The sequence below is a fragment of the Symphodus melops genome, assembly GCF_947650265.1.
Source record: "Symphodus melops genome assembly, chromosome: 17".
Taxonomy (NCBI): domain Eukaryota; kingdom Metazoa; phylum Chordata; class Actinopteri; order Labriformes; family Labridae; genus Symphodus; species Symphodus melops.
In genome coordinates this window covers 10,709,740-10,838,383 of record NC_136707.1, presented here as the reverse complement: position 1 = coordinate 10,838,383, position 128,644 = coordinate 10,709,740, and the positions used below count along the sequence as shown (strand labels likewise).

The window sequence follows — 128,644 nt, the reverse complement described above, 5'->3', positions numbered from 1 at the left end:
GCTTCCCCCAAAGACTGACAGCTGCTCTGATTTAAGCATGGATCAAACCAGGCTCCAGTTTGGCCTGCTCATCAGGGCAGCAGCTCTACATACAGAACTCAAGTCCCAGTGAACTCGTCAATGCAGAGGGGGCCATTACTCACAGGATGTTAACATTTCCTGTGCACAAAGGGTCTTCAGAGAATGCACGTTTGTTTGCAGATTTGCAGCTGTCAACTCTGTTTGCACTTTCACGCTTGCACAACTTCAGATATTTAGAGGTGGGCTGCATGTGTGGACGTAAACAGTTTTTTCACTTAGACTCAACCTGGAGTTTCTCCTGCCAAACCCTGGGCTGATGTGAGAAAGCAAGTGAAGTTGATATTGTGACTGGAGTCGGTGCTTTGACTGACTGACTGACTGCCCATGGCCCCAACAACCTCAGCACATAATTAAACGGCTGCATTACGTGAAATGATATGAAGGAAAATGCTGTCATTATAGCATCGTATAGCTGACTCTGTGGCTCCATCAGCAACTTCCGCGTATACTACAATCTCTACTTTCTCCCATCCGACAGGGACAGTGTCATATGTGAATATCCAGGTCAGGGGAGTATTCAGAGAATTATCTAGATATTTTCAGAGAGCATACGCGAAAACAACTTTGGACTTTCTCCTGCCAGCCCCCTGGTATTTTTTCGAGGCATTCCTCCTGAAATTGTCATTTCACTCCTGGACATACTTTATTAGGTACAGCTGTTCAACCGCTTGTTATTGCAAATATCTTATCAGCCCGTAACATGGCAGCAACTTAATTCCTAGAGTTCAAACTGAGCGCCAGAATGGGGAAAAAAAATTGATTCAAGTGGCTTCGAGCAAGGCATTGTTGTTAGTGCCAGACGGGCTGGTCTGAGCGTTTCAGCGTTCTGATAATCTACTCGAATATCACACACAACCACCTCAAGGGTTTACGGAGAATGTTCTGAAAACAAAGAAATACCCAATGAGCGGAAACTCTCTGGGTAAAAATGCCTTGTTAATGCCAGAGGTCAGAGGAGAAAGGCCAGACTGGTCTGAGTTGATAGAAAGGCGACACTATCTCAAATAGCCACTCACTGTGAACTAATAGAGCATTATTTAAATACCACAGCCTATCTGACCATGTCCAACCCTCAGTGTACAGCATCTTCTGATGGCTACTCTCAGCAGGATAATGTGCCACGTCACAAAGCTCCTATTATCTCAAACATCTCAACACTTGAACATGACAATAACTTCACTGTACTCAAGTGGCCTCCACAGTCACCAGATCTCAATCCAAAACAGCACTTTTTGGACGATTTCTACTTTTTAAATTATTTTTTAAATTATTTTAAACTCTATCATAATTAACTCTCTTAATTGAACTTTAAAAAAAAAAAAAAAACGTTGTATGAATTATTTCAATGAATTTGATTTTTTTCCCCACTTCTTTGTTTGATTTTATTGCAGCTTTTTTGGGGGGGGATAATACTCCATTCAGCACTTTCAACTGCCTCAGAGGATGAAACGCGTTCTACAAATGAAGCTTAGCGAAAGTTCAGTAAGGAAGACTTTAAGTGATCCACAATCAGGTTTCTCAGTCACCCTTTTCATTTCCGCTGTCGTTCTCGAGCTGTCAGTTTGGGTCGTCTGTGGGTTAATCAGCTGTTCTGTCACTGGACCTCCTATAACCAATGGCGCAGCGTTCCTCATTCGTTTTCCCCTATCATCGCTCCGCTCTCCTTTTAAATATGATTGTTTTTCTTCCATAGTTCTTTCAAGCTGGCTTTGTGCGCCCCTCCACCTCCCTATCACCGCCATCTTCAGAAGCAGAGTTAACTCCCATCAATTCTTCTCCCACTAGGTCTCATCAAATCATCAGTCCTCCACCACCAGGGTCTGGACTCCATGGGGGGGGATCTGTCCTAATGAAGAGCAGAACTTCATCACTAAATCGCATCTTCCACCCCATAGAGTCCAAGCGCCAAACTTTTCTGTCAAATCTCATTTTGTCCATCACACTTTCACTGTAATAAATTCATTCTTAATATCACTTGTCTCTCCTGATTGAAATAAATCTGCTTTGTCCTGCCAAAAGAAAACACAATTCTCAGTGTTTCTTACTGTTCCTAATCTAAAAATAAATACAGCATCAATCAAGACACTAAATGATCCATTAAAGATTTGGATGAGTTTGATGAGTTCCAGTTTTAGTCTTGCGAAAACAATATCACAGGATGTCCACTTAAAGTATTTAATCTGAAATGTTGGTCTTCTTAATGGATACAAAAGCTGTGTCAAAAAACAAAACAGGACAAAGACTTAAAGAAAAAGATGCCGCCAGTCCGGCCTGAGGGTTAGCAGTGGTGCAAGCAGGTGGTTGTTGGAGCCTGTAGTGACGACAGAGGAACATGTCTGTACAAGTCTCAGTTCAGAGTCAGATTCAGAAAGCACGATTGCATCATCTTTTACAAGTGGAAAATTATCTATCCAGCAGCTATCTCACCCACAGCCAGAAGTGACATGCCAAGAAGAAATAATTGAGCCCACAAGCCTGAACAAGGAAGTCTTACCGCAGAGCTTTTGATGTTTGCTCCAGTACAATCTCCTTTTTATTACTTTCGCCTACTCAACAATCCTAAAAATGTGCCATCAGACACAAAACTTATCTGGAAGTCCATACATTTTATAACTTTGTCTGCAGTTCACATATCGCCAAAGAATTCTCATCAAGAAAGAATGTTCGGTGATGTTGATATGTTTTCAAAGTCAGTCACCAGGATCCAATCGCTACATTGAAATTGAATGGATCCCTAATAAAATATTTGTTAGTAGAGAAACTAAAGTTCTATACTTGTGTATAATGTTATGTTGGCTTGGTATAAAATGGTTGAAACTAATGGGTTGAAATGAAAACTAAGACATCCCCAAGTAAGGGCTAGATCCAAAAACACATGGAGGTCAAAAGAAGCGAACAAGATCTGCACATCAGTCAAACCTGTCTGAGGAAGAGCACGCTGCCTTAAACCGTCACTTGTCTATAAATCTTTTTAACAGGTGCTTCTGGGTGTGCAGATAACACATAATAATGGGTTACACACACGCAGGCACACATCGACAGCAACCAGCTACACCAAACAATTTAAACACAGCAGTATTTAAAGTTTCTTAACACAATCAAAGCAGTGAAGGACAGATATGACAAAGGCACCTCTCTCTCCAATTACCTTCAGAGTCTGCATCAACTTGCACTACTTACGATGGGTGAATAGCTAGTGGAGATCAACTTTTACCAATAAACTATTGTAGGGAAAACATATCTTCAAAGGAAAATTGAAAGAATGGTTGGGAATGAACTTGAATGTCATAAAATATATTCAGTCTATTGGCACAAGCATATTGTGTGAGGCAGAGTTCAAGGCAGGGCGTTCACATCCCTGTTAGGCCTTCAGTGTTTCACACGTGCAGGTGGAATGGCGGGGGAAAGCTGATGCGTCTTCAAACACCAGAGGTAGTAACAGAGTCATGATGAGGGGAATGCGCTGAAGTGTAACATCTGAGCTGACAGGACAGAAGAGCACCGTGTGTGTGTGTGTGTGTGTGTGTGTGTGTGTGTGTGTGTGTGTGTGTGTGTGTGAGAAGCTCTTGCTGTATGTTTACACGCTGTTCCTCTTGTGCTTCCTGCAACATGACAACGCAGTGTAAAACATCACACTGGGACAGAAATGGTCATCCCATCGTTTAATTTCAAAACTAGACTATAAAATATAGTCATATATCTTTAGCTTCAGTCACTTACTGTTGTCTATTTCTGTGTGTGGCTCGCCGAGGCTCATGGGAACTCTGAAGCAACTGGGATCTTCAGATTGAAGCAGCTCCACAAGCTCCTCTCTTGACAGTTCTGGAGGTCGTGGGACTGAATGTGACTGACAGATGTTGACAAATATCTTGATTCTGTCTGGCTCTGACAGAGTCTTGACACATATGCCTATGGAGAGGGAAAAAGACAAACATATAAAACACAACCAAAAATCCTGACAATAAAAGGAATTGTACCACAAACATGAAGGTCTGATACAGCTTCAGTTATAGACACACTTACCAGGAAGTGGCCGAATAACTTTGGAGGGATTTTCAGTCTGCATCTTTCCCATTGTCTGGATAAACAACAAGTCTATTTAGGCTTAGTAACAGTTTACAGACACATTAGGAGTTGTTTCACATGTCAAAGTGCAAGGCTTGTCCTTGCATAAAACCAGCCGTTGAAGATAAACAGTCTCTGTGTAATGCTTGGCTAAGTGGATGCTGGATCAAATTACGTTACGTGTAAAGATGTGATCAAATTGTTTGCTAATGCAGTCAAACTAGGGCCAAACCCAGATGTTTACACTCATGAACCCGTAGACTATGAGATGCCTTTCCTTCAAGCGTGGGAGTGCTTCAGGCTGTCCTGCTGTCAAATCCTCAAATCAGTGGGTTCAATGGAGCTTCTTTACCAAGGCAAAGCTGTGTCTGTTAAAACATTGTGTTTAACCTTTCCCCAGCTGGGAATTATCACTATTGGTCACAGTGATTACTATTAAGCTAAATGTGTATATCCTCCAGTATTAAACTCATTCACTGTAAAATAAGTATTACCTGTAACAGCAGCTGTTGGTACAGCTCCTCTTCCTGCTGTAACTCCAGCTCGGAGTTGAGGAGGGAGGAGTTTGTCGTCATGGCTGAAGAAAGAAATCAGTCAATGAATCCAACTTCAACATACAAAGTGTAATCAATGACTTTTTTTTGTTTTTCAAAAGCAAGAAATCAATTAACCATCCATGTACAATGAAATGGCTGTGCTTACTTTCAGATATGCACAAATTATAATTTAAAATATTGACCTTTTTTTGAGCCCCTTTTGAAAGCTCATATTATTCACTATTTAGGCTACAACTTTGTTATAAACAGGGAACTACAAGCAACACAAACTTGCAATATACAGCTTCATGTGGAACAGCAAAGACAGTGACTTTAATACCCCAAAGTTCTAATACATTTAAAATGTGCTCTAAGCTTGGATGTAAGTATGATGGTGTGTTTCATATTGTACTTACAATAATAACAACAACAACACCTCTGAGCAACAGCTCACAGAAACTCGTGTCTCAGGAAGCAGCACCAGGAAGGAACTTATTTATTTTTACTGTTTCCCATGATGAAAGTGAAGGGTACACTGTTCAAAAGACGTTTGATTATAAAGGCCTTTAACCTGCTCTTTTCTGTAAAGTCTTTAACATAACAAGTGTTAACTTCTCTTCAGTCTCAGTCTTGTATGAAGTTATGTTCTCCTCAAATGAAAACCTAAACCCATAAATTACAATAGGAAATACATTTCAGACAGGTGGACTGAGACTCTACAGTGAAAAATAAATTATAGTATAAATTGTATAGTGTAGAGAAACACTAGGATACTTCGTTGCCTTGGTAACAGGTCTGCATAGCTAGTGTTAGCATAGCTTTTAGCGTATATCATTTAACAAAGCACAGCTGTCGATATCAAACCACTTTACTTTTTGCGGTGTTGGTCTTTTTTTCTCTCTTCTGAATAGGTAAGAATGAGTTTACCTTTCCGCTGCACCAGAGTGATGCAGACAGTTGATATGCACGGTATTTTTACAGTCTATGATATTTTACCACAACCGTACTTCCGTCTTCTCCTTCTTCTTCGTTGGTTTTTGATTTCGCGTCGTTACATTACTGACAACTACTGGACCGAAAATAAAACTTAATTCTCCTCGTGTCTTTTAAAACAGGAACAAGATAAGGAAAAAAAAACTTTTCTATTTTTAAATGGCTTTAAAATATAGGTTTTTTCGGAGCCTCTTCCTATCCCATCCTCTCTACTATTCTTTAAGACTTCCTCTTTGCATGAGCAGCTCATTAAATTATCACAGCAAAAAAAAACATGCTTACTTTCAGACTAGTTTTGTTGTAATTTGTTCACTTTTCCCAGTCTTTTTTTTCCTTTTACTTTTTACTTCATCTTCATGTTTTCCACAACTTTTTTCCATCTCTGCTCTCCATGCCTCCATGCCTTATAATCAAACACACTGATACACTAAAGGGTTTTACCCCTTCAGTATTTTATATTATTATTTTTTTTATATATACTTTATTAATCCCGCGAGGGGAAATTCGGTTTTCACTCTGCATTAATGGAGAGGTCTCAGAGTGAGGGGGCAGCCCACAGAGAGCGCCCCAGAGCAGTTTTTTGGGGTTCGGTGCCTTGCTCAGGGGCACCTTGGCAGTGCTCAGGAAGTGGACTGGCACCTCTCCAGCTACCAGGCCAGTTTCCGGACTTGGTCCGTGCTGGGACTTGAACCGGCGACCCTCCGGTTCCCAACCCAAGTCCCTACAGACTGAGCTACTGCCGCCCCACCAATTTACTGCAATTTACTGCATATTTACTGCAACACATTTCCTCTCCACATATTACTCCTGTCACGAGATGATGTCTGCAAAAAAATAGTTTGTTTGTCTGCATGCCTTTGGCTACTGTTTAACTTGTGTGAAGATAAGAATATTCTGTATGGCAGTGTATCTAAATCAAACAGTAACAAAACTTTTGGTGGACATCTTTCTCCAGTAACATTCAATGATTGTGTATTCTGTCTTATCTACTTTTGTGCATTTCTTTATCTTATGTGTATATAAGTTAGTTTTATTGTCCCCGTGGGGAAATCCATTTTCACAGCTGTACAGGCAGGGAGACACCATAGCACACACTCACACATAGGGAGAGCGGGGTAATGTGGGACACCCCCTGTATCTAGGCAACGGAAGACAGTTGTGGTCGTGTGACCATTATATTTTCAAGTCCTTCCCATGCCACACTTGCCAGTTAGAAAAAGTTGGGGCTGGTGCACTGATAAGTATGTTTTTTTTTTCTTCACAAAAATGTGTTTTTCACATGTAAAAGTAAATGTTCTTGCTGAGAACATTATTAAGTGTTGCGCCATAGCAAATAGCTTCAAGTAGAAAAACGTATATCATACAAGTTGATGAACTTCCAACATGTACAGCCATGTGCTTGATGCCAGTCAAAGATTAGCCTGAATTGCTAGAGAGGTTGTTCTTTCTAAAAAAAAAGTGGCTATCAGGTAAAGTGAGACAAATGCTACGGGGTAAAGTGAGACATTGTCTGTCTGCAGAGTATGCGGCTTATGTTATCCAGGTGGGTCTCGTCTGTCTGTTGAGTCCAAGGCTAACAGGTTCTGATGGTCCTATGTTCTGGGCCAAATACTGTACAAGCTGGTTCTGACTATGCGTCCATGTTCTGACCCAGAGGCTGTGTAGGCTATTAGATGGTGTTGATCGCCCTTCATGCTGATCCCTAGACACCATTTGTTCTGATACCCACACTGTAAAGGTTAATAAATACATTTTGAGTCATTATGTTGCATTTCATTTACAGTAGCCTACTTTGGAACGCTTTCATTGTTAAAAAATGCTTATTTGACGCCAAGACTGTGTACAAGCTGGTTCTGATTGCCCAGACACTAACTGTTATGACCCCCACACTGTAATTGTTAATTAAAACATTTTGAATTAATGATGTTGTATTTGATTTTAGCCTACTTTTGATCATTTTCAAACGTAAAAAAAAAAAAAGCTTATTTGACCAATTCCCATGATTCTGTTGCTAGTCCAACAATAGTTTGGGAATCATTTCCATAGCTAGGAAACATCCTGAATTAATGGGAAATGTGTTCATTTTACTGATATATCATTTTAGCTCAGCTCGAGGGGAGCAAATGTAAAAAGTGTATCACATTAACACAGTAGTTGGTCCCAGTCTCTTTATTTTGCTGTTAAATTAGCACTTACATCGTTGTCTACGTTGTTCTATGTTTTTTCATTGAACAATTTTCATGCTGTTATCAACAATGTCCAGTAAGCTCAATGTTAAAGGTAATACATATGCCTACATGACATCCTGAGCATTGAGCTGCAAAGGAGGCTGATATAGCTGTCAGCCAGACAGAGACACAGCTGCTAACAGAGCTGAAGCATCATGTTTCACATGGGGTGCCCTATTGAAAACTGTCAACATAAAATGATAACACACAAATTCATTTCAACCAGCGATATTTTTTTTATTATTACAAAATATTTGCTTTACAATAAAAAAAGAAACACAGATCATTAGTTATGAGTTACAAAAACATTGAGAACAATCCATTCTATTTTTGTGACATGCTGCCAAAAGGATAAAGACTCAGTCTTGTCTCCCAAAGATAAAATTGAATCTTTACAGATTTTTTTCTTTCTTTTTCCCTTTTCAATTATCCGGTTTTAGACATGAATGAAATTTGTTCAAAAAAACTGTCAGACTCTGTTGTTCATCCAATACCTTGGATTTCTGTAGCATCTTTTTTTTAATGTTAACCAAGTGCCTCCAGGGCACTTAATTTCATTCTTCAGTCTATACAATAGAATTCAAACTCTGCAGTATGTACATACACAATAACCCTCACTCTGTGTCTAAAACCTGTGACGATTCCTTTTTTCTCTGTTAAAATCACAAATCAAATAGACTATTTAAAAACCATGAAAGCTTAGCGTCACACTTGCAAAATATTTAAACACGAGAGGAAACCACAAATGCTTTCAAATGCACTGTTACAAGCCCAAACCAACTGGGCTTAACTTCAATCTAATCACTATTCCAGACAAGAGGCAGATAAGATTTGGTGAAACATAAATAAAAAATAAAGTTACTTTATGATTACTGAGTAGCCAAACAAATACAATCTTGTAAATACATCTTGAAGGCAGTTATTGTTTATCCTTAGACTGCTCAAGTGAAAAGAATATATTTGACATATTAGTAGATCCATTATTTACTGTATTAAATATGGTGCCGGTCCTCTAAAAATGAAGAGTTTATTGGTTAGATAACTACTCCAAAACTATTTCAAATACCTGCTCACATTAACAAAGGAATTTCTTCACAGCTTATTTAAAACTGCATGTATGGGATAAGCTTTTATCAGTTTATATATAAATATATGTATAATATCTGAAAAAATAGTAACAACATTGAAAAGTCATCAACCAATATACAGTCTTACTATTTAAGGTGTTATTGTGTTTAACTAAGAACAAAAGAAGTAAGTGTTAGAGCTGGGTTGGGACCCAAAAGTGGGTAACTTAAACCAATTTTTAAACTAATTTAAACCATTTTCATGTTTGTTTTTTTTGGTCTCTTTGTTCCTTCATGTTTGCAACTGCCTGAAGTCCAAACCGTACATTTTTGTCATGAAACAAATCTCATTGGGTGAAAAATATCAGAAATTTGGGTGGCAGTTTCTCGTGAAGGAGTTGGTTGTGGGTCCTAAGGCTAGACCACTTGAGAACTACAGGGTTAGAGGATCTTTGTTGTTTTAATGTTCAACATTTGCAGTTTACTTGAAATAGCTTCTTTTATTATGATCAGTTTGACTTTCAGGGAAGATGTTCAATCTACTGCGTGTCTGATGCCTGTAGTAGTTTATTCATTTCATTGTCTTTGTTTACTCTGGCATAGACAGTGTGCAGTCGATTAGCTGTACCAGAGTTAGCTATGGTGGTCTCTGGGCAGGAGACATAGACGTTTCTCTCTCCAGTTGCTTTTGGAGTTATAGCAATAATTTCAGTTTTGCATATTAAATAAGTTCAGACAGGTCATCTTCTTTGTTGTCAGTGGTTAGCTGACAGGCATTAGTTACATAAAATATCATTCAATACTATATACTGCAACTTCACAGTGTATTTGTTTATGATGGCATGGAGGAAAAAAACAAACTTGTCAGGTGTCATAATCTGGCCAAGAGGAGTTGCTCAGTAAACTTATCTCTTAAAAGGGGTCTGATGTCGCACTTCATTTCCCTTTGATTTGTGGAGCTGTCATGTCTTAGCTCATTCACTTTTTCTCCTCTTTGAAATGAAGCAGTCTATCGTCCCTTATGTGGGCAATAAGGTACATTCATACCAGTCATGCAGTTTTTCTGTCCTTGAACCCAGCAGATACTTCTGTTTCCTTCAATCCACAATCCACATCCGTGCTGTGTCAACTACTTTTTACAGAATCATCTTTGTCGTCAGTCATCACAAACCTGGTTGGCAGAGTGCATGACAACAGAGTGACACTCAGGGGGCTGTGTGTAGGGGAGAGAAAGAGAAAATGAGAAAGAGAGTGAGAGAGACAGATAAGTTTCAGTCAAATTCAGGTTCAGGTTCATGGCAAGGCAAGGCAAGTTTATTTATATAGCACTGTTCAGACACAAGGCAATTCACAGTGCTTTACAGACATAAAAACATAAAAACATTAAAACAGAGCTTCATTAACAACTACGATGAGTTTAAACATACAAGTATAACTTGTTTTGTGTTTTGATAAAAAAGAATGAACTAGGGAATCAAGTTCACAGCAAAAACAGAGGTTTACTGTTTGTATCTATAACAAGTCAATGTATCCACAACCTTTCCTGCAAATGTGTGTTTTATGCATGTTGCTTAGCATCCTCACAGTGAATAAATCTTTATGAGCATTGTAGAGTCAAGTATTAGCAGCGATGCTTGTGGCCAAAAAAACTCCCCTTGAAAGGCTCTCTACCAGGAAGTTTTTTTTTCATGCATTGTATTTAACATCCTGTTGAAATTGCATGGTTTGCAATTGCAAGTAAGTGCACTCGCTTTTTACAAAAAAGTCCCCGTCTGTTTGGCTCCCAAAAAAGTCCCCGTCTGTTTGGCAAAACCCCCAAAACACTCACCAAACGAGATAATATACCTTGAGCCTATTTTGCATTCCTCCGGGTAAACATTGCATTCAACATGAACCCTGAACATAACTACCCAGATGATTCACCAAAACGTATTTTTACCTCTAATTAATTTGACATTGTCACATCTCCATTTGTGGATGGCATCTGTGTACTTGCCTGCAAGGGAGAACATTTGGAACTTTTACATTGAAGATGGCATCTGAAGAATTCAAAGAGCCACAGACATACTGTACATATGGAGACCAACGCCCAAGAAATATAAAAATGACTACAGAAAAAACTTTCACTTTTTGTGTGGCTTTGTTTGAATATTCATGTATGTCAAGTGTTATCCATTTATATTAAAAATTATCCATTACACAGGATTATAGTCTAAATGAATGAATGAAGTAAATACTGTTGAGTGCTAAAAAAAAAGTTAAACTTGTTAGTGATGAAATGTTGAGGTGTACAAATTTCACTGTGCCATCATATACTATTCAATCAGCATGGTAAAAAAAAATACACTGGATTGTAAACCTGTGGTTTTATTTTGTTATTTATCAGTTGCAGTTAATCTTAATTATTGAACTGACAAGACTGAAAGACAGCCTCCAGATATTTTTAGCTTCACCTCTGTTAGAACAAAATGTGTATAAGTTATCATGAAGTGTCATTGTGCAAGGCCGTTGTAAAGAAAGTGTCCCTCAGTGCTGAAAAAGTACATTCTGTACTTTTCCACTCAGGAATGCTGAAGATGCCCAAGGACACGGCAGCAGCTTCTTATATTTGTTCTTATAACAAACATCATGTGCAGATATGAGTGATCGCGCCTGCTTTTCCCCCTCCCTTATTGCTCACTCTTATCTTATGTAAATTAGGGCGTTCTTCTTCAATAAAAAGAAAGGACGGGCAGCGGAACAGCAGAGTAGTTTGGAGATTGTAAAACTCTGCGGTCTCCAGCTTCTCTCCTTGCAAGTATTTTAACCTGAATTCTGATGTCTGTCTGTTTGTTCTAAGAATCTATTTGCAGATGCAGCACAACCTAGACTAACATGGAGGTAAAGCTGCGGAGTGTCAGTTTTGGACCTGACAACCTCCCACCTTCTAAATCCAAATGTCCAAGTTTCAGTCAATATAAAATCATCAGCAGATAACAGGCAGAAATAAAGCTTGAGTATATCAACATAAATGGAGGCAGAAAAAGGAAGTCCAAATAACTTCCAAATAATAGTGTGATACACCAAATCCTTTTACAAAACTTGAAAAATATTTGCAACTTTACCATCACATCAGTCATTGGCTGAACAAGTGGTTGGGCCAGATTTAAGCCATTTTCTACCATCTGAAAAAAAGGAGAAAAAACATCTCAGGCTGAGTTCACACTGCAAGCTTTAATGTTCAACTATAATTTTTTTCCCTCAGATTTCATTTCATTGTGAGAGGGACGAGGGGTGAGAGGTCGACAATTTGTTTTTCAGTATGAGATTTCATATGAAATATACAATAATTGTAGCGATAACCATTTATCCTATCACCTAGCCTTCTACTTAGCCTTCTTCTTGTTCTGTACATTGAAGATTTAAAATTGAGTGAACTTACTGCTCTAAACTATGTTTTCATATTCATTTTTAAGAGGCACATACAGTACAGCTCTGTACACCGTCTGAGATGACGCTGAAATAATGTGTCTTAAACTGCTAAACACGTCACATATGACAAAATAATGAATTCAAGGAAAGATTCCGGAATTATCAGTCAGTTTTTCCTGCATTTGTAGGTTTTTGTCTGAAATATGAGTTGAACTTTTTATTGTTTTTAATTTTCTAGTTTTCACTGAGTTTGTTAAATATGAGGTTCTGCTGACAGCAGACTTGTCCATGATTGTGACAGCCTGGGTATTTTGAACTCGGTTTGTAGAATAAGCCCTTGCTCCAGATTGTCTTTTTTTTTTTTTTTTAAAGATTTGTTTTTGGCCTTTTTGCCTTTGATGATAGAGGGAGGACAGTGGATAGAGTCGGAAATCAGGGAGAGAGAGTGGGGAGAGACATGCGGGAAATGGGCCACAGGCCGGATGCGAGCCCGGGCCGCCCGCGCGTGAGGACTGAGCCTCAATACATGGGGTCGCGCGCACTGCCGCTGCGCCACCATCGACCCCCCTCCAGATTGTCTTTTAAGTGCATAGTTGTGATGAGTGACGCCAGAGTCACATGCATTCTAACCGGGCTGTTCAGACCGAGGTCACATTGCAAAAGATCCAACCTGTATCTAATTTAGATCCACAAATGCAAGTAGCCCAAATCTGATTAGTAAAGATCAGATTCCATGTGGGTTGGGCTTTACACACTACCATAAAAGGATGAGATCTGAGTCACAGATGAGCAAACAAAATCACATTCAGGTCACTTTTGGCTGCAGTGTGAACACAGCCTAACACTGGTAGATTCCAGACACAAATGATGATAAATCTTACTGAATATCCTCAGCTTTCATGTTGCTTGTCCTCACTGTGTTCCTGCCTTCACACTTTCAGAGAGGCTGCTTAACTGCTTATCATCAAAGCACTCACCCGTAGTCTCCTGTCCTGCCGCCTTTGGCAGCACATGAAAAGGAAAACAACCACATGCCCGATCAACGACACAGTGAGTAATATCCTCAGTAGTATGGTTTCTGCTGTAGAAAGAAAACTGACATTAATACAATGTCGGCAATACTTTATTTAAACAGGTATGCATAAGACTGACTTTGAATTGTTGCTAATAGATGTGCCTAAACATGCTCAAGATACCTGGAAAACACACTGAAGAGCAAATGAAATCAGAAAAAGGATATTCAGGGACCTTTAAAGGTTTGTACACTTTGATCAGATATGATTGTGCCTAAATTGGTGAAAACAAGAGAAGAGCCTGCTGAAAGATCATCGGCTAATTGAGCAATTGTGATCAAGTATTCTGTACACAAAAGGCAAACATTTTTTGATCCCATAAAAGTGAGGATATAACTATTTACACACAACTTTTCTAACTTTTTGGACTGTTAGTCAAAAAGACTCCTACAAAAACAATGCTTCATGCAGTTCCAGATGTCACCAGTGCGTTTTAATTCATGACATTTACAGTAAGTAGTAGTACACAAGTACACACGTACCCATGTCACCGTTGTGTGTTCCACTCTGTGAGCCTTCAAAGATAGAAAAAAGTACAAACATCAGTGTTACATTATTGAAATGGTAAATGGACTTTAGCTTGGATGTTACTTTTCTAGTCTTCTGACTCCACAGAACACTTTCAACACAGCAAGTCACAACTTCCCATTAATACCCATTCATACACCGATACAAAGATGCTATGTTAAGTGTCCATCAGTAAAGGAAATCCTATTCATCCATGTTCACGCGACGCAGAGTTTGTGGTAAAGCGTATTGCCCAACATCAAACATGTGACCCTAAGTGCTGGGGATCAAACCCCAAACATCTGGTTGAGAGACGACGACTCCACCACTGTTAAGCATCAGTAAAGTGTGGTTGTCCTACCACTATCTGGTGAGGCTGCTGTTATTGCTGTTGTTTGAGAACTCAAAACTGTTGTTGCTGCTGCTGTTGTTCTTTCTGGCAGTGTAGTTGTTGATGGTATTGTTTTTCTTGTTGGTGGTGGTAGCAATGCTGTTGTCTGATCTGAAATAGCAATCATGCAGTTATTCCATCAGCCTGTCAAACTCTTCCACATCACAATGTCAACAGACCGTTAAGATAAAGAGGTGACTTACCGGCAAGCTTTTCATAGACAGGGCAGACGACATCTAGGAAGATTATATGAGAATGATGTCAACAAAGGTAAGCAAATGTAAAAGTAATCTATTATCTAAAAATTCATATTTAATTCACATGAGATATTTGGCTAAGAACTAGCACAAACACAACACACACACACACCAACACTGCAGCCTTGAATACTCACCATAATTGCAGTCTGCGATGGAAAAAGGAAAGAGAAGCTTATTTTACAATTTGACATGAAATCATCATAACATTCAATTCTTCATGCAGCTTAAATGATTTTTTGAACATACATTCAATTTAATTCCAAAAAAAGCAACAATTAAATGGTTCAGTTTCATGAAAAGAAACTCAACAATGTTGAATCTTAGGTCAATAAAAAATTTTTTTTTAAAAGTAGCTTTTAGAGCAGACGAACCATGACTTAAATGTCTCGACAAAGACAAACATTACTTTCACGATTGGACATTTGACCAGTGTGTGGCTTGTTAACTTGTTACTTGATTATTAAACATGTAACAGAGGTCAACAGGAAACAGATCCAATAGTTACTAGCTGAAATGGGGCACATCACCACTAACTATAGCAGAGTTCCATCAATAAATCATCTCTCCCCATCGCATCTATACTGGGATAATGACAACAGTACAACCAAAAGGACTAATCAAGCTATAACTAAAATAAATATGGCTGGGATAAAGACAGGAGATATTGGGGAACATTTTTTTACAGAACTTCAGGTTATGAAAACAGTACAGACAAACCAACGTCTATCTCATATCTCGATATCATATCTATATTTTCCACTTTTTGAGGAGGAAAAAGTCATTCCTTGATTCTATTCTATGGTGCATTTAAATGTTGTTAAAATGAATGTATTACATTGAGTTATGTAAGTCTGTTGTTAAGTCAATTAGATCAAATAGTTTGAGCATTACCTATATGATTCAAGAGTGCTGTAAGATTGGAAACATTGGCCATCAAGCACAAGAATTGATGGTATGTGACATTATGGGAAGAATCCACTTCGCACTTTTCAGGGATGCTGCAGTCCTTTGTCAATTCATCAGGCAGGCACCATAACAGCGAAAAAAAATATTTCTGTTCTTCACTTTCTTTCCTTTCATAACACACTCTTTTTAAAGTACACTCCATCACATCCTATATTTGGAAAAGCAAACAAATAAACAAGTTAGCTCAGTTACTTCTCCACAAAATGAATTAAACATTTACATAGAATCTCAACACATCATTCTGCTCGCTGTTTGAAAATGTTACCTTGGGATCCTTTGTTCTCACAAGTGGGATGTCGGATACTTTTTTTTCCTAAAATTGAAACAGAGAGAAATACACAACAACAATATAAAAAATGTAATTACATTGAAGGTCAAAAACAATGATTGACTTAAGGGTACAATGTGCCTTTTACATTAAAAAAATGAATATCAATATGATGTATGCACTATGAAATATGAAAATATTTACCAATTGGTCCAAGCTGAAATAACTAATATCGCATTGAGGCTGTTGTTTTGAAAGGTGAATCATGCTCAGGAACACCTAACAGACAGGAGAGAAAAAGCAGAATTACAGCATTTAAAACACATGACAAAGACCTCAAAGGCAAATGATCCAAATATGCATGTTCAATCTAATCTCACAAGATCAGTGTGAGAACACATTTTCTAAAATGATCCGTAACAGATATTGAACCCGGTGGTTTGATTTACGTCAGTTGGTGAATATTATTTTGAACACAACGTGAGTGTGTGCAGTGAGTGCAACCATCGCCATCCCTCTGCCCCTCTCTTTTTTGTCCTCTACTCCATGAGCTCATAGAAGGGCTTCTGCTCATTTCAGGGCAAAACACCACACACTAAACAACAATCAAATGCTCAACATGATTGATTAGAAGTTGTATCTCTTTTTAATCAAGCTTGTGCAGTTTTGGCCCAGCAACACCAGAATTATGGTGCAGCACTACGACAGCGGGGCTTGTTTCGATGCCGTTTTGGAACCAGACGGTTATCATCTAAAGATTCTTTTACCTCAGTTAATGAGTGAGACTCATCTTATTTGGGCTTTAATTTAAGACTCAGTGTGTTGTCATGATGTTCAGTCAGATCATGTCAATACAAAACTACCAAATGAAACTATTGAGCTTCTGTTGTGACACCCAACATCTTGTGACCTGCCCCAAAACCCCTTATTGATTAGCAGTTAAAGGAGACTAAGTCCAATGTCAGAAATAAAAATGAAGGTCAATTCCCTGAGACCATAAGGACGACTTATTATTTATACTTTAAAACTTTTTTGTTTTCAAGAATATAAGGATGACTTTACATGTTTATTTACTTGTACAGCCATTCCAATTTTAAGCACTTTAGCAATGTATTCATATGAATGACATTAAGGAAATATTAGTGTTTAACTTTGAAGCTTTCTTTTTGTTAGCAAGCTGGGGGAGAGGTACTGGAATGGGCTGCTACCATCATTATTGAGGAAGAGCTACATGGACCATTCAAGTTAAAGACTGACAAAAAATAAACTCCCAAATTACTGTTGGTTCCAGGAAGATACTTTCTTCAAGCAGCAGTAAAGGAAGAAGACTGCAGCATTCATAAATCCTTGAACTGTATGCAGAACAATGCTGCATCACATGCATCTAAGTACTCCACTGCTTGGTTAGCCATCGAAGGCCTTAAAGAGGGTAGCTCCTATCAAACATCAGATTTACAGTAAAGCATTGTATTCATATAAATAACTTTATGGAAATATCAGGGCCACCTTTGAAGCTTTGTTTTGTTTAAGAAAAGAATAGTTTACAGTTAGATGATTAAAAGGGATTAAGACTCGATGTGGGAAGATTATTATCAAATGACCGGTATCAGGAGCAAACAACTTGATTTATTTTCTTAGTTCCAATACGTACAAGACCCTACATCATACAAAATCATTAAACAAAACAATTTGGGACTCTGAGCTGCCAGGTCAGTGAATGACGAACATATGACACTTTCAACTTTATTGTCATTCAGACCAATGAATGACGTAATGTACTGTATGTACACATGTATATGTAAATAAAAATCCTTGAAAAGCACAAAATGTAAAAATAAAAATGGTGCAATAATTTGTTAAGCCCATCCATGATGCAGACTTGTAGCTCATACATATACTGTGGATAAATACATAAAACACACACACACACACACACAGACACACATCTGACCATATACAAGATACATGTGTCTAAAAGTCTGCATATTCACAAGAATGCCAGTCTTTACATATTCTCATGCACCTTGCGCAACCTTACACACACACACACACACACACACACACACACACACACACACACACACACACACACACACACACACACACACACACACACACACACACACACACACACACACACACACAGGCTACTTGGAAGTTGTGTACGTATTTATAAATAGAATCTTTTTAGCGTAGTACTTACAAAGACAAATATGTAGGTCACAGAAGTCCGTTTTGTCATGCTGCCTCAGTGACCATGCAGCCTCACACTAGGAGAGAAGAAGCATATGAAAACACAAAGGCATATTGTTGATCAATCTATGTAGTAAGAGCTGCCACACAACCAAATGAACACACTAAAGATCTGAGTCGATATGGTATCTATCAAATGAAATGTGATGGTTTGTCAGCAGAAAAAAAAACAGACATCATCATCAAGTATGTTTTTTAACCACAAAGATTAACCAGAAACGTTTCTTTTACAGCATTAGATGCCAGAGGAATGATCAGTAACAGTGTACATTTGGTGCAACATAGGTCATGATTTGTCTTATGCAGGTCCAAACGCTGGTAACACGAAACAACCACACAAAAGAACACAAGAGGTTAATAACATACAGTTATTTTATATCGTATTATTGTCAGATAGGCTGAAAGCAAATTAATTTGCATGTAAGCACCGAGTGGACATACATGAACTTAATGAATAGACAAACAGGTGAGAGCGTCTTATAAACTATATCATCCCCCTCTCCATTAAGTTTTAATGATTGAACTTATTCTTCATTAAGGCCCACAAAGGCTTCCATATTAAATCTTAACTTACAATTAAATGAATAATACATATATAATACACATGTATACATAAACCAATATACACACATAAATATATCATTATAAACAGTTTGCATCCTTTTACCTTCTGAAAAAAAATTAAAAAAAATCAATATTTTTATAAACTGGTTTGAGCTTGGACTTTGCTTCAGCTCAAATTTTAAACTGTTCCAAAGTTTAATGCCAGAGGGAGAGAGGTAGAGGGTGAGGCAGAGAGGGTGTGTGAGAGAGAGAGAGTGTAATGTGGAAACATAAAAAGCCCTGGAGTTGAAAATGTCAAACATAATTTCCCAGCATGCCACTGAGGAAAGAAATGAGTTCAAATTAAACAGTCCTGAAGAATAATTGTATCCTACAGAGAGAGACTCTCCTTGTTCCCCCTTGAATCAACTGCACCTCCTCCTTAATTCATTTAAAATAAATATCCCACCATGAGTACAAAAGAAGGAAACAATGGCAAACAACGCTATCAGAAGGAAAGTGAAAGTTCTCTCTTTAGAAATTTGACTCAAGCAGAGCCACTCTTTCTCCATTATTTATTACACTAGTCATTTTTTAAAGAAACTTCTGTGCAGCTTTTTATTAGCAGCTCACAGCAAAGATTGTTTTAAAAAAAAAAAAAAGTAGCTCATAAACCAACTATCACATTTTAGGCACTATAATTCTTAGATAAAACTTCATTCAAATGTGCACTCTGCTCTAAAAACTTCAAAATATTAGGATACCAAGTATTATTATTATTATTAGTTTATTTGAAAGGGGACAATGCAATTTCATAAACACATGATTATACATAGATAAAAAAAAGCCAGAATTAGCCAGAAGGCTAGTTTTCATCTGTAGTCCCCTGTAAGTACGGTAACATAAAGAAAAGTTTAGTCGTGCTTCTACAGTCATCTTATTTTTACTTCTTATTAATAACTGTCTCTGTGATTAACCCTCACAAAAAAATGGACAATCTCAACAAAGGATCTCGAAGTAACCTTTTGAGACAGTGAGCCGAATGAGCCTTTACTTATCACCTGCACTTCTATAATTTAAAAACATTAGCTAAGAGGTGAATGTTTGCAAACACTATGACCATTTGTTTTCAATTGGTTGGTACCAAAAAAAAAAAAAATGATGTCCTCATTTTCAAAAGATTTCTTAAAATGAAACATTTCTAGATGGACGATATGAAGCGAGATGAACTGTCTATAACTGTTAACCTATCTCAGAAACGCACCTCTGATTCCAGACCTTGTGTGCAAAGGTATTTGTATTTATCCCTCACTGTCATGGTTTGGTGCATGCAAGCATTCTGAGTGAAACTAAAAAAGCTACAATCAGATAGCTGTGATGAAATTCCCCACAAGGTCTGGCACATGTGCTTATCTGTGATGCTGTGTGCGTGAGAGATAGTTGAGGAGGAATACCGTAAATTCCGTACTATTGAGCGCACCTGGATATAAGCCGCACCGGCTAAAAATAAGTAAATAAATGTATTTGTACATATATAAGCCGCACTTGATTATAAGCCGCAGGTGTCCACGCTATAACAAGAGCTATTTACACAGACGTAGGCTACCGGTAACATCCGCAAATACTGTAGCGTCAGAGAGCAACACATTACTTGCCGTAATAATCCAACTCTCTCCCCCAGCGTTCTCTCATACAGCCACTCAACACGTTCTCGCTGGTGCATTCACTGACTCTCCACATAATCGGAATTATGAACACATTATCAACTACTGACTTTACAACATAAACCGTTACAATACGAAGCCTAGCCTAGCCTAGCCATCAGCCGTGTCTGTAACACGGCTGATGAAAAAGATGACCGTAATATATTTCACAAGAAAAAGTCCATCCATTCACTGCCTCAGAATGACTTCATTGCTCACTTCCTCAGTCTCTGTTGTCGCTGTCAGTGTCATCTTAACGTGCAGCAGCTCTGTTAGCTTCTTTGACAGCCAGGTCGATCGCCTTTTGTCATGATTCCATCATGGCAGGTCCCTCCTTCCCCTTTGTGTGGTTTGTATTCCCTGTCTGTGATCCTCATGTTTCTTTCCCCTGTTAGTCTCTGTGTATTGGCTGTAGGCGTGGCTACCTGGGTGCTGGCTGCACCAGGTGTACCTAATCTCTTCATCAACACCTGGCTGTACTTAAACCTGGGATTCCTCTGCCTCGGTGCCAGATCGTTGCGTCTACCAGTGTGGTAGTAGCGTTCTTGTGGATCACGGCCTTTTGTGCATGTTTATCTGGCTTGGTTAAGCTGGGAACTAACTCCTCTGTGCTTCCTCACTTTAGATCGTTGTGTTTTTGGATTCGTGTGTGTTCGTCACTACCTGCTCACTGCCTGCTGATCTTCTCAGAAGGAACTGCACTACGGGACTGGAGACTCACATCACACTCGGACCGAGTGTTCACCTCACAATTGGGATTCCTGGAAACATCACCCCCTCCCCCTCACTGTCACTTGTTTATTAAATTGGATACTGGCTTGAACTTGTTTTACGAGTGGTGCTTTTGGGTCCGATCCAGTCGGAGATCGTAACACCTTTAACTTGAAAGCTGCATCATATGTATTTCTCCGTGTGTTTTCCATCATGAGGGTGCGTGCATGAAGCGCAAAATGACTGATATTAAGATCTGACGTGACGAAGTCAAATGTTTTTGCGGCAGAAGCTCATTGTCCCCCATAAAAAATCCATGCATTAGCCGCACTGGAGTAGAAGCCGCAGTGCTCAAAGTGTGAGAAAAAAGTAGCGGCTTATAGTCCGGAATTTACGGTAATTACTCGGCTTGTCCATAATATCACCAGATGTTAATGTATCCAGTGACTATCAGAATCGGCTATTATGTGCCGACATTAAACTTGTTCCCCAGTCAAATAGCCTTTTATTTTAGTGTCATTGTATTACACTAGCAGTTCTTTCTGTGTGATGGATTGATTACAACAAGCTTCAACCCTCTCCAGAGTGTCAAGCAGTTATGCATGTTGTAGGAGCAGTTGTATGAGCATTATTAATACAATATGCAGGGTGTGTGTGTCTGTCAACTAAAGGGGTGTGTCACAATTTCTGTATAAGGTAGGAACCTTTGTTACTGGTCAGGTGTTCCACCCGGAAGGGCAAAACAGTTTTTGACCGCTAACGCTCAGAGAAAGCACGGTTACCTGTGGTGATGTTTGATCTATGAAATAAGGAAATGGTGAACTAAATGGATAAAAATAAATCAATGGCATGATTAACAACAAAGAAGCAAGTGGACTTGCATTCATAAAACAAGGCAACAACAGCGAGTCAATTAGTAACCCAGGTGCAACGCCTCAGTGGCTTAAAGCGTCGGCTTAGCCTCTACACATGTACTGTAAAGAACGCAGAGTTACTTTCCAGTTGAGTACCCATCTTTTCTGTGTTTGGTAACTGCATTTGAGGGATCAACACAAAAACGTATAAATCTATCTCTACAGATTGAACATAGAATAGAATAATTATACAGTATTAGCCAATATATCTGTATCAGACTTCTTCTCTGCCTAATAACCATATAAGACCCAAGAATCCAACATCAGTCAGGCCCTAATAAAGAGTGAAAGTTTTGTGTGTGTGTGTTTGTGCCATGCATATGAAACAACTGAAATACTAATCTACATCTAATGACAATTCTGAATGCTCTGTCACTATTTAACTCATGCTATGGACAGCTCCTAGTGCTGAAATCAGTAGGTTATAGGTTAATAGCAATGAGTTTGTAATTTCAAGTTAACCAGCTGAAAGTCCTGAAAACTGAAAACTTTAACTGGCAGGATATAAATAACTGACAAAGATTCAAAAGATTAATGCTTGATACATGTAGTACAATCATATTTGTTTGCTCGGTGTAAAATGCCAATAATTAAAAAGTTTGATGAGTACTCAATAGCAGCGGATGCTAAGAAATGGCCATCAGTGTTCATTTATTCACCCACGGCTGAAGTAGCATTTAGAGCGTCTCTACCTCTAAGTCACAGTCCCTGAGATATGGTAAGCTAAGGCAAAGTTGTCATGGTTTGGTTTTGTTCTGTTTTTGATCCTATTTTAGTTTTCATTATTTCCCTTGTGTTCTGTGTATCTATGTTCCTAGTGTGTTTCCCTGTATCCCTGTGTTCTTCTATGTTGCCTGTTAGTTTATTTCCTGTCTTGTGTTTTAAGTCTAGTCTTTCGTGTTTCCTGTTTTATTTTGTATATCTGGTTGGTGGTGTCAGTGTTGGGTTTTACTTTGTAGTTGTCTTCAGTGTTCTGGTCTTGTGTTCTTTGTTCCTTTTTGTTTCCCGCCTTTCTGATTACCCTGATGTTCCTCACCTGTCTCGTTAGTCTCACCTGCGTCTGATTACCCCTTGTCTATTTAGTCTCTGTGTTTGCCTGAGTTTCTTGTCGGTTCATTGTATTTGTCATGGTCTCGTGGTTTGTCGTGGTCCTGGTATGTGTTGCTTCTCCCTGCTCCCTGTGTTTTCTCCGTCTTGGTTTTTGGATTTTGGTTTTGCTAAGTAAGTTTTTGTTTTATCTTTTTGTTAAATAAATCTTTAGTTATTTTCTGCAATTGGGTCCTCCTCCCTGTTTCCTGCCTGCTACTCCGTGACAAAAGTAACTTTTGTACTGGTAGGGAGATTGGTTTTTTTTTTGGTGATTGAGTCGGACTCCATTCACGTATAGACGACAGCCCAGGACAAAACATGATGAAGTCACAACGGTGCTCAATACTAAAGTAAAAAGCCCTTTGTACAAAAAAGTTAACGCACAAAGACACGCACACATTTTTCTTTTCTCTGTACAGTAACTGTCACAACTTATTTGGGAATTTATTTTGCTTTTTATAACAAATTCAATATTTTGCCACCGCTTTATACCATCATAATGAATTCTCATCACAGCAACTTTCATTGTCATGCTCAATTTAGTCCCCTTTATAAGATTTATATCACTATTTATATAACGTTTATTAATACATAACGCACACTAAAAAACATGTATGTGGTTCATTACCCTCCCACACTTTATTTTATTTTGTAAGAATCTTGTGGGGATTTTAGAATCCCCCTGTGGACAACGTGGTTCCTTCTGTTTGCTGATTTAGTTCTGTACATGTTTAAGAATTTTTTTTCAAAAAAAGTAAAAATTAAGTAAAGAGAGTAAAGAGAATGCATCCCTACCTAAAACAAGCTGAGCTAATGGGATCTATTTTTTTGTTGTCTGAAACTTTATTGACAGGGATAGTCTCCCACTGTGAGGATATATAGGAATATCAAGTATAAGAAATTCCTCTTGAAATGCTCAAGATATTTTCAGGAGTGCATGTATGAAAACAGCTTACGACTGGGCAGGCTTTTATTTCTTCAGATATTTTCAATACAGTAGTCTTTCCTTTTTTAGACACACCAAACTGTGCTAGTCTCCTTTTCATTTTTAATCAATAAATCCATTTGCAATGTCATACAGCTGTGGTAATACTGCCAACTATGGGCCACAGGAACCATTCAGTTCCTTGAAGAGAAGCCCCGAAAGACCCGGACAAACCCAGCAGACGGCAAAGAACTAGAGGCAAGAGGCTGTCTATGGCGTTGACAAAAAGTACTTGAACACTGCAAATACTACTTGGCCAACCACAAAGTACGTTCAGTAAAAGAGGCAATATCTATCCATGCCAGCAGGTAGCAGTAGTCTGTAATCATCATTCCATTCAAAAGGTGAAACCAGGTTAGGATGAGTAAGAATGTTGATCAATAAACCGTTGTACTGATACAAGAAGACAATTTTCACACACATAATAGTGTTAGAAAACTATCGTGAAGCATATTTTGCGTCTGTGACCTTTATTGAAGCAACAGTAACATAGTGTCATTAGGCTCAGACTGTCACTGAGATAACTCCTTGACAATGGCTTCCAAAAGCTGTGCTGTTTGCAAAACACTTTCAACTAGAACTCATGTTTTTCTTTTTTCTCAAAATCACAACTTTAAAAAAAAAGGTTTAATTTAGCACATTTCTAACAGAAAAACAAATATAGGGCTGAAACTTTATGATCATCTTTCATTATCCATTAATATGATCATCTTGATGATGACACAGCCTGGGCTGTCTAGAAAGAGTAAAAGAAGAGGATGGCAATCCATTTCTACCATTTTTAATTCTAGGAACATTTTCCCTTAAAGAGGTAACACAAGCAATTTTGAAAGCAATTTGGTATTGATTTCAGATTATTGATGAAGTCCAGATAAACATTTACGAGACCAAAAAACCCCCCCCAAAAAAACCCACTTCATTTTAAGTTGAATGAAGATTTGGACAACTCACATTCACATCCCAAAATAAAAAAAGGCTATAGCTTAACTGAAATGCAGTGTTATTTTGACGTATTCTAATGAATGCACATATCTTACTTTAGAGCCCAAGTGCTACCAAAACTATTTGACTAAAAGGATGTCTGTTTATTTACAGTCTCCAAACACAACCGTTAAGGCTTCGTGCTGTTAAAATCCAATCTGCAGTCAATATGAGGAACAAAAAAGTTACAGACGCATGGTTGTATGTGCATTCAAAAGAAAGCCCCGATAAAGCAGTTGACGTAATGTCAACTGCTAATCAAACACTGATTCCATAAATGCCGCCGTTCATCAGCATGCAATTACTATTCCGATATGTAACCCAAAGAGCTACGTACTTAAATGACAGTGTGCCGTACACAGCTTTTCTTGTCTGCAGCAGCAGCGTGTAGTCTCGCATTGATATCAGTGTGGCCCAACTCTCCTCTCCTCTGCTAAGACAACAGGTTTATATCTAGTTAATTTTATCTTCGTAGGAAGAAAAAGCCAAACCGCTGATGAACAGCCACGAGAGAAGGCTTACTGTAGGTTCATATTCTGTGAAGCTTACCGTGATGTCGTTTTTGTTCGGTGTCGATTTGCTCTGTAACAGCTCATTCTCCCTCTAGCTGAGTTTACTTTCACTTTTGCAGCCTTATAGCCGGCAAAGTCTCTGACGACATCATTTGGAATTTCCAGAAGAGATGAGCTACATGAGGACCAGAGACTGCCACGACCATAAACTGCTAATTAAGGAGACTTAAAACTAACCAGTCCTCCGCAGAATCCAAGTGGAAACTTTATAAAACTTTTCAGACAGGAGGCGGTCCAAAAGACTGATATGAGCCCAGTTGGTGTCTTATCTCTGAGCACTAAGTGCAGATTCAAAGACTTATAAGTCTTTAAACCTACTTATATGCTGTCTCGTCTTCCACTTTAGCAAACTCCAACTTAAATAAAAATGAACTGTCATTATAGGCTACAGCGAAATAAGGTTATTCAGCTAGACGTGAAAGGAAAAGAAGTAGATTTCTAAATCGTGTTACAGTGAAAAGTACGTCCATAGCCTATATTTTATTTCACTCGTTGTTCCTTGATCATGTATTGCATCATTTTCTCGAGACTGAAATGATCTCGTCTGAATATTTCCTTTCCTCATAATAACTGGCCAGCCTCCAGAGATGGAGACGTTACTCTTTATCACAACAAAAACTGGCATTGTTATCCATAAAAAAATAATAATAGATCAAATAGACACTGAGCTTTCACTTAATAAGGTAAATCCATAGGCTGTAAATTTGGAGTAAATCTGCATTTTCTTGTGACGCCTCAAATTCCCAGAAAGCCCTTCAGTAAAAACTACATAATGGAGCTCTTCTCTCTTTTGTAGAGCTACTTTGTTTCCAAACGTAAGCTTTAGCTTTAGAGTTTTAGCTTATGGTATTGAAATTAATAACTTTCTCTTTTTTTTTAAATTCTCTGATATCAGACCATTTCCTAGTAACTTTTGATTTCTTCTGACCAACCTTAACTCCTCATAATAAAAAAGTGCTCTCTAGAAATGTAAATGATAATGCTGTAGCTAAATTTAAGGAAGCTATTTCAGCTGCCTTTGTTTCAGCACCATCCTCTAACCCAGTTGAAAACTCCTATAATCACTTTAGTCCCTCTCAGCTGGATCAGTTTGTAGATAGTGCGGTGGATCCACTGAGAGTTACTCTGGATTCAATCGCCCCCCTAAAACAGAAGGCAATCAAACGACAGAGATCAGCTCCATGGTACAACTTAGAAATCCGTACTCTAAAACTAAAGTCACGTAAATTTGAGAGAATTTGGCGCTCCACCAAAATGATAGAATCTCGTTTAATTTGGCAAGATAGTCCTAATAGATATATGAAAGCTCTATGGCAAGCCCGCACTGCCTATGACTCATCTCTTATTGAAGAAAATAAAAACAACCCTAGATACCTCTTCAGCACTGTAGCCAGGCTGACAGAGTCATAGCTCATTTGAGCCATCTATTCCCTTTAGCCCTTAGCAGTAATGATTTCATGAGCTTATTTTAATGATAAAATTCTAAACATTAGAGACAAAATTAGCAAACTACTACCTTTACTTAGTGCAGATTCCTCCTATATTTTGGATACAGCAGAAACGGTTCCAAATTCTGATACTAACTTCGACTGTTTTTCTCCGATTAACCTCTCAGAACTAAATTCGATTATTTCTGCGTCTAAACCGTCAACCTGCCTTTTAGATCCAATCCCAACCAAGCTGTTTAAGGAAGTCTTTCCTCTAGTTAGCAGCTCCATACTAAATATGATCAATATATCTTTAGCGGCAGGTTATGTACCCCAGTCATTCAAAGTAGCTGTAATTAAACCGCTCCTTAAAAAGCCTACTCTTGATTCAGGAACTCTAGCTAACTATAGACCTATATCTAACCTTCCTCTTATCTCTAAGATTTTAGAGAAAGTGGTAGCTAATCAGTTGTGTGATTTTCTCCACAACAACAGCTTGTTTTTTAGGAGTTCCAGTCGGGATTTAGAGTTTACCATAGCACTGAGACTGCACTAGTAAGAACACGAGCTGCAGTGTTTTGGACGAGTTGAAGCTGATTGGTGTCTACTGGCTTCATTGATATGTAGAGCTGAGTATCGTCTGCATAGCAATGAAAATTTATGGAGTGTTTTCTCATAATACTACCTAGAGGAAGCATATATAATGTAAATAGAATCGGCCCAAGCACTGATCCTTGAGGCACTCCATGGCTAACTTTGGTGTTCATAGAGGACTCATCATGAACATGCACAAACTGAGATCTGTCTGACAAATAGGATCTAAACCAACTTAAGGTAGATCCTGTATCTCCAAACAATTGTTCTAGTCTCTGTAACAGAATCTGATGGTCAATTGTGTCAAAAGCAGCACTAAGATCTAACAGGACAAGCACAGATAGAAGTCCCCTGTCTGGAGCTAACAGAAGATCATGTGTTACTCTAACTAGAACTAGGAAAAGGGACCACATGACTCCTGTATTGGCTTCTCTCCACCGACTCCCTATAAAATCTAGAATAGAATTTAAAATCCTTCTGCTCACCTACAAATCTCTAAACAGTCAGGCACCATCCTATCTTAAAGAGTTAATTGTACCGTACTATACAACAAGAACATTACGTTCCCAGAATGCAGGCCTGCTCGTGGTGCCTATAGTCTCTAAAAGTACTATGGGAAGTAGAGCCTTTAGTCATCAGGCACCGCTCCTTTGGAATCATCTACCAGTCGGGGTCCGGGAGGCAGACACACTAGGTACTTTTAAGAATAGGCGTAAAACTTTTCTTTTTGATAAATCTTATTGTTAGGGCTGGCTTAGGACCAGCTCATAGTTATGCTGCTATAGGCCTAGACTACCGGGGGAACTGGCACCAGGATCTCTTATCTCTCTCCCCCAGCTTTCATATCTTATTACTGCTTGTCACTATCTTTATATTCTAACCACTCCTTTTTCTGGGAGCTCCTGAGCTCTCTTAAGGCCAGTTCACACGGCAGGATTTTAAAATTGTCGGCCGATTTCCCAAACTTGAGAGACCACACACATGGCGATAAATAACCAGAGGTTTTTCAGTTTCGGTCGTACAGTGTGTGGAGTGCAGGCACACGGCAACATCAACACACCACACACGAACCGATTTCACTCTTGAACGTCCCCCGATCAACCAGGCATTAGGTTCCTTGGGATTGTTGATGAGGATGAGATTAATAAAGTACTTCTTCTTCTTCTAATTTAATACATTGGCTGGCAGGTGAGGTGTCATTGCATTCACACACGGGCAGTGCTGTTTATGGCCCAACATTTGGGCCATCATAAGACCAAACGTAATGGCTACCTGTCAGTCCATGAAAGTGAGGCCTTCAGGTGCTTTGCAGATTGAAGCCTAAGGTTGTTTTCAGCCAAAGAACAAAAAAATCATGTTAAACCTTAAAAGGCTTGTATATAGCCTTTAATTCAGCTCAGTGTAAATGAAAAACAAACATGAAAAGTAGGATCAGTTAGTTTTTATTTCACACCGCATTACAAAAAAACGCCTTCTCAAAATCCACAGAAATTAAAAAAAAGTATTTGAGAGTGAAAGACAAAAAACGGCAATAATAAGCATCTTTTGGAGTGTAAAGACTAGTAAACATGGGAAATCATATCAATCACAACTACAATACCCACAAATCCATCAGAAATGTTTACATGTCAATATTAACCGAGTTTAAACAGCTATTGTACAACTGACCTACAAGATAAAGATCTGTATCTCACTGAATGACTCCTTCAGTGAAATCTTAAATGCATCAACACTCAAAGCCCTTTTCTAAACAAAGTGAATACATTTAACGATGATTTTATTTTGTGTGACTGACCAACTTATTTCATTTTTTCTGCGCGCAGCCAAAGATGACACTTTATTCAATAACCTGCAGATCCTGAATGAATCTCTCTTCAACAACCAGATAAATTATTTTGTTTGCCTTGATTAAAGAACATGTTTTTACTCAATCAAAGGCACATGACTTGTTGCTGTTTCACAGAGTGGTCGTAAAAAAAATAAAAAAAAGGCTGCTCTGGTAGTCAACAGTAGTTTGGTAAATTACATGCCATTACATTACATGTTGAGCCTGAGACAGAGAGAGAAGCCACATGGTGTGATGTTCATAAAATAATCATCGGTACAGATTGATACCGTAGCACAGAGTAGTTGAAGATTAGTTAAACAAGCCACAATAGAGCGCTAACGTCGTTTTAAGTCTCTGGACATTTGGGCATGATCTTTTAACTACTGATTAACTACGCCATCATTGCTCCTGACAGCACATCCTGACAGTGGCAAAAGAAAGTGAGTAACTTTAGTACATTCTTAAGTACAAACAGGAGGAAGTCACACGAGAACTGTTGCATGTTTTCCCTTAGAGAATATCAGCCGTTTTACTGAATGACTGACCTCAGGCACACGTGTAATGCCATACCTTATACTCACTTTTAAGTGTAGTAGTGCATACTGCCTGTCTTTGCCCTGATACCTCAAATGTAAAGTGGAATAGTTAGCAAGAGCTTTTTTTCTTTTTTCCTTTCTCAATTTCACTTTCCACCTGGAAAATTAGAATAACATATCAGGATCGGTGACGGAAAGAACAAAATGAAGGAAAGACCACACCTCGGGGTGGGGTTTCTTTTAACAGCAGGAAATCACAACTGAGGAGCGGGAGGAATTTCATGCAAAAGACATGGGCACGTTTATAAATAAAAGTGTTAGTTGAGTTGTTAGGTATCATGTGTGTGTGGAGAGAAAACAATATTGAATGATCAGTTTGTAAAATTGTCCATTACAGAAATCAATTAGTGTCAGAAGGTTTTTTAAAATTCATGTAACTGAATCATACTGACAGAAAGGTTCAACATTTCACATGTCTCAACTGTTCCCATGGCTCTTGTTTGAACACTGCACTGCTACAACACCAAGATTCAAAGGCAGGGTTGGCAACCTGCCAGCTGGCACAGGGTAGGTACCTTTACTTAAAGCCCCGGGTGATCGTTGGAAACGAGTCAGACACCTCTTCCTTTCAAACACTTTCAGTTTCAAACCAATGCAATGACTCAACTGTTTCCCTTTTTTTTTTTTTACTTTAGTTCAGATGAAATTGTTTGTCACTTTTGAAGTTAGTGTCTGATGCACGACTTTGACCTTGTCTAGAGTATTTAGATATAATAGATTTTATTTTACTGTTAGCTTACACTACAATACCCACAAAACCATCAAACAAGTTTAAACATCACTATATACTAAGAGTTAAAACAACAGTTGTACAAGTGACCGAGAAAATTAAAGAGTCATTATGTTAACCGTGAATGAAACCACAAAGGACACTGTCAACCAGCTCCATCACTTATTTGATTTCAGACAGATATATTACATGATAACAAACTGAAGGAGACACAGTGGAGACGTTTAAGTCAAGAAGTCCATGAGACTGCTTTCAGGTTTTTAAAGGCATCCTGAGGCATGAGGTGAGAGAAATCTAAAGTCAGTGAGTGAAGTACCTGAACTGAATCCATCCATGTCACATTTTATAAAAAGGTGTGATATAAAAGCCTTTCCATAGGATCCCTTTGAAGTGTGCTTAAAGGCATTAGTTGTTCGAGGCTTGAGTAAGACATCAGGTGGTGAACTCATCATAAACATTGACTAAAACTATCTTAAGAAGCTTTCACTGAGACTTTCTCTGTCTGGTTTGTAATCTTCTGGTGACATTAAATACTTACATGGGGGGATTTGTTTGTTCTAATACCAGGGCCCGACCGATATGGGATTTTTGGGGCAGATAACGACGTTGATATTGGGGAAAGGGAAAAAAACAAACAAACATTTAAAAAAAAAAAAAAAAAAACTGTCAGATACCGATATAATCGCCCGATATTGTTTACATATTTGCAATAAAATGAGCCGATACCAACAGTCACTTGATAAGCTCGGTTTGGCTCTACAAATGACTGGAGATCTTTCCCTTCACAGAGATCTAGTTCTACTTCAGTCTTGTTAAGCACTTTGACTTTTTCCCAAAGGGCCTATGACATGCACTCTGTGGTCTCCATTCATAATAACATATTGCAAGGTTATCCCTTTTTATTGAAACTTTTGACTAAAAGCCCCACCCCCCATTTCTGCTTTTTCTCCTGAAGACTTCCTTGTTAAGCGATGACCTCCGCTCCCTCTTTCTTAAAAACGGTGCATCATTGGCTTCATGTACTTAAGGAAAGTAGCCTTTTTGCATTAATATGTTGCCAAGCTTAATCTCTGACAGATAAGAAACGACTCACAAAACTGAAGGACAAACAAACATTGATATACGAGCGGTCACATATTTTCATTTGTTCCTGCTAACAGTTCTTTTAAGGGAAGAACGCAAATCATATCTCTCAGGTGTTCTCACGCAAACATTAAAAGTATGTAACTGTGTTTCTATTTTTATACCGAGTTGAAATAAAGATCAAAAGTTGCTGCAGGTTCTTTATCTAACATCAAGAGCTCTTTGTGTTTTCACTGTGCATGTTTGTGTCTCCGTCTGAGCACAGTCTGAAAACTGTTTATTGTGTCTAAATACTGTGAGAGATGTAGACTGCGACTTCCCTTTAATTTGACTCATGATATCCAATAAACACTTGACATAACAGATTAATAGTTGAAGACACCATGCTCTTCTACACTCAGCTTAGATGTCCAGACGGGCTTTCTTTTGTTCCCATTGGTCAGACGCTTTGAGCCACATTCAGAGCAGCTTCTTGGCCTGAGACTGGGCGGGGACTTTGGAGGTTTTTGTGTCAGCAGAGAAGACAGTCATGATGTCTTGGAGAGCCTTACTTATCTGAGCTCCGAACCTGTGTGAGTCCTAAAAAAGGAGAAAAATTCAAGTTTTAGGGTTTGGATTTTAAAAAAAGGGGAAGAGAGAATGAAGAAGGATTGTGTGGGTCGAGAATGAAAAAGCGTTGAGGAGAGAGAGGAAGGTGGAGAAAGATGAGAAGTGGATCGCTTCAAGTTTTGTAGGCCTGCAGAGACTCAAGTTTCCGGTCTAATTTATGCTTTCATTTCACATTTTAACAACATCACACAGCTACACATCGGGTAATATTAATTTGAAATATGAAAAAGGGTTCCCAATTGCTCACAATTAGTCATTTCTTGTTACTACTGGACACATACACACTGAAAACCGATGCATCTGCAATGAGCTGAAACTTGACTATGACTCAGCCTGGTTCATCCGTCTATCTCGAAGAAGATGGGGAACTGAAAACAGACAAGTGTCTCCTGTCATGTGCTTTGTGGTTGAAGAATTGATGAAGGCGTGATGCAACGCAGCCTTTCAAACGAACAGATTTGTTGGACTATTCGTGCTGGGAAATAAATCTGATCTCTGCAGCAGGGAGTAGCGTTCCCTCTGTGCAGCTCGATATTAGCGACCTGTTTGAAAAAAAAAACGGAAAGGGAAAGCAAACGAAGGAGGCATCAATCAAGTGTGAAACCAAAAGGGAAGTTCTGTTTGATTTCAGTTTCAGCTGTTATGGCCCCTGAAGGAAGGAAAAGGGAAGCAGCGTAAACATTCGAGGATGCTGATTTCAATCACAGTCGTTTCAAAATATCAAGTTGTACGCGCTCTGCTCGTCTTCAGAGACGCATCGCTTAGCTGCTGTGTTGATTCTGCAACATAGACCCAAAGATATCGCCTCCTGCCATTCAGCCCCACAACTGTGCACACATCCTCTAATCCGTTACCTCCGATTAAGATAGGATATTACTTTATTGATCCCCAATGGGGAAATTCGGGCGTTACAGCAGCAGCATTATCAACAAATCCCACATTTTCTACACATAATCCAGCTGCATTCATGATCCTGCACAGCCCCACAGGCATGAATCATGCATGCATCAAATGTCAACTGTTCATGTTTATACTGGCGCTCTCAATATTCATGAGTGGATCTCATAGTGAGGGGTTCACTGATGTGCAAACAAAGTTATGCACGTTTTTTTGGGTTTTTCTTTGATGTAGACATTAAACTGAAAAGCTGCAGATTTTCTACTGAGAGCATCTACACGTTCAGTTTGATATATCTTATCATGCCATGAGTAAAATGAGCAGAAGCTGTACTTACGGTGTCAGTGCAGGAGTGTTTGGAGGACACGTGGAAGTTGATCATATCCTCACCCACGATGATGTACGACACGCCATAACCGTCGTCGGCAACCTGACATGACCACACACATCTCGTCAGGTGAGTGTGAAAACACATTCCATCGTGGATGAGTGTGTCTTCCATTTCATAAATCACATTAATAATCTTCGCCCGCGGGATGTTCATGCTCGTCACGTTAACAGTTACAAAGAGAGAAATGTCACTCACAGGCCCGAAGCCTCCTCCCAGAGAGATGTAATCTGGGTTGTTCTTCAGGTCAAACAGTTCCATCTGCTGAACCGGGGTCTGACTGGTGGAGAGACGCCAAGGCTCAGACAATACCTGGAAAATGAGTGCGTGTGTGTGTGTGTGTGTGTAGACGGGGGGGGGGGGGGGGCAAAAGCAAAGAGAGGAGGTCATTAATGATCCTGTTTTAACAGTAAATCTGTCGCCCTCCCTGATAAATCAATGTTTGACACCTACACATGCTTCTTTGGCATCATCTCTTTGATACATTTGTCCCAACTTGTTTTTCACAATACACACAGAATTCTTTCAACAAAATCATTTGTGCGGAGGTTAATGGGTGGAGGCGGTTTCACTCCCAAACCGGTACATTGTTTTAGTTTGCAGGCGAGGATAGATTTCTATTCTGCTTTCATTCTACTTGTGAACAGAAACAAAGATTTATTATTTTTTTTGGCTTGTTAAATCTAATAAGTTTGTACTCAGACAACTATTACTATCATTAAGAAAGCACAAAAGAGAGGTGAGTTCACTTTAAGACGAGTGAGACAGACGTGTAAAGATAAAGATCATCTGCATAAGGATATGATTTTAGCCTGGTAACATTTCATCTATGACGGTGACAAGCCCCGCTGTTATATCAGGAGTGTTGTAGTCAAGACCACGCTAGCCGAGACCAAGACATATCAAAGTCAAGACCAAGTTCTTCTGTTTAGGGGGCGTGTTGAAACCCCCCCCACCCCCCAAAAAACCCCCAATAAAATAAAATAAATAAACAAACAACAACAAAAAAACATGAATTGAACTTATTTTTTCTTTTAAAAAGAGCATTTTTTCCTTCTAATCCCAGTAATGACAGGACCAGTCTGGATTTAAAATTCTGAGTCTGCCCAGTCCGAGACAAAGACGAGAGTAATAATAAATGTGATTCTGAGCCGAGAGCGAGACCTTAGTGGTCTTGAGAACAGTCTTTGGACTAAGACTGATCTCGACTACTACAGCACTACGAGTCTAAACATTTAAAACTTAGCTTAGTCTCATTGACTGGGCGAAATAGTCAAAGACAGAAAGTAGACTCAGCGTCTTGTGATTTAATGCTGCTCGATGCTGCTCACGGTGCACAGTTTGCATATTCTGTTTGTCACAGAAGAAAGCATAAAGAAAGAGTGAAACACTGAACGAGCTTACCTCTTTAAGGAAGGGTGACTCTACCCCCAAGTATTTGGAGACCACATAGAGGCAGAAGAGGTGTCTGTCGATCCCAGCACCGGTCATAGCCATGCGATAAAGGTTCTGGTGTCGCTCTGAAGCCTGTCTAAAGAGTTGCCTACAGTGCTCCCCTGCCTGTAAAAGCAAATCCCACTTTAGCTCACACTTTAGCTTGTCTTTTTTTTTTTACAGTTTGGATGGACATGGAGGGTCAGCAGGAGAGTGAAAATGAGGAATTAGTTCGGTACCTCTCCATTCTCTAGAGCTTTGACGAAGGCACAGCTCTCATTGGAGCAGGATCTCACGGTCTCCGTCCGGCCCTCCCTGAACAGACGGGTCATGGAGGCCTCGTAGGTCAGACAGAATCCACCACGATCCTAAAGGACACAAAGAGTGGACGTTTGAGGATGAAAGAGGTGCAGATATGTGGCGCTGTTAAAAACATTAAGAGAAACTTAAATTAAAAAAATTATTTAAACTAAATTGGCCAAATAAGATACCATTACTGTTTAAAACAATTTTAAAGACTATTCCATATATTTTTAAAGGGGACATTTAGAGAGATACTTTACTCATTTGCATTAAGCTTTGTATCATTTGAAACCTGGTAGTATTTTTGAATGGTGACGCCCTAATTTTTTCCCAGAGACCAAAAGCTCTGGATTTCTCGTCAGACAAACAGTCTTGCGACGACGCCAAAAATTTCGCATCATCGGAAGCTGCTTTGGTTAAAGGGTGTGAAACTACAGCTTCCTCCAGTTTTTAACCCACTGAAGTTACAGACAGTGAGCGAGACCTCACTCCAAGAATCTAAACGCAACGTCCGCCATCTTGCTTGGAAGCTGTGCTAACAGGCTCCGTGGAGAACAACCGGCGACAGTGGAAGACGTTTGTTTCAACTTCAAGCTGATATGAATGAAAGGCATTTTGAACGGCTCGAATCAGATGTTGCGTGGCCATCTCTACGAGCCCGCTATATATCGACAAGCTGTTGAGGATGAAGGAGGAGCAGGAGGCGGCTGCTGTGGTGCTGTGCTACTTCAAAATGTATTTCAAATTTCTACTATAAGACCTCACTTTAATACAGACAAGTCAGACAGAATCAGTTCTACACATCACAGGTTACATCAAGTTGAACCCAAACACAAACAAGACAGACAGACAGATGTAGACAAGAACAGAAGAGGCAAGACCAACAAGATCACACAGGCTCTTTCATCTGCCTATCATTTCGATCTGAATAGAAAGGATGAGGAAAAGGGAGCAGCTCTACGTCCTGGAGAACGGCGCCAATCAGCAGCAGATAAACTAAATGCGGAATCTTAAGGGTCTGACAGGAAAGTTATCAAAGTATGCTGAGTGAGATTTGAGAGGAACGGAATCATGGAGAAAAACTTGAATTAAAAAAAAAAAATCATTCTGGATTCCTGTGGACAGATAACTTGCTCCACTTAAACCCTGCTATTTTCTAAGGCATTCTATTGGCTCATACATTGCTTCCAGGAGGGACTTGTGTTTAAAGTTACTTTTATTTTCTCAAACCAGTCGTGCTTTTTAAATTACATTTTAGACTGGTTTTCATTGAACAGCGCAAAACATCAGTCCATGCAGTCAGAGAATCATCTTTTACCCCTTAAAATGACATCCCTGAAACTTTCCTGACATACCCTCTCCAGTCATCAAATGCTGTGTTTTAAATGCGTGTGTTTATGTCGAAGTGTTACCCTGTAGTATGCCAGCTGTAAGCCGATCTGGATGAATGCATCGGGGCTGATGCGGAGCTTCTTTATCCGTCCTTTTCCAAAGTCTCTGAAGGGAAACACGTGGCAGTCGACATCATCTGCAAGCGCCTGGGCAACGGCCAGAGAGCTGTTGGCCTGAGCCTGGACCTGACCGATAAAACACAGGAAAATGGATTCAAATTGGAACAGAGGGGGTCCTTTTGACCTTGGCTGGAATGTAAAGGTCGTTTCGTTTTGGGCCCACAGTCAAGTGACAGATGTTTTTCTTCTTGTCCATGTTGTAATGGTTCAAAGTTGTTTCGGTGAATCCTTTCCTTTTCAAAACAAGCTAAACATCTAGCAGAATATTGAGCACACTCTGTTCCAGTCTATACAGTGAGTCAGTAAAGTCATTTAAAAACGGCAGAATAGTTGAAACAGTAGAGGATGGAGATGATTGTTATACTTGATGTATCGATCATAATGCGCCCTGCTATGCTCAAATCATGTTTTTACAGTAACACTTACTGAATGATTCAGAGTTGTTTTCCAAAACTCCACAACACTATTTTTGGAGGTTATATACAGTATGTGCACTCTTTTATTTTTAGCAATCTACACTGACTTTTACTGCGCTTGTCTTTGTTTTGTGGTCTCCAGCGTCGCTGCTCTCACAGGCTGAGGCTTCTTTTATACCATCAACACTCATTGGGAGCGCTGTGTCATTCAGAACTTAAAGTCTTGCCTGTTATCCATCCAAATGATTCATTTTGTTCAACAAAGCTGAACTTTTTGCTCTTTTTTTGGTATGTTTGAACACCGGCAGAAGTGATGCCATGATGACATATTTATAGTGGCATAGCCGAAGTGGGCGTCGGAGGTACAAATCTTCCTCGTGGCTCATTTCAGGCCCATTATTATCTGCACTCATTCGCTCCAAGTTCCAAAACTAGGCAAGGCAAGTTTATTTATATAGCGCTGTTCAGACAAGGCAATTCACAGTGCTTTACAGACATCGGAACTCCACAGGTGATCTTCACATGCTCAGATTCATAATTACCAACACACACAGAGTAGACCCGCTCCTGCAAGTAAGATTTAAACCAATTTAAGGCAGTTCCAGAAACTCCAAGTCAGTTTTCAAGTCTGTCCAGCAGTATGTTATGGTCCACTGTATCAAATGCGGCACTAAGATCCAGTAGCACTAAAACTGAGACTTTAGATGCATCACTGTTCACATAGGTATCATTTAGCACTTTGATAAGAGCAGTCTCAGTGCTGTGCTTTGACCTGAAACCAGACTGGAGAACAGTGAAGTGCTTATTTTGTACCATAAAAGTGTTAAGTTGCACAAAGACCCCCTTTTCGATTATCTTGCCTCAGAAAGGTTTGATATGGGCCTGTAGTTATTTATTGATAAAGCATCCAGATTACTCTTTTTTTAGGACGGGTTTGATCACTGCTGTTTTTAGCGACTCAGGAAAAGTGCCTGTCTGAAGAGAGCTGTTAACTATCTGCAGTACATCTGGTGCAACACAGTTCAAGACATTTTTTAAAAAGCTTGTGGGCAGAATGTCGAGGCTGCATGTAGTGGATCTGAGGTGTTGGACTATGTCTGTTAATGCTACCGGATCTAGAAGGTGGAAATGTACTAGGTTAGCTAAAGTGTTTTCAACAGGAGGTACAGGAGTTACAGTCATTCTGCCTGTAGTAGACTGACTGACTGTCTGTCTAATCTGTTCAATTTTTTTTGGGGTGAAGTACGATGCAAAATCATTGCATGCCTTTATAGACAGCAGTTCAGCAGGAACTGATGCTGAGGGGTTGGTCAGCCTATCTACAACAGTAAACAATGTCCGAGCATTGTTGTTGTGCTTGTAGATGATCTCAGAGAAGACGGACTGTCTGGTCCTTTTTAGTTCTAAGTTATACAAGCGGAGCTTCTCTTTAAAGATGTCATCTATTCTGATGTGTGTTTACTGGTAACAGGCGGGTATCAGTGAATGCACACTGCATGCTGACCAAGCTTATTAGTGTGTTCATAGTTTGGACTGATTTGATCCCACTAAATGGGAGGCAAGACTGTTCTTGTCCACGCAGGAGGGACGGCAAATAAAATCTAACTTAGAGCCTTCTCCTTAAACGCTTTCTATTGAACCTACTGTGACTCGCTCAGCCAGGTGCTTTTGACGTTTATCTTGTCGTAATATTTTAAGTACAAAAGGTATGAGGAGATGTTTTTTTGTCAGAGCTGAAAACATGATGCTTCACAGTTAATATTTAGTTATTTAGCAAAGGAAAAGGAAAAAGGAAAGAGCAAACTAGTCTGGACTTCCTTCTAGTCAGTCAGTAACTAGAGCAGGTCAAACGACAAGAACGCAGTAAAGTGATGTATAATACCATTGGAAAAGATTGTTGACAGTTAATGTGTATGTATATTGAGTGTTAGATGCTGTTAATGTGAGGGCTTTGCAGTTCTTAAACACACTGATCCTGCAGAGAAAGTTGGTTGTTCATGTGGTGCGTTTGTGTGCGTTAAGCACACTTTTCATTTGTTAGTGCCTGGAGCGTAATCATCAGCTCAATCCTAAAAGATGAGTCCCATTTTCTAAATTGGATAAAGTCATAGGATCTGCGTGTAATGCTTTGCTTTTCTCTTTATCTTTCCCCTCTTCACTGCCTGATGAGGTTGTTGTAATTTCCTGCAGGCCGGGCAGCTGATGTCATGATTCTTATTCTAATGGTTCTTTATTCATTTAGTATTGATTTTCACTCTCAGCTGTGTCATTTTTACCTCTTTTTTCTTTGTACAATTTTAACTAGCTCTCTTTATGCACCACTTTTATCGTCATTATTGTCTGTGTTTATCAGATCAGTACTATGGGTGCCCTATGGGACTCCTTCCCCTCCCACACATAAGACAGTCAGACTCCATCACAACCTTCAAATCCAAACTCAAAACCCACCTGTTCAAACTGGCATACTCCCTCTGATTGGTCACTGTGCACGACACTTGTCTTTTCTTTTTTTATGTTAATGTTTGGTGTTAATATCCTGTGACTTCTACCCCATGTACAGTGACCTCAGGTGACATTAAAGACTTCAGTGATCCCGAGGGAAATTCAAATACACGTGACTCTCCTTGCACATGAAGTAACCTGAACGAGTGCACATTCAAAGCATGCTGACCTTTTCAGAGCCCTGGGTCAACAAGATCAAATCCTTGATATATCTGCTTGCAGTCTTGGAACAAGAACAACTCATTCTGTTAATTACTCAGCAACACAACCTCCACATATCAAGTTGATCCAAAGCAGGACTTTCCAAAAGTGAAAGTCAGACATATAGAGAAAACGGACTTGTTTTAGTGTTTTGAGGTCTGGAAGACATAAAGAGACTTTAATTGATTGAACTTTGAACTGACCATAAGTCAAGACAAATCTGGTATTCTTTAAAGATCCCCTTAATGCATGCGGTCATCTTGTATGTTTGAAAGGTTTCTGCAGCCTGTGACCTATCCTGTCTTTTAAAAACGAAACCAACAGTCTTGTCAGCTCACCAAAAGAGGTTGGGGGGAAAAACCCTGTCCCTCCCCTCAACTGATTTTCTAAACATCATATTTATAAAGAGCTCACTGCAGATGAACAAGCCCGGGACTTTTGCCATAGGAAACCACCTCACACTTCCCTCCGAGTCACTCTCATTAATCCAGCAGACTTGCACACATGGAAAGACATTCCAACGTTTCCCTTTCAAGAATAAAACCATTTATAAACTGTTAGTCATATCTGTTATGAATGTTGCATAACTTTATTGGCCATTTCAAAATTGCTTCTTGTAAACTTGTTCAACTGTGACAAACACAGATCAGGTTGTTCACTTTGATCACTCTCACACTGATGTTTAAATAGAGTGCCTAGGGTCTTTAATATATATACATTCATTATAGTCTTTGTATTGTATAGCAGTGGGACAGATTTTATGATGATGTGCAGTATGCTTCATATGTACAAAGCAGAAGTAACAAGGAAGCACAGTTCTCAGGAAAACCTCCGTCGGGTGTCAGACCTCAGACTAAACGGCCTATGTGCTGATATTACTCGGTTTATTCTTCAATCAAATAATCATAGTTTTAAACTAGCAGTTCTCTTTCTGGATGTCACCAGCAGAGTGTACTTTATAGACTTCAACAAGCGTCACCACCCTCCACAGTGTCAGGTGGTGACGCACCTACATGTGCAGTTACTCTCCTGTTGGGTTATCGTCTTGTCTATGTTAAACCATGCATCTCTTCCCTAAGTGTTGGATAACTGCATTTGATGGACCAAGGCAGTAAATGTGTACATCTATATTGATCTAAATCCAAGGAAGACTAACTAACTTCGGTATTGGCCGCAAAAAGCCAATATCGGCCACACTCTATTTTACGCGATGGTCTTTGTGTTAAGAGTCTGAAAAAACACTCAATTGATGATCTGTCATGCATCAGTGCAGAAAGTTGGACAGACAGTTCCCAGGCAGATCATAATGTGACACTGTGATATGTTTAATGGGTGCTTTCAACATCTTGTTTTGCGAGACAGTTCACTTCTTTTTGTTGCCAAACTGGTTTAGGCTACAGACCTTCCTGTTTCAAGGTTTTAGAGGAAAGCAAGGGTTTATTCTAATTCCTTGTATACACTATGTATTAGTTCATGTGCAGCTGCACATAAATCAAGTGACCTCATGTCTTCGAAGAAAGAAGCACACAAAGACCAACAGATTATTCCCAACTCTGCACTTGTGTGAGTGTGTACGCCCCCTCCAGAATAAGAACGTATGCCTACCAGAGTTTTGTACACTCATGAGGTGTCAATGCAAATTGACCGATTTCGCAAAATTAAAGTGTCCTGCTGTTTCACAGTCCACTCTCTCCTGCGCTTTTCATTTCCTGAACAAATTTTGTCTTTAGAGCCAGATCTCAAATGTTCTTTTCTCCAGAGCAAACAGACATTAAACCTTGCAAATGGACTCTGGGAGTCCTGATTAAGACCTCCGCCTCAACCCCTTACAAAAAGTGGATTTGGATCTTGAGAGGCCAGGAACCGCTGGATAACAAGATTCAGCTGCTTTGTAATGTGTTTTTCATAATCTTTTCATGACCAATGTTATTTTTTGCTTTGCTTTTAACTCTCAAAATTGGAAGCCATTATATTGCATTTAGGAGAAATCTGGTTGGGTTAGAAACTGGCAGGTCTATAAAAGCTCTTACAGGATTTTACTCCTACCCGAAAAGACCAAAAGCCTCCTGGCTGAGAACTGGGATCGAGTTCGGCTCTCAGGCCATGCCTTTTGTGTAAAAAGTGGGAAACAGTAAAACAGGCCAAAGAGGCCCTTCTGTTTTGCCTTATGAGTCGTTACTTTAAGTAAATGATGTAATATATTGCTAATACTGTATCAATAACATTGTACATGTCCCTGATGTGGCCCACACATGCACTGGGGAGAGAGCTACTGTTTTTATGCTCCTAGATTGTGGGACATACTACCTCATCAGAAGCTCTCTGGGTGTAAACTGAACCTTTTTAATCTGGATTTTAATGGAGGAGTGATTCAAACCCCTTCGAGTGTTTTACCTCACGTTGTGCCGAATCGATCACAGCTGGAATATTGTGTTATCCCCTGCTGTTTCGAGACAGCCACAACAGGAAATAACATGCACCATCTCCAGGAAAGGATTCTGGCACTGATTTCATGCTTCGTCTCAGAGGGTAAAATCTCAGGACTGATTTTAAATTGCAAAGTGCATGGCAAGAAAGTCGGCAGAGAGGAGTTTGACATTTGACACTAAAACATGACTTTGATTACACTTAATCAGGATACCATAAAGGATTAAAATGCTCAAACTTCTTCTCCCAGTTCTATAGCCATGACTGTGTTTTTCACCATGTTTTTTAAGGGATGCAGGAAATACCAACACACTGTCTGCAACAGAGAATCTGTTTCTTTACTGATGTTGCGGATTCATTTGCTCAAGTTTTACAGAAGGAGTGCTGTGATGTTGCAAACAGATGCAGATCCCACCGGTCAGATAGGAACTATGAATGCAAGTGGTGTTGTGTTCTCTACAATATAAATGTTACTCTTTAATAAAATGTTTGTTATTGCCATGTACACATCACCAGGTTTACCCCTCCGTTAGATGCTGCTGCGCGTTCAGTTAAACGAGTCGGTTTTTCAGTGAAGGTGTGAACGTCATCAGCAGCTAGTTAACTCTGCGGCTCTATAAGCTGACTGTAGATCAGATGGGGCTTAACAGAATTAAAAAAAGGTCGGCTTTTGTTTTGTTTTTTTAAATGATGGTCTTGATGTGGTCCATGTACACCGATTAAACACTCACTTGATCATTGTTAGAATTGGTAGATAATTAACTAACAAAACGTTGCTCTTACATGCTCCTTTAACAAGTATCTGTCCACCTCCACCTTCTCTATTATTCTTTGTTGGAGTTGAGGGCAAAGAGCGGAACCATGAATGCCACGGTCCAGAAGAAAGCATGCTGACCTGGTTAATCAGCACCAGAATTACTAGTCGGTTATACAGCAGTATATTAGCCCCAAATAGGAATTGGGCTGACATTGTGAACATGAAAATGCACTTCATTTTGACAAGTAAATAGTTATGAGTATGAGGTAAAACAGCCGGTTAAACTTCACTAACAAAACAACAACGTTGGATAAGATCTCATCCTTACACTTGGCATCCGGCTCAACTGGATTCTGGACGCTCCAGTAATGACGCGTCCCTGCGGTCAGAGCATTTTCCCAAACACACAAACATGCACCGTGTGTGTACCTCTGAGGGGATGTCCCAAGTGAGCCTCTGTGGGAGGGGCAGCGAGCGGTCCACCTCGCCTTTACAGTGGCCGTCCTCAGTGTAGCCCAGCTGGAAGGCGTCTGTTGCCAGGGTGTACTGGAAAATACAAAGGACATGCTCATGTAACATCAAAATATGCAAGCCCCCCCCGGTCCAAACCCATACATGCAACTCTCTCTTAATTTTGAAATCGCTTCTTTATTTGTTTGGTCTTTTACACAGAGACCCTGAAATTAAACAGATGTTGGCTTTATGACATGTTTGCATCTGGTCTTATAAATAAAGCTGTGGCAAAAGAAAAAGTAAAAGAAAAGTATCACAGCAGCTGCATGTTAACATAACCAGCAGAGTTAATGAACCTTATTCTGTGACACTGAGAGCAGCTGTTAATGTTGCTGGGACGACTCCTGTGAACATCCTCCATCGGTGTCTTTGGTTCCCAAATATGTCCGCCCTTCTCTGAGGGACTGACCCGACACGAGAACAGTCACTGTCCACAGGATCAGCCGAGCTCCAACACAAGTAACCAAAGGTCACATAGATTGTTCATAAGGGAGCTCTCTCCTCCATCATACACTCCTTCTCAGCCTGCTTCTGTATTTACGTCTGCTTTCTGTTGAGTCATATCTTGTTTTTTAGAATTGACTTGATTTGATAGTTTATTCAGATACTAATACTCAAAAATGTCAACACAATTTGTTTCCTTAAATATATTCAGAAGGATCAAAGTGAAATGAAGAAGTTAGAATAATCCTAATTAATGGGGTCAAACGAATCACATTGGTTGTTCACAAAGAACTGTATGTTGGACAATAAAAAGCTTGGAAGGAATGACTTAATAACACCAGAGTTAGAACTACTTCAAGACAAATGATCAACAGTCAGGCCAGAGAAGATTTTATAAAACATGAGGCTTGTTCTTTAAATATGTTAAGGGACCGCGTTTACTGGATGGTTCATAATGCGTGTGAGAATTAGCTACCTGAAACACTTATTGTTTTTCTTTTCTTTTGTAACTTGTGTTGGGTTTCAGGTGTCTCCTTTTCGTTGTTTTAGTTTTTTTAAAATCTAAAACTACTCTTATCTTACTGTAAAACCTGTCTTTGTATGTATTGTATTTATCTTTGCGTTTTTCCAAATAAATAAATAAATTTAAAACACATTAAGCCTGGGTATCTTTTTGTATCACATGATCAGCATGTTGTTTTCCTTGTTCTTTAATGGCATACAATAAAGTATACACAGTGATGCTTTGGACGACCCTTTGACAAGAGCTTGTTTTTAATATGTCTATTTTCATGTCTTTAACGATGGCAAAAAGTAGTCGGGTGTATATTTCTGTTTATGTCGTGATACAAACTTAAAAGCTGCATATTTTTGCCATGTGAGGACACCACTGCCTGTAGAGGATCAAATGGAAGTCTTAACTCTTCACCTATGAGCTGATTCATGCCCCTCAACGATGGCCAACTCTTAAAGAAGTAGCGTGTCTTTGGAAAAGGTTTACAACCGGTCAACTTGGAAAGTTCCATTCCTACTTTGCACTACACCACAGTGGGTTTTTTTTTTTCACTTTCCCCATTAGCGCTGAAGCAGACCCACACACTTCCTGGAAATAAACACAACGCACATCTCAGGCACCCACAGCTTCAACAGTGGACATATGATGCCCTTTTAAACATCCTCTGCTGTATCAATCACACCACACTTTTCTTTCCACTGCTCATTAGTCCGCCACCTCTGCTCTTGACATCACCACATGATGACATCACACATTAAAAGATGCCATTCACAAATGTTCATCTCTATCCGATGCACCCTGAGTATCAGGATCAATATGCAGTAGTTCAAGGCTTACAATGTGACTGTCAGAGCAGACAAAGGAAAGCAACAGATGACTGCTAATAAACAAGTGAAAGTAACATTCTGCATCACTGTCAAGTTACGATGAGCATCTTAAAGTTGATTCTGTTTTATCCGTTTGCCTGTTTTAGACCAGAGAATCCTATTTCTTCGGTTAGATAAATTTGATTGGTCTTCCCACCGCCAGATGTTTTTTTTACCACTTACAACAGAAACATGTTTGAGCCTGAGGCAGTTCACTATCTTCTTCTTCACTATCAGGGTGAGATTACTCTTTTTCACGCTCTTCTTCACCACAGCTGTCAAACATTCTCCAACAAATCAAATGTGTTGGCTCGATGTCTGTGACCGATCGTATCAGCACAGAAACATGCAGCTGCTGTGGGGACTACACAGTGTCCGTTTTTGTTTTTCTTTCAAATGGTGACAGACTGTTGGAGAAAATCCAGAAAAGAACAAAACCGTAGACACACACACACACACACCTCCCAAAGGTGAGCCACTGTGGGTGCATCAGCCCAGGAGTGCTCTGCGTTCAGTCCGCTCTTCCCGTTCTTGTAGATCACAATGGAGAAGGATTTATCAAACCACCTGGAGGAGAAGAGAGAGAGAGAAAATGAAGATAGTGAGGAAACGGCTAATTCAGTGAGAAAGTGTGAGATTTTGAAAAACAAAGTAAAACGTGGCTATTCAAACATGACTCTGAGCTAAGCTAGGCTGTACTAATGCAGAGCAGTTAAGCTGAATGTGAAACATTTTGATCCAGTAGATGGCTGGGACTTGTAGTCACCTGATAGGATATTCACTATGTGACTGTCGACAATGATAAGAAAGACAGAGGTCTACATCTGTATCTGTGAGTATCTGGAGATCACATTTTGTATGAATTGGCGCTCTAAAGACCGACCTATCCACAATACAGCTAAATCAGCAGAAAGAATTTTCCAGGTTTAATGTTTTTTTTTTCCGTTTCAACTTTCATCATAACTTTTCCTCTGAACTTTTATGTTTCAATGCTTGTTAGACACCTTCCTCTTTTTTCTACTTCCTCTATACCGTCGTCAGCGGCGCCTTTGGTCCCAAACCCTCATTCATGTCGTCTGTGTCTTAAATCAGTGACACAGTGAATCCTACTGTTAGGGATCTGTATGTGGAGCTTTTTCCTACTCTGCACTTTTGTCCTTTTAAAGTACGTTTTTATGCTTGGTTGATTTCGACTCTTGACTCCGCTGGTGCAGCATCTCATTTTTTTAGATAGAAGTGCTGAAGAGGGACATTGCTCTGACCCAAAGATGAGAGAGCTCATTAATTTTTAACTCTGGTGCATTCTTTGCATGCTTTGTTTTGCACCAGTTGTTTGAACTCTTTTGACTGTTTTTAATTTGTTTCTAACTTAATTTGAACATGTTTTTTCATGATGTGGGAGGATTTGGTTTCCCTATTTTGAAGACTCAAATGTGCGTGGTGTGTTGCAACTTCAGCTGACAGCGGAGGAAAGGGTTCCCCTTTTATCTTGGCATTCATAAAACAGCCCAAAAGCACAGTGTAGAGATCTTTAAACCCATCTAAAATCAACTCTCCTCCATTTCCTCACCTATCGTAACATTTCCCGTGGAGCAAAGACTTAGCGTAGCGGTCCAAGTTTCCCACGGGGTCTTCTCCCCTCATGCCTTGTTCCTCATCGTCCAAAGTCACGAAGAAAGCCGCTCTCTCGATGGCATCCAGCGATCGCTTGTTGATACCAGAGCTGAAGTACTGTTTCCTCATCTGAGACCAGGGAACCCTGTGGGGGGGGGGCATTTATTCATATTAAAACACAAAAATGATTTGGAACATTTCCTCTATTCACACACGTCTCTTCTCCGTGTGTGTGTGTGTGTGTGTGTGTGTGTGTGTGTGTGTGTGTGTGTTCTGTCACTAACATCTGCAACAGATCATGTTAACATCAACATTGTTTGAGCTGTGAGATGCCACACGCAGTGCGGGTCTTTTCTCCTCTCCTTTCACTCAGTTAAGAATATGAGCAGATGAACCTCTTCTGCTCTTGCAGAAAGCTTCTCTTCTTCTTTCCAGCTCTGGTCATATCTTTCCTGTCCATCAGAACACACTATACACTCAGCACTCACACTCACTCATTTCTTAATGATACAGAAACATGTGATTCGTTTCCTGATCCAAGTTCACGTTTCCTTTTCGTCTCGGGGTTTTGAACCCAAGTCATTCTTTTCTGCAGACCGCACACGACTAACATATCATCAGAAACTGATGAACAGAATTGATGCATATTTTTTTCTTACGAGCTCTTGATTATTGTTTTTGATGCATTTTTTTTTTTACACTTATATTTTTATCTATTTTAATTTTTTGCACTGTGTGATTTTCTTCTGCTAGATAGATAGATAATTGATCCAGAGGGAAATGCTATCCTGCTTTGCTGCTGTAACACTGTAAATTTCTCAGCTCGCGAGATGAATAAAGGATTATCTAATCAGAAAATGAACGCAGTGCTGAAAACTGAAGTGAACACTTAAAGTTGGATATTGTCTTTGGTTTTGTGTTTACATTATTGATAAATATACATACTGTAAAATAAATATGACCATTTAGTTTTGTTGTGTTTTAATGCAACAGGATATTAACGTGTTGAGTTTCAGATTTAGGGTTTTGATCTCGTTCTGTGATTCTGCTGTGTGCAGTTTCATTCAAAAACACCATGAAGGTATCGAGTGAGGCGCGTGAACTCTGGTGCCATCTAGTGATCAGAATCAGCTCAGCTAAAAGTCAGACCGTCTAACAACCACAGGACAACGTTAGTTTGATATTTAACACTCGAGTTATGTCTGTCACTAACTCCACAGAGTGACGGAGTGTAAACTGAACATCATCGCTTCATTTATAAACGGACGCGCCTGGTTGGTTGTGACAGATGATGAGTCATGTAACATGCTGTGACCGGTCTTTGATGACACGGCGTGAACTTGGATGTTGTTTTACACGGAGAGTTAACAGTTCTATTTGAATACAGGAAATATTCTTAAGAGTTTATGCTCTTGGAACAAGCAGCTGGAAGCTCTGTCCACGTTTTACACCCGCCTGCTTTTCTTCCGGGTCCAGGTGGCGAGCGATGACAACTTCACCCAGGAGAAATAAGGTCGAGCGATTCTTAGCAGAGCGCGAGGAAACTGATGGAAATCTTTGTCTTTTTATGGACTTTTTTGGCTGTATCTTTGTGTGGTTCTTCTCCCTCTTAATGCATTCGCCGACCTCCAGCCGCGTGTTTCTTGATATTTCCCTGCAGGAATCATTCACCATCCGGCAGTCTTTACAGTGTTTTGATGACGACTTGTAGAGATGGTCGTGTTTTCTGACCTCTTCGATTACTCGTGTTGTTGTGTTGTGACCGGAAAGCAACTGCCGAAAATGACGTTCTGAGCGGACCAATCACAGTCCTTGCGGTTCGCGTCGACGCGACACGTCGTCAGGATATTTTGGAGGTGCGCGTAGGGCAACGTCGCCACGCGGAAGCATAAAGTAGGCTTTACTGGAGGAAGGACAGCGTAGGCAGTAGTGGTGTTGCAGATCACAAATCTCACCTTCTTGATCAGATGACATATTTTGATCACGGATTGGTTTTTCAGAAGATTCATAGTATATATAGATTTTATAAATTAACTTCCACTCCTCTGCTTCACACGATTCAAACATCGCTGCAAATCAAAATGCTTCTCCATGAGTCTTAATAATGTATCACATCCTGTATTGTTTTCATTACAGGCTTTACCCAGTGCTACATTTCCAATAATAAAAGAGGCAGCTTGATAAGCTGGTTTTTTTTGTAGAACATGCTTTAAAATTGGAGAACAACAGATTGAAATTGAAAAAACAGCCTTCTTTAAAACATGACGTAACACCCCACCGTTTGACCGTTGTCAAACACACAAACACAGCGACCAGCCGTCACCAGCATGACAAATACAAACATCCAAAGATGAAACATTCTTTACACAATAAACCACGAGCTTTGATTCCTTCCACTTGGAGTTCCTACCTGTCTCCGGCAGTGAGAGCCCCCAGTTTCTCCTCCCCGGGCTGAGGGGGTGAAGGGTCATCCAGGATCCTCTGGATCTGGAACTCGATCTCCCTGGGTGACAGCAGCCGGCCTGCCCGGTACACCCACAGGCGGAAAAAGCGTCCTTTGTTGTACACGGCCACAAACTCGCTGTCCTGCCAGTGCTGAAGCACATCTGTGGAGGACAGCAGGGTTACACTGTCTGCTAGAACATTCTCATCTGTGCGAGGAAGAATGTGTTTCACTTCAGCTTTACTGAGCTGATGTGTGTGTGTGTGTACACACACACAATCCAGGCGAGTGTCTCAGTCAGATCCCTTCTGTTTTGGATGCCTATTAGTACTAATTCAAGTAAAATATTCCCTCTATGACAGGTCACCACATGAGTACAAAAACAGGCATTAATTAAAAGAAAAAAATGTGTACACACACACCATCTTTAATTTCTTTCTCTATTACCACAGATACAGATTTCTATTTTAGTGGATCTTTGTTTTCTGTGCTCTCTATTGCAAAGAAGGATTTTTTATTTTCACGACATAACAAAAGTTGAGTTTATTGTTTAAAGAGCATATTGCAGGTTAAAAAAAAAAGTGTAATTAATATTTTATATAGTCTGTTAATGGCTGTAAAATAAGTAGGTTATTTTTTTAATATGTTCTACAACACATAAGTGCTCTAATTTAGAGGAGAAAGTGGCTGTTTTAGCATAGCCGTTTAGAACGCGCTTTTTTTTCAACAACGCGTCATATGACGTAACATAAGGGACTCCCGTTCTCTGACTCTGCTTTGATCGGCTTTATGCATGCATGTATGAATGAATGAATGAAGCCTTTATTGCCCCTGGGGGAACTTGTCTTGCACCGAGAGCATAAAACACTTTACAAACAAACATTTAAAGGCAGCACAAAAGAATTAAAGCACAAAAAACAGGCTAAAACATGATTAAAGAGGTCTAATGATACGTGGTAGTGAGTGAGAATAGACAGGATGCCTCCCTGCTATAGTTTGTAATTTGCGCGGCGCACATTCGGGTGCATAGTGTAAGTGGCTTGATTATTCAAAGTGTTTTTTGGTGAATTATTCTCACAACCTCAGAAACGATCGAACAGACACGTTGAATATTTCAGCATCAGACACAAAAGCGTTTCCTTATTAATGATTTAAATCTCTGGGTGTTTAACATAAAATATTATATATGCAGACAAGCATTTAATGATTTGATCTGCTGGAATCCTCTGTTATATTCTCTATATATTATATTGCGCGTAATAGACACCGGACAGTCTGTATTAATATATGTAGTCATACGATTTATTATAAATCCAACTCTGTTGCAACAGAGCGTGTGCGTGTGCGCGCAGTGGGGAAAGACGGAACGCGCAGTTTGGAAACGAAACACAAGCTTTACTTCTGTCGTTCCTTTATCCCATTAAAACTTTAAACTTTTTGTAGTAGCCTAATATATGTGCACGCATTAAACTGTGGAGTGTGTGCTGTTGTGCATGTTTGTGTGGATTACGTGCGCTGTGAACTCACGTCAGGAGAATCCTGCAACATAAACTGTATTTTCTATAACAACGTGAGCACTGGGCTGCATCAGGAATAAACAATAAAGACATAGTGCTGCATTAGCAAAGGCCGTGTAATCGGGTTCTATGTCCGTCTGTCTGTCTCTCTCTCTCTCTCGCGCGCGCGCACACAGCGCGGCACCGTAATACGTTGTACAGATTTGCCGTTTTTACGAGCAACTCCCATACAATGTAAAGGGGAATGATCGGCACTTGCACCTTCTACAAATTGTTTTTTAATTGATTGAATGTGATTACAAACTTTATATATGCTGATGTGAACACAACACCCGCCCATATATGGCGAGCTGACACCTGTCACTCAGCAGGACGCCTGCTCCGGGTCTCTCTTCTCTCCTGAGGCCGTTATTCCTTTAATCCTGCCTGTTTCTGCTCTTTATCACATCTAACAGGTTCAGAATAATAAGCCAGCGGACCATTATATGTAAAGGAATACATATTTTCTTCCTATTTATTGACGGGAGTGACACTGGGATCCATGATTTTCTATGTTAAACAGACGGGGATTCAGCGGGACTCCCTCATGTTACGTCACAGCCGAATGCGGAAGTAAAAAGCAAAGACGTGCGAACACGTACTAAAACGTCTCCAGGAGACCCTGTGGGTTATTAATTTCAGAATTTCTTTAAAAACAGTATTGTTAACGTATTTTCCTATGATTAGTTAAGTTTTGTCTTTAACCTGCAATATGCTCTTTAAATATCCTGTGTGTGTGTGTGTGCGTTAGGTGTTCAACAATGTCAGAGCTCAGACAAGAAAAAAAGACGTCTGTCAATCACAAGAAAGATCTTGTGTTTTGAAGGTGTGTGTGTGTGTGTGTGTGTGTGTGTGTGTGTGTGTGTGTGTGTGTGTGTGTGTGTGTGTGTGTGTGTGTGTGTGTGTGTGTGTTAATTACCGGTCTCTTTTCCTGGTGTGCGCGTCGTGTTGAACATCCTCTCACACTGGGCAGCACACAGGGGGATCACAGTACCCGGAACGCGACTCTGAAAGACGTTGGAAACAGACACTATTTCAATTTTCAAATTGAAATAACTTTATTGATCCGTTAGGAATCTCATTCGTAGCAACAGTAACCGAGTAAACCGAGCGACACTGTCTAATATTTGTCTTCATTTGTCAATCATTTATACACTTCCCACTGTGAAACAAACAAAGACCTCTATGAGCCGTCTGTCTGGCACTTCATGAAGCTCCATCTTTTGGCTGCTTGAGACCCAGCCGACTGTGACCCGTGTACTCAAACTTTTTTCTGTCACTCCCCCTTTGAAGGAGGACACATTTCTCCTCCATCAGAGGTTCATTTTCAACACGGGCCTGTTGAGACACCCATGGGTGTCTTTTCTTCCCGATTAGGGTCGAGACTTTTAGCCCTTCTCTTGTGTCTTTTTTTTTTTTTTTAATCTCTCTTGACGTTCATCAGACATGTATACACGCTGGTGAATGCATTCATTTGAATACTTTCATGCACACGTGGAGATTGGAGAGGTAGTATGGTTTCTGCACTGTTCTAGCCCTGCTGGTTTTTTGTTCTGACCTCACAGATATGTAGACTGTGCGCACACATGTTAGAAAACTTTGCGGGCAGTTTGCAAAACCTTCAACAGTTCAAGAATCCTTTGCGTATTTTTTGTCCTGAGACTTCTAAACCTTGGCTGCGGATCAGCTGAAGTCTTTGTAGTTTTTCTTAGCTGAGCCTTTGCAGGCTCTGTGTAAAAACAAACAAAAAACAAAAAAAAAAAAAAAACCTCCCATTCTAAAAAGTTTTACCTTCAACTCCTTGGCTTGTTATCGAGACGCAGCAAAAACCGAGAGAGCAGAATCAACTTGGCGGAAAGCAGCTCGACAAAACAACTGAGCGTTTGAAGTTCTATATTCTACAATCAGCGGACGCCTATCTTTTTCTTTCTCTCTCTCTCGTCGCCTGCAGAGCATACAGACCTGCTTACCCACAAACAGTCCAAGTCAACAGGCCTGAGCTGCGTGTGTACCATACATAGACTAAAAGTTTTTGATTTGTTCCAGTATGTCTCCACAGTGTCATTCTGGACCCCGTGGAACAGTAAAATGCACATAGACTCAGAGATTCTTCCTCTCGTTCTATCCCTCTGCGTGCGTTCTATCTGGTCTTACCGGTTTGAGTTCCTCCCTGTTGACCTTGCGGCGATAGAGCAGCAGGGCAGTGATGGTGTTTCCTGCTCTTGCCGCCTGCACTGGTGTCGGGGTCACATACAGAAAGTCCTGAAAAGCGTGAACAACACGATCATTGTAATTAAAACAAACTTTAAAAAAGAAAAAAAAAAAGTGAGCAGTAAGCAGCTGTTTACCATGCCATAGTAGTTACTGTTGACCATTAGGGGACCTCTGCTCCTCAGGTAGATGTATTCCTCCCACCAGTCACTCACCTGGAACCAAAACAGGACTGTCAAGTTGGACTTGCAATTCATTTGAAACATATGGGACAAAAAACTTCCGTTCACTTAACAGGAACACAACAAACAGAAAGACCTTTCATAAACCTAATTATAGTCCAATAAAGAGACAGAATTGGATGTTGTCAAAATGTGTACCAATGCAGACACGTCTGACATTTTCATGCTCTATTTTTCAGTTTTGAGGTCGACCATCAGCACTGGACTGTGATGCATTTACGGAAATTCATCAGATTTAAAATAAAATCGAGATAAAATCTTTTTTTTTTAAACAAAGCCTATCAGGGCATGAGAGGCTGCATGGATTCCTTACTGTGTATAGACCACTGTTGATGGAATCAGTGGAGAACTCCAGTAAGGACTTGGCAGAGCGTGAAGTACGGTGCAGACGCCGTCTTCATTGTTTCATTGATAAAATACAATTCAAGTGGCAAACGAGCGACACACTTCTCTACAAAGGAATCAGCACCTCTCTGAAGAAACTTAACTTACCGTAAATTTCGGACTATAAGCCGCTACTTTCTGTCGCGGCTTTTAACACTGCGGCTTTTAAAACGATGCGGCTTATTTATGGATTTTTCTTGCGGGACAATGAGCTTGTGCCGCAAAAACATTTGACTTCGTCACATCGGATCTTAATATCGGTCATTTTGCGCTTCATGCACGCACCCTCATCATGGAAAACACACGGAGAAATACATATGATGCAGCTTTCAAGTTAAAGGCGATCGACCTGGCTGTCAAAGAAGGAAACAGAGCTGCTGCACGTAAAGTTGACACTGACAGCGACAACGAAAAAGAGACTGAGGAAGTGAGTAATGAAGTCATTCTGAGGCAGTGAATGGATGGACTTTTTCCTGTGAAATATATTACGGTAATCTTTTTTATCAGCCGTGTTACAGACATGTTTGATAAAGGATTTACAGTAGGCTTCATATTTGCGGATGTTACCGGTAGTACGTATTTCATTAAAAGTTAAAAAAATGTCTTTGTGTCACGTCTTTCTGTGTAAATAGCTCTTGTTATACCGTGGACACCTGTGGCTTATAATCAAGTGCGGCTTATATATGCACAAATACATTTTTTTACCTATTTTTAGCCGGTGCGGCTTATATCCAGGTGCGCTCAATAGTCCGGAATTTACGGTAGTCATTAATTCCTTTGTGTCTTCATCATTAACGGTCTTTAAGAGTCTGGAATAATTTTTTGTTTTTAAGATTTATTTTGGGCATTTTTGCCTTTATTATAGAAGGAGGAAAGTGGGCAGAGGCGGAAATCAGGGAGAGCGAGTGGGGGGAGACATGCGGGAAAGGAGCCACAGTCCGGACGTGAACCCGGGCCGCCCGCTTGAGGCCTATCGCCTCGATAAGTCGGGGACAAACGCACTGCCACTGCGCCACCTTGTCAAATTGCTTTATGGACTTTCATGAAAGAAAAGTTTTCATTTAATGATAATCAACTCATTGTGAACTCAACAATCTTTGTAGTTCCTGTGTGTGTGTGTGTGTGTGTGTGTGTGTGTGTGTGTGTGTGTGTGTGTGTGTGTGTGTGTGTGTGTGTGTGTGTGTGTGTGTGTGTGTGTGTGTGTGTGTGTGTGTGTGTGTGTGTGTGTGTGTGTGTGTGTCTTACATAGTTGGTGGCCCACAGAGCTTTCAGCTTCAGGTAGCGCTGCAGGCGGTTTCCAAGGTTGGACTCAAAGTGTTTGGCCAGTTCAGTCATTCGTTTATACTCCGGGTCAGCCAGCAGAGGGCGCACTGACTGCAGGTACTGAGACAGAACACAGGAAAAAGAAAAAGGATTTATCAAAAATATTTGTTTTCATTTGTGATGATCATGTTCTCATCGCTGACTGTTCTGACCTCAGAGTTCGGACCAGACCTTTGGCTTTCATTTACAAACCGTTAGAAGAAACTAAAACACATCCATGATGTCTCTGATAGTCAGGAAATGTAGCGTGAGAAAAAAGTCGTTTGATAGTAAGAAACAAAGCTTGTGAAACTAAAAGGAAATCAGTGATGGGATGAAAATGAGCGAATGTTGACATTTACTGAAAGTCGTATTTATTTTTGAAAATCTGAATCCATTCTATCGTTTTACTTTTTAATATTTATCCTGAAATACAAGAGACGAATAAAGAGCTACATATAATGCTCTGTGAGCTGTCTACTCACCCTGCTCAGAGTGTCTGTGATGGGAGGAACAGGCAGGTGAGGCAGAGACGTCTGATAGCTGTACAGCAGAGGCTTTCTGCTCGATAACAACCTCAACAGAGTCTGAGAGAGAAACAAACAGGAGCACACGGGGAACATTCAAACCTATGCGATGTGGATTAGAAGTTATGACACGGTCGTCTTTTTCAAGCCTCTTTTCCGTGGTGTCAAATCAAAGCGGGATTTTCCTACCACCCAGACTTTGGTGACGTTGGAAACCCTGCCGTGCTGCTCGAACATCCACTGATGGTAGGAGAGGAGCAGCTTGAGGCAGAACCTGAGCGCGAGGATGAGGGAGAGCCACAGTAGAGTACTGAAGACGAGGGCCGACAACATCGTCTGACCCTGGGCACTGAGGGACACGTGGAGGCTGCAGAGAGAGAGAGAGAGCGAGAGAGAGAGACAGAGAACGGTTGAAATTATAATGATTTGCTCCGTTTGTTAAATATATATATATATATACATTTAAAAAAATACTTTTTTTCTGGCTTTTTTGCCTTTATTTGAGAGAGAAAGAAAAAGTGGATAGAGCTGGAAATTGGGAGACAGAGGGGAATGACATGCAGGAAAGGGCGTCAGGCTGGAGTCAAACCTCTACCTGGAACTTTCTTCAAAATTACTTGAAAATGGCCGACCTTATTTCACTTGAAGCCTTTGGCTCAATCTTTAAAGGATAAAAAACGCGAGGCAATCGGACAATGTCTCCGTTTCTGAACTGTAACCTGTCATCACGACTATGCACTTTTTATTGAAAACTGATCTGCACATTGTAATTGTTCTTTTTTTTTGCAAACAGTTTTAATTATGACGTGTGCTGCTGCCCTCATGGCCAGGTCACCCTTGTGAAAGAGATCCTGATCTCAATGGGTTAATTAGCTGGTTAAATAAAAAAATAAAATGAAAACCTAGGCCGCCTGCGTGAGGACTAACAGCCTCCATACGTGGTGACGCGAGCGCCGCCACAGTGCTACAGGTGCCCCCGTTAAATATTTAATATTGTTTTTTCTTATATTATAAAATGAAACTTTGATTATTTATTTTTTCTTTGTATTTAAAAATTTTGAATTGAAAGAGAATGAGACACAAAAAGTTTGTGTAATAATAGGAGATTTCATTTTGTTACAATAATCCTTAAATGCATACATGACTCTTTGAACACCACATACACCGAGCTGTGAGACCGACCTGTTTGACTTTATACATCCTAAACAGTTGCTGTAAAAACCTGAAAAAATAAATGTTTAAAAAAAAAAAAAAAAAAAAATCCGATCAGATTCCTTGTGATGAACGTTACGGATATGAGGAATCACAATCGAGTAGTGAGACAGTACAACAACTACATCTGCGGGATAAAGGAGGAAGAAAATCTGAGACACAACATTAGGTCATCCAAAAACACACTAGGAGGAACCCGTGACTCTCCGTCATATGTACCTGGATAAAATAACAGAAGGATCAGTCCAGAATATATTTGTCCCTTTGTCATTTTCACAGCAAATAGTTGTTCTTTATTAAGCTGAGGTTTGTTTTTAGAATTGTAATAGGTGAGGACTTGACAGAAGAATTCTTATACTGTGGGAATAATTTAAGCTCCATCAAACACGAGGAGTAGCCAACACATAGGTAAAAAGAAGACCACCAATGTAAGTTTAAAAACCCCTCGTATAAATCTACATGTAGAAAATCACAGGTTAAACTGTCAGATTTCTGCTGATTTTTCTGAAACCGTTAAATCCAAGCGGCAGTGTTCTCAAGCACCAACATGCGTCATAAATAAGGTGGGATGTGTCAGGACGGAGCGAGCGAGCGAGCGCTGTCAGGAGGCAGACGGGCTCAGTGATGTTGTCATGTCAGTGAACAGACTTGAAAGAGAAGCAGACGCACCGATCCTTCTCAGCTCCGCACTGACTCAAACAGTTCTCTATGTTTGGAGGTGATGATTGTTTGATCCGTTTTGTTCTTCCTTGGTGTACTTCATCTGTCAGACTGGACAAAGTGGAGCTGCCACTTTCAGCCGTTAAATTAGCAGGTGGCTCGGTGCTCTCTGGTGGCTGAACTGAAACTTCATGTAAACCTTTGGCCAGTGAACAGAAGTATGTGCTGATATCAATCTAGCCTGTCTGTCAGTCTTTATCTATTTCAAAGCGTTCTCTATAAAACCCCTGTAAGTCAATAAATGCTTTTTAAGACGTGATTTGTTTAAAGACATGAGTCAGCTCGGGCTGGAAGATGAATCCATTTTATCTATAGAACAGGTTTGTGCTAAATCTAGATTTTCAAAAATACACAGCTCAAAAAAAATAAAGGGAACAGTAAAATAACATCCTTGATCTGAATGAGGAAGTATTCTTATTAAATACTTTGTTCTTTACAGAGTTCAATGTGCTGACAAAATCATCAATGGAAATCCAATTTATTAACCAATGGAGGTCTAGATTTGGAGTAACACTCAAAATTAAAGTGTAAAAACAAACCACAGGCAGATCCAACTTTGATGTAATGTCCTGAAAACAAGTCAAAATGAGGCTCAGTAGTGTGTGTGGCCTCCACGTGTCTGTATGACCTCCTGCACCTCCACAACACCTGGGCATGCTCCTGATGAGGTGGCGGATGGTCTCCTGAGGGATCTCCTCACAGACCTCAACTAAAGCATCCGCCAACTCCTGGAAAGTCTGTGGTACATTGTGGTGTTGGTAGATGGTGCAGACATGATGTCCCAGATGTGCTCAATTGTATTCAGGTCTGGGGAACGGGCGGACCAGTCCATAGCATCAATGCCTTCATCTTGTAGGAACTGCAGACACAATCCAGCCACATGAGGTCTTGTTTTGTCTTACATTAGGAGGAACCCAGGGCCAACTGCACTAGCATATGGTCTCACAAGGGGTCTAAGGATCTCATCTTGGTGCCTAATGGCAGTCAGGCTACCTCACACATGGAGGGCTGTGCCGGGCCCTCATACCACCCTCATGGAGTCTATTTCTGACTGTTTGAGCAGACATGTACATTTGTGGCCTGCTGGAGGTCATTCTGCAGGGCTCTGGCAGTGCTCCTCCTGTTCCTCCTTGCACAAAGGCGGTGGTAGCGGTCGCGCTGCTGGGTTGTTGCCCTCGTCTCCTGATGTACTGGCCTGTCTCCTGGTAGCGCCTCCATGCTCTGGACACTACGCTGACAGACACAGCAAACCTTCCTGCCACAGCTCACATTGATGTGCCATCCTGGATGAGCTGCACTACCTGAGCCACTTGTGTCAGTTGTAGACTCCGTCTCATGCTACCGCGACAGTGAAAGCACAGCTAGCATTCAAAAGTGACCAAAACATCAGCCAGAAAGCATCGGAACTAAGAAGTGGTCTGGGTTCACCACCTGCAGACTCACTCCTTTATTGGTGATGTCTTGCTAATTTCCACCTGTTGTCCATTTGCACAACAGCATGTGAAATTGATTGTCAATCAGTGTTGCTTCCTAAGTGGACAGTTTGATTTCACAGATGTGTGATTGACTTGGAATTACATTGTGTTGTTTAAGTGTTCCCTTTATTTTTTTGAGCAGTGAAATATGTCCATAATACTTTCTCACTTTTCTTTTTTTTTTTTTTTTAAACTAAAACATCCGATAAGTTCTCTCTCTGGATGAGGCCGACGCCCCGGGGTGTGTGTGTGTGTGTTTTTTACCTTAGTGGCAGGTGCTGCTTTATCTTGGTGATGAGCCCCATGCTGGGATCAGAGCGCATGTACATGGTAGCCAGGATCGCTATGACGACAAAGAGCCAGGAGGAGGGGCTGGCAGGATACACACCCTTGATCACCCCGTTCTGTTACCCCAGAAGAAGAAAAAAAAAAAACAACACTTAGTAAAACACACACACACACACACACACAGAGGTAAGAAGTAACTTTTAATGGCACATCCCGATATTTTGGCATCAGTAATCTCCAGACATTGTTGAATATTAACAGAATTAAACAACAGAAAAATAAATTTCAAGTAGATATAATTTCCTTTTCAAAAGTATCTGGATTATACCCCAATTTCGAGAAATGCACTATTATGAGAATTGGATCATTGAGAGGTACTGGTTTTATTATACAGCGTCCGGCTCCAGTCAAGTGGAATAATGGCTCAGTAAATGTACTGGGAATTCACATTCCAGACAATCCAAAAGATAAAGTCAAGGTAAATTATGAACTGAAGATGGAGAAAATTGAAAAGGCTTTACAACCTTGGAGAGGGAAAACCCTCACGTCACTGCAAGGAAAAATTACATTGATTAATACTCTTGCAATTCCTCAGCTGGTTTTTCTCATAACGACCCTTCCGTCCCCAGAGCCATCTTTCTTCAAATATTTAAGTTCCTTTGGAATAACCAGATAAAATTAAAAGGCTATATATATATATATATATATATATATATATATATATATATATACATATATATATATATATATATATTAGAGTCCACCACTAACAAATAATAATCAGAAAAAAGCCTCGTGTGAAGGTGTGGATGGACACGCCAGGGTTTATAAAGAGGGGACATAATAGTTATCAGACGTTCCAAAATCTTCAGGGCAGATTTTGTGTAAGTTTCTGTTCTTCCTTTTTCATTTATTTCCAGGGTAGTCGAGAAGTTTGAGAAACAAACAGGAGCATGTGTCAGCCCAGCAGGGGCAGAAATACATTTTACAACACGCCTGTTCATGTTTGGAACGCCTCGTCACTCATTACCTGCACAGATGGGAATTCAAACCCTGCAATAACACTTCGTCTGCCCTCGGCAAACAAATGACACCCTGCACAGCGCACACACCGTAACTATGTCAAAGCACGACGACACACAGTCGTACCCACCCTTATGCGGCTAACTCGCTTCTTCCACGAGCGCACCCCCGACAGGTAGATCTGGTTCAGGGCCTGGTAGGACAGCTGCAGGTCGATCCCTTCGGGCGTTATGGTGAACTGGAAAGCCACCGCCTGGTGGGCCTCCGCCATCGCTATGGAAACAGAAAATAAATGGAAATAGAGCACATTTTATTTCTTCCATTGGAGAACAGTCCACCGTGCCGAGAGAATCACTGTCCTTGTGTTCCAGCTTTCTTTAACCAAACACCTGGAGCATGTGCTGGACCTCACTGAGATCCAGGCATCACTTTTAAATCAGGATTAGCTCATTTGTCACCGTTTGTTTTGGGGCACACCCTTACTATCGAAGACGGTTTACAGGCCCGGCTGGCAGCTCAGCGTGTTTGCAGTCTGTCTCGAATAAACGCTCTGTGTGACAACATTTGAGTAATCTAATGCGTCAGAGGAATGTTGTTGTTGCCGACTGCTGCCGCTGAGTAAAAAAAAACTGTCCTCACTGTGGTCCCATGGGAAGCCCTCATTCATACTTCTCCAACTCAATAATGAGGAGAAAGCAATGATTTGTAATCTGATCGCAGGCTTTGCCAAGTGTCTAAAAAATGTAAGTATTATATAACAGCCTGGACATCCAACACAAAAAGGATCTCGATTTGGTTTGTGAGAATAAATATTTTGAAATACTGATGATACACTTTGGACAAGTTTACTCATTTGGATTGAGTGGATGGTTACAGGCCATCTCACGACGATCAGCATTGTTGTAGTTGCATAACAGACAACAGTCCAGTATATTCCTTACTACAAGACAAGTCACCATCACTTTGAAACACTTTGCGGTTCAGTCAAATGTATTTAGCAGACAGACTGACACTTCTGGAGGTCATGATGAGAATCAAGCTCTATGTGCAGCTGCTGATCAACCAAAAGAGTGTATAGTATACACTGAAGCACTAAACGGCTTTGTTATGAGTGGCTGAATGAATGGTAGCTCTCTCGATGACAGGCGAGAAATGAAAACACGATCAGCAGAAGATGCCTCGAGATCGAAGGAAAAAAAAAATAAGACGATGCCTGGACTCCACTGAGGCTGGCTTACAGCGACACTGTAATCATTTACAGAGACCGCTGAAGAGGAACAGTGCTTCTCGAACCGTGATAAGTCCAAAGGTTTGCTCTAAAAACCTCTATAATCTAAACATTGAAACCATTTAGGTTTACATAGCGAGAGCTTTGCAGATTCTTTACCGTTCACGTGACTCACAAACGATGACCCTGATGATAGAAGTAGTTACTGATGATTGATATGATCAGGATCTTACAAAACTGGATCTTCCATGAAGTTTCACTGTACATTTGTTCTTTGGCAAAGGAAATGTTAGTGATGACAATAAGTTGGCCTGAAACATCTTACACGCCAAATGAGCGAGGAATAAAGCGGGTTGGGTCGGGGTGTGCAGAGTGTGAACTGAACATTCCTGCACACAGCATAAACAGCTTCTTTTCCCTGAGCCTATAAAACTGGTTTGTATGCAAACATAAAGCGGATGTTCTTCGTGTCCTCTGTGCATTAATGATTGTCGAGCGCGCATCTAAAATAGGATAGAAGCATGTACTTTGAGTTAGAGGACACGCAACATACAAGCATGTTGAACTGTGTCACGTAGCTGAGTTTACTGCTTCCCATCTGGACTCACTAAGACTTGTCTGATTGACTGCTATATACACCGCATTCAGGAATAATTAAATAAGAAAACAAGATCGGAGCTTTACTCTTTTCAATTGATGCTCTACATTTGTTGGTGCTTTCCTGTAAAAAGAAAATCAGTCCCGTCTCATTTGGCTGTTAAATACAAAGCTTTAAGTCTCCTCATCAGCTGACGAGAGCCTTTTGTCTCATCTGTGAGACTCACCTTAAAGAGTCTTTCTACAGCTGAACACTGAGGCATCCTTTCAACCACATCCGGGTGAAAAAATGCAGCCGTTTGGGTTCACTATTACACTACTATTTTGGAGGGCTGTTCTTATTCTGAGCTGAGCAACTACAGATGAGTTTGTGTCAGCCTCTGCTTGACACGCCCCGATGGCGGTTAAAGTGTCAGGGAATTTGTTAAAACAGGAAACTGCCCAGGCGTGTAAACGGGTTTTAATGACCAGGGCCCGTTTTAGAACGCAAACGCCGAGTCACTTAACCACGAAATGACAGAAACTCTGGATTTTCCGTTTCCGAAAGAGATTTCATTAAACCCGAAAAAGAGGGGTAAACTCAAGCCAACTCAGTAACTACAGCCCCGTTTCCACACAGCAGTCCAGTACGGATCGGTACAGTTTGGTACGGTTTGATTCGATTAAGCCTGATCCCGTCTGTGTTTCCACAGCCACCCGTGCCCTATTTGGTAGGCGGCATGTAAGCCGGATGACGATAGCGGCAATGTAAATAACGTCATATGATAGCAGCTAACCGCTAACAAATAAACTCGACAAAGGAGAAAAACACTACACAAACAAAACCAATGCTGAAACACATCCAGCAGTTCATCTACTCTGTCACTGACATGTGACTCTTTATTACAAAAACTCAATCAAGCTTGGTTTCAGAGTAGGCCATGTGCCGCGAGGAGAAATACAGACGTAAACAATCAGCTGTGTTACAGTCAGTGGTTTAAACACAGCGGAGTTTTGTTTGCCGACGTAACACGGGAAGTGACAAGTCTTTAAACCAATCAACGGACTGCAGTGTTTAGCTCCACCTTTTCGGATCGGCTCAACATTCTTGGCGCCCCAACGGAAGGGTCCCAAAAAGTGGGACGGTACAGATCGGTTATTTGGGAATCTTTCCCGGGATTAGTCGATGGAAACGCCGCAAAATCCGGGCCGTACCGAGACGAACCGAGCCGGACCGTTTACGGTAACTATGTCACCTTGAGTTACCCCTCAGTTACTATAGTAACCGAGTCAGTGACCTAGCCTTGTCGGAAGCAGGTTTTCTTCAACGAACCCCGAATTTCTCACGGCCTCCTCTTTCAGAGCCGGAAACGCCCTTTCAGTTTGCTCCTTCTTTCATTCAGTCCGTATCACACACACGTTAGTAAAAAGTTTGTCTGAATAAAAATCCAGGTTGTTTTATTATTATATGTCCTAGTAGACTGTAGACTACTCTAGCATATAAAACAAACTAAAGAGGATAAATGTGAGAGGACATTTAGCCTGTTTGTGTGACGCCAGCATTATGTTGGGGGCAAAGACAATGCACATTCAAATGGACACTGAGTGAAGTTCACTTTGTTTAATGTGTCAAATATGTTTAAATACCATGAGCCTTGTTTGTTCTTATGTTTCATCTTGAGCTGTTTCAAAGACGCTGCATTGCATCTCAGTGAAAATAAGCTTGCTGACTGGAGCAGCCGTTTTCTCTCTCTCCAGCTGCCCTCGTCTCCGTACAGATGTCGGCCTTGGCTGTATTTAGAGATGGTTAAAGTGCGAGGATCTCTTTTGTCGTCTCCTGTTACCATGGTGAATCATCGCACCGGGACTCCATTATTGTTGACTTTTTTATCATCATGGTGTACGCACTGAACACCTCCAAACTCTGAAGATTTTCCCACCTGAGGTTGTCTCAAGTCAGAGCTCAGATAGACTGACAGTTTGTTGGAGCTTGTTTTAATGAAGAGAAGACTTGACTGAAATCTGTAGATTTCACTGCTGGCTGTGTTTCTTTTTGACTCCTTCTTGTTAATTTCCTGTTTTGACCGAGTCAGCGAGGAATGTTTTGTCGGCGCCGTTAAAGTCAACTTCACAGGCTTGAAACAGACCACGTAAACTTGTATGGAAACTTACTCCTTAGTTCCAAAAGCTCAAATCCTCCAAAAGAGTTTCTCAGCCTGAAGAGCCTGCAGCAGTTTATGTAGGGGGACACGACGGACCCCTGCAGCTCTAAAGTTAAAAGGCAAAGTGATGCACAGCTGTTTCAGATGAAAGAGGCCTCTGGTACATACGGCATGATTACAGGCCCGCACCACAGAAAGGAGGTCAACATAAAGAGCAATCCGTCTGAAGTTGTGTTTGTCCAGTTTTCTGTCATTTCTCTTCCAGCTAAATTACTAATTCTGTATTTGTCTCACCGTTATTTCATGCAGCTAATTGTGTGAATAATCTGTTTTAATGACGGGCGGGGTTCGACTTTTCACTTATAATAATAATTTACACTTTATTAATCTTTACTTATCTGCTGAATTAAATCCCCTATATGTTTTAAAGCAACACTACGTGTTTTGACATTTGACAAATGTTGCCGAGGGTACCTACATCCCACCATTCCTCTTGTGATGACTGACCCAGAAAGTGTCTTGACAACACTTACTAGTGTTCTCAGTGCTTACACTGCTCTTAGGGGTGAAATAATGACCTCAGAGTAGGACTAGGCAATGATGAGAAACTAATACAAATGACTTGTACTGGTAGACAGATCAGCAGTACCTTACCTGAAAAAAAGAAGATTGAATTTGTTTTCAAAAATAAAGTGTTACTTGTAGTTTTGCTGCAAACTCTGCACTTCAAATGCTTACTTTAAGACTGGTAACTTACTAAACAATAACAAAACTAAGATCATTTGGTTTTCAAAATTACATGTATCACACATTATATTTTCATCTGAATGTCCTACTTCTGCTCTAACATATTTAAAACTAATTCAAGTAGAAAAGTAGGTGCAATATACACACGTGTGATTGACATTTAATTGTTGAGACACTGTTGAAGAACAGGTTTTACCTGCTTGAGTGGAGTAGCAGGTGGCGTTCACAAGAAACTGTCTTCATTCAACAGGCATGCTTCGCGCGTGCACGAGCAAGGGCGGCGGGAAGAAATGCGCGTGCACACAGTATGCACACGGTTTACAATCCATCTCAACTTCAGTGAAATGTCAAATACATGAGCTTTTGTTTGCTTAAAGACAGGCCCGCTTAAAATGTGCCTGGCCTCCATTTTAAACTTGTTTAGTTCCCACTCCTTCACTTCTGTTTATGCATTTCCTTCCTGTTGCCTAAGCGAGTAAAAATTAGACAAATATTCTTGCTATCGCCAAGTTTAAAATCAAGCTTTCCATGTTAAGACTATCTGGCATACTTCACATGGTTTTCCATAATGACAAATGTAACAATTTTAATGTACACGCTGGTTTTTAAATAAGCTAAACTGTTTCTATGATTTTCCTTGAAGACGCTGTAGCCCAGATAATACACATAGCCTGTGTTGCAAATTTAGCATTAGCTGATAGCAAAACCTTAAAAAAAGGTTAAAGGTTAAAGGTCCGTTCTTATAGGACTTGTTTGAATGTGGTGGAGCTTGTACCGGTTACGAGTAAGGAAACAGTCTGAAGCAACCATGTTGCTCTCCATCACCAGCTACATCATCATGATCATGTGGTCAGACACACACACAGATTCCAAAATAATACATATTATACAGACTATAGCACAACTGTATGGTCAACTGTATGGTGTAATAGCATGTAGTAGCCGAGTGTAATATTATTTACAGTCGATGATTTCAACACACAGTGGTCCATTCATGCTCAGCTCCATCTCCCACTCCACACCATGCACAAAAGGCGACACAGAGCAAAAGCTCCGAATTACAATATATTTAAAAGTGCAGGGACAACTTTACTGTAAGAGTTGATAAACACATATACCTTGAGTGTTTTTGATGAGCTTTTTCGGGGAGAAGGTTGATGTGGAAAGTCTGTTTGTAGTCCTCCCTTCGTCTCAAGGCAGCAGGAGTTCTCGGCGAAAGCGAGTTTTCTCCAACAAGGCAATCACTGCCAGCAAGCAAAGATCGTTAGTGAGAAAAGATGACACCCTCTACCTGCAAAACAGGAAACCAAACCGGGTCTGTGTGAAATGTTGGTGTTTAATTTGACGAGTTTGTACTGTATAAACTGTGACCCATTAGTTAAGATGTGATGAGAAAATATCCCATTTATAGAAAAACTGTAATGAAAGTACAGTAATCAAATAAATTAGAAAATGATAGATATAAGGGGCTATATTTATTACTCATCCTGGTACAAGTTATCTTTATTTTTCTTTTTATCGTAATGTGACATTAAACATGCTGTAATCGTGACAATTTCACCGGACGAGGAAAGTTGAAAAGCACTTTGCCAAAGTAGTTAAGTTTGCTTGATTGAGCATTTCATGAACATCTCTGGAGCCCGGTGTCAGAGTGAGAGCTCTTCGTTTTACATTACTCCCCTCGGGAAGCTAAATTATGTCATAGGATACGCCCATCTCGTATCCCCATGACGTATTAAGAATACGTTTTTAATATAAGGGTACCTCTTTGTAGGGTGAACTAGGTCGCTCTTTAAGAGATACTGCTGTAACAAAAATATTTAAAGTTTCTCCTTTTTTTAAACTGAATAGTTTTTACCGATTTAAATGATTGTAAGGCTCAGTATGTGCCACAGCAACTTCAGTGTTCCCCTTAAAATCAGTCAATGTTTTCTTTGAAGTTGTTAATGCTAATCTACTCTATACTAATAATAAATAAAAACGTTCACCTTATCTATATGAAAACTGTTAACAGTTAACATGTGTACCTGCTCTTTAAAAGTTCTCTCACCAAATAATAACTAACATTCCAAAGTAAGTTCAAATTAACAATAAAACAGACCACATGTACCCACCATTTTTTCCCGTTATTTATTGATCAGTATTTCTCACAGGCAATAATTATCATTGTCATAATAGTGCACTTTTCCTTTTTTGTAATTATACTACAGACATTTCTCTTTGTCGTTGTTGTTGTCGTCATCATTAATCATGTTAGCAGTTTTCTCAACCCACTCTTTCCCACACACCTCCTCCTTCTTTGAGGTTTTTCTGTAGTGACCTCCAGAGTGGAAAAAAAAAAGTTTTCTTCTGTGAGGACAGGAGGTTGATAATATGGGGGGTGTCATGGGTGAGGTGTTGTGAGACGTGGAATAGTTGGAGGAAAATATGGGCAGGAGTAAGAGTTTGGAGTCATACAATAACTGCAGAAGAAGAATGAGCAATAATGATGAGAGAAAGTTGTATGGTGACTACAGTGTCGATAAAAGATAGTGAACGCTACATAGATATGGATGGCATACAATGGAGACAGACAGGAATACAGCATGTATACAGCATCTGCATCTGGGTTGAGTATACAGTGTATAAAATGTATACAAGGAGAGGGGATGATTATATACGGGGCTGAGATATGTGCAGTTGGGATTCTAGAGATACAAATAGGAGGGATGGGGGTTGTAGAAAATGTAAATTCAATGAGAGGCAGAAGGGGTAATGTAGGAATGAGGGAAGGAGGGGCGAGATTTCTTTCAACAAGGAGTGTCCAAAATGCAAATGTGCAGAGGGTCCTGTTGGTGTTGAAATGGAACTGCATCTAGAGTTTAAACCTAAGCAGCCATCCTTTCCTGTCTTTCTTTTTTGCTGTTCCTTTGATCTCGTATCCTTCTTTTTTACAGTGGAATAATGAGGTAAAATTGACCTGGACTTGACTTCTGCTCGTGCTAAAATACTTCCTTTGTGCGTGTAACTATGTAACTTGATACCTCCCTGATCCCTGCCCTTTTTTACGTGTGCTCCTCACTGCTAGATTTTTCAAAGTGGCCCACTTTAACAGTCAGGGTGAGAATAGCAAGCCTTGGATGTATAAGAGAGGAAACAGAGGCATTTACATCTGATGTGAAAACAGCAAAGAATGGAAACTATGCTTGATTAAGTCAAACAAGAGTGCTGAGCCTAACTGATACTGAGAAAAGCAAGCCAATAGTTTTCTTAAGGCTAAATAATAATCACCTGAAACTATGCAGAGCCTGTGGCTATGGTGCACTCAACAGACCGCATGTTCATTCCCCAGCTTTCCAGGAGTTTTGAATGTGTGGTAATAGTCTTAATTGAGTTTGCATGAATACTCACAGACAGTTTCTTTCTTTCACCTTGTTAGCATGCAAACATTTGCTCGTCGGCTCAAAACACAAACTCCAGTCTCATCATCAACTGAAGTTTCTCAAATGTAGTGGCATCCATTAAGGGAGTCAGCCCTAAAGTCATTGACCAGAAGAAAAAAGGACATCGCTATCCTCTGACCCCAGCCACTAGCTTAGCTAAAAGGATTTCTAATGTCAAATACCACAGGGAATCTGTGTTTGTGTGTCCACAGTACATATAACTTACCCTTTAACATTTCAAAAGAAATTATGTAACATTCAAGCAGTTAGTCACTCTGATCTTTTTAGCCTTAAATGTGAATCAAACCACCTGGCAAATAAAACAAAAAAAGCCTAAAGGAGAGAATGACTCAGCACTGACAATGTGGTTAGAGGCAAAAATCCTCCACGTGAAGCTCCTCACTGTGGGAATGGAATAATATGTAATGTGACGTACAACGTGAACATATTGTGACAAACAGTACTGAATGAACACAAAAACACAAATAAGTAAAAACACAAGATAAGGATGGGAGGAATTTCTGCAGCATTAATTTTCAGAAAGTGACAGAAAAAGTAGAGTTATTTTGTTCCCCTTTTTTTCTCAGAAAAGCTGGGTTGCTCTGCTGGGTCAGACATCTTTAAAGTGGTATTTTGATCCCCCCTTCTCCTACTTTTCATGAAAAAAAACAATCACAGCTTTAACAGATCTACATGTCAAATAAATAATTAAATAAATAAATACATTTTCATAAAACATGTGGAACAAAAATGTCTTTATACTCTTGAAACAATTCCAAAAAAGTTTTTGACATTCACACGGTGGCCTCCCCCTCCATTTGGCTGGCAGCAAACATGAAAACATTTCCTCATAAACCCAAAACGACGAGAGTGGAGTTAAAAAAAAGTAGGCGTGAAAAGTGGAAAAATAATAAAGGAAAGATATTCCATTCTTTGTGTGTGGCTTCATTTTTCCTCTTCTCCCTCCAGACAGAATGTTTTTATCACAACAGACACACATAAGTCTATGTTTTTTCTTTTTTTCTTTTCATTCTTGTGAAAAGCTCATTATTTATTCATCTCCACCCACCTCTCTCTTTCCATCACAGATGTCTTCTTTAGAGAGGCAGAAAGAGTGGAGGCTTTTTGTGGGGTCTGGCGTCACACCTTGCCATCTATTGTCAAACATTAGGTACAAAGGGAGGGTTTCGGTCGCCTTACATTTGATGTATGTTTTCCTGTTGGGTCGACTTTTTATTCAAATTTAACATTTCCATTGTCATCTGGATTCAATTATAAAAAATCAATGAACCTATAATTATCCTCTCGGTTAAAGGACAGCTCTGGATTTTTTATATTCAACACACAATATTCACATGCTAATATGTACACTCAGTTGTTAGTCAGTGTTATCGTTTCCTCTCAATATTGGCTGTGAAGTGATACTGTCCTTGAGTGACTCCATTAAAACCCATAGTGCAAAATACAATCCACAACAAATAAGGTGAAGTTAATATAAGGATAAAGCAGTGATAGCAAAACTATGAGAGCTTGCGCCCAAAACTAATTAAACAAAATGCTAGCTTCAAGGTGTTGAAACCAAATACGCTAGCAGATGAAATGTAAACTCATCATTAGCAATAATGCTAATACACACAGCTTTGTATGTGGCTTCACTTAATAAATACGGTATAACATTTCCAATTTTTTTCTGAAAGAGACAGGCACGTGAGGTACCATTTGGTTTTAACCAATGGTAGAACGTTCTTTTGAAATACAAAACTAAAGGAAACTTAATGGAGTCTTCTGTGCACTTTAAAGCTTTATTCATGGCTTGTGCTAAAATTGCTCTATTAACAAACCTGTTGTGCCAGTTATGAATGCCAAGCTATGATTGGACATCTGCTGTTTGGGGCTGGGGTTTCAAAAATGTTAGTCAAGCTAAGACTGCTGTAGCTTCCCATAAGTTTAACCATAATAGCAGAATGACCAAATACTTTGTTCCTTATTGTTCACAATGCATTTGGAAAGGATTGCTTCACAGCCAGTATGTGCAAGAGGAAACAATAACTACAATAAAGCTTGAAATGTACTTATGCCGCATGATTGCTGCCGCCTTTCATTTGAGAGAATTGACTTTAACTGTTGTTACTGAGACGGCCTACATTTTTAGATTTAATTTTTTTTTCTCCTTCTATTCCTACCTGATTCTTGCTGCTAGCTAACCTGTGTGTTTTCTTGGTCTAACTATTCACCAATCACCTCACTGTCTTCTAATGGGAGTCAGTGCTTGTGAAACATTCTACCTCTGTTGTGACTCGTGTCCTTAAACTGGGGCTAGATCAAGCTAGCTCTCCTCTGTTTCTCCTCTATTAAAGGCAATGCGGTATCATAGCTTCATCTATCTAATTCAGAAATAATTATGAAACTCTATGCTGCTCATCCACAAAGAAAGAGTTGTATCCTGTCTGTCCGATTTTGATATTTATATAGCTCTAGGGCTACATCATGTAGACCTGGTCACATCCATTTCCTGTCATTTCTTCACACGTTTTCCTCCGCTTTCAGTCTGACTTATGGGTAAAGGATGGCATTTTAAGGTTTGCTAATTATTAGGAGATAATGTCTACTTAAAAAAAAGGTCTTATTCTGTAATTTTCCATTCTTTCTCAGTCTACACCCTCCCCTACTTTACTTGTGAATAATGCTTGTGAGGAGGTTTGAAGAAACCAGGTGACATTCCAGAAATTGTTAAATGAGCATGATTTAAGGGACGACGTCGTTTAGGTGACTGATGGGAGGTTTCCTGTTGGATTTGAGCCTTTAGTTGCATGTGATTGGTTGGTTGGAAAGTTATGTGCTTTCTTAATTCGGAGGGGGTTCACTTTGTTTTCTTGGCTCTAAGCTTTTCCTATGTCTCCTCTGGTGGGACTTCTTGGACAGCAATTTGGTGGAGAATTCTCTGTCATACCCCTTCATCAGTTTCAAGGAAGAACTTCCCCTCCTTTGTCCCATTACTTTGGAATAACAGAAGGAAGCAAGACAGGAAGTAAGAAAATAGGTAAGGAAAGAATGTGGGCCGGGTTGAAGGAAAGAAGAGAGACGACTTAAAGATCTTCGCCTCTCTTCCAAAACATTCTTTTCAGGGATGAGACTGTGTCCCGTTGGACGACGAGAGGAGTCTGGTCTTGTCCTTTCCTGACCCTCGCCTTTGTAAGGCCGTCCCACTGCTACTTCCACTTCCGCTTACCCCATCAGTTGCACGATCCTTCTCTCCCCGCTCCCGCTCTGATCCACTTTCAGAACGCTGGGAGTTTTGCCGTGATGGAGTACTGGGCTGACGGGAAAGCTGACCATTCTTCTCATCTAAGGCGCCAGAGGTAAAAACAGAGGAAAAAGAAGTCAAATAAACATCCAAAAACAGGTACATGTAGTGTGTGTGTGTCTGTCTGTGTGTGCAATTTACCAGCCAATGCCTGCACAGAGGGCTGATCATGAGTACTCAGCAGCTGAGCCTGTATAGTTTCCACCACTCTCTTGAACCTGCGACTGGGACCTGAGAGGAAAAAGAGTAAACTTGTCAGCCATATATTTGGTAAAGTTCTTTAACAGTCTTCTGCTCTGAGAACTAAAACTTTAATCTTACATATTTATACGTAGAAATAGGGATATAGTTGGGAACACTAAACAAGAATTTGCAGGAATTTGAAAACCCTTGTGTCCATAATTTGAAACAGATATTTCAGATTTTTTCTTAAACTGGCATTCACTTTTCCTCTCTGGCCAGCAGGGGGCAGCAGAAACACGCCTTGAACAAAATGCAAACAAATCGTTGCAGATTTAACTTTAAAAGGGATATATTAAGCAACTTCAGCATTCATTAAGAATCCCCTGTCTGGCAATATTTCTATCTCTCTTTTGCAGCTCATCTGAAGGTAAATGCTCAGATATGTTTCCCAAATACTCTTTAACTAGCAGGTACAGTCCAGTTGTACCTTTAACAGCAATTTTAATGTTTTACAGTTAGCTAACCAATGCTTCAACATTTTGAGCCAGACCATTTACATACAAGTAGTCATCAGACCCATTGGTTATTTACTATATTGGTTTATACCTTAAAAAAAAAACCTTTGGGTAGGGCAAAAACATAAAGACAAATCTTTTCATTGTCAATCATTTTGGCTTAGATCTGATTTGTACTTGTATATACATTCAGTTATTACGATTACAAATGAAGCCAACTTCTTATGATCATCTCTCTTCACTCTGTTAATCTCCTTAATAAACACTACCTGCTATTAGAGTGAAGGTGACGCTGTAGATGCCCAACTCTCTTTTGCCTTCCCGTTCTGCTCGCTCTCTCTCTCGCTCTCTCTCCCCCTCAGAGAAAGCAATGTCAACCTGCAGGAGAAAAAAGCACCGCACATGCCAGCTCATGATGAGGACCAGAGACTGTAATCAGGACAGTTGCCCTGTTCTCATATAAAGATCAGAGACGATTTGAGTTCAAAACTCTCTCTGAATGCGTTGCTTTCCATTAAACGTCAAGGTGTGTTCTTGTTCTTCTACTCCTCCACAACAAGGCACCTCAATTGGACACTCAATTTCTACACATAGTTGATATAAAAACATGAAATGGTATCCCTCAGTTGTTTATCCATTTAGGCTTACTCATGAATATTACATAATATACTAACACACATTCTTCATCATATATAAATCCCTAAAAGCAAAATATTTCCCCACATCAAGCCAGCATCCTTTTCTGCATCCTTTTATTTTATAAGGTGAGACCAAACGACCCACATTTTCTTTTGGTGGTTTAGAACTTTTATGGCCAGACAAAAATACATTTGTGAAACAGAATTTTGGTTGTTCTGGTGCTAAATAGGTATTTTAAAAAAAGAACAATACTTGGAACTTGACAGGCTTCTGGAAGACAGAGGGGCCGCCGGAGGACTTGTACTCTGCCCGGAAACTGTTCTGTGACACCACACTGTGGCTGAGGGACGGGATCTAAAAATGTAAAACAGGTTGACGCTCACTCAGAGAGACAAGATCTTAAAAATGTGCTTTTAATGCAACAAATGGTATTACAGTGGCGTTATCGAGGCTTAACTGAGCTCAATTGGAAACTCACAGAGAGGAAGGCATGGACGATGTCAGCTTTGATAGAGCTGAGAGGCTTGTCTTGAATCATGACAAAGATCTGCTCCTCTTTCTCCAGGCTGATGAAATTACCAAACCACGACTTCTTAGCCAGTCTGCAAAAAAAAGAGTATTTAAAAACAGATAAATTAGTTCCTTTGGCATTATTTACACGTGCAAAGTACAAATGCACACGTATACAAAACAAATTTGGGTTGGATGTGTTATTTTTAACTGGCCTAAAAATGAATCACAAAGAGCTTTACATAAATGAATTGCTTATAAATAGCATTTTCCCTGGATAACTGAACAAACACTTTCAATAAACTCTAATCTTCACAAAATAATTCCTGAAATTTGGATGGTGGCGTAACATGACAAATGATGACACTGGTTAAACTATCAACACACAGAATGTATCATTGTTAGCTGCTAATGAACTGGTGAAGAAGGAGATCATTGAAGCATTAGTGATAAATTAATCTAGAAGATGCACTGAATTATTTACCCTGAATGTTAAATAGAAAAGAAACCATGAAATGTTAGAGCTTCTTTTCAACAAAAAGTACAACATGTGCTATTGCTGGGGAATATTTAGCACTAAGTGTTCCCATTACTGCTAGCTGATACACTTTTGTGTATCAGCCAGGAATTGCTCCAGATACTGCAAACTACTCAATTACAAAGAAATGCTTTTGCTCCATTGTGAATATGAAAATATTGAGTAAAGTCAATTTTAAATCAAACTTAAGTCAAAAAAGTGATTTTCGTTTTATTATTTTGATCATACTGAGATCCTTCCAGTGCAGTTTGATGTGTGTCAAGATTTTTTTTCACATGTATAGCTTAGTTTTGAACACACTGCTTATCTTCTCATTGTGAGGTCATGTATGTACTTAATTTATCTCAAAATAGGGAAACAGACTTTTAAGTTGCACACCAATAAAACAGAAACAGAGTAGCTGACTTACTCTGGACTAGACTCTGGAGTCAAACTGGACATGTCCTCTGATGTTGGGACTAAAAAAAGAAACATCCAGATAAAGAAAGAAAGAGAGAGAGAGAAAGGAAGGAAGGGGAGAGAAAATGAAAAAGGGCATTGCATCTTGATGACAGTCTCTAATTTAATTGCCCTAATTAAAGATAATCACAGAGTCAGACATTGCTCAACACAGCCGCAGGCTGCAGTCTGAAGGCATGTGTTAGCTTCTTGATTATAATGGATTCCATCACTGTTAATGCAGAGCAGGAGATTTCTGATTATTTAAACAGTTAGCGAGGCATCAATGCACACTAATGAAGAACATTTCCATAATTATTTTACTTTAAAGATGTTTCATCTGAGCCAACTAGCAGAAAAATTCCCCCATCATCATTCATTTGTATTAAATCTTTGGTTTTACTTACCTTGCAGTTTGCGCCGATGGAAGCGAGGCGAGCCCAAAAGGTTGTTTTTGAACGAGTTCAGCCTTGTTCTCCAGTGGGCGGAGCTAGAGGCAGCCAGACCGCCACTGCCACCCGGGCTAGAAGGCGGTGTCAGCGACAGCGAGGCCCCGCCAGCTCCATCCGCTCTGGAAGAAGAAGACGAGGAGGAAGAGGAGGGAGGGGTGGTGGAGGAGGGGTGTTGGATTTGGTGCACAGGCGTGCCCAGTGGGGTGGGCAACGGTGAGCCCTGCGGCGTGACCTGCGACACAGGAGGAGGGGTGGCAGAGGAGTTAGAGGAAGAGTGGACGTTCTTAGACTTGAAGACAGATGGAGAGGGGAAGTTGAAGAAGCGTGGGATGGGGGACAGGAGCGGTGAGGGGGACGGGGAGGGGGAGCGTGGTGTCTGCAGAGGGAGGGACTTCATGGAGTGAAGCTGCAGCCGCTCAGTGGGGCCCTTTGAGGGCAGTGTTTGGGTTTTTGGGTCAGGCGTCGGGCGGGTGGGTCGAGAGGTGGCACTTCCTGCTTTTGGGTCTTTGGAGGAGGAAGTTGAGGTGGGGGTGACTTCTGATTGGCTGAAAGTGAAGACCGGGCTCTGATGGGCACACACACACACAGATGGGGGGGAAGGAGGAAGAGGGATGGACAAAAAGCAATGGTCATGAATTATGGTTCATGGAAGGGATTCTTTAACAAGACTGGATCAGATACAGCAAATGGATGATGGATTTGGTTTTGTTATGAGTCTGCTTATGCGTGCCTTGGTCCCTTTCAGCCCATGTCACACAGACTTTTGTATGAGACAGCATGGTGTGTTTCAGAAATGGGAATGTGTATGGCTGCGGAAATGACAGTATGATGGTGAGGCATGGCTTGCACAGACAGTTATCAAAGAGGAAAACCTTCACAGGAAATTTGTTTTTGGTTTTTTTTGCCACTGCCACTTTTGTCCAATAGAAAATCCTGCTTTTTTGGGGCATTGATATCATAGTGGTTAATCTTGAATTTCCCTTGGGATCAATACAGTATCTATCCATCTAAGAAAAAAAGATTATTTTCATGATTGGCTTGTTTTAAGCAGGCAGATAAACATCCTGTATTCCTTGGTGCTACAAATGTGCTCAAAACCCACCTGTTTAAACTGGCATACTCACTGTAACTGTTCACTCCACACTACACCTGTCTTTTGTTTGTTTTTATGTTTGGTTTTAACCTAATGTATTGTTTTTATCCACTGTAAGGCGACCTTGGGTGGCTTGAAAGGCGCCATTAAATAAAATGTATTATTATTATTATTATTATATATTCATTCCAGTCGTTTTTCTGAGCAGGACACACAGTAGAAGTATTTGGCTTGTTGCACTGGAAAAGGTCCAAGATGGACCAAAACATCCGCAACAAAAGCAGACACGTAATCTTTTATTTACACTAAAACCCTTCTCGGGACGAGTTCTGCTTATTAGCACTAACTATCAACACTATGATACTTGCATTGGATTGTTGTTTTCAGTTTGTGGATGTATATTTTCTCTGTCCCTATCAAATGAACCATAAAATCAAATACAAGTAACAAGTACTTTGGTCTGTTCCCCCTACTGTCTAATCGGAACAGCCTAAACAAGACTCCTGTGTGTAATGACATTAATCTCTGTGTGCAAGTGCTTTCCTGCTGCCCCAGCATTTACTTTTAACTGTAGAAGTAAATGCCTTTTCGAACTGCTGCTGCATACTTGAACAGCACACTTTAAAGATCAGGCTTTTATAATTTAAGGTTCTGTAAAGGAAGATTAAAAAGTTGGTAATCATTTTGAATGGGGCCTGTATACAAAGGTCAAAATGACTCACTTTAAAACCAAGCAACTGGAGGATGTAGTGATTATTGTAGAAGTGTTTAGGTTTCTCTACTTTAAATACAACAAAGCGACCTCCAGACAGCATGTTGAACACTGTTTTCACCATGGTTATGTTCAGAAGAGTGACATTCTTACCCTGGGACTGTTAAGAGGACTGCAGGACAGACCTGTGGACGCTCCGCTGACTGAACGAGACCTTTAAAAGACAGCGAAAAACAACAAGTGTCAGTTCAACAGTGTTGCACTTCAAACGTTCTCTGTGATGATAGCTCAAATCTGCTGTCCACAGATTGCAAATTTAAAAAATGTCACGTTATGTCAGTCCTGGTTTGTACCTCTGGCTGTGCGCGCTAGTGTCCAGGGCCCTGCGAGGTGGGGTGGGAGACCCCTGTTCTGTGACACTGAGGACTTCCAAGCTTTTCCTTTCAGGACGACAGCGACCATGACGCGTGAGCATGGGGGAGTCCACTCGCTTTCTAGGTGGATCTTTGAGGACAGAAATAAATGTGAAAAACTGGATATTATTTTCCAACTCTAACATCTTTGAAGGTTAATGTTTAAACCCAAGAGCACGGTTCAGAAGAAAAACTGCTGAAAGTGTTCTTACCTAAGTCATTTCTAGGTGGCAGGTCCTCGTCTTCACAGCTGGGATATCGCTCCTTTCTGTCCAACAGGAGGTAGTAGATCATCTTCTCCTGGTTCTCCCTGCAGAAAACAACGACAAAAGAGAGAAACCAATGTCAGAGGGAGAGGAGACAACTTGTTTTTAAAACTGACAGAGTCAGAGAGTAAGAACACACTTGGAAAAACTGGACAAAAAGGCAAAAAAGGACAGTCATAGTAGCAACAACAGCTGCCAAAATTAAGATATGAACATGGACAAAAAGTTGCAATTGATGGTATGGCAGGATCATACCATAAGTAATGTAATTAGGAAACAGGTACATATGACCCACCCAGCAAACACAGGTTAGCATGAACATAAATATAACAAGGGTCATGGTGGTTTGATACTTGACAAATCTAAATACATAGTCATCCTCATACAGCTGCTTTTGTCCCACACAGATGTAAATATCTAGCATTAATGCTACACTACATTCACCAGATAGTACCAAGGTATATCTACCAGATGTTGGTGGGGTTGGGACAGTTTAAATGACATTTGTCAAAGGTTTTTGACTGACAGCAGACACATTCTGTCACCCATAAAGGGGGAATTAAATGTTGACTCAGTCATTTGTTGAAGGCAAGACCTATATATATATATATATATATATATATATACAAAAGCTGAAACTGAGGATATACAGGTCCATAATTATTCTCTGCTTTGTTCACTAAAAGACATTCCTATTACATTTGGCATTGTTCTTTGAATTATTGTTCTTGTAATGGCAGTGATTTGCACACTTTTAATGTCATTCTTGCATGTTTGTCTGCTTTTCTTGTTTAAGAGAGGACAGTCCTCATTCTGCTGCTGCACTGTCAGGAGAGATAAGCCACAGTAGTTTGCAGAGAAGGGGGATAACAAGAAGAGAGATAAAAGAGGGGCAATTTGTTATTGTTGCTCTTGTTTCTGCCTGCCTCGCCAACCAGACTAACGATGTTCTTTAAACTGGCCACCAGGAAAGAAAGACACAGAGAGGCAGGGAACTGTGAGAGAATCCCCCCCCCCCCCAAAAAAAAAAAAAACCTGATTATGCTTGCCAAGTGGCTACAAATACGAAGAGACAAAGGATGTGCAGAAAATGGCACTTCCATAAATGGCCACTTGAGGCTGGCGAGATAAGCGAGTCAATCCTCATAAGGCTCCATGTTAGAGGGCCCAATTGTTTCAGAAAAACAGCCAGCTAGTGATGCAAATTATTTGATTAGTTTGTGGTGGCTTCTGCATAAGAGTCAGCATTTGTTGGTTATTGCTTGCAGAAAAGACGATTGCAGAAGTCCACCAAAGACGAGAGAAAGGAATGGTGAGTTTGCTACTGTAAAAAAAAAACTCTTCGCTTTAGTGTAAAGAATAAAAACTATAATCAGCTACAGCCACACAGAGAATGTCACTTTGTGTGAGTAAGCCTTGGGTATAGCTTTGATATCCTCACATTAACCTCTTGCTCCTCTCAAGCTCCACCCCTGTTACATCTGCCCCGCCCCCAAACCCAAAATAAGTACATTATAATGGAAAACACTGTTTGCTTGACTAATGAGTTCTCCCAAATATTTATGAAAGTGGAAATGTTTGATGGGTTATATTTACTCACTCCTCACTTGTAAGGTCCTGTGTGAGTTTCACCCGGTCTCTAAAGCACCCTAAGGAGTACATGCTTTCCAGGACGTCAGGGTCCAGCTCTGTTAAGGACACGATCCTCTTCACACACACCCGACGAGGGGGTGGCTGTTCTGGACAGGGCTCATTACGACCACTCCTGAAAAGAAAAACATTTAAGAAAACATGAAAACTGACATTACTTTCTTTACTTAATGATTGAGATTTCTTGAGGGGAAAGCTCCCACATTGATTGTATTTACAACTGAAGACCAACACTCATTGTCTAAGCTGGTTTGGGAAACTTTGAAAAATGAACTTGTGATCTGGTATCATTCGTGTTCAAAATCAGTCTTGGGCTCAAGATCACTTTTTGAATGTTTTGATCTCGTCTCAGAATTGTAAGTATTTTTATGGACAGACTCTGGATAAAATACAAGCAGTCAAGACCACCACTGACCGGCTGTTTTGCCACATCATTACTGTAATTTGGAGATCTTTCTAAAAAGACAAATAACTTACTCGTTAGATTTTCATCCCCCATTTACAGCCGCAGCCTCCACAGTGTTACGCTCTAAGTGAGTGACATGCCCCCTGCACATGATTTATCAGTGATCAGTGATATTTATGGTCTTGTCTAGGTCTCGACCCTTAAATGATTGTTCACTATAAACCCAATCAAGATTAATAAGGACAAAAATAAAGAAAAGTAAGAAGAGACTATAGCCCTTTGAAAACGTTATCTTTTTGAGCAAATTATAATAGGTATGGAGTTTAATTACTTCAGGGGGTTAGTGTACATGTCAGAGAAAGGAAAATGTTAAAATCAAGTAAGAAAAAAAGTGGGACTTTTTGTTGTACTTACTGGTACCAGGCATGTTTCTGTATTGCTTCTAGCTGTTTGAAGAAAAAAAAGACAATAGGAAAGCATTAATTCAAATGTGTTATCCCAACGTAACCCAACAACAACAACAGAAATAGAAAGTAAAGCATATTCTGTCACAGAGAAGACTGTTTAAAAAGACCTGAGTCACCCCAGCATCTTCCCTGAAAGAGGTCTAAAGCAACCGAGTCAGCACTGCAGATAGACTCTTCATGCTAAATTTAGCTGCTCTTTTTCACAGATTGTCAGGAACAAAACAAAGAAAGATGTTGAGGAAAAACAATGTGTCAGTGTATTTCTACAAATGTTTTTTTTTCAACCATAACCATTTGGAGACTGTTAACATGATTAAGATACCGACTAATGTGATTAAGACATCCTTATCTATCAAAGACTGAATTGTAATACCTTCACTTTTCGTCTACAGCGTCTCATAACCAATGTTATTCCCATCTGGTTCAGATACTTATAGTTATTAAAAGCTAAAAGAAGATAGTGACCGAGCTAAAAATAGCATTAGCTTGTTCACATTTTAAAAGTGATCATGAATCAATTCTAATTCCAGCATAACTCAAGCAAAGCCCCCTAAAGCTGCAATGTTTGAATAATGAATAGTTTCAACATTCACTTTTTTACTCCCGGAGAAGTTTCCCTGCACATAATACATTAAATAGTCTTTAGTTTCTAAGAGTACTGTATCTGCATTAGGACAGTATACATGACTGCAGAACGACTCTGTGATAAGCTGTGTTCACACAGTCACTAAAACTAATTCAATTCTCAAACATTTTTTGCAAGAGTTGTTTTGAACTTATAGGTTTTTCCCGACAAAACATATACCTGCTGGTCAGGAAGCACTTGAAAACATTATAAAAAAAATTGGGAAACGCATAAAATCAGTGCAGACCACCACTGAATTAATGACACATGCAAACCAGCCAATTTGGTGTTCATCACCTTGCATATGCTAGTGAATCAATCATAAACCTGCAATAAGCATACTATCATGCCCCCTTCTCTCCATATAAGGACATTTGATTGGAGTATCAGGACAAGAGCGGAGAGGTGGAGACAAGTAGAAGTTGTAAGAGAGTCTCTGGGGGCCGTTCCCGGTAATTACATGGTAGCACTTGCAGCTATTCGGTACATGCATTGGCAGTCAGAATCAGCTGAAAAGCCATTCGTCACACTCTTCACACGTTCTGACGGTCTGATACGCTCTTTTGTAAGCGCACGGGCTGCAACTTCTCTCAGCAAGGCTGGATCTTTACATTTTCTTAGACTTACTGTTTATCACAATCATGTATGTTCCCTTCATGCCCTTAAAAAGGCTCCAATTAATCAGCTGGTTTGGGTAACAGATGCAATATTTCATGGCAATGTTAGTGGGAGTGGTCGATGATTGAATAAAAGTCAAAACGGTTACATATCAAGAAACTCTTTAAATCTAAAATCTAGATTAAAGAAGAATAATAGGGATGAAAAATCATACATTTTATGGTTATTTAATGTAATGCATTAGTAAATTCACATTTCGAATTCTTGTCTGTGAAACAAATAAATATATAGATATACTGAACATATTTTTAATATGAAATGTATTTGTTAAAAAAGTCAAGTAAACATTTATGCATGCAAGCTCCGAGGAAGTTCTACTTTTGTTTGTAGAGAAAGAATAAATTCAAGAATATATCGATGATTTACTGATTTGCCTGGCAAACGTTCGTATGAACGGTTTAAGAACAGATTTGTGCATATGCACTGTTTGTGAATGAGGCCCATTGTCCTTCCTGATGTGACGTCTTTCTAGCTACACATTTACTTCAGAAGTGGATTGAAATCTTTCATTTTGCTTGGTGAGTAGTTCCCATCGAGGCTTCTAACAGACAGACAAAGACAGAGAGGGAGACAGCCAGCCTGACCTGGTTTTAGGCTTCATTAATCAACAAACCCACAGCTTTGATTAAATCTGCTCTGTTGTAGCTTGATGACTCACTGACCAGACTATTTCTCTTGGTCTGTATTTAGCCACAGCAACATGTGAGCTTTATATTCCTCAGTTGTCACCATCTTTCTCAAGCATGAACTAATCTTCAGCAGCTCCACTTTAAACCTGGCATCACTTCCATCAACCGTTTACTCAGTCATTCATTTTTCTATTCACACACTCTTCCCTGTTACTAGTTGTACAATGCCTGTCTCTTTTTAAGCCTCGCTTCTTTCAGGAGGGCGGGCTGGCATTTAGGTAATAAAGGAGGTCTTAATCTGTTTCACCATCTGTGCCTCCATACTTCTTTACAGCCGCTGATGAAGCCACTTTAACTATCCAAGCATCTCATCTCCAAATAAAGTGCTAACTTGCCTTTAAGAACAGAAATAGAAACGAGTCCTACCTTGGCTGACTCAACTGCTGCGTTTTAAGATGTACAGCACACTTTTTTATACTGTTTTTATAAACATGTATTAACCAAAATCTGTATAAAAAGATGGACAGGACAACAGAAATGCTGCATGAAAGTCAAGCCAAAATATTTGGAGTTGTCTCTGCTGACTAGCTGCAGTATAGGTAATACCTCCTGCCTCCTTCATGTTAACAGATGGGTCATGAGTCCATCCATCCATTATCTATATGGTTTTTCCCATTTAGGGTCTCGAGGGGCTGGAGACGATCCCAGCTGTCATTCGACAAGAGGCGGGGTACACCCAGTAGCATCTGAGATAGACAAACAGCCACACTCACATCCACATTTACTGGCTATTTCATCTATTTAATCCCAAGCATATCTTTAGACTGTGGAAGGGAGCCGGAGTACACTGAGGGAACCCATGCATTCATGGGGAGAACATACAAACACCACCTTCTCTCTCTGAGGCGGGGCAGGGGTCGAACTATCAAACTCAAATAGTCATATTTGTCTGTCGTTTTAATCCTTATTATGCTGATTATGTCAAATTGTTCCATGTTTGGAGAAGTTTAGCTTTTATTAGATATTTGATGCTATAAAGAGCATATGTAACGTTATGATTAACAGCCCTGTTGACAAATGCAGCTCCTGCAGGCCTTCTTTACAGAATTAGCAAACTAGATGAGGAACAGTAAGAGGGATAGTTAACAAAGTCTAACACAACCATGAGTGAACTTTCCATGAAAGCAAGTGTCTGCTTGAGACTGACCCAAGAGCGTTTTCTGCTGTGCACTGTACTGACCTGACAGGTCTTTGTCTTTTTGTCAGCATGCTAAACGTGTGCTTTGGTGAACAAAAAAAAGATGGATGTGAATTCTGCCACTTCACCAGCCAGATCCCTTCTGCACATGTCTGGGCTCCAAATGACATCACAAGCGCAATATGTCAGGGCAATATGTCAGCGCTGTCGTGGGGGTATTTTGGCTTCATGCTTATACAACAGAAGGAGGCGAAGCCGCTTCGTAAATGTTTAAATCATCATGAGTATTTGTATACAGTCAATAGTTTTAACTTGAGTAACTCAAAAATATGTTCTGTGATGAAAAACATCAACGCTTGTGTTAATGTTTGAATTTCTTATGAAATGTGTCGTGTGTTGATTGAATTAGTCTATGTGTTACAATATAAAAGAACATTTATGTTAGCCTTTGATCATTGTCTCTGAACTATTCCTTCCCTTCACATTCACATCCACCCTCCTGAGCCCCTTGACTATGTCCTAGCATTTGCGGGTTGGGTTGGTAAAACTTAAGCAATACGTTGAGCGAATTATTCAACTCTGTTCTTTTGACATTCCTCATCTCATTCCTGCTGGCTCTGTAGGTTCTTATGCCAGAGTCAATTCCAGTCACATCTGTAAGCAAATCCTCGGGCTGTGCCTCTTCTTTGGTTCTGTTCTAAATGCCTGCTTTTTGCTTTATGTGCTGTACAAACTGAGTGTTGGCTCTTCAGTTTTCCATATATCTTTGGTTAAAAATTAAAATCAGCACTGATTTGTGAGTGTCAATCAAAGTGTTGTTTGCCAGGCTGTCACAGACACGCATCTTAGGCTATGATGCGTGCATTTCTGTCAGTGCGCTCGCCAAATTATCTTTAGGAGGCTCTTTCCTTCCTTTGTAAAGTAGGCAGTTTATTTGAAAAAGCTTTGCTTAAGTGTCGATGTTGTTGAAAAGTAAAGTATAGTATACGTGTGTGCACGTCCGTGCAGCACACTTCAGGAGCCTCTTGTTTCAGGAGCTGGACCAATATGATGAAAAAGTTTAATCTGCAAGTCATTCAAGGTCACACCCCTTTACCTCGGTTTCCACTGTCTGCCATAGGCCCTTAATAGAAAAGGTTTTTTGGAAACTTACTCAGACAGAAAAAAAAACCTCATTCAGATGTTGTTGTCATAACAGTATTCCTCCCCGTCTTGTGAAATCAAAGTGACCCCCACCCACCCCTCTTTCCCCTTCTCACCGTAAGTCTTTTGTCAGCGTTGACTTCTATCATTCCTTTGAGCAAAGACTGGCAGTCAGGAGGTATAAAATGGGGCATGTGGAATACCCCACTCTTCACTTTCTCTAAAAGCTGCCGCAGGTTATCATGGTCAAAGGGCAAGGCACCCTGGGAGTCAATAGGAAAAGATAGAGATAGAATTAGTTCATCATATTGAGTAACATACAAACTCTTTTTTATATCACATGCAACCAGTTAGCTTAGCTTAGCATAAGGGGTAAAAACAGTGGGAAACAACTCACCCTGCTCTGTTTAAAAGTAACGTGCTAAGTTTACAATTGTAAAAATCAGGATGCAGGCAGGGAGATTGTTTGACCTTTGACAAGCTACTCCTTAAAAAATGTCCCCATGCAGGTTTCTTGTGAAGAAGTACATCTTTTTCTTTGAGTAAGGTTTCCCACATAAACCTCATACATATGGATGCTAAATGCTTAACAAGTGTGCTTGTTTGCATCCCTATTAGCTATTTAATAGCACATTGCTACCCATCAAAGTGCTTGAGCAATTCACTGAGCTGCTATTTAACAGCTAATTAAAATACTGCTCCAGGCTGCCTCGAGAGGTCAAAAACTACACAGAGTACCTTTAATATTTAACACAAATAAGTAGAACAATTGGTTTTGAGATTGCACTACATATCTGTTTTTAATTGTTTAATCACATAAGATGAAGATTTGGAACAGAACTGCAGAAAAAGACACTAAATACAAATACAAAGAGATTAAATACAAAGAAAAAACAAGAATGTAAGAATGAAACTTATCTTACCACAAGAAGAGCAAAAAGAATGACTCCACAACTCCAAACATCTGCACGGCGACCATCATACTTTTCCCCCTGAAAAAACAAAGGCAAGGACAGGCTAGATTTGGCAGCAAAGAAACACACACACACACACACACACACACACACACACACACACACACACACACACACACACACACCAAAGATAGGGTAGTAACTTACCCTTATGACCTCTGGGCAAGCATAATGTGGGGATCTATAAATAAAGAGGAGGCAATGATAAGAAACCAAAAAGTAACACCCAAACTTAACTTTGACCAAATGAAAATAATAAATCAGTGCATCAAGGCAACAGTTTAAATCAAACAACTCAAATTATCTGCGTCCATATTCCTCCTTCATTCAGTGGATGTTTCTAATGTTCTTTCCAGATGTTATTTTAACATTACATTTTACAAACATCCATTCCCCAAAAAATGTCAGGGACGACTTCAAATATGTCTCTCTAATTTCTATAATACCAACAAGACACATTTTCAAAACGAAAGCGGAAAATATATATTATATATATATATATATATATATATATATATATCTTTAATAGACATTTAAAAATCAATACAGTAAAAATTATATATATATATTAAAAAAATATATATTTATTTTTTAGAAACTCTATTTATCCCCGTGGGGCAATTAGCGCACCAAGCGTTCGACCGCAGGAGCAGTGAACTGCGTACACCCTGACAGAGCAGGGGGAGCAATTCAGGGTTTAGTGTCTTGCCCAAGGACACATCGGACATGTTGCTCGCAGGAGCTGGGGATCGAATACAAGCATGTACTGACCCACAACTGGTTTCTAGCAGGCTGTCACCAACTTGTAGTGAGGCCATTCCAAAGTCTGCTATCCTGATGTTGTTCTTCTCATCCAGGAGAAGATTCTCTGGCTTCAGGTCTCTGTGACTGGACACAAATACACACACGTTTTTTAAAGTACTCTTAGTAGTCTTTTACCAGACCGTACAAAACAACTACAGCTAAACTAACCTATGTGTACTATTGGTTAGCTTCCAAATGACATGTAATCATATTGTTCACATCCATATATAACGCATATATACAAATACTATTGTTTAAAGCCTGGTAGCAGTGTGTGCAGAAACAGTCGCAGTGTGTGTACTTTTTTTTCAGGGAAGTTGTTGAGATCTAAATGAGCTAGTAAACAAGGTTTTGTGCTAAAAGGTAACAAAAAAAAACATCTATATATATATATTAAAATAAAATTTTAAAAATCAATAAAAATTTTAAAACATGTTTAATACATATAATTCATAAAGCTGATGTCTATTCATGGTTGAGCACAAAGGAAAGCAGCAGTATTGTGTCAGCAAGTCAGGTTAGAACCTAGAAAAGTATTTTTTTTTTTTTACCACAGAGAAACCTCTGTATCCTCTGGAAACACAAATGTAGCAAGTGGTAGGCCAACGACTGTGTGGCTCTCTTTCCACTAATGATTGATTGATTGATGTTTTGCTGGTCAGGGGAAATGACCAACTCATGAGTATGGTTGTGTTTTGTCGCTACATTTTACAGACCAAGTCAAGACGTTTGACTTGTGTTTACTTTGACCAGCACCGCACTGACCCTGTCCCTCGCCTGCACAGTTTGAGTAAGGCCTTGTATTGGTCAGGCAGCCAAGTCTGTTGAGGGCATTTTACTTTTCTCCAATAAAATATGGCCTTGTCCTTCCCTACTGAGATGTGGTTGAACACTGTTTGGATCCCTCTGAAACAAAGCTTCATATAATTTCTCCAGCAAAGATACTTTCCTAAACCCTACCTTGTACCTGGTTGATGTTGCGAAATCAACATATTTAAGTTATATTTTGACAACCTCTGCTTGCTTAGGTTTAGAAAAGGGTTGTGGTTATGGTTTAGGTAAACTTGGACTTGGACTACAAGAGGTAAACCAGTGTGTCCTGTCGCCCTGGGTGGAAAGCTTATTGGTAGAAAGCAGTTTTTGAAAGCAAGTTTTGCGGCATCGAATACTAGCAAATCACAGCACAGTTCAATCAGACAATCGATCACATCATGGCCATTTTCCGCTGACATCACTTAGAAGCTCAAAAGTTGTTATAATGTTGTACTGCTGTGTTCCTGGATTGCACACAAGGAAGCCAACAAGTTGTTACATAACCCCTTGTTTCTATTGATTTGCAAACTTAGATAGTGGGAAAAACATTAGATAGTGATAAGATAATAGATTGTGAAAATTCAGTGTCATCAGACCATATTTCATGTTAAAACAAAATATCTGATTAATACAAAAAAAAAAACATTAGTTAAAGTCAAACAATGGCAACTTATTAGACATTGATACCGACATATGTGATTATGCTAACATTTACAGTTGATAGTGTTGTACCTTATAAAGCAAATACACATTTTCTTTGCTAACAGTAATGTAAGCATTAGGTGTTTCCTTAGCTAATGAATAATCCCAAGTGTTGTTTATACAAAGTTCATGCGGCTTTCCTAAGGAGGTGCTTAGGCAAACTGTTGTATTAGCTCGGAAATGGATACATGCTAACTTTAGCTGTGTAACAGTAACTTGTTGCCAAATATGTTGCTATAATATGAAATATGGCCTGATGTGCACAAAATAAGGACCTACAAGGTCATGACCTCTAATGTACCATATTGAGTGACTGTGGCAGAAGTCAAGGGCAGAGATGATTTGTCTGAAGAACTTCCTGGCCTCTTTGGGAGTCAGTCTGCCCTTCTTTACCAGGTAGTCAAATAACTCTCCGCCAGACACATGCTCCAACACCAGGTACCTGGTTAATCAGAGAGAGGAAAGCTAAGGAAAGATAAAAAAACAGCCAAAACACAAAAATCTTTAACTTCCACATCAGGTGGTTCTTTATCTACAAAACCCTTTTTTCCTTTACAGAACGGTTCCTAATCTGGCAGAGGTCCATAGGCAGAGAGGGAGGGTTAAAAAAGTGAGCAGAAAGGAAAACGAGAGCGACATACTCACAGGTATTTGTTATTCTCATAGACATCATGCAGCTTCAGAACGTGAGGGTGCTCTATTAGTTTAAGAATAGCTATTTCTCTCTCCACCTGAATGGATAGAGGGAGGGGAAAAAGGTTAAGAGAGAGGGAGAGAGCAGTAAGGTTAGAAATAATGGAAATTGAAATGTCAGAGGCAAGAGGAACATAGAAAGAAAGAAGAAAGTATATAGTAAGCATTAAACAGAGATAGGAAAAGTGTGGAGGGTATCAGTATGAAACGTTAAGTTCTTTAGTAATTAATACGAGGAAGAACAAAAACACATTGTTATTGTTGTAACCAAAGGAAGCCCTACACAGATAATAAGGTAGGCTAATTCAGTGCTATATATAGCAGACTTGAATAAATACAAAAAAGACTTGTGTTTATGTTAAAGGAATCAATCCTTGGTAGAATTGTATGCAGTTCCAGCAAGTGTGAGCATTTTTTGCTGATTGTAATTGTGCTCAGTTGGTTACATTTTCTGATTTGGTTTCTTCACATCAACTTTGTTCCCTACAGCAGAAGCTATTCTCAATTTTTTTAAAAAACTCTCAAATCCTAATGTGCACTAACTGCCCAGTACCAAGCTGCTGACAGATAAAATTAGCTAGCTTGTGAACATTGTAGGGCATTTAGCTTTCAAAGTATATCATATTTCTGGAGTTGGTGGGAATCAAAACAGAAGTGAAAGAGATTAAATGGTTGGCATATTGGCCAAAAACTCATGACAGAATAAACGTTTTTTACTCCCTGTTAGTAAAATGTAATGGGCAAACAGTGAGAGAAATTATGAGGTTGCATGAGCTCTAAAAAGTGAATTTAAACTAATGTTGTGTTATCATCTTAATGTGCTATTCCCAAAGCTGTGAGCTTATAAAGCAACTGGGGTGGGGATCAGAAGAGTTCAGAATTTTTTTTTTTTTAAAGGAAATATGACTGAACTCTATCAATAATGGTGAGGAACAAGGAGATCACAATAGACTTTGTAGATTAGCAGTGTTACAAAACTAAATTATTGGTTGATAAAGCCTATTCATGATAATACCTTTTAAAAGGCCCCCACTTCCGTCTTATCTCTCCCCCCAACCCCGACCCCACCCCCCTCCCCCCAACCTTTCGTCATCAGATATCTTCTGTATTTAAGTTAAGACTGAAAGCCTAATGTCAGACCTGGCCAAACACACAAAGGCAGTTTTACTGTACAACATATATAAGGTCCATTGATTTTGTCCCCAAGACTTGACAAGACATCTCCAGGTGGAAAGCAGCTAACCGCTTCTTTAAACTGATATGAATGAACATTGTATGAAGTCAGACATTCATTTGATTTGCTGAGGCGTATTTGGTTGGAAAGTTTATCCAATCTCAATTCAGCACAAGCATCTGTCCCAGTTTGACCTATTTAACAGTCTCACACACAGCTCAGACTGATGCACAATATCGGCTTGCTGTCAACATGGTTGGATTGATTATTGAATGGTCCATCCATACAATTTTCATTGTGATATAAGAGCTTTGAGGTCTTTTGAGTTGAAACATTTTGCAAAGTTTTAATGTTTTGTTTTTGATTGGCTCCTAATTGGGCGTAATTATACTAAATAAAGGACATGAAATTCAGGGATTGTGCGTGTAGTGCAGCAAGTACATCATCCCTCCATAGCCATGTATCTTTACAGTGTATTTCATAATGTTCCATTTTGGTTGATTTTCAGAAATGTGCCACTTTGTGTGGCTTTTACAGCAACAAGCTATCAGACAGCAGCCTGTTAATGTTGTTCCTGACAGTTAGCACAGAGCACAGGGCAATGGGCAGCAATCCAAAGTAGTGTTGTATAAAGCAGAGGACTACAAAGAAAAACATGTTGTCTTTGATGCATTAGATGCTTTTCTCTGCAACTTTCGTCATCTGGCTACAGAAAGCAATCAGGTTCAAATAGCCAAGGTTTATGCAATGAAGGTTAGATAACTCTATAGATGCCTGACCCTCTTCATGTGTCTGACCCGAGCAGATTCCCTGTGTCTAAAGTTGTCCTTTTAAAAGCTTAAAATGCATAAAGCTGCTAATAATCGGTCACATTGGTAACACGAAGATGGTGAAGCTATTCAGTCCAGTGTGTTTCAGCAGCAGGAGCTTTCATCAGAGGACTTAATTAGCAGAGTGAAATCATCTCTATTGTTTGCTACACAGAAGCAGTGCCCACACACTCGTCTGCTCCAAGTTACAACACACAGACGGGTTTTTCTTGACAGATATTTAGACTCTTTTTCTGTTGCTATTTTCTGAAGACATCGGTTTTTGTTTTTTTACAAGATTTGATCTTGCTTTGTAGCCAATACAATGACATTCACAGTGTGGAACATCTGATAGCACATAAATAGACACAGACTGATGGATGACTGAAGTAGATTATTACAACTTTACCTTCATTAGAACTGATTCGGAGAGTTTCTCTCTGTTGACAATCTTTATGGCTACCTTCTGTCCTGTTATACAGTGGACACCCAGCTTCACCAGACCTGACACAAACAAGCACACACACACAGATACACATACAGAGAGAGGAGGAAAATGCTTGAGGAGAAGAAATCATCATGCAGTGTGAAAACAGGAAGAAGAGGATGTCATAAAAAATTCCAAAAGCTTTACTGACAATGTCACAAAAATTGACCAAACTCAGCTCATAAAAAGAAGGATTGGGAGACGTTGACTGTATATCCTGTAATGCTTTTGAGGGGATCCTTTAAGAGGGTTTCAGCAGAGTAATACCAGAGGGAGTAAGGACTTAACCATGAGCTCTGAATACATGATTTGGGGATCAGCTGGAGTGCCTTAACAGATGTCCTTGCTACAACACAGGAGGTGAGATTTCGGGGCTCCTACCTGTCTGGCCCTTCCCAAGGGTCTTCTCCAGCCGGTAAGGCCCCACATACTGGGTGGACTGGCCCACTGTCAGCTCCTTGCTGCTCATCCTTTCGGAGATGCAATTCTAGTCCTGATTTAAGGCAGATCAAGATAGTGGTCGCTTCTTCTCAGTTTGTATTAATGCCGTAACAGACATTCCCAGGGCGGTTGGGATCTGAAGAGAGGTACGGGGGACTAGTCGTGATCTAAAGCCGGGCCCTGCAGGCTACTCCCATACACTTGTTTGTCATGCGGTCAGGAGTGAGAACCGGCCCAGTTTCCATCCTATAAGGCCCAGAATAAAGTATTTCCCGGGCTTGGTTTGTGTCTCTTGCTCTAAAGTAGCATTATTCAGTGGGAAAGGTAGAAAAGACCAGTAAGGAGAGAAGGTGTGAGGTTTGACCAGGAGGTAACATTCACAATAATGTGTCCCATCAAACAGGATAGTTTAAAGCTTATTGATCCTATAGGAGCTTATGTAGCTGGGCAAAAGTGGAGCAAGAAAGAAAGATCTGATTCAAACCTGCACAGGAAGGCTACATTTGCCACACACTGATTTCATTAAGAGCAGAATCTCAAATATCCAAAGTCAGAATGCTCTTGATTGAATCCATTCACTGATCGATATCAGGGACCCCTCCTCGTTGAACTGCTACCGTTCAAAAATGTTTTCAAATCCCTCCAAGCTCCCGTTTCTTCTGCAGCCAGGCCTCGTTTTAGTCCGGATGTGTCGTTCTGTGCAGATGCGGCGATGTCCAGATAATAATCTATTATCCCAACAGCATCAGCAAGAAGAATGGGTTTTCCAATATCCGGTGCACACTTTGGCTCACCCCTCCCCGACCCTGCATCAGGAAATAGAGGAAGAGCATTGAGAAAAAAAAAGAAGAAGAAGAAGGGAAACAGCCTCGGGCAGAGACCGGCAGAGAGGCGTAATGTAACCGCAGTAGGAACAGCTGCAGCGGCGAGAGATGCGCCCCGTGTGCCGGTGCAGGATCAAGGCTCGGCCCGGTGATTAATCCTCCTTCTAGAAACAACAAGCATCCTCAGCTGGCCTCCCCTCCTCTCCCTCTCCATCCCTCCCCTCTCTCTTCCTCTCGGTCTCTTTTTCTCTCTCCTCACCGGCTATGTTCATGATATCACCGCATCTACTCCCTCAGCGCTCTTAAAAAGCTGTGCGTAATTTGGTTTGTTTGTTTAAATGTCTCACAAATCGCCTGGTGAAAAAAAAAAGGTTCTTCCAGGTTGTCAGAAGTTACCCGCATCTAATAGAGTGACCACGATTCCCGGGATGGCCTCCTCCTCCCCGCTTGCTGCCCGTAATATCCCCCTTTTCCTTTCTCTTTTTTTTCCCAACCTCTCACACTCCTCCTCCTCCTCCTCCTCTTGCTGCTTGTCTCGAGCTTCCTTCTCTTCATCGGTCAGCATCAGCATCCGGGTTCCGCCTCACCCTCTTTCCCCACCCATCCTCTCTGATTGCCTCTCGCGCCCCCACCCTGTTTACTACAGCAAAGTTACACCTAATTTGATTGGCTGGAACGACCGGGAAATATCGCGATATGAAGACGATAACTCAAGAATATACTTAAATTAGTATGGCCTATAATTGATGACAACACGCCGACATGATGGCACAACAAAAACAAGATGATAGAAAGAATTTAATATATATTCATTTAATACTGTGTTTTATGGAACTGTAAAAATCTATTAGTTTTGAACTTCTTGATAATTTTATGATTTCTATGTGTAATGTTTTCCTTTTCTTGTTTAATAAATTGCTTTATGATAAATGAAGACATTTTTCACATCCTAAAAGGTATAATGTCTCAAGCCTATTCAATTTTTCGTGATAAAGTATTGTCATTGCATTCTTAGAGGGAAAATCATTAGGCATAAAGAGCTTCTTTCAATTATTTTGATCACTCTGTGATTGTCAAAACGTGGACTGCATGAGCAGGAGATCTAAATAATCCGCAGACACCCGTGCCTATTAGACAATCATTTTGCGTCTGTGGCACAAGAACAAAAGTAAATTCTCACTCTTTATTGAGCAACAGGTCAGGGATAAATTGTCCAGCTAAAAAACCCACTGCCTAACAACAGACTGCATTGGTATTTAAAGTAGTAAATATTATTATAAAATACATGTTTCTTCCTTGTGTTTTTGTGTGTGTAAAATAATGGCCTTGATGTGTCAGAAGAAAATGGGTCAAAGATTATACATATTGTATTTTCTGTCTGAATGTGTACAGATGGAAATGGGAACACTATGGAAGAGAAATGACAGACAGATTTTTCTTGAGAAAAGGCTTTTTATTTCCGTAATCCTCTTTCAATAGAATCCAATGAAAATATATCTAAAAAAAAACACTCAGCTGATGAACAAGCTCTAAGCCACTGACCCCAGGGAATCACAAAACCTCTGTGTGCTGCATCAGTGTATGCTGTGATTAAAGTTCACATTGTGATATTTGTATGACGTGGAATCCAAATTCTTAATCTCTCTTAATCTTAATCTCTTGATGCAGCAAAATTGATGCAGCTCAGATTATCTGATGGTGGAGTGTGAGTGTATGAGACCACGCATGGTCATATCCATGCGATAGGTTGTTAAAATGAGACAAAATGAAAAGACATTATGTCATATTGTAGTATAGAAACATACACCATTTTGTCTAAATGCAGTACGATGCAACATTCTCAATTTTTAAATAATTTTTGAATTACTCAAATCTTCCTTAAAGACTGGCTATATTCTTGAATAGACTTTTTGAAACATTGTGAAATAAAACGTAATAGATTTATTTGAACAAACATGCCTCCATTGCAGTGGTTTGTGCTAATGTAGAAACATTTTCTAACCACAGGATGGCGCTCTCATACTATTGAACATTACTTCATTTTTATGTCATGCCAAAGGCGATATAATATATATAAACTTTATTTCAGGCTCCAAGCCCAATAGGCAGACATACAACATATAAAAACAGTTACATAAACATATAAACATATGTTTATGTAAGTGTTTATATAGCCAGCCAATGAGGAAATAAATGATTAACCCCTTTACTGTAAACTAGAAACCTTTGAACTGTTTGCTCAATATTTTCCCCAAACTTGTGCGTTAACACCTTTTATTTTTCATATAATTGTATAATTATAATATACTGTGTTTTATATATATATATATATATATATATATATATATATATATATATATATATATATATATATATATATATATATTATAAAGTTCCCTTTGAATATTCAATCAGACTGAGGCAAACTCCTAATTTTTAATAATTGTTACTCTGATTTTCTGGATCTTCATTGCTTCATACACAGCTTCATTTGTAAACTTCTGCCCACTCTGCTGCAGCTGCATCACAACACAAACAAGTCAATTAGAAGGAAACTCTGGCTCATCAGACACTCCACAAATGGAGGTCATTACTCCTTAAATTTGCTTTAAGTGATTTGTGTGCTTCAGTATTTTATTTGGATCCTGGCTGAATGAAGGAATCCACTGAACTGTATTATTTGTTAATCAAAAAGCCAGTTTTCCATTCAAAGAAAGAGCATGCTCTGATACCAATGCTCATCTAGTAAAAAATTTAATCTAACAATTAGTGATCAGTGGGTTTAAAACATAAAGTTATACAAATATTGACTGCATACCACTTCAAAAACATTATCATCTGATAATAATTGCAGCGGGTGTTCCTTCACAAAGAAAATCAGTGGTGGTTTTTGGATGTTAAAGTGACGCAAACTTTTCTTCCATTGATCCATTACTTTACCATCTACTTGTCACAATGGTATATACATGATCAGGAAAGTCTTCTTTTTTCATTACATTATTTGCTGAATGGCCAAAAGGAAGGGTACAGAAGGAGTACAGAATGTGTGAACTCTCCTAGGTACATTTACAGTAAATAATAACTTATTGAAAGTTAAATCTCTCATCATATTTTAACATAAAATCCATTAGTTAAAGCATTTATGTGACAACTTCAGAAACAATACATGTCAAATATAAAAGTCATGACCTAACTGAATTGCAATATCATCAAATCCCCAATTGTTAAATGTATAGTTTATGATCGAAAATCAATTAGTATTTGAATTTTTTTTAACTATGCTGAAAAGGCAGAAAGTGGGCTATGTCTTCTAGAGCTACAGTGATGGGATTTGTGAGGCCTCAACTTTCTGAAAAATACATCCCAATGGCATTTGATCAAATCCACAATGGCAAATGAGAAATGGATTAGGATGCAAAAATATGTAACATGTTTATAATGATAGAGTATCATCACATTATATTCCTTAAAGAAACATTCAATATCAGACCTTTCACATGTTTGATCAATCAGTCATTCAATTATTATTTGTATGGCACAAATTCAATCTTGTATACCTCTTAATAAATGTGAAGTTGTCGTAATGTCCATGCCTTCATGGGTGATTAAACCATCAGATGAAACATATACAAAGTAAACTATAATAAGAACAATATTTGGCTCCAACTTGTTACAGCAGGTTTGAGGGCTTAAGAGGTCAAACTGTCATGCCAACAACTGTTGGCTACTTACTCTGTAAAAATATCTTAACTGGAACCTCTCAGACCCCGAGCTCTCCTTAACTGGGAGTGACCTCTGAACAATGACCTACACTAGGGCAAGAACTGTAAATCGAGGACTATTTCAGATTATATTGGTGTTTTGCCTGTTGATCTGTTTTGGCTGTGACCGTCTTTAAGTGTGTAACTTTTAGAAATGAACAACTTTTGATCATCCAGCTCTTCTTGCTATACATAAACCAAGTTTGAGGAGGATCACGTAAAATCCACAGAAGGGGTTTGTTCAAGTATGAAAGTCCCCAAAAATGTCATAAATTTGAGAGAAAAACCTGTTCTAAAGGCTGAATTTCTGAAAAATGTAATGGGTGGTATAGACCCATTTCACCAGCCATTTCACTTAGAATAAAAGTGGAGAACAGCAAAAAAAAAACACAGACACAAAAAATTAGGGGAATCTCCTTCAGACATTTCTCATCGCAACCTTCTGAACGTTTTGGACATGAGATACCAGATGTCTGATAGACAGGCAGTTTGCTACTGTCATGTACATGCACATGCTGCCATGTACAGTAGAGTATTGTGTGTCTGTGTGTGAGTGTGGCGGCGTGTGTGAAAAGTAATGATTAATGTTTCCACCTCTCTGTAGCTAAACAGGGATCCTTGTAAACAGGAGGCTAAAGATCACTTTTTGACTTTGGAAGTTTTAATTGCTCTGGGTCAAAGGTCCTCAGAAGTACAATGCATCTGTTTATCTGCATGTTGGTGTGATACATACTTTGTTCTTTCACATTGATACCATGAGAACATTTCTGGGAACATAGTCCCATCTGTTCACACAGGTCATAAATGCTGTGTACACACATGTACATACAGTTCCATCACATGTGCATACCAACTGGTTTATTATACTGGTCATAGTTTGAGCAGGGAAGCTCATTACAGTACCATTTCCATGACAAGTGATGTAGTTGTGTCCTCGTGTGCACTGCAGGTTATTTGAAACTGTTAGAGAAATTAGATTTGAAAGAACAGGTTTTGAAAGAAAAGATTAAATGACCACAGAGAGCAAAGACATTTCACATTTCAAAATGTAAATGAGGAAGCTCATCAGGGAATCTGTTGATGTGGTGCCAAAAGCAGTTCCAAGCACACTTGGGGGCTTCAGCAGGACACCTATAGACTGCTTTGTGTGCCTGTGTTGTCACCTTTGGTTTTATTTAACTTAATGTCTTTCTTCAATTTTTTTTAATGCATTGTGGATCCTATTCGCAACTTACAGATTTGCAATTTACATTATTCGTATATGCACAAGAGTTGTGTGTAATGTAATGTTTTACTGAATAGGCTACTACTGTTTTGACATTAGCTTAATCATTTAAGCTTAAGTATGAGGTAACACTCATTTTCATAAGCATTTAAAAATAAAAACCCCTTTGGGCTTTTTTAACGTTATCAATTAAAGTAGTGACTATGAAAAATAATATTTTGTAAACTTAGTTATGTTATACACTTAAACCTTAGGATTGACATTCAAAGTGTTCTCTTTACTACATGATAATTTTACTTTGTTCACAAAGTTATAGCTAGCATATAAAACTTCAGGGAGCTACATCATGAGAAAGAAAACGTCAAGGCAAACACATCTACAAAAAGTCAAACATAATTTAAACAATGACTTCTTTCCATGGTGGTGAAAAGTTGAATAAGCCAGAGAGCAACATTAGCTTTTTGGCTAAAATGCCTTTGCCAGTTAGGTATCTGAAAGAGCTAGTGAAGTGCAGTTTTATGATGAAAATTAAGCTAGGTAGCTACTAGCTAGCCATCCTTAATAGTGCGGTCTTTTTAGAAATTAGTATTTAGACAAATTAGCCAAGTAAAACTTCTCTCATAAACCAGGTATCCAGACAACTTTTAGACATTCACTTCAGGCTTAAAAGAATATATAGTAATTTATTTTCTTTTGGTAATTTTTCAAGGCTAACTATATGTTCAGCTTTTGAAATCCATTATCAATCCAAGTAAAACAGTGAAATAAAAGAGGCCAAACGTCACAATTTCTTTTTATACCAAGTATTTGATAGTTTATTTCCATTTATAAGTATTCATCTCAAGTCGACAATTAACATTACAGCTCATCAGCTCTCTGGAATTGTCTACAAGTCGATTTGCTGTATGTCAGCAATTGAGGGAGAAGGGGAATGGTGGTAAGACTGAGGGACACCAGATAAGCATAAAGCCAGGGGAGGACAGAGGGAGGAAACTGTGGTTACTGCCACCAGATCCCAAATTCGAATCAACACGATGTTTGCATCACTATGGTCTTAATCATCTATCTTCATCATTCAGTCCAGTGCCATTGTGCAGAAGGGAATGCTGGGAACTTGGAGGACTCAGTGCAGTGGACCTGCAACACATGAGAGAGAGGTGAGATGAAGGAGGATATGCAGGAAACAATAACTCCAGGTTTTAAAATGTCCTCTGTACGTATCAACTTCTATAGTTTTGTCCTTTCAAACATTTTGTAGCCCAATATGTGGACTAAAAGAATCATTAGTTCTCTTTGTTTAAAAGACTTCCCAGAAGAGCATGTTCTGTAAGTATTGTCAATATGATATGTTATGTTATAAATGTGTGAAATGTGTGAAATGTATTGTCATAATGAAAGGCTGCGGACCTCAGGAAGGATAGCTTCTCGCAATAAGAAATTAATGAGGACCCAAAATAAAACAAACAAACAAGCAGTAGTTTTTCTAGGGGGGGACGTTTCACATCAAGTATCACACAGAGTGGTGTTTGCCTAATGTGTATCCATGTTATTAATTACTTGGTCACTTCACATTTCTGGATAGGCGAACAAAATTGCAAACTAGTTGAGTAATCAAATCTTTTCTATATAGGAGCCTCATCATAGTTTGAGGAAGTGACAACAGTGGACCAAGCGCTTAACTTAGTCAAGAAGCAACATCTTCCTTTGGACCTTCAGAAAACTGGACAAAGAGCTCCCTGCTAAATTCTTCAATAAATAAACGTTTAAAACAGTGTTAACTGCTTCTGTTTCTGGGGATTTTATTAGGATTTCAAGATCAAACAGTTTCCAAATGAAATTAAATAAAGCAGCATGGACATCTCTTTTCTGAAACAGTGACCTGCTGAATAATCCCCTGACTTTTCTGTGAGCAGCTTTTCTTAGACCTGAATCACAAAATGACATAACACACTTACATTGGAGGTCATAGGATGACTTCTCATGACGTCCCCTCAGCTGCACTCTTCACACAAGCAGCGAAAGCCTCCATCAGGTCTTTGCAGCCCTCTGCTCCATTCTCTGCCACGCTGCAGAGAAAATTCTTATAGTTAGATCACAGTGAGGTTATCACACTTTTAAATATCTCAGCATTTCAGTTGGTTGTTACATTTCAATGTCACCTTTTCACACATGGCATTTCAGTGACTTTGAATGACAGAGAGGTTTGTCAGCAATAACGGACTCCACAAGTCCCGGTACAATGTATTCTGTTAACAAAACAGAACAGGTTTGTGTGCTGGCAGATTTTAAAAAGGTAGACAAACTGAGAGCTACACTGCTGCAGCCTCTCATGCCTGTTTTTTTTCCTTTGGTAGAGAATGAGTGAGTATACATAAATGAGGGAATGTGTGAAGATAAAAATAAATGTTCTTCCACTTCAAAGTGACAAGTGTTGTCAGGGTGATCATTGTTCTCCCTCAGTGCACGACTTACTCATTAACTTAGTTGGATTACATTCAAAATATCTAGTTTATCATGTGAAATGTTGCCTAAACGTCAACTTTTCTTTCATCTAGAATGCAATGGCTGTCGAAGACAAGAAACAACAAGAAAAATGAATAAAGGTTAAGCCAAAAAAAACCCGGCAAGACAGAGATATAAGTGTGTATTGGCGACCAGATTATCGCAGACCTCCATGCAGGAGCAAATACAGCACACTGCCACACCACATTAGAGTGATGGAGCAAGAGGGAGGAAGAGAAGGAGGGGCGAGGGATACAGAAAGCCATGTGGATGAACCCATCTGTTTGATGGGACACCAGAGAGGGAGGTGAAAACATGAGAGAGAGAGAGAGAGGGAGGGAGGGTGGTTGCGTGATAGTGCAGAGATGACTTGACACGGAGACAGGAGGGTAAACCCACAGGAGGAGGGGTTTCAAGATACATGAATGTGAACCCATCCTTTGGCTGCTCCAATCACAGAAGGACATCGAAAGCTCTCTTTTCTTCCTCCAATCCAGTTGAAGAGCAGGGCAACAATCCTCATCTCTCAATCCCTCCATCCTGGCTCAATTATCTTTAAAGCGGCTTATGCTGGCTAACAATGCTACTTATCCAATAAATAAAAGTTCAAGTTTAAAGGATAAAGCTGATGATAGCTTTATTTGGTCTGTTTTGCAGGATAAGTAATACAGTTTTGACACATTTGTGAAATTTTTTGTAATACATTCCAAACAACCTCCCTGCAAGACTATTTTTGAATGTTTATAGATAATTTAAAAAAAAAACATAGATATTGATGCAACAGAGATGTAACCTGAGGACATCCATTTCATTTCAGACTTTAATCAAAGTGCTGCAGTTCTGCTGGAGCTGTGATGTATAATATTTTTAACCTTGTGCGATAATCTGAACACAAAGTTTATGCTAGATATCTATAAAGCTTGGACAGCGACACAATCACATTACGACATGACCCTGTGCTAGCATTTAGTATTCTACATTAGCTACACAGGAACATCTCTGCCGTTTCCTCTTTGTGTAGTGGCTTGGTGCCTGTGAGTGATGTAACACACAGCTGGCTGATGCAGATTATCACTCAGTGCTTCATTTTGCTTGGAGGGATGGTATGAAGTCAGAGTGTGTGAGTGTGTATGAGTGTGAGTGTGAGTGTGAGTGTGTGTGTGTGTGTGTGTGTGTGGAAAAGGGAGCCATTGAGTTTGTGTCACTGCAAGCATTTATTTCTGGTGGTGGGCTGAAATGTGTGTGAGTGAGCACTTGAACAGAGTCAATGAGCGCTTATGTTTGACGCACTGCACAGATGACCAAAGAGCGTCACTGCGATAGAAATCTAACCCCAAGGGTATGTGTTCTGATAATCCCGCCACAACACATAATCGCAAGTATTTCTCAATCCAAAGAGAAGCTGACCGATGGAGGTTGCCACAATGGAATAGCACAATCGAAGTAGACATTTAAATAGTTTTTGAAAGATCCTATTTTTTATCTTTAATTTAATACCATTAAATTCATAAATTCTCATTTACTTCCCTTCAGATTCTTTCATGTGATTCTATTCTGTCCTCTCTCTCTATAGTCCAGGAGACAACAGCTCAAATCCTTCCCCCAAAGAAATCCTGTATGCAAGTCAACCCCAGTCTGGTTTTAAGAGCTAAACATAGCACTGATCCACGCTTACGTGTTTTTAATGATATTGTTTCTATTGAAAAACAGAAATATTGTTCTGCCCTCTCTGTTGATTTAACAGAATGCCTAGACAAAATGGATCATGTGAGAACCCTAAAGAGGGTATGGGATGTCATTTTTATGGCAAGTGTAAATAGTTATGGAACTACAGGTACATATTTGGGTTGCTCACAATTTGAACATATAGCCTTGTGAAAAATGTCCATAACACTATTTTTTGACAAGCTTTTTTACATTAAAAAAATCAACTTTTTTTTATTTTAATGAATTAAATATCACACTTAAAAAATTATAAAATAAAATTAATTTTAACCCTATGCTGTTGCAAGAGCAGCGGAAAAGACAGAAGTGTATAAGGGTTTCCTGCAATTTTGGGTACAGTATGTGTGTATCTAGTTTACTAAACTGAGCAGAGTTACTAGCCGTTTCAACAAATTAATATTTTTAAATGTTTACACTTGATACAGATCAAGCACGACTATCAGTAACTCAAAGGGGATGTAGCCACTGACCGGCTGTATTTCAGTTATATGGGCTTGTTCAGACAGCTGTACTACCCAGATGTAAACAAGCACAGTGGACAGATAGCATTTCTTAGAAGTAACACATGCTGTAAAACTTAAACGTTTAAAATGATATTAGAAAAAAAAAACAATTGTCCTGATCAATCTGAACCATATAGTCCACTCCACTCTTAAATGTTGCTGCTTCCTGTTGTGCTTGTTTTTATGAGTCTGTAACTTCCTGGGTATTTATTCTGTTTAAAATGTACTCTCAACAATCTTTAAAAAGCAGGACCAGCTATCAATAATTCCTCAAGGATTTAAAATAAGGTTGAACTCGGTAGTATCAAATAAAAGCAGATGGATATATAATGGCACATTTATTGAGAGTGCACGCAGTGGGATTAAAAAAAAGCATCAGAGCTTGTACAGGCAGAGGAGGGAGAAGAGCCAATGACATCACCATCTCATTGGTCACGCAATCCCCTGAAAGAAAGCGCCAGTCTGACATGGGCCACCTTTAAGTCGAGGGGCAAAGCTGGGTCAGCTGGCCTACAAGGGGGCTAAAGAAAGGATTGAGCACCTTGGCAAATCCAGACAACATTCTACAATTCAAATTCAAAAAACTTTATTTGTCCGCAGAGTGCATTTCAAAGGCACACAGAGCAGAACAGTGCAGCTGTAAAAGTGTACCCAAAGATAAAGTGTCAACATCATATGAAACAAAAGATTATATTGAGGTAATGAGAGGAAGTAAAGGAGGGGGGGGAGGGGCATCCTCGTCCTGTGTTGGACACAATCAGGAAATGATCTCTGAATTATTTAGACTTGGCTAGCTGTAGTCTGCCCTCTGGGACAAACATGCATAATAAATCAATGAGCAGGTGTACAAGTACAGGATGATGTAGAGGCCAAACATTAGCCCTCAAGTCATGTGATTAAGGAGAGTGTGTAGTATCATCATTCTGTGGGAAGCACAAAGTAATCAATAATGTACTTCAGGTCATCTTCGGATAAAAACTGTGTTTCTAGAGCATGATGGACATTGGATCTTAATAAAGGTAAGCTTCATTGATAGTATAACAGCCAATGTAGTGAATTTCTGAGCAGGAATTTTCAATTGGCTATACAATTCACCTTTTCTATGCTCATTTTGCACGAGTGTTTCACTGTACAGCACTCTGAAGGCACATAGATGATATTTTCTATTAAGTGTCGATAACTGTCTACTAGATTCAGACAGTGCTGAGAGTATCATAAACAGTGGTGTTCTTTGTCTAACAAATGATGAGATCGTTATTCATCTTAATACACCCATCATTTAGTTCTGCTTCAATATTCTGTAAAATAAACATTTAAAATTGGCAAATCTTAGAGAACATACGTTTGTTGATGATGATATATACTGTATGTGTGTGATCTGCCCAGATTGGCCGACTGATGGAGCCGCCCCATTATCCGCTCACATTTACCTCATGCTTTAAACCATTTCAGTGTGTGTGACAACTTGCTGTTTTTAACAACGGTAACAGTTATGAACTCCCCCTTAGGGCTTTTCAGAACTCACCGGATATTATTTTTGAGAAAAAAGAAAGAAAGAAAGAAAAAGCTCTGAGTTGAATGTAATAGTATCATATTCAGATAAGGCACATTCTGGTGGAAGGGCTTTACCCTTGATGTTATGTAGATTTTAATGGAGGATGAACATTTTGTGTCTTGACGTCTACTCAGAATTATCATCTTATTAATATGTTCTGACCAGAACTCCTTCATAGAGCATGCTACATGGTGGGTGGAGAAGTAGGAGTGACAGAGGGACACAACTACAGCTCAGCACTCAGATTACTGACTTTTGCTCTGTCACCAAATTCCATAATGAAAACCAGCACGGTTTCCACTGGCAAGCATGTACATGCCTGTCTGCGCATGCAACTTTAGGGCAATCCTAACAGGGCCAGAGAGAGTGAGTGAGTTTGTGTGTGATGAGGATAGGGAAGGGGGAAGGGTCTGTGTGCTTATGTTAAACTCTTGTGAAATAGTTTCAAAGTACAGAGGCTTACTATTAACCAACATGTTAGCTATAGGGGTTTGCTGCATATTGTTCAGGGTAAATATTAGCAAAGAGCTGACAGCTGAACAGGTGCCGAAATGGGCTCTTAAGTTGTTTTTTTTGTATTCATTGATTCACCTTGCCCTGTTGTATCTCAGCTAAGATTATAAAAAAAACTTCATCTAGTGTAAACTTTGCTTCTAACACCAAGAAGAGTGGAATGAATAAGGTTGATACATTTGTTAATAAATCAATATTTGTTTGCATCTTCAAACAACGAGGTCTCTGCACACAGTGAGGTACAAAGCAAGGCCAGAGACAAGATGAATAAAATGTTGTAAAGCACTAAAAATACTTCGCAACTATCTGAAATGTGTGTAGTGCAATATATAATTCACCTGTGCAAAGAAAGCTTGAACAATTAATTGTACTGAGACACACCAATTACAAAAAACTAGTTCTCAAACTTTATGAGAAAACACAAAAGATGTTAGAAAACAGGTTTAGCAACAATTAAAGCAGAAATCCAGCAGAAATCTTCACTTTGATTAATGGCAGATATCAACGTTAAATTAGTTTGTATGCTGTAAAAGACACTCAGTATAGTGTCACTCTAACTTGTTGCTAACATGTTGTGTCTTTGCTTGTATGACCTTGGTAGGGTCATAACTCAATTCTTCTGTGACAAAGAAAATTGTATTACAAGATAAAAGCATCACTTTAATGATGTAAAACGTGTGTACTGAAGCTTTATAGTATGACAAACAAACCTGTTTTGACTTTCTCTGTAGGTCAGGTTTTATCACTACAACATTAAGATAGGAGTCTCTGGCTTGAGTGTGAATGTGAGGCTGTGGCACATTTAGCTGGTGTGTTTAAAAAGAAGTGTCAGGTGGAGCCGTAACATGATCTATGACAGTGAACATGTCATGGTATCCTGCACATACAGTCTTGAGTCGTACACACGTCTATAAATACATAGGGGTTATGGTATTCATTTCACTGTCAGCCATGTTGCATCTTCTGGCTTGATGCAGCGTCGGCTGGAATCAAATGAAAGGCCCAGACGGGCACTGGCAATACACAGGACCATTCAGCACATAAGTGACCACATGCAGTGAGACCAGAGAGGAGCTGATGATTTGAAATCTGAACACTTACTTTAAGCAGACCTAAAAAAAGGACATCTATCTTAAAGGCTGGAATTAAATCATTCAAGACAGTAACCTCCATGTCCATCTTTATGGAAGTCCAACTGTCCACCTTAACCCATTGCCAGCAGATTTCAAATACTTAAAAATGTCAAAGCCTAAATGTAGATGTTAATGTCTACACAATAATGCATTTCCAACGTAGAACAAAATCATCATGTAAAGTCAACTGATCTGTCTCAACAGGGCGCTGCGAGAGCCTTGAAATACTGTACCTCCTCAAAGGATTTCTCTTCAGTTCGTACTGTATGCTGTGAGCTCGATGTCACTTTTAATCAGGGAATCCTCTGTCGTCTTTCGAGCTAAAAAGGGTTTCAATTAAATTGAGTAGATATGACAGCATCTTTAAAAGAAACGTATAAGTAAAACAAATAAAATAAAAGGAAAGAGAGATTACCAAACCCATGTGGCCAGTTCCTAACCTCTACTGCAGGCAGCCACAACTAGCATAACCCCCAAAGATGCTATCTCTGGTTCAAATGCATCAAAAGGGCTTTTCTCTTTTTTTTTTTTTTTTTTACTGTCAATTGTTTTTCTGATCGTGTTAGAGAAGTATCATGCTAAGGTGGTCATAGTGATCTTTTAGACAATCACCAGTGAAATGTCAATATTAAAAGAAAACAGCTCCTGCAATATCAGCTTCTTAGTTGAAATGTATCAACGTATCTCATGACTGCTTGACCATAGGCGGGTAAGGCTGTGCTTTAAACACCCTATATAAAGTGCTGACCTTCCCCAGAGTAGAAAGAACCTACTTGCACTTTAACAAGGTCTCATAAATTGCACAGCCCCCTTATAGTACCTGAACACATCAGATGAGTAGTTTAAATACTTATCAATGGTGGCTCAATTACATTCATAAAATATTTTAATTGCGAACTAGCTAAGAAACCTTTAAGTTTCAAAAATATCCTTGTATGTCTTTAATTTATTAAAAAAAAAATCCAGGGGTGACAAAGTTGGCACATGTGCACATTTCACACATGAGCCCAGCCAGGCCTTTCCCTGCCTGCCTGCCTGCCCTCCCTCCTCCAGCAATGTTATCTAAAGGCTTCACACATTTACTGCCACCTTATCACAGCCTGACAGTCTGGCTTGGGAAGGCTTTGACGCCTTTACTATCAGAAATGTTAGTTTTCAGCACAAATTTAGGCACATAAAAAAACAAATTACAATATCAAATTCTGCCTTTGGGGTTTTAAAGATGTTAGCGTAGCCACCATCCACTATAAAAACCAACATGTATCAGAATGAAGGGTTGATGTGCAAGATCATGTGCACCTTTATAGCGCTTGGCTATAAGCTGCAACCACAGGACAATTATGAAATAAAACCCCCAACAAGGTCACCAATGTCCTTGATAGCATTCTGCATTTTTTTGGTAACGCAAGGTATTATGGGTAGGGGGAGGCTAGTGATGTGAGCAGATTCCCAGCCTCCATCCATGCGAACAGATGAGCATCAAACATCACCCCACTGTCGCCCAGCATTAATCGCAAAATTGTGTGTCCTATGCAGGATACCCAAAGTTTTCCTAACCTTTACCCCCGCCCAGCTAGTACTCGAATTTAGCGACAATTCATTGTGCTGGACTTCATTTACTCTTGCTGGTTTTAGCGCTCACGACAGCCTCCTCTCAAAGGCTCCATTTTAACATGGCGCATCTTAGGATGCTGCTAATTCCCTCACCATTACACCCGTGCAAGATTAAATCAAATTCTGGACGTTAGCAATTATTTGTTTTAAAACTGGTTATTGAGGTAAGGTTTAAAGGTTTAGCAAATGAGTCAAATCATCTATTTTCTGCTTAAGTCAGCTGTTCCGCATATCCTTAAATTATAAATGACTTAAGGCAACTCTTCCTGCAGGAGAAAAACTTTTGGAATGAGCAATGACAGCAGGATTTTGGTGTCATGATGAAAAACTCAATTAAATGTATACTTTTTTTTCTTTTGCATTGCCACATGCCACCTACCATTTGTCCAGGTCAGCCTTGATGCTGGCACACGCAGCGGGGACGGGGGCCTCTGCTGGGGCGGCGGCGGTCTCTGAGTCTGACATGTCTGTGGTGGTGTAGAGTGTGTGTGTCCTGTCCTGTTCCTGTCCTCCAAACGCCTTTGGATCCCAGAGCCACCAGTAGAGACAGAGACAGAGACAGAGAGAGAGAGAGACAGTGGAGTTGAGTTGGTTAAAGGGGAGGGCTCACAGGAGGTGGTGGGAGGAGATAAACATGTGACGGGGCAGCACACGTGTGTACACTGTGGGATGGGTGGGTTGTATGGGGGGGGGGGGGGGGGGGTTGAAGGTTGAAGGTTGAAGGGGCAGTGACCTAAATTGAAGTACAAAGGGAGAAGATTGAAAAAACAAGGAGGAAAAGAGGGAAAGTTGGGCATTCATCTTATTGATGGCAGGGTCATCTTGTGGTTTTTAACAGTATTACCAGAACACCATGGGGGCTTCACTTAGAATGTACTACGCTGATATGGAAAGCAATTTTAAACTTAAACATTAAAAAGGCATAAAAATGTTTACTGGCCTTCCACAAAAAAGTGTGACATATTGTGACAGCAAACATGTCATGCATCCATTAAGTTGTGCCATCTAGTGGCAGTACTGTGCAACAGGTTACAGCATCTTGCTGTCTTTGCAGTCTCTCTTCATCACAACACATGGCAGCCATGCTGCAAAGGTCAGCAGTGTATAGCAGCAACACGGTTTAAGGTTAAACTAAGCCAAAGGACTTTTTCATTCATGGTTGTCTTTTATAAAACAGTAATAAAAGTAATATAGTAATGCTTTTAAAGCACTGTGTGCTTCAAAAAGCAGGAGCAGAGGCCACATTGAACCATATGTCCTTGGACTGTGTGAACAAGTGTTTGCAAGGTCACATTCAGAACTTTTTAACTTTGAAAAATCCCCAGGAAAAGTCTGGAATAAGGATTCAAATAACTTATTAACACTAGTAAAATAAAAAATAAAAATCCATATTTTAGTGGCTGAAACTACTACATCATGATAATTCTAACATTTTTTTTATTTAAGTTGTAACTTCTTGGTTAAATCAGAATAGTTTAATTCTTTTTTTATAACCCTTACTAAAATACAATATTGCTGTCTTCCGTTTTCAGATAACATTTTTGTATTTAAAACTGAGCCTTTCCATGCAAGTTCACCAAAGCTGAAGACCACTGAACATGACTGAACTGGTTACCAGAACTAATGATAAAGGATAGATAATAATTTGAAACTAGCATTAGATAGGCTAGCCTTTTATTCAAAAATAAATGCAAACCCCCATTCTTCTATAGTTTGGAAAAGATGTGAACGAGGTTAATTTTCCTTTATGTCGTTAGGTTTTAGTAAATAGTTTTGCAATCCTGCTATAAAAAGCTGTCCGTGTCTTCCAGAGATGGGCTGTTTCTAATTTCCTAAATAGCAGTAAGAACTGGTTATTGCCAAATATTATTCCCCATTATCACACCTCTCGGTCTCTTATGAGATGTTACATCATTGTAGCGCTCCTTATATTATGCAACAAGTCATCCGATTCTGTTGCTCATACGAACTACTAGAATTGCTTTGTAGGCAGAAAAAAACGGTAACTTCATTTAAAGTCTGCACTCTGACCATACAACTGAGTCAATATAAGCACAGAACTATTTCTGACATTATTTTCTCCGCTTTCAAAACATACTTAAATAGCTTATTTGGATTATTTAACAGACTTTCCTTATGTCTCACCTGGCCCTTTGTATCCTGAGCTCTCCCAGTCCGCTGCACACCTACTGAAAGCTAAAAATAATTGCATGCGCCCTATGACTTATGGGATATGCAGTCCTGAGCGTTGGCTCGGCAGCCTCTGCTACTTTAAAATTCGAACTGTTGAGTAACCACAGCCGAAAGCGGAGCAAGAACTTTTTCCAACAAAAGCTTTCGTCTCTGAGTGATAGGTGTACCAAGTATACACCTTCATTAACTCTGCTGTTTCCGAAATTAGTACTCATAAATATTACTAAACGCTTTGTGGAAAAAAGTGACATGAGCCTAAATTACATTTGCATTAAATGTCAACCAATTACCCAAACTTCCTACACGGGGAAAAACTCTTCTTTATGCCTCCCTTGCAGAATGAATGCTGCATACAGTCTGTTTGCACAGAAGCTGATCAAATAGTGGAAAAAACATATAAAAGTTATATTAAACACTAAGGTGAATAAAAAACAACTTTGGATCAACAGAAATGCTTCTCTGTAAAGTCAATGCAATTGGTGTCCATAGGAAACCCAGTACACACCTCCCTGCAGCCCATGTGCTCAGAGACCAGAGGGAACACCATGTACTTTTAAGTAACATGAGTGTCCATCTGTGCAAAAACCTACCTTATGAGACTAAATTCATGAAACAATTCCATTAATACCTACCTATCTGCAGATGAGGGTTGTGATCCTGAGGTAGACAACTGGAAAAGTGTCTAGGTGTGTGCGGGAATCAGCAGAAAATACCAAAGGGGGGCTCTGTGGTGGATGTGATCTGAAAGGGGGTGTGTTCGCTTTTCTTTACGAGAGTGTGTGCATGTGTGTGCGTGTGTGTGCTCATGGTATGTGCACAAACTGCCAGGAGCTGAAAGACAAAACGGGGGAGGGGGAGGAAAAAAAGAGAAAAGAAGATTGACGATGTTTAAGGTTACAGCAGTTTGAGATTCCATGAGGGTTTTAAAAGATCTATAGAAAGTAGAGAGAGAGGGGAGGGGCTTTGTACATGTGTGTAACATGCATGTCATCCTCTTTGTGGTGGACTGCGGCAAGGTTGATGTTTCTGCCAATGTGTTTCAGCCAGTAAAGCAATACAATATATATAGCTCCAGCCGCCTGTTAATTCTGCCTTCATTTCTCTGACTGTCTCTGAGTATTTGCAGGTTTCTTGTGATATCCTCAGGCCTGAATAATGACCATTCAACATGTTTAAACACCAAAAACACACAAACACACCCTCTTTTTTTACTTAACAAGACAAACCAGTAACACCAACTTGTTTTGAGATAACATGACGTCATGCAGTAAAAAACAAATGTTTGTTTGTGTTGAAGTGACATTGTGACATTGCCACCTATGGAGGTGATATCTTGCAGCTAGTGAAAATGAGAGGAGCTAACAAAGTCAGCCTGTAGGTCACACATGTTAGGCCTGCTGCGCATGTGCATGTTAGCACATGTGCAGTGCGTCATGTAGAGATGTGTAGATTGACTGTAGGGGGCTGGTATAGGAGTAAGGCAGAAAGGACAACCCAGGCAAAGAAAAGCTGTATGTAACAAAGGTTACTTCTTGGCTGATAAGAAGGAGGATTCAGTGTGTGTAATATCCCTAAAAGGAAGGAGCTGTAACTTTCTAAAAAAAGGTTTCTTCTAGAAGACATGAAGAGTATTAACCTCACCTGAATTTCTTTTTTGGGTTTCCTTAACTTATTCAACAAACCTAACTGTTTTATAGACCATTGTGCCAGGAATCTCCCTAATTTTAATAAAATTGCTTTCAGTAGACTCAAAATCACGTACCGCTTTGTCTGCATTTAATCATTGTCCAATTAGATTCATTTTCATATACCTTTTATTATTTTCGACAAAGAGCTGTTTCTACCTTAGACTGGATATATTCGCAGTGACATGAATGAACACTGAAGGAATTACACTCTTTATTGGCTCGACTTTTCAACAAAGTTGGTTACCCTTTGGTTTCTACATAAACTGAACAATTAAATATTGCCTTACTATATTTCCATATGGGCAATCATGTACACCAACACCCAGTTTGTTGCCAATTAAAAAAAGATTTTGGTTATTTTAACTTTGAATAAGGTCAGCAAAAAATAAATATTAGATGTTAAAAATATGTTTCTTTTAACATTTCTCTGTTAGAGAAAGTAAAGTAAACACGTAATTTTGAATCCCAAAAACAAACAGTTTTCTTACAGAAAAAAAGACAAAATCATAAAGATACTGAAATTGCTTAAAGTGTAGTCCAAGCATTTGCTGATGACCAATTTCTTATGGCAGACATTTTGTCTTTATGTTTTTATGTTATAATATTAATTTATAATGCTATGTTTTCTTTCTCTATAGAAGAACTTACAAAAATTGTCACAATTTCCTCGATTTTGGATTGAGTGGGTCATATTCTTTGTAAAAATGTCCCTTTTTAGACAATATTTTACTTGCTATGATAATGTTAGCTGCCTGCATACTTTACTAAGTCATATTATACAACACACAAGAAAAGGCGTTAATCTCTTTCAGTGTATAATGATCATAGACTGTAAAAATAATAATGATAGCCAAATAGAAATTGAGGTTGCCAACAGTCACTTATGAGTAATATGTAATAACGGTTTATTTTGATGATAAATGCCCCAGCTGTCCTTTAGATTTGTACTATCTATTGTTTCTTCAAAAGCTGATAAGTTTAAGTAATTCATTAAAATTACTAATTGTAGCATAGCAACATGACTTATAACAGCATTGGTGCTTTCCATCCTGAACATGCTGATGATGATAGACACAAAAAAGTAAGGAAAACAGCAACCTTAAACCTCAACATTAACTACAGTACACAACTAACCCCACAAATATAACTCCTATAGCTTAGATCAACTTTAAGCTTTTACCCTTTTATCTGCAAGTGTCATCACATTAAAATCAGAGCAATATATCAGACAATCACTGTTACAGTCATGACAATAACCAAAACTTGTGTCTTTTTATTAATCTTTTAAACCTTTACATGTTTTTGTTTTTGCATTTATTCTCTTTTAACTGTCCTGCATTTTTCTTTATAGGCTTGCCTAAAAAAGTTTGTCCAGCAGGTGTCCCCATTAAGACTACTTCTCTGTCCGTCATTTCATTTTTCACCTGTTCACAACTGGAGATGGGTTAATAAAACACAGCGAAAAGACTAATGTCTAAAAAACAACGTCACATTATACATACATTTCATGTATCATAAATGGAGAGTTTGATGAGGGGTCTTCTATTATTTATTGTTTATGGAGTTTTATAAAAGTACAAACAGAAGTACTCCCTGTACTGATTGTAGATATGTGTCTATGTCAGTGTTCATATCTGTTCATCTAATAAAGAAGTGGAAGGAACTTTTTCCATGTCTTCCTCAACTCCTCTCCAAACATCGCTAACACAAGTCAGGCACAATGAATTCATGAACCTGCAAGTGCCTCCTGTTGCATCCATTCAAACTGTTTGACCATGTTTCTCATTATGGACTCACAGCTCCAGTCAATCAGCTCCCACTCTGCTGCATAACCAAACTGTGGTAGACGAGCTATAAAACAGGGGAGATGCTGAAAAGACAGAGAGTTTAAGACAGAGACAAACAAAAGATGGCTGACAGAAAAACCAAGGCTGGGAAGCTCTTCATGTTGGGTAAGATAAACTCAGCTTATTTATTTTATTTATTTAAGAATCATGTTTGCATGTCTATGTATAATTGACAGACATGACATAACACTAATATAAAAACAATTTAGGGGTTTAAAGCATTGTATGATTACTAGAACCAAAAGCAGCTCAGCACAGATACAGTTTTTAAGTCTTGATTGATTACACTCCATTGTGATGTCTTGTTACGTCTTGTATCCTGTCATGTAATGTAAGGGGTAATGAGCCCAGCAAAAGGACAGTATAGGATGCCCCTATGACAGAGTCTGGACATGGAGGGTGATAGTAAAGGAAGGGATGCAGGTGGTGGGGTGTAATTAACAACTATTGATGGATGCTAGCAAGCTTATTCTAATAACCTTAACCTATTCAGTGATATTCATTCAGTTAATTTTACTACATGTATTCATAGTAAATAATATTAAAATTCCCAAGTCATGTGGGTGTGTGGAAAGATTAAACACTTGTAAAGCAGTAGAAAAGCAACCTGCTGACCAGTTTGGCTGTCTCAGGGGGCAAAGTATTTCTATCTCAGTTCTCAAGGGCTTGGCTGCTGCTGTTGTGGATGTATCTTGCCTCTACATAGATTGTTTTCTCAACAAATAAAGCTAAAATGAAAACCGTGTATAATCTCCATTATTTCCCTATTCCCCATAGTGTTGAATATGGCTGCCGTGTGCAGCGCTGTCCCAGTCAGTGACCTGCTGGATCGAGCCTCTCAGGGCTCTGACACGCTGCACTCCCTCAGCACCATTCTTACACATGAGCTGGTTAGTTTTCCTGATTTTAAGTGTGTGTGTGTGTGTGTGTGTGTGTGTGTGTGTGTGTGTGTGTGTGTGTGTGTGTGTGTGTGTGTGTGTGTTTGTGTGTGTGTGTGTGTGTTTGTGTGTGTGTGTGTGTGTGTGCACTATTTGGAAGATGTAAGGGTTAAAGGTAAAGCCTGTTTCAGCATAGAGAATTGTATGTGGTTGTATTCAAAGTGAAATATTTTTTGGCCAGGTGATGGTTAGGGTTTAGTTGTTAGGGCTAACCCACCCTAAATTCAATCACATCTCCCTAGCAGGACTCTCATTTCCCGCCTATAGGCCGGGTGATCATGCCCCGCCCCTCAATGTGCCACACCTCCTCCCTGCTGACGCCCATTGATAAGGAGCAAGCCCTTCAAGTATCCGTAAGTGACTTTATCTACTTTTTTAAAAATCCTTCTTTTCTTTAGCTTGGACTGGTATACCTGATTTTCTTCCATTACATCTCAAGTATTCTTCCTGCTTCTTTGATCAGCGCTTCATGTCTCTGGTTTCATATGTACCCAAACAAACATTGAAGCTCCTGTGTGCAACCTGGCTTGAAGGTGATTTTTGGCACCAAAGTTGCACATCTTATAATTGTTTATTTTGCATTGATTATAATAATACAGAAATATTCAGATCTGTCACTAATGTTCTAGTATGCTTTGTCAGCCTAAAAGTGGCTCTGTCACATCTATCTACTATCTAATCTTTTATACTTACTGTCCTCTTGAGGCACACTGTTGTAATTAAAAGACCTTTGGAAGATACTCTTTGTTGTAATATCTGCACAGCTATAAAATAAGCCATTTTCTGTATTAACCAGTTTTTATTGTTTGATTTCTCCTCAGGAGTCAGACCTGCTCTCATTGGCTCGTTCACTTCTCAAGGCCTGGGCAGACCCACTGGTGGTCCTGTCCAACTCTGCTAACGACCTTCCCCACCCAGCCCACAACAGCATATCCAATAAGATCCAGCAGCTTCAGGAACACTCCAAGAATCTGGGAGACGGCCTGGATATTCTCTCTGGCAAGGTGTGCAAGACTTATAAGAAAATCCCTTCAAACTTTCTTTTTCTTTTTGCTTTGGTTTAAAATGTTTAAACTTAAATGTCCATTAATGTATCATTCAGATGGGTCCAGAGGCTCAGAGCATCTCCCTTCTGCCCTACAGAGGAGGAAATGACATCGGCCAAGACAAGATAACCAAACTTACCAACTTTAATTTCCTGTTGTCCTGTTTCCGCCGGGACTCTCACAAGATTGATAGCTTCCTGAAAGTCCTGCGCTGCCGGGCCGCCAACATGTGCTAAAGGTTGAGACAGGTTGCTTGACTCTAAGGGTCGTATTTTCTCAAAGCTTCTATTGCCTACTCACTTCAGATTAGAGTGTTTTACATTTCTGTTTTGTTAAGCTAATATTAGAATTTCAAAGTGTTTGGCATTATAGGCTTGCAGGAGGGAAAAATAAGTTGGAGTTTAACAGGAATCATCAATCAACATTGACTTCACAGATCATATTCACCATCATGGTAAATACTGTACTAAACCATTTTAGACATTTTTAGAGAGGGGCAGTAGCAGCCTCATTAGCCTAAAGGTTTATTCTGTAATTCAGCTTTGCTAGCGGGTTGGTAACTTTCTTTAGAACAATCATACACTCCACCAGATGTTTCCAGCTGGTCTGGCATGTCTGTATTTTGGGCCCAAACAAATTGGTAAATACTTGTTGTTCCCTTATACTAAAGCTTTATACCCTCGAAGCCAAGCTGCCGAAGGAGATTTGGTCGTGGCAGTCTGAATGAGACATATGTAACCCTCATCACCCACACTGGGACGAAGGGCTTCAAGGTTGAAGAATGTTCTCTTCCTATCTAACGCTTGTCTGATGACTAATTGCATTTGCACTTCTTGAAGGCATTTTAAAGTGATGGCTTTATAATGCAATAGTTCTTAAAAAGTTGTATGCCTATTAAAAAAGCATCTCTTGCAAGTATATTTGTGTGTGTTGTTTCTAGAAAGACAGAAAAGAGAGTGTGTTGCAAAATAAAACAGTCAGTAATGTCATTTTTGAATGTTCTGGTTCTAAGATAGCTCTAATATAACTTTCTGCTCAAATGTTCCTGACCTATTACTCTCTGCCACCAAGCTATAGTTTTCAAAATTAAAAACAACAGTTAAAGTGAAAACAAAATCCACACCCAGTTTCCAAAGTTTCCATTTGATTTAAAGAGCAGTGAGAAGAATCTACTGTTCAGATTCTTAAAATTATGTCCTGCCAATGGTTGCATTAAATCCTAAAAACCATGTTGTTTTTAAGGAGTAGTAGAAGAAAACATAATATTGCCCTAAAACAACTGTACATATCATTAAGATGTACTGGGCGCAAATGGTTGAACCCTCTGAAAATTTTTAAAGAAATCACAATTTTATTGGTTCTGAAGGTTTGACAAATCTGAGGTCAGATGTGCACAGGCACACACTATCGGCCTCAGTGCTCAGGCTTCTCAAAGCAAACTTCAACTGTTCAATAAAAAAGTTAAACCAACTTATCATCAAACACCTCTCCCTCACTGAGATCCAGGATCCTTTCAACTCCTCCCCTCTTCCTCGCCTCACCCAGTGCCGAACCTGCAGGAGGAGCGTGAAAATGGTATGTGGTCCCCTGCCTGCCATAGTCCCATGAGTTGCACCCTTTAAACAATTGGGCAATTTTCATGATTGGGCATGGGACACAAGCTTAGGTTTGATCACCCTGATCATCTTTGATGAGGGTGTTTAGTGTTAAAAGGCCGAAACACCCTGTGACTCAAAGGTACACTACTAATGACATGTTTCATGATTCTTATGAGTCCCTGACCCTTTCCTTATCCTGTGGGTCCAAGTCCATGACTTACATTATTTATTAGAATGGTTGTTTCTTACGCTTTTGATGATTTCAGTCCGTGACTATTTTTAGACTATTTAAGAATCTGTTTGTTTGCCTGTAAAGCATTTTGGTCAGCCTCAGTTATGTTTAAATGTGCTATAAAAAAGGAACTTGATTTGACCTGAGTCAATGTTTGCTTGGCTGATCTGTCTCCCCTCTTTTGGTGTTGAAAGTCCAAAACCTCCACTGATTTAAAGGTACACCACTGAAGATATGTCACAAAATGTACTTTCTTCTTTCCCATGTCTGAGATACAGCTCTCATGCCACTTTCAACATCAAGGCAAACCTCATGTGTATACCACCCATTATCACAATGGACAGTTTTCCATCATGTCCCTTGTTTCATGATTCATACAGTAGACTGGGCTTATGTGAATTCAGAAAATGTGTTTGAGTGTTGTGTGTGATGAGTGAAATCAAACTTTATATAAGAAAGTGACTTGTGTCCTTGGGTTCCCCTGTAAGGGAACCACTGACCCTTGGCCCATAAAAAAGCCTGAGCCGGCCCTGCCTATCCGGGTTGTTTTCACACTGAGCAGTCGCCCCCCTAAACTGAGGAGAGCTGGTGGCGACCCGGAGAGCTGCAGCCAATGTCGGCTGGGTAAACACCTGTCTGTCACATTGAACACACTTCGCGCTGCCTCCTGCCTGTCTTTTGGAGCTGCTGCTATGAAGAATAAACACAACCAACAGGTGAAGGTAGCAGCGGCTCAGGACGGATTCGACATGTCGAGCTTCGAGGTGACTCTCCAGCAACTCAATGATCTATTGACGGATGACAGCGGCTTTTACAGCTGGCCGACAAAACACTTCAACGAGGTTTACCCGAGGATCTACGTGGGCAATGCGTGAGTGACAAAACTAGCCTACGATATTTCATATTGTTTCTAAATAGAAATAGGCTATCTCGAAAAATAGGCTATTGAAGAATAAATTGCTTTTTATTCTCATAAAAGACGCACCGTTATCAATCCTATCCTTCAGGATCACAACTGACATCTATCAAGTACAAATTATGTATAGCCTATTTAATAACACTCTCTGATGAGGATTTCTGACATCATTCTGCTTCTGAATATTACAGGAAAATACATGTATGCCATGGTTAGAAATAAGGAACTCAGTGCTGGACCTTCCGAAACACTAAATCATTCATATGAAGTGTTTTAATCTGTGTCATATTTAAAGAAATTGTTTAAACCCCTGTCTGCAAAAAATCCACACAAGCAGAGTCATTCCGGTTGCATCAGATGCCTGTTTAATTTTTAAAGAGTTAACTGTGTTGTAAAAAGGCAGAGTGGGAGGAAGACAGAGCTAGAAGATTTTAAGAAATAGCTTGAGTTTTTAACCAATTATGCCCCTTGAATTCAAACATCCAGAGTGACCTACATTTCAGTGCAATTATCATTGTGAGACATCTCTGTCGCTTCTAATATTAGCCTAAAATAGAATGCCTACCATTCTCTACATGGGATCATCATTTAGCCTACTAAATAAATATTTTACCACTAAGGAAAACATGAAACTTGCAATTTAGGCCATTGGGAAAATGTTAACTTTGTAACAAGGTGAAAAAAAAGTGTATCTAACGAGAATAAGCATTTTTTCCAAAAAGTTTAAAAAAAACAAAAAAACAAAAAAAACATTATGGGGCGACTTTACACCTTACATTGGCGTTATTGTAAACAAACATTTAACTTAAAGAAAATGATGATTTTTAATCTACTACAGATTTATTTCTGTGGTTCTGGGTGAATCCATTAAATGTAATGTGTTAAAAATAGATTTATTTAAAGAAGGCTGCTTATAACAGGGACTTTTGCAATATACGTTTACAGTTAAATCATTTGCTTGTGTAACGCTTTTCTAGTCTTACACCGCATGTCACATCTACCCATTCACACACTGATGGCAGAGGCTGCTATGTAGTGAGACCATCAAAAGTAACTAATCCACATTCATACGCCACGACAAAGCAGCTGGAGCAATACAGGGTTAAGTGTCTTGCCCACGGACACATCTGACATGTTGCTGCAGGAGCTGGGGATCGAACCCTCAATCTTGCAGTTGAGAGACGACTCACAGCCACAGTAATAACACCAAACATATGTGGACATTCAGCTCCATTGGGAATAAAACCAACTTTACAAAAGTCATAAGCACAGATTCACAGAATCACAGATTTATCAGGAGAAAAAGCTAGCTCACAGACATTTAGCAACATGGAGTACACTATATTGAGCTTCACATCAGGCTAGGACACATGTTCTGAATATTAAATGGTCAGGTCTAAAAGCTTTATTAAAGGAGCTTTTAGAAGATTGGTTTCCCGCACAGTGAATCATAGTGGTGTATTTTAATCAAGAAAGCCTCTCCAGAGCCGTCATAAAGGAGTCATAAAAGAAGGAACAGAAACACTCCTATCTGTTCTATCAGAGCAAATGATTGAACAAATATAGACTAGAAGACGCTAATGCATCAACACTTGACGTCAGTAAAGAAAACATTTTTCCCTTGAATTTCCCTCGGGATCAATAAAGTATCTATCTATCTATCTATCTATCTATTTACGATGCATCTTTTCGTCTGAGCATATATATATATGCTAAGATATGCTATATATATATATATATAATCTATCCTTGTTCTACTCTGCACTCTGCAGTCTGGAAGCGTGTGTGTGTATGTTCAGAGGCATGACGTTGCACCAGTGTGCACCGGCTCTATTTTTAGCTCTCCACATCTGAGAGGCAGGAGGTGCCAAGTGGAACAGCAAACCCAGAGATTCACAATGAGAAGCTGCAGAATCTCCATATCAAAGTAGGGTTTTTTTTATGGAGGAAAAAGAAAAGGGGGAAGGACAAATAAAATCCTTCATTCCAAGGTGCACACAAACTGTTTAAAGAAACCAAACTGACTTAAGGGTGCACTAGAAAACTTCTCCTGTACTGTACTAAAGCACAATTGCCCCAACCCTCTTTATTCCCCCACTGTCCTGCACTGACACTGCTCCTGGACTACTGGTTACCTGTTGTAACGTCGTAATACAGCACATCCATGGCTTTATGTTATTGTGATGCCTCCAGAGAAAAATAATAAAAAGGGTCACACAGTTCAGTCTGAACATCGGGGAACAACACAGAGAAGATGACATTGAGGCATATTTGGAGTCTTTTTTTAAAAATGCAGAAGCACAAACTATTAATTTGTATCTGTTATGGTATCACTTTCTTAGTAGTAGGCTACTGTAAGTGTGAAACAACCACTCAAGTGTATCTGTTTGCTTCCCAATATGCTGCAGGTTTGTGGCAATGAATGTGATGCGTCTGAAGCGTTTGGGGATCACACACATCCTGAACGCAGCAGAGGGAAACTCCTTCATGCACGTCAACACCAATGCTGAGTCGTACGCAGGGACGGGTATCATCTACCACGGTGTAGCAGCCAGCGACACAGACCACTTCGACCTCAGTGTTTACTTTGAGGAGGCTGCAGACTTCATTGAAAAGGCTATGGCTTACAAGAATGGAAAAGGTCAGAGGATAGCGGAGCCAGATATAACTGAAGCTGAATTATTGTTTTTTTTTCTCCCTGTTTAATATTTAAACATTTTTAAAAGATATAACTACTTTTATTATTACTCACTTATTCACCGTTAAAACTTATATCTAAAATACCCCAAGACAGAGTAATAATTGACATGTAAAGTATTTGTGAGTGCTAATGCTAAAGACATTGTGTGAGTGTTGTGTTTTTTAGAGCCAGAATAGTGAACCATACTCCAAAAAGTCAGTGTGTGTTCTACTGTAAGTGCTTGTTCTGTTTATGCAGCTTATACTGTAGTTTATTTGTTCCCTTGTTTTTCATTTAGTCCTTTTTTCTCTTCATCATTGCTTCTACTGTCTTTGTTCTTTTTTCTGTACAGAACTTTCTTTACACAATGAAACTCCCCCAGAAATAGGAAAAGTAGTTTTTTAATAGGCTTAGAGAATGTAGAACGCAATTGGCACATGGATCACATGTTGACCTATTTAATCATTAGACACAATATTTTAAAGGTCCCATGTGATTTTCTGTTTTTTTGCTCTTTAATGTCTTTTCCTGGAAAACACATGGAAACGCGGCTTCTTCTACGTGCTCTTGTTAGCAGTAGCCGCATGAAACGCTCGGTCCCTAGCCCCCCTCGTTGAAATTGTGTGGAGTGACATCACAAGACAAAGACATCACTGATCCAAGTCCATTGGCACGTTGTAGCACAAGCTCCACTCGGACTGACTGTAGCATTCCCAATATGGTAAAAGGGCGGGACATATCGAGAACAAAGCCAAACAACTTACCAATTATGAGAGACCCTGCTTTTTTTTTTTGGTTTTCTCTTTGTGGGTGCTCAGAATCGAGAAAATACTAATAATATAAAATTAGAAATACAGGCAGATGAGAGAGCCTGCATGGAGCAGCAGTACACTAACAGTATGAAAACAGACACTTTTTTCAAACATTACAGTTTTAGTAGACACATAAATTAGATATATGAACCTCAAAAAGGGCATAATATGGGACCTTTAATGTTTAAAAAAAAGCATTGAGGCTGCACTCTTTGATAGTTGTAGAAACACAATTTGTAAAAATAAAAAAAAAATCATTCATTTCTAGTCTGTTGAAGCACAGTTGTTTTTTCTACAGCTGTGATATCAGCCTTTATCATGTCCCACTAAACTTACAAATAAGATTCACGATACAACTGTTGTTGATTTGATCGATGTGCCTTTACTTTCTTGCTGCAGGTAAAGTGTATGTTCATTGCAGGGAAGGCTACAGTCGATCCCCGAGCTTAGTCATAGCCTACCTGATGCTTCGCCAAAACATGGACGTTCACACCGCTCTGGCCATGGTGCGGCAGAAGAGAGAGATCGGACCCAACGACGGCTTCCTGCGGCAGCTCTGTCTGCTGAACCAGAGGCTGGCTGCTGAGGGGAAGTTCTGGAACAAATGATGCAGACCAAGAAGCAGATAGACCGTCTGTTCATAAGTACAAAAGTATGTGCTTACTGCACATCACTATCTTTCACTTGTTCTCCAGCTTTAACAAGCCACACTTGTGTGACAGAATGTTCTGGAAGTGAGGGTAGAAGACGATGAAACTCAGTTCAAGACTGACAGCATAGAGTGTATGTTTATAACTCACACACAACCGTTTGACGTGTATTTCTAGCTTTTTAACCGTGCTTCATCCAACACTGGTGATGTGCTGATTATATAATGTAATGTGTAAATCCAGGTCCACAAAAATGTGTATTCATGCACTTTAATTATATTCCAAATACTACTGTAGATTTATAAGTATTTATTTTCATGTTCTGTGTGTTTTCACTAATCCAGAAGACAAAATCTACACTTTACAGGTTTGTTAGTGTAGATTTAAAGACACTTATTGTGGACACAGCTAATAATATTTCATATTATTATTCAGCCATCTTCCCACCGTCTTCATGTCCTCTCATCCAGGCGATGTTGTCTTTGTCTTGGCCTCACTCCCGCACACACTGCCAAATCTCTCTGTCCCAGCCAGATATCTAGTGGACACTGTGATTCTTCTCATATTGAATCAGATTTTCAGGATAAAACAGGATGATAAGGACATATTGTTGTCTGGTACGTTTAATGTAAAACAAAAAGCAACCCTGCCCAATCTTTTATAGAAACTGCACTCATGACCGGAAGCCTGCCTACAAATGTTACATGTTGTTATGGTGCTTTATAGGAACCTATAGGCCAATGCTATTTTACACAGCAGACTATATTAAATTAAAGAGCAAGCTTGACCTACATTATTGAAACAAAGAAGAAAAATTGGGAAACGTATTATTAAATATGTGCACGCTGAGGTAAGGGGTCTTTCTTTGTCACTCAAACACTGCCAAGATTGTGATAAAGGTTTGCCACTTAATTTATTGGATAACGTAAATCAACTTTTTACAGTTACGCGTTTACATAATTTAAGTGTGTCGGTGTATTTGAATTTTTATATCGTGCCAAAGCATGCTTTTTATTTTTTGTCTAAGCAAAAGTGTTTGTTTTCGTTCAGCACATACTGTATGTAGCTACATTAGCGAGTCACTTATCACTCTGTGCATTATAAGGCCTGTAACTTCTGAATCATCATGTGCATTACTGAGTAGGATGTGATGTTATTGGTCATGTCAGTAGGCTCTCATTAAGTCTCAGGATATGAGATTCCTTTTATGAAGTGCACTTTATCCAATGACACTTGTGATTGTTGTTGCTCTCTTTTCATGTGTTGAGTAATAAACAGCAAAGAAGTTCCGTTTGTTTTTGGAGATCTTTGATTGAAGAGATGACGTTCAGCGAACACTTACTGCACGTCAGAAGTTGACTGTCATATATTCTATCTGTTGTTTAAATAAACAGCATCTCACTCTTGTAACTTTAAAACTCAATTAGATGTAACTACGAAAAAACGTAATAGATCAGCTGAGACAAAAGAAATCTGCTAAGCTAGGCTAGTTTTCTTTCAGTTTGTATTTTCAACTATCCCAAAATGATTTCCTTAAAGCTCCTGTAAGGTTTTCTTTTTGACTGGTCATGAAAAAGTTGACATTAATTCAGCTGGTCTCTATATGACCTTAAAAAGCAAACAAGACTATAATTGACAAGATCGACTATTTTTGTATAGTCAATGGGCCTCAGATCATTCTGCCATGATGGGAAAAACCTGAGAGGAGGACCCGAGTGCAGAACTAAAAAAAACATTTACTGAAAAAGTCAAAAGTCAAAAACCAAAGAACACTGAAACTAAATAGACTCAGGGGTAATCAAACACAGGTGAGATTAACAAGACACAGGTGAGGACAATGAAGACAGGAGGGAAACACACAGACAGGAATTAAGACCACTGAGGACAACTACAAAGTTACACAGACAGACAGACAGACATTCATCTGTAAATAAAACCAGAAACACTCAAAACCTTGGAAACATTAACACACAAGGAAACAATAATAGGAAAGATGATAACGAAAACAAGTAAAGAAATCCAAACACTGAAATACAAAACTAAAACAGATGAAATCACGTCATTACGTACAAGTGTTCACAGGGGTCGTTCCCCACACAGTAAACAAAGCCCACCCAAATGTTCCCAACACTTAACTGATAGGTGGGAGGTAATATGGCCTTTGTCAAGGCTAGCAGTGACGATCACTCAAGCAAAATTAAGACTGAAGTCTAGCTTGCAGGCCATGTAACTTCAAAAAGTGTAATTTTGGTTTGGCTAGAGGCTACATGTATACGTTTTAAAAAAGGTTTTGGTCTTGACTGAAAAAATGAAGGTTAAACAGGGAGGTGGTCCAAGAAATCATACAAACCTTAAAGCTTAACAAAAAGTCTCTGTGAGCAGAATTCTGAAGTAGTCAGAAGACTGTAAGGGTGGAATGTGCTTGTCCTTTGGTGCTGGTTTATAAGAGCTGCTGAGTAATCTCTGTGTCCTGTAGAGGGAGCAGTAGGACAACTGTTGTCGACCCAAAGCAGAGATCTGAACTAATGCCACAGCTACTGTGTTAAACGTGTTACACAAAGAACACATGTATATAACTTACTACTGTGCATTGAAAAACCCCCAATAATTATGGTTTAATGGTGCAGCACAATTCTGTAAAACAGCAAAGCACATTCTCCGATGATGCATGGTCAATATGACATTGATAACCCTGATAAATTAGCATTGACGCATGTTTCTAAAACACTAAAGAAACTGGAAAAAAGTTTTAATGCTGATGATTACACAAGATTTTTGCTTTTTTAGTGTGAAAGTTGTTTTTGCTCTTCCTTGTCTTAGTATTTTTTTTTTTTAGTTATGCCTAAGGAAAGATATCTGATAAACTCCTGATCAGGAGTCACAAACAGGGTTATCATATGACAACCATACACTGCACGATGAGCTGACGAGTTCAATTTTCTGCATTAAGCACATTTTCAAGGATCAAGGAAGTATTTTTCCTGTTGGGTTCTCATTCAAACTTTTAGACTTCATTGAAAGCACAAAGTGCTTTATGTCTTTCTGTCATCATGAGTTTAATGTAACGTTTTATTTGCGTTCATATCAATACGTTTTTTCTTACTTTGCCAACCACGCACACCTTTAGTATACTACCAATATTTTATTTCATAAAAAAATCGAATTCATAAAAGTTTTTCACAGCTGTAGGTAATTTATATATGCATATGCAATCATTTATTTTATCACCCTGCAATGATCTGTTATCAAAATTCAGAACAACAAGCATCTCTTCCATCTTACCTCTGACCATGAGTTTAATTATGTGAACACATTTATCCTTTCTAGTCTATTGGTTATGATATTTTGATAATAAATATCCATTTAAAGATTAAAGCCAAACAAGAAAATACTTATTACAGGATATGACAGAAGTTTGCATTAACCATATAAAAAAACCAAAACAGTTTTTCTACAACTTGTTTTTGTTCATTTAGCACCTTGATCTCTTCAGAAAATGTCAGCATTCTTAAAAAATATGTGGTTTATCCATCAGAACAAAACACACATCTCTTGCTCGTACTCACATGCTGTACTTTAAATTCTTATAACCCTACCAACGACCTTTTAATAGGCTCCTCTTCCCTTCTTAAAGAATGTTAGAAAGAGTGTGTGTGTATTTGTGCATTCCACAGGTTTCGAGGTCAAGCCCCACTTTGGGGCCTCACTCCCTTTCTGAGCTTGCCCCCCCCCCCTCCTTCTTCTCTTTGTTTGGCTCTCTCGTCTGTTTACATATATGAAGCCATGTCTCTTTAGCTCTGTGTAACCATGTGTCCGTCTCTTTATCTCTGTCCCTGTGTGACACAGGCAGTTGACACAAGGCCATGTCTGTCAGGAGAGGAGAGTAACTCTCTTACATAACACCAGTCTGCACAAATGAACCCCTGCCAATGGGGAAGCCATGTGTTTTCAAGTGTGTCTATAAGATTGAGTCAGTTCAGGTGGAAGTGTGTATGGAAGCATGACTGCAGCATGTGGATCCTCTGTATTTGAAAGCATTTCTTTCCAAAGGTATTGGTGACCTTTTAGGCACTAAACCTAACCTCACTGAACAAACCAGGTTACAGTGTTGCAAAATGGAATTACAACAAGTCCAAATGATGCTAAAGCACTGCAATAAAACAAGAAACATTGGATTTAAACATTAATATATAAAAAGTGAAAACTTCCAATGCCTTCAAGTAAAATCAGGAATAAGCTAATGCAAATTACATGATAGTTTCAGAGTGTGGATGCTAGAATCTGAACCCAGAGGGCAAATTTGGGTTTTAAGCCACATGCTACTCACATAGACACAAAATACATACATGCACTAACAGGACCTCTGGACATGCATTTATGGAGGGATGTCAGAGAGAGGCTGCTAAACAGGAAAACTGTCAGAGCTTTTAGGGTTTTGGTGCCTTGCACATGGGCAGTACTCTGGAAGTGACCTGGAACAACCAGATCAAGTTCTGTATACTTTGGTCCAGACTAGAACTGGCAACCATTTGATTCCCAACCCAAGTCCTTACAGATTAAGCTGCTGCTCTGCAGAACACACAGCTATGGTTGACAGAAAAGTTGTATGTTTCAAAAGTCAATGGCTGCTCCTTCTTCTCCGATAGATCTATGTTCTTTTACAGGAGTAGCAGTTGACAGGATGACTCGGCAACAGGCTTTCTGCTAACATGGCCAGTAGGCATAAGTAGGCTGAATGATGTCCTGAAATGTGAGACTTATACATCTAGATTTTAATAGATGTTTGGGTCCAGTTTGAGAAGGCTCTATATCCTGTCTGGAAATAGTGATTCCAGAAAACATGTAGCCTTCGTAAGGAGGATACTATGAGCTTATCTGCAGTTGTCAGTAGTATCATATCTGTCATACAAACAAGAATCAGGCTTCTTGTCGATTTTTTGTTATCTTTGTTGGTTAAGGAATATGCAAATTCCTCCAAACGTTAAGCTGCGGATAACACCAAGCTAATGATTAAATATTACCAACAATAATGCAGTAAATACTCTCAGAATGTGGACATGACTTCAGAAAAATACAGATTGAATTGTAACCCCCCCTCTAAGCATGTTGATTTTCTTTATATAATCAAATCATTCATGCATTTATGAATCTTATGTAAGAATGTGCATGACCTGAGCACGTGCTTTTGTCAAAATTTAGAAGAGATCCTATTTATGAGCAATGTTCGTGAATATGATCATCATTACATTACACTGGTCTATTTTTAGAGCCGTGCTGAGTGCACTTTCATTTGGTTGCAGATCTATGAGGGGAAAAACCTGCCAATTTGTGTCTGTGCAAGAGGTTTTGTGTGTGTTTCTCTCTCTCTCAACCACACACACACACACACACACACACACACACACACACACACACACACAGACACACACACACACCATGCCAGTCTGTACCAGCTGTGCCCTCTCGTGTTTTTGGGGGGTTGGGTGTGGGTGTGGGTGTACGAGGAAGGATTGGTGGAGAGCAAAGCAGCTCAATGTTACATCACCCTCTTTATGACAACACTTAAACACATTTGATACGGGGTGGGGGAGTCTCAGACTTCTTCATTATTTAGTACTCTGTTTCCAAATTAAGAAGAAGTGCCCGGTAGACAACCCATGACTTGAAATGTTCAAGTACAGTATAATCATAGAGAGTGCTTCTTTCAACAATGCTTTTTTTTTTTTTTTTTTGCACAGCTTGGCGGGGACAAACAAATCTGTCTCGTCCATGGCCCGGTCCCCCATGTCAATCAATCAGACACCGCCCAGCCTCGTGACTGCGTCTAAAGTCACTTAAATGAAAAGGACACCAACATTTGTGACATTGATTGTGTAATAACTGTAAGGCCAGAGTTATTATCATCATGTGTGAGGAGTGCCTGGATGTTCTTTTGTTAAATGCAGTCTGTGGAATTGTTTAAAAAAAAACATCATTGTAATATTTACTAAACGCACACACACAGCCAGGTCGACTTTGACTCAGTTGATAAAGTCGGTCATCTCTCAATAAGAAGGTAAGGGGTTTCGATCCCCAGCTCCTGCAGCCTTCATGTCCAATGAGTCCTCAGGCAAGGCACTTATCTTCAAGTCGTTCCTGTCGCATATGAATGGGATTAGAACAATAAATCAAAGTCAGTGTGTTGAACTGCACTCTCTTCTCAACACACTGACAAACTGAACAAAAACGAAGTGAGCAAATTGATATCAAATCATGTTTTAATGTTGAAAATGAATGTCACATTGCCACAAACACAAACAGCTTTGAGCCATTGAGATGCCATTCTCTGATTGTGCCATGAAGGATTTGTCACAGAAAAAAACAAGACAAACAACAACCGTGCCCATTACAAGCCCACAACAAGCATTACCAAATACACCACCAAACTCGGGTCTGGGGTGTTTCCATCCACGTCTCATTCAGCTTTACATTCAACACTGTGCTGTGCCAAAACATGTATGGCTGCTTCGCTAACAGGAAAAAAGCCTTTTGCCTCTGCAGGGCCCCACATGATTTCTCTCGGATATGCTCATTAGGGCCGGGCCGCGTGCTACTGCATAAAGCCACTGTGAAGGGGAGCTGCAGGGAGCGTTGACTGAAAACAGGAGAGGACATTGGCATCATGGGAATTGTAGTCTGGGACTTGGGGTCTTAAACCTTTATTGTTCAAGGCACAATTTATAGGATCACAAATAAGTTTGAAATTGCATATTTGTACTTTCAGATTTGAAGGGCTTGAAAAGGATTACATCTCTCTTCAAAGCTATTTTAAGGGCAGAAGAACCCTTGTTAAAATTTGTTTTGTGCCATTGACGGCTATTTTGAAGAGTGATATTTTTTTCTTTTAAAGGCCAAACTCAATTCACCCCGCTCTTGTCCGTACGAAGCATCAGTCCTCTCTTGGTTCGTCAGAGCAGAACACACATGAAGAAGGAATAAATATCTGCCCGTTAATGATAAATACTCAAAGCATGACTTCATATTCCATGCTATCAATTCATTATTGACAATACAAAGTTAGTGCAGTTACGTTCAAACTTTTTTCTACATTGTCACAATGAAGTAATTTACAACCTGAACAGATCCAGTAAGCATTTGACCAAAGTCTATAACATTTCAACATGA

At 39.6% G+C, this 128,644-nt stretch overlaps 6 protein-coding genes and 1 long non-coding RNA gene across 14 annotated transcripts in view; 2 read left to right on the top strand and 5 right to left on the bottom strand.

The window, feature by feature from the left end:
* pih1d1 (PIH1 domain containing 1) overlaps positions 1-5,781 on the bottom strand; it is a 10,817-nt gene extending 5,036 nt beyond the window's left edge. Inside the window, exons 1-4 of one of the 2 annotated variants that reach the window (XM_079367266.1) lie at positions 5,555-5,781; positions 4,641-4,723; positions 4,105-4,159; positions 3,802-3,990 (exon numbers count right to left, since the gene is read on the bottom strand). In XM_079367266.1, coding sequence (XP_079223392.1) covers positions 3,802-3,990; positions 4,105-4,159; positions 4,641-4,721 — 325 coding nt within the window. In that variant the 5' untranslated portion in view covers positions 4,722-4,723; positions 5,555-5,781. Of the gene's footprint in view, positions 1-3,801; positions 3,991-4,104; positions 4,160-4,640; positions 4,724-5,098; positions 5,414-5,554 lie in introns of those variants that run through there. The other variant, XM_079367267.1, reaches the window with a different exon arrangement.
* Positions 5,782-8,119: 2,338 nt separating this feature from the next.
* On the bottom strand, positions 8,120-26,014 carry LOC306838437 (uncharacterized protein). Of its 4 annotated transcripts, XM_079366622.1 has the most exons (13): positions 25,575-26,014; positions 18,050-18,116; positions 16,051-16,125; positions 15,844-15,891; positions 15,504-15,726; positions 14,747-14,758; positions 14,556-14,588; positions 14,323-14,463; positions 13,937-13,969; positions 13,359-13,462; positions 12,075-12,134; positions 10,910-10,966; positions 8,120-10,183 (listed from the first exon to the last, which is right to left on the bottom strand). In XM_079366622.1, exons 2-12 carry the CDS (start codon positions 18,086-18,088, stop codon positions 10,916-10,918), a joined length of 819 nt encoding a protein of 272 aa, XP_079222748.1. In that variant the 5' UTR covers positions 18,089-18,116; positions 25,575-26,014; the 3' UTR covers positions 8,120-10,183; positions 10,910-10,915. The 4 variants fall into 4 exon arrangements, with proteins under 4 accessions (XP_079222748.1, XP_079222745.1, XP_079222747.1 ...); XM_079366619.1 differs by lacking the exon at positions 10,910-10,966; XM_079366621.1 differs by lacking the exon at positions 10,910-10,966 and having other exon boundaries at positions 13,359-13,459.
* Positions 24,798-115,001, top strand: prl (prolactin). Of its 2 annotated transcripts, none has more exons than XM_079366624.1 (6): positions 24,798-24,801; positions 112,669-112,713; positions 113,386-113,498; positions 113,792-113,899; positions 114,368-114,550; positions 114,649-115,001. In XM_079366624.1, the coding sequence occupies exons 2-6, from the start codon at positions 112,671-112,673 to the stop codon at positions 114,826-114,828; spliced, it is 627 nt and encodes a 208-aa protein (XP_079222750.1). In that variant the 5' UTR covers positions 24,798-24,801; positions 112,669-112,670; the 3' UTR covers positions 114,829-115,001. The 2 variants fall into 2 exon arrangements, with proteins under 2 accessions (XP_079222750.1, XP_079222749.1); XM_079366623.1 differs by having other exon boundaries at positions 113,789-113,899.
* Positions 29,045-66,651, bottom strand: cpt1a2b (carnitine palmitoyltransferase 1A2b). Its single transcript, XM_079366608.1, has 19 exons — positions 66,466-66,651; positions 60,765-60,907; positions 59,588-59,727; positions 56,106-56,283; positions 55,875-55,976; positions 55,333-55,470; positions 53,599-53,676; positions 53,405-53,512; positions 52,170-52,257; positions 49,662-49,857; positions 47,208-47,396; positions 46,099-46,204; positions 43,730-43,846; positions 36,899-37,063; positions 35,423-35,551; positions 35,154-35,309; positions 33,948-34,061; positions 33,699-33,791; positions 29,045-32,434 (listed from the first exon to the last, which is right to left on the bottom strand). The coding sequence occupies exons 2-19, from the start codon at positions 60,903-60,905 to the stop codon at positions 32,315-32,317; spliced, it is 2,358 nt and encodes a 785-aa protein (XP_079222734.1). The 5' UTR covers positions 60,906-60,907; positions 66,466-66,651; the 3' UTR covers positions 29,045-32,314.
* On the bottom strand, positions 67,461-92,935 carry LOC306838571 (serine/threonine-protein kinase BRSK2-like). Of its 2 annotated transcripts, none has more exons than XM_079366812.1 (20): positions 91,466-92,935; positions 91,007-91,101; positions 88,567-88,652; positions 88,223-88,363; positions 86,374-86,490; positions 85,750-85,783; positions 85,552-85,620; positions 84,745-84,891; positions 80,303-80,334; positions 79,433-79,597; positions 77,779-77,876; positions 77,507-77,657; positions 77,307-77,367; positions 75,304-75,913; positions 74,868-74,916; positions 73,889-74,012; positions 73,663-73,764; positions 73,041-73,149; positions 72,215-72,304; positions 67,461-72,114 (listed from the first exon to the last, which is right to left on the bottom strand). In XM_079366812.1, exons 1-20 carry the CDS (start codon positions 91,551-91,553, stop codon positions 71,891-71,893), a joined length of 2,592 nt encoding a protein of 863 aa, XP_079222938.1. In that variant the 5' UTR covers positions 91,554-92,935; the 3' UTR covers positions 67,461-71,890. The 2 variants fall into 2 exon arrangements, with proteins under 2 accessions (XP_079222938.1, XP_079222939.1); XM_079366813.1 differs by having other exon boundaries at positions 75,304-75,580; positions 91,466-92,932.
* On the bottom strand, positions 98,123-109,840 carry LOC306838640. Of its 2 annotated transcripts, none has more exons than XR_013781110.1 (4): positions 109,706-109,840; positions 107,260-107,399; positions 99,291-99,401; positions 98,123-98,472 (listed from the first exon to the last, which is right to left on the bottom strand). It is a non-coding gene; the product is annotated as an uncharacterized lncRNA (long non-coding RNA). The 2 variants fall into 2 exon arrangements; XR_013781111.1 differs by lacking the exon at positions 109,706-109,840 and adding an exon at positions 109,026-109,101.
* Positions 115,002-116,993: 1,992 nt separating the features above from the next.
* Positions 116,994-122,769, top strand: LOC306838192 (dual specificity protein phosphatase 3-like). Its single transcript, XM_079366220.1, has 3 exons — positions 116,994-117,293; positions 119,747-119,979; positions 121,230-122,769. The coding sequence occupies exons 1-3, from the start codon at positions 117,115-117,117 to the stop codon at positions 121,436-121,438; spliced, it is 621 nt and encodes a 206-aa protein (XP_079222346.1). The 5' UTR covers positions 116,994-117,114; the 3' UTR covers positions 121,439-122,769.
* The last annotated feature ends 5,875 nt before the right edge of the window (positions 122,770-128,644 follow it).

Coding starts and splice junctions, on each gene's coding strand:
- LOC306838437 (XM_079366619.1), bottom strand. CDS start 18,088: ATGACAAAACGGACTTCTGTGACCTACATATTTGTCTTT. Junction 16,126..18,049: donor TGACCTACATATTTGTCTTT/GTAAGTACTACG, acceptor CCTGTCTGTTAG/GTGTTCCTGAGCATGATTCA. Junction 13,970..14,322: donor AGCAGCCTCACCAGATAGTG/GTAGGACAACCA, acceptor CTATCTTTGAAG/GCTCACAGAGTGGAACACAC.
- LOC306838571 (XM_079366812.1), bottom strand. CDS start 91,553: ATGAGCAGCAAGGAGCTGACAGTGGGCCAGTCCACCCAGTATGTGGGG. Junction 84,892..85,551: donor TTCTTTTTGCTCTTCTTGTG/GTAAGATAAGTT, acceptor ATTGACTCCCAG/GGTGCCTTGCCCTTTGACCA. Junction 72,115..72,214: donor CTCTGTGCAGGCATTGGCTG/GTAAATTGCACA, acceptor CTGGCGCCTTAG/ATGAGAAGAATGGTCAGCTT.
- LOC306838192 (XM_079366220.1), top strand. CDS start 117,115: ATGAAGAATAAACACAACCAACAGGTGAAGGTAGCAGCGGCTCAGGAC. Junction 117,294..119,746: donor AGGATCTACGTGGGCAATGC/GTGAGTGACAAA, acceptor AATATGCTGCAG/GTTTGTGGCAATGAATGTGA. Junction 119,980..121,229: donor GGCTTACAAGAATGGAAAAG/GTCAGAGGATAG, acceptor TTCTTGCTGCAG/GTAAAGTGTATGTTCATTGC.
- cpt1a2b (XM_079366608.1), bottom strand. CDS start 60,905: ATGGCGGAGGCCCACCAGGCGGTGGCTTTCCAGTTCACCATAACGCCC. Junction 53,513..53,598: donor ACAGTAACTACTATGGCATG/GTAAACAGCTGC, acceptor CACGCTTTTCAG/GACTTTCTGTATGTGACCCC. Junction 37,064..43,729: donor CTTGGGACATCCCCTCAGAG/GTACACACACGG, acceptor TTTATCGGTCAG/GTCCAGGCTCAGGCCAACAG.
- prl (XM_079366623.1), top strand. CDS start 112,671: ATGGCTGACAGAAAAACCAAGGCTGGGAAGCTCTTCATGTTGG. Junction 113,900..114,367: donor AGCAAGCCCTTCAAGTATCC/GTAAGTGACTTT, acceptor ATTTCTCCTCAG/GAGTCAGACCTGCTCTCATT. Junction 114,551..114,648: donor TGGATATTCTCTCTGGCAAG/GTGTGCAAGACT, acceptor TGTATCATTCAG/ATGGGTCCAGAGGCTCAGAG.